The 144,179-nt window shown below is 40.7% G+C and overlaps 1 protein-coding gene across 1 annotated transcript; it reads left to right on the top strand.

Annotated features, from left to right (window-relative positions):
* Positions 1 to 29,662: 29,662 nt before the first annotated feature.
* Positions 29,663 to 91,668, top strand: Obp73a (Odorant-binding protein 73a). Its single transcript, XM_068227108.1, has 7 exons — positions 29,663 to 29,701; positions 31,399 to 31,492; positions 52,124 to 52,209; positions 65,918 to 65,953; positions 75,753 to 75,900; positions 78,610 to 78,674; positions 90,925 to 91,668. The coding sequence occupies exons 1-7, from the start codon at positions 29,663 to 29,665 to the stop codon at positions 90,943 to 90,945; spliced, it is 489 nt and encodes a 162-aa protein (XP_068083209.1). The 3' UTR covers positions 90,946 to 91,668.
* The last annotated feature ends 52,511 nt before the right edge of the window (positions 91,669 to 144,179 follow it).

The following is a 144,179-nucleotide window of genomic DNA, read 5'->3' as shown; positions in this document are numbered from 1 at the left end:
GGCATCTGCCGTGTGTAGGTAACTGCTTGTTATTGTGGTGGAGGATAGTGTTATGTGTGGTGTGTGAGTTGCAGGAATGTTGGGAACAGTACAAACACCCAGCCCCCGGGCCATTGGAATTAACCAATGAAGGTTAAAATCCCCGACCCGGCCGGGAATCGAACCCGGGACCCTCTGAACCGAAGGCCAGTACGCTGACCATTCAGCCAACGAGTCGGACATCATAATTTTATGATATAATAATATTAAAGAAACTACCATGTACCATGTAATGGCATCTCATCTACACTAAAATATTATAGTTGCGACTTATACCTTCAACATTATTTATATCCTCTGTGAAATAAGCGAATTATCAGATACAGTGAAAGACATAAAATGTATTTGAAACAACTAAGCGAATATGCAGGATCAAACAGGATCCTTATAAACCCATAAAGTAAACTCGTATCCTCATCCCGAGGTGGTGCAGCTCTTTTTAGGCACACCCCCAATGGAGGTGAGCTACATGTACCATTTCAACCATATACCAGCCCTCCTGTCACTCTTAAACGTCTGGCAGTACCGGGAATCGAACTCGGGGCCCCCGAGGACGGCAGCTAATAACACTAACCGTTACGCTACGGGGGCGGACTACAAACCCATTAAAACACAATCATTGTCGGCTCTCAGAAACTCCTACGCGTATTGAACAGTACTCTTATATAGTACTTCTCCCGCGTTAAACGTGGTGTTGTTTTGTCTACATTCCGTACAGTTTCGAATACACTGAAGTATTCTTTTTTAAGGTGAATGAAATGCCCCTACTCGATCCGACATAATCAGTCTCCAAGGCAATGCCTGTCGCGTTGACAAAGAATACTGCAATGGATTCGAAACGTCGACAAAGAACAACAACACGGTTCAATCCGGAAGCAGAACTAAATTACTCTACACATCATGGAAGCTTCACATCTAACACGGGAGTTAGCGCAAGTTGCGCCAGCAATTACAAAAATGTTTTGATTTGCAAGGAAGAGTTTTATATGCACATTACGAATATGCGCACAATTGGCAAAAGATCACGACGATGAACATGTCCACAGAGTACAAAGTTCCGGAAACAGAGTTGCTTATCACACTAGGAGCACTTCATGAATGCCTGCATTGAGCAGTCTTCCGAGTCACACTGTTTCTGAACCTAAAAAGTCTGCTCGTCAATTTCGACGTTCCGTTTTACTCTAGGTCCGCTATATGGCAGACAGAGTAAACCGGATCTCACTTGGGCGTCTATGGCTGAGATTTAATTAATTTTGTCGGGTAAATACCAAATGTATCACCAGAGATCTTTTACATGCCGACATCGTGTGGAGGGATGTATTCACTATTTCTCGTTTCTGTGGAGGTTGGCAATGTTTGATGCAAGTGTAATGGACTAGTATAACTTGGAAACAATTCCCTAAACCCATGCGTAAATAGTAGAACTATCGAGCTCGATTAGTAGGTATTATTATTATTATTATTATTATTATTATTATTATTATTATTATTATTATTATTATTATTATTATTACTTTGAGATGTGGTTACGAAGTCATTTACGTCTATGATGATGATGATGATGAAGATGATTATAATAATAATAATAATAATAATAATAATAATAATAATAATAATAATAATAATAATAATAATAATAATAATAATCGTATGACCTCAGCTACCGTGTGCAGACATTTCGATTTGACGCCATCTGGCTGTCTGCTCGTCAATTTCGACGTTCCGTTTTACTCTAGGTCCGCTATATGGCAGACAGAGTAAACCGGATCTCACTTGGGCGTCTATGGCTGAGATTTAATTAATTTTGTCGGGTAAATACCAAATGTATCACCAGAGATCTTTTACATGCCGACATCGTACGACATGGAGTGTCGAATGGACTTTTTTCCGCCCTTCAAAAATCCGACTACCTCTGCCGGGTTTGAACCCGCTATCTTGGGATCCGGAGGCCGACACTCTACCACGGATCCACAGAGGCAGCTATGATTATGATGATGATGATGATGATGATTATTATTATTATTATTATTTACGTAGTTATGCACAGACTTTATTTGTTACAAATCGTGGTCGTATAGTTTATTATTTGTGTCTTGTGTAACACATCATGTGAGGTTATGTCACGAGACGTCTGCTGTATGTATATTAGTACGAGTTTATTTAATATAAGAACACGTAATTAATAGTATATAAATTATTATCTGTAAATATGATGTGTAAATCCAATGTAATGTTGTGAAACTCAGGGTAATAGTCCAGATAAACGTATCTTTGCGACTAGAGAGTTACAGAACATTCGATCCATTTTAAATGGGTTATTGGAGACTTTAGAAATTACGAGAAATTATGTTGTGTCATACTTTTCTAGAATCCTGGCCATGTAATGCAGTCTTGGGAGTTGGAGTTGAGTTGTTAGTGAGAGTTGCTAGTGAAAGTCCTTAGTCAAGTGAACTCATGTTGTGATTTATGCTGACATGCTAGTGTAGCAGCCTTCTTCTTCTTCTTTGTAGCAGTGCTTTGTTCGAAATGGCAGTTCATTAATGTGGGTGTATAATGTATGTAAATAAAAACAGTGTACACAATTGACAGCATTTTGTGTGTGCGTCTTTGTGAGTGCAACATGTTATGTGCTGCATGTATATAAAGATGTGTTTTAAGGTGCAAAATGTGGTTCATAAGTACTTTATGGCAATCATCAGGAGTCTCCAGTCCCACTGGAGATTTGAAATCCTATACAGCCTATACACCTCTGATCCTCTCAGGACTTAGTGTATTTTGTACCGTACCTGAAGAAAAACGATCTGGAGAAGAAGAGTACATTTAATTTAGGAGCAACGATATATGCCTGATGTGAAGAAGGGATCATCTTCAGATTTGCTGACAGTAGGGTTCGTACGCATCATATGACAAATGCAAGCTTACAGCTATATATCCGTGTCGCACTGATATGATGACAGCTGTTATCGGTACCAGCACCTTTCGAGAGCCATTTCATATCAATACCGGTGTAAAGCAAGGCTGCGTGATTGACCCCACTTTGTTCTCATTATATATAGCCGCTGTTATGCAGCTAGTCAAGGACGTTCTTCCTCCAGGAATACAGATAAATTATAGACTTGATGGGAAACTGTTTAATTTGAGCCGTCTAAGGGCGAAGACTTGTACACTTTCTACAGCGTTGGTCGAATTATAGTATTCTGATTATAATGTAGTTGTAACTCAGTCTTAAGAAGAACTACTGTTAATCATGAAAGCCTTTTAAACTGCATACAGAAATATTGGTCTCAAATTGAATACCAGAAAGACACAGATTCTCTATCAACCAGCCCCTGGAGAAGGACATAGACAGATCAATGTCTCCAGAGACGGAGTAAGTCTTCAAGTAGTAAACTCCTTTTCTTACCTTAGCAGCATACTCTCATCGAGCCGGAAATCCAATTTAGAATCAACCGTGCTGGGGCATCCTTTGCCAAACTACGACCCCGAGTGTTTGACAATCATGGTGTCAATGTTGCAACGAAGATCCTCGTATATGATTCAGTTGTAGTTCTCAGCTTGCTGTATGGATATGATTCTTGGACATTCTACAGACGGCATATTAAAAAGTTGTTTAAGGAGAATTCTGCACATAACCTGGCAAGATAGACACACAAATGTCAGCGTACTTGAAGAGGCACAGATCACCAGTATGAAAGCCATGGTTTTAAGCCACGGTGGACAGGGCATGTAATACGCATGCCCGATAATCGCATTCCCACGCAAGTGTTTTACTCTGAGTTAACAGTTAACAGTTGGGAGGTCGGAGGAAGCGATTTAAGGATGTAATTAAGGCTAACATGAAGATGTGCCACATTGATATTAACAGCCGGGGGATCTTAGTGCTCAACCGTTCATCCAGAAGATCATTAGTTCATCGCGGCACACTACTTTTTGAAGAAAACCGTAGGCGAATAGCAGAAGATAAGAGGCAACGAAGGAAGGAAAAAGAACGAAATAGGACAGCAGTGGCTGCTCCTGCTGGGACTGTCTGCCATCTCTGCGGCAAATTGTGTGCCTCCCGTATTGGGCTGTACAGTTACCTCCGGACTCACAGGAGTTCTGTTTGGAAGACCAACTTACTCGTTTTATAGTGCTTGCTATTGTTGTTGTTGTACGTTAGCAGGTTCGTGAGGGATGTATTTATGAAGTTCTGAACGCTTTTTATTCTTGACATTGAACTAAAATACATCTGAAAACTTTTCGTGTTTTGAATTAATTATTTTCATTTCTCCAGATGAGAACAGTATCGTTACTACGAGATGCAAATTCTCCCAACAATAAATTTAAGACCCATGATATAGATAATATCTCAGACCATAATTAATTAATCAATCAATCTTTTTAATACTATTTATACAATCAATGAATTAAAAGTTAGTCAATCTGTACACAGTACCGGTCCAAAATTGAAGAGCCATTCGATTAACATGAAGTGTCCCCTAGAAGCTAAACGCCTGCCTTAGAAACGCAGTGAATATTTTCCATACGCACTTGCATTTAATTGCGTATATTTCGTCGGGCGTAAGTTAACGACTTGCTTCTCAACATAAATTATTTTCAAAGGTACCGTTGGTCATGAGAATGTTACCTCGTAAGACTTCTGGGAAAGTGATGTGTTCATTACCAAGGCCAAGGAACCATTAGCATACCTCAGAAATACATTTACTTTTATGAGCTAATATCGTAGGACATTTTCCGTACCACTGTTTTCAACAGCCACCGCCACTGACTGCAATTAATACAATAATAGCTGTTGATCCTTGGTTGACGGAACTATCACTTAGCATATTTATGGATTATTATATTTCCGTTGACCCCTCACGTTGATGGAGAACTTCTCCCTGTCAGCGGCTATTTTTCTGGCTCTCTTCGGTTCCTTTGCAATTTCATCGTCCTCCTTCTGGCATAACGTTAGTATTAAAAATGTACATAGAGATTTATAACGTTGCCAATATGATTTCCATAACAACTCTCCATAGTTAGTTATCGGTTCTTAGGCTTAAATCTTCAGACGACTACCCCGATATTTCCCTTATTTTTTACATAATCGAAAAGTGTTAGAAAACAAAAGTTTTCAAGTAATAGTCCAAATTAATTTTGTTTCGAGCAATTTTCCTGTAAAACCTACCGTAAATCGACAGACAGACAGACAGACAGACAGACAGACAGACAGACAGACAGACAGACAGACAGACAGACAGACAGACAGACAGACAGACAGACAGACAGACAGACAGACAGACAGACAGACAGACAGACAGACAGACAGACAGACAGACAGACAGACAGACAGACAGACAGACAGTAAACTGATCCCGGCATAGGCCATTATTTGTCTTATCCGGCATAAAAACCAAGTATCCGGTTAATATTTAAAAAGTGCACACATAAAGACGATTTTGCGTATAATACGGTGTGTTAGTCTTCTACCCCTTTGAATGTAAATTTAGGCCACACTTCGCGTACATGCATTTTATAGATAACCTACAAACATCGGACCACGCCGGTGTGCACATACTACGGATGTTAGGGAGTACACTCCGTAGAGCTCTGAAGGCCTTTTTACGCCATGGATTTGGGAGTAGTAGCGCTCCTGAATGAGATCATCAGCCATTTGCAAGAGGGAATTCAACTTTCATACACGTGGAAGAGTGTATTCTTCGCCAGCAGTAGCCTACTGGATAAAGTGTAATCTTCCGGTGACCACCTAACTCCTGCGGTAGCTCGGCTGGAACCGGCAGTGAGTTCACGAACGACCAGGTGAAGATTGAGGCTGTTCGAATCCCTGAAGGAGTTATTTTTTAAAATTTCGCTTTATTTCGCGGGCATTTTGTCTCATATAAATGTTTTCAGCGACTGGATGTTTATGTGAGCCTAAAAAGGGCCCTTTGCTGATCAAGTCTGGAAGGGAACAGTATGGCCGGTGGAAGGGACTTGAGGTAACACAGTACATGCTCGAAATAGTATTATTGATTAATGTACATTTAAGCACGCCGTTGAACTGAGACTCTGACTAGTTGGAGCATATTAGGTGTAACGCATCTGCAGGTCTCTGTAATTAGACTTCGAAGACTCTCAGGATCTTCCGGCTGTTGTGTGTTTTGAATGCCTGTTGTTTTGAATGCCTCCACGGAAATAAGTCCAATGATGTTAAATATGGTGATCTGGTGGGCCAGACCAAAGTGTGTAGCGTTCAGCTGGTTGCGGATGACTGCTGAATTGTGCGGTGGAGCTCTGTCATACTGAAACCACATGGTAACGCGCTGTCCTAGAGGCACATCCTCCAACAACAGTGGTGATTGATGGCGAAGAAAATGTGGATAGCGGTGTCCTGTCAAATGGCCTTCAGAGAAATGTGGACCAATTAGGTGGTTACCCAAAATTCCACACCAAATATTTACTCCCCATCGTCCCTGAAATGCTGCCTCTCTTATCCAGTGGGGATTGCCTACGCTCCAATAATACATGTTATAGCGATTCACGGTACCATTATTGTGAAACCGTGATTCGTCCGCAAAGAAGATTTTCGAAGCGAACGTCCCAACATTCGCTACTTGCCTCCGTATACATTCACAAAAGTTGACTCGAGCTCCGAAATCTGTTCCGTGGAGCTCCTGGTGTAGGCTACATGCAGATGATGGGGGGTGAAAGTAACTGTCGTGCAAGATACGTATTACGAGACGAATGACTGATATTAGTCTGTTGTGCCACATCCCGTGTACTCGTGTGCGAGTTATCCGTGATAGCGTTCAGCACAACCTCTGGAGGCAGTCGGAATAGCGACCCTGTTTTAAGCGAACGGCGTTCCACATTATTAAAATCGACAGCTGCCGGTGAACGTCTGTGCGGAAATCTCTCTTGGTAAGTGCGTTATGCTGTAGTGCATTCGTTCTTGATTCACGGTAAATTAGGAGCTTATCAACGTACTGACCCGTTGAATACATAGCGAAAGAATGAATAACACTCCTGAAACCGCACACTGCGTTATTTGAGTCGGACAATTAACATCCATAAACAAATGTCCTATTGGTCGTGTGTGGCACGACCAGGCGTATGTTTGAAAGCCTAAGCACTGATTAAAACAAAAACAATTCAAGGGAAGATTCAGTGAACGTCAAACGTCTACAAACCGTAATGTGCATTCACTTCCCCAAGCCGAACACTTTTAATACCTCTGTATCATTACTTTCAACATTCCCCTCATATTTTCCAATGTCAGATAATTTGGTACTATTCGTTAACTTTATCGTTTGACAGATAGATGCATTTTGTAACCATCAAATGCATAAGCCTTTTTACAACGATCTTGCTTGGAGGCTAGTTTCCTCTGCAAGTTCTACTCAATGATATGGTACAATATCACAAGTAGGCAAAGTAATTTAGACCTTGATGATTGAAGGGTAGTCGAAGAACTGAAATTCAAAGGGGCAGAAGTCTCACACTGTAGATGACAAATTCAACACAGATGTCCGACTCGATGGCTGAACGGTCAGCGTACTGGCCTTCGGTTCAGAGGGTCCCGGGTTCGATTCCCGGCTGGGTCGGGCATTTTAACCTTAATTGGTTAATTCCTACGGCACGGGGGATGGGTGTATGTGTTGTCTTCATCATCATTTCATCCTTATCACGACGCGCAGGTCGCCTACGGGTGTCAAATAGAAAGACCTGCATCTGGCGAGCCGAACCCGTCCTGGGATATCCCGGCAATAAAAGCCATACGACATTTCATTTTTTCAACACAGATGGCTGTCATTACCAACAGCGGCGCAATAAAAACTAAACAAACGGTGAGATTCTTATACACACACTTTCACTCGGCATATATGGTGTAACTTATCGATATAACTTTTATAATCCTTTACACCTCAGTTCTGTTGGTATATATGCTGTAAATAAATCAATCGTGATAGGTTTTCTAACCCCTTACTCTTCACTTCGCTCGGCATGTATGCATAACATAAATCACACATAACACACACACAAAAACCTGCACGATATGTTCATACTATTTCAAACAAAAGAATTTTCGAAGTTATATTCTGCTACGACCATTTTTGTGCGGTTGAGCGTACCATAATACCTTCAGTTGGTAGCGGTAGGACTAAGTACAGTATATCCCTAGCAACAATTGAACATCACACTGCGGTACCTGCTGGAGCGGTAACGGCTGAGGAACGCGCCGTTAAGTTTTACATTTTCTCACATTGCATCGATTCGGTCAGGTATTGTAAGAGTTACGACTGCCTAAATATAGAGTACCGCTTCAAATTATCATCACTTTTTGAGAAATAATTTACAGTATTCTGCAGTGTAAGTCGTTGCAAGTATTAGCCACCAATATTATTTGCCAGATGTAGAATTAGTCGTCCTCCTCTGTGGTGTAGTGGTTAGTGTGATTAGCTGCCACCCCCCGGAGGCCTAGGTTCGATTCCCGGCTCTGCCACGAAATTTGAAAAGTGGTACGAGGGCTGGAACGGGGTCAACTCAGCCTCAGAAGGTCAACTGAGTAGAAGTGGGATCGATTCCCACCTCAGCCATCCTGGACGTGGTTTTCCATGGTTTTCCACTTCTCCTCCAGGCAAATGCCGGGATGGTACCTAACTTAAGGCCACGGCCGCTTCCTTCCCTTTTCCTTATCTATCCCTTCCAATCTTCCCATCCCACCTCAAGGCCCCTGTTCAGCATAGCAAGTGAGGCCGCCTGGTCGAGGTACTGGTCATACTCCCCAGTTGTATTCCACGACCCAGAGTCTGAAACTCCAGGACACTACCCTTGAGGCGGTAGAGGTGGGAACCCTCGCTTAGTCCGAGGGAAAAATCGACCCTGGAGAATAAACAGATAAAGAAGAAGGATAATTACTATTCAAAGTAAAGTTTCAAATCTTTTCTGGGACCGGTAATTGTATTAGTCTCAGAGAGGGATAACTCAGCAGTGAATTGCGAGCAATTAGCAACACAATAAGTAATTACTACGCTATTAATAAGAAGGCTTCCAATCCAATGTCTCAGTGAGTTGTTAGCGACTTGGCTTTCAGTCCTCGGAGTCCTGGGCTCAATTCCTAACTGGTTCAAGGGATATTAATCTCACATACCACTCACAACACTATGATGCACAACAACACGCAGTTTCCCATAAACCACAGATGTCGCCTAACCTCGTCAGGCAGCATGCCTTACAAGAGCTGCACAAGGCTAGTAATATCCAATCGAAATTATCATTAGCCTAGTTTATCATAACAACGCCCACATAGGTCCCCTGACCTAAAACATCGTGACATGACTGAATCATCGTAGTGATTTCTTAACGAGACTGCCAACTATTTTTTATTAATTTACATATTAATAGATATGCGTTGTTGGGAAATTATTTTTCAAATATAATTTGTGTCATTCTAAGTGGTGATAATGAAACTCTTTTTTTTTTTTTTTTTTTTGCTAGTTGCTTTACGTCGCACCGACACAGATAGGTCTTATGGCGACGAGGGGACAGGAAAGGGCTAGGAGTGGGAAGGAAGCGGCCGTGGCCTTAATTAAGGTACAGCGCCAGCATTTGCCTGGTGTGAAAATGGGAAACCACGGAAAACCATTTTCAGGGCTGCCGACAGTGGGGTTCGAACCTACTATTTCCCGAATACTGGATACTGATGAAACGTCTGACCGGTACTGTATGCTGATTCCAAACCAAAATGTGATTCCTATTCCAAAATTGAATAAATGCTTAGGACGCACTGCAAGCTGTGATTCTCAATGCCTTTTCTATTGTTACTTAATGACGTCTCCTGTCGTTTAGCGGAGTCACTACGCTTTACGACAGAAGCCTGCTTCTCACCTGTAAAAGGTAATGAAAATGAAAATTCACAGCCTGTTTCAAGTCATTTGACAGGGTCAGGAATTGAATGAATGAAGCCCCATCTAGTGGTAAGGATAGGAATTGTGCCGGCTGCCGAAGCCTATCGCACTCCTCTGAGGCAATGATAAATGACTGACAGATGAAATGAAATGTTATTCGATAGTGTTGCTGGAATGAAAGATGACAGGGAAAACCGGAGTACCCGGTGATAAACCTGTCCTGCCTCCGCTTTGTCCAGCACAAATCTCACATGGAGTGACCGGGATTTGAACCACGGTATCCAGCGGTGAGAGGCCGGCGTGCTGCAGCTTGATCCACGAAGGCTTCCCATAAAAGGTAATATGTACATATAAACAACAATTTTATATCGTTAATGTGGTTCACAATATTTTTAATGAGCTACAGATAAGATTAAAAAATTATGCCACTGTTTCTCACCTATATTTTACAAAAAATATTTTCAAATACCTTTTTATGCTACAGACTTGAAATAGGAAGTTCTTCAGTCGCTAGGAAACTAAACGTTGAAACAGTAAACTACCACCTTTGTTGATTGAAATGGATAGTCATGGTAACTAAATACGCATAACATCAGTGAGCACGCAAGAGATTTATGCAAGTAAATTGTGAGTATAAACCTGAGATCTGTCGGTCAAGAATACTTCCTCTCTTGTACACCACCCTGTTAGTTTCGTTCTTTTTCATTTTGGTTCCTAATTATCTCCCTAGTCAGGGAATGGGTTATAAATAGAACTCGGAAGTTGAGGAAAAATATTTTTTTCTCGTGTGTCCGAAGACTAGACCCAGTATAATACATGCTCATTCCGGGTCATTGTAGGCCAGAAAATAATGGGCCTTATTTGTTCTATTTTGTCTTTTTCGGTGTTTTTTGGATTATAGCTCCTTTTCAGCAATTTTTAAGGCATTAACGGCTTTGTTTGTAATTTAACCTTCTTTTGATTACCTTTCTACTGCCCATTCTCAGTTCGAATCATCATCAGTTCATCCATAACCTCTTAAACATATTTTCTGTAATAAGAAAGAAAATGACTTTTTATTGTTTTACACTGACTGACAGAGCAAATGCAACACCAAGGAGGAGTGGTCAGAACTTTATGCCAATTGCAAGGTAGACTGACGTCACTGAGGTATGCTCATGATGTGAAATGCGCCGCTGTGCTGCGCACGTAGCGAACGATAAATGGGACACGGCGTTGGCGAATGGCCCACTTCGTACCGTGATTTCTCAGCCAACAGTCATTGTAGAACGTGTTGTCGTGTGCCACAGGACACGTGTATAGCTAAGAATGCCAGGCCGCCGTCAACGGAGGCATTTCCAGCAGACAGACGACTTTACGAGGGGTATGGTGATCGGGCTGAGAAGGGCAGGTTGGTCGCTTCGTCAAATCGCAGCCGATACCCATAGGGATGTGTCCACGGTGCAGCGCCTGTGTCGAAGATGGTTGGCGCAGGGACATGTGGCACGTGCGAGGGGTCCAGGCGCAGCCCGAGTGACGTCAGCACGCGAGGATCGGCGCATCCACCGCCAAGCGGTGGCAGCCCCTCACGCCACGTCAACCGCCATTCTTCAGCATGTGCAAGACACCCTGGCTGTTCCAATATCGACCAGAACAATTTCCCGTCGATTGGTTGAAGGAGGCCTGCACTCCCGGCGTCCGCTCAGAAGATTACCATTGACTCCACAGCATAGACGTGCACGCCTGGCATGGTGCCGGGCTAGAGCGACTTGGATGAGGGAATGGCGGAACGTCGTGTTCTCCGATGAGTCACGCTTCTGTTCTGTCAGTGATAGTCACCGCAGACGAGTGTGGCGTCGGCGTGGAGAAAGGTCAAATCCGGCAGTAACTGTGGAGCGCGCTACCGCTAGACAACGCGGCATCATGGTTTGGGGCGCTATTGCGTATGATTCCACGTCACCTCTAGTGCGTATTCAAGGCACGTTAAATGCCCACCGCTACGTGCAGCATGCGCGGCCGGTGGCACTCCCGTACCTTCAGGGGCTGCCCAATGCTCTGTTTCAGCAGGATAATGCCCGCCCACACACTGCTCGCATCTCCTAACAGGCTCTACGAGGTGTACAGATGCTTCCGTGGCCAGCGTACTCTGCGGATCTCTCACCAATCGAACACGTGTGGGATCTCATTGGACGCCGTTTGCAAACTCTGCCCCAGCCTCGTACGGACGACCAACTGTGGCAAATGGTTGACAGAGAATGGAGAACCATCCCTCAGGACACCATCCGCACTCTTATTGACGCTGTACCTCGACGTGTTTCTGCGTGCATCGCCGCTCGCGGTGGTCCTACATCCTACTGAGTCGATGCCGTGCGCATTGTGTAACCTGCATATCGGTTTGAAATAAACATCAATTATTCATCCGTGCCGTCTCTGTTTTTTCCCCAAATTTCATCCCTTTCGAACCATTCCTCCTGGGTGTTGCATTGTCACTGTCAGTCAGTGTACGTCGCACCGACACAGAGAGGTCTTATGCCGACGATGGGATAGGAAGCGGCTAGAAGTGGGAAGAAAGCGGCCGTGGCCTTAATTAAGGTACAGCTCCAGCATTTGCCTGGTGTGAAAATGTGAAAATGGGAAAACATGGAAAACTATCTTCAGGGCTGCCGACAGTGGGGTTCGAACCCACTATCTCTCGGATGCAAGCTCACAGTACCCCCTGTGGTTGGGGGCGGAAGAATAACACCCACGGTATCCCCTGCCTGTCGTGAGAGGCGACTTAATGGGGCCCCAGGGCTCTGAACTTTCGAGCGTGGTCTGGCGACTATGGGGCCCTTAGCTGAGTCCCAGCATTGCTACCACTTACTTGTGCCAGGCTCCTCATCTTCATCTATCCTATCCGACCTCCCTTGGTCAATTCTTGTCCTTTTCCGACCCCGAGGCTATTAGGTTTGCGAGGTTTAGGGAGTCCTTCATTTTCACGCCCTTCGTGGCCCTTGTCTTTCTTTGGCCAGCATCTTCATTTTTCTCTTCCATTCTTTCCGTCTGATTAATATTATATAGAGGATGGTTACCTAGTTGTACTTCCTCTTAATAATCACCACCACCACCACCACCACCACCACCACAAGCTCACAACTGCGCGCCCCTAAACGCACGGCCAACTAGCCCGGTGAAAATGAAATGAAACCGAAATAAAATGACAAATGAAACTAATGCTTGAAAAATCCAGGGGTATCAAATTATGTTTAAGGTAAGTGAAATATTGATGTGAGTGTTTTTTTGAAGAGGAAGATCTCACTTGCTTCAAGTATGAACCCTTAACATTCGTTGATGTGGAGAGAAGTTTCTCGATGTTTCATAACGTGCTGTGTGAAAACCGACGTTCCTTTACACCTAAGAACATGGGGATGATTATTGAAATATACTTTAAAACTAACTGAGGTAAGGTTTCCAAATTCCAATTTCTGTAACCTTACTGTGGTTAAGCCAAATATGATTTCATTTACTAATTCCCAGGATGTCGATTGTGGGTTCGCTGAATTCATTATATTAAAAAAAATTCATTCTAAATTCTCCAAATAGGCACCTTTATTTTTTTAACAAACATGGAATCCTGTTCTTTAAATAATGTTAATCTAAATATATATAGTGTCTGAGAGAAGAAATAATTTCACTCCTATATTTTTGCACTATGTTGCATACTACCATAATTTTGCATTTTAAAACATATATTCCTTAATTAAATACGTAATTAAAAGTAACATTATGCATGAATTTGGATCGAATTTTAACGTCCTTTCTGCCCATTTTTAGGTAATTTTTTGGATAATTTTAGGTATTTTTGCAGGTCCTTTTTTAGGCAATTTATAGGTCTTCAATTTCCGAGCCCTAGTTATAAACATCTCCAGAAGACAGGGAATATCTATTTTGAATGCAATTTCTCAGGCAAAGGATGAAGGCTTTATCACGGCATTTACAAAGAGTGAAAGTTAGGAAACTCTGGACAGAAGGAGATGTTGATGTATCCCAGTGTTGTCTTCGTTGGTATACAAACAGTGATGGGAGACGTACAAATAAAAAGTAACTGCGATGAAATATAGTCACCTGAGAAATATTTACTCAGTTATAATTAGAAATTATTTTTAAAAAATTAATCAGTAAAATTACATTTGAAATTACTTCACAGTACGCTAGTCTTAATAAAATAACCTACCTTATTTAGATATGTCTTCTGGTTTGGGTTACCTTAAACCATTGATTCAAAATGTGTGATTCGATGTTACCTAGCAACCGCGCAGGCTGTGATGTGAAGTACTGATGGATGGCAATGACTGAGAGACATATAGAAGTCCCTTTTATCAAAGAGGACCTGTGTTATCATACTTTAGACAACTGATTAATTCGCAGTAGTTTCAAGAGCCCCGAATCCTACACTAATCGACTCCAAATTCCATTCAGAATCTCTCTAAAACGATTGTTAGATGCATTTAATTAATCGTCACCAATTTGATACCATTTTTTCATGGGGCTGGAATGATGGCACAGTTTGCAAGGAAAACACATTACCTGTGTCTGTTTTACCATAGAAACAATGCCTATCGCCATTAAGTCAGACTAAACATGATACCTTGAAACTTGAAACTTTCCCATCATTTTTATTTTAGTGCATTTTAGTATTTCATATAAGTTGCAAATTAACTCCTGAAATTATTGGTTCTTAAAATTCTCATCGCTGAGCCTTGACTTATTGGGGAAAGTACATATTTGTATTTTCTGAAAAGAATTTGATGGAATGCCTGTTTTCAATTTTTAGGAATATTCCCATTAGCAATGAATATTGAAGGATAATTTGGCGCCGGTCTTAGTGGCTCAGATGGTTGAGGCGCTGTTCTTCTGAACCCAACTTGACAGGGTCATTCCTGTCTGAGTCCAGTGGTATTTTGTTCAAATACCTCAGACTCGTCTCGGTAGATTTACTCGCACGTAGAGAACTCCTGAGGGACTGAATTTCGGCACCTCGGTGTCTCCGAAAACCGTAAAAGTAGTATGTGGGACGTAAAGCAAATAACATTAAATTATTATTATTATTATTATTATTATTATTATTATTATTATTATTGACAATTTGGTGATGTCTTTGGCAAGATTACTGGTTTTTGCCAAGTTTCCATGTGATGTAGGCCTATGTTGATTACTGGAATGTAACGATTATTAAAATGTAACAATTACAATTTTGTTTCAAGGAGTGAATTACGAGTAAAAAGTAACGGTTATAATAAAATTTTATTAAGATTCGTTACAAGTAATTCGATTACTTTTATTCAATTACGTCCCAACTATGTGTACAAACCACAGATCTTGACCACTGTACTCCATCCCCACTCGGGTAAGAGCTATTAATGCTTGTAGGAATGAATATTAAGGCCAGATCATAGAAAGGGAATACCACTGAGATCAAAACCACGCCATTTCAAACATTTTGCTAGTTAGTTTAATCACTGAATAATAATAATAATAATAATAATAATAATAATAATAATAATAATAATAATAATAATAATAATAATAATAATAATAATAATAATAAGCGAGTTGACAACACGGTTGGGGTCATGTAGCTGCAAGCCTGAATGCCGGAGATAGTGGGTTCGAACCCCACTGTTGGCAGCCCTGAAGACGGTTTCCGTGGTTGGTCATTTTCACCAGGTTGTGTCTCAATGAGGCCACTATGGCTTCCTTCCCATTCATAGCCCGAGCTTGATAGCTGCAGTCGCTTAAGTGCGGTCAGTATCCAGTAATCGGGAGATAGTGGGTTCGATCCCCACTGCCGGCAGTCCTGAAGATGGTTTTCCGTGGTTTCCCACTTTCACACCAGGCAAATGCCGGGGCTGTACCTTAATTAAGGCCACGGCCGCTTCCTTCCACTTCATAAGCCTTTCCTATCCCATCGTCGCCATAAGACCTACTGTGTCGGTGCGACGTAAAGCAAATAACAAAAAAAAAGAAAAAGAAAAAAAAAGAAACATTCATAGCCCTGTCCTATCCTATTGTTGCCATAAGACCTTACTGTGTAGGTGCATTGTAAAACAAATAGCAAATACTACTACCGCTACTACTACTACTGCTACTACTTTTGGTTTTATGTTCAACTAACCACTTTTAACGTTTTCGGAGGTACCGAAGTGCCAGAATTTTGTGCCACAAGAGTTATTTTACATGGCGATAAATGTACCGAGTCGAGGCTTATGTATTTGAGCATCTTCAAATACAAGCGAACTGAACGTGTGAAAGAGAAGCAGAGAAGGGCGATTATTAATATAATCATTAAGTTATTGTATACTGTCCATTTTACTGCTGTAGATTTTTGGAGACATCGAAATGTCAACATTTTGCCCCATGGGGGTCCTTCAACGTGCAGGAATTTATCGACATGAACTTGTCACTTTAAACAACCTTAAAGGCATCCCACTTCTTGGGTACAGAAGGAAAACCTTAATTAATTTTCGGCACACCATTTCATGTTTTTGCATTAGCGCTTAATAAATCCCACGCTAAACATCTGAAATGTGGGTTAGGCTATTCTTATCTTAGTAAGTTCTCCGAGTTTACGCAACGTTCTTGCCACTCGAGATCTATTAGTAGGTTTATTGTTTATCGTTAAAAATAAAGTTTTACAAGATAATCTTTAATTCATTTCCATAATTTTATTTTATCAAAATCTTTAGCTTACATTTACTGCCTAACACACAAAATACGTTATAAGATTAAGAAGAAGCATTTACCCTTCCCTCTCCGCTGAACAGATTTAATGCATACAGCATTCCCCTCACCCCTACTTCTCCTCCTCTCTCCAATGAACAGAGTCTTCGCCTTCATTCCCCTAAATAGCTACCATGACCAGAGCAAGGGAACTAGCTTCAGTCCAAACGCAGTCGCGGAAGGTAACACACGGTTAGCAGCTCTCTCAAAATGAATATAGGATTGGAGAACTACTTTCTTACTTGTTCATAACATAACCAATTCTTAATCATTGACATGTTTACGCAACGCAAACAACATTTTACATATATACGCATGATTTGAAGTGATGAAATCTGAGGATGTTCTTGTTTAATTATGTCTATTTTTAATATGTATGTTGTAGTTTATGTGTGTTAAATGATGGTTTAGACAGACTGACAAGCTTTACATTTGCATTAACTGAGCCGACATTGAAAAACATGGTTTCTTTCTTAACGAATTATCTGTTGTAGCATCGTTCGATATTGGTATCTCTTGAGTATCGAGGGTCTCAAGGTATCGAAAGTATCGAGAAAACCAAAATCCCATGGCACAAGAGCCCAGAAGGGTCATGGCCTACCAAGCCACCACTCCTCATCCCGAAGACCTCCAGATTGCGAGGTGTCGTGTAGTCGGCACGACGAATCCTCTCGGCCGTTATTTTTGGCATTATAGACAGGGGCGCTATCTGACTGTCAGACAGCTACTCAATTATAATCACGAAGGCTGATTGGACCTCGAACTAGCCCTTAGATCCAGGTAAAAATCCATGACCAGGCTGGGAATCGAACCCGGGTCCTCCGGGTAAAACACAGGCATGCTACCCCTACACCATGTGGTGTCGGTAAAAGTGTCGAGAACTCAACACTAATACAATATGTCCGGGTTAAAGGTATAATAATATAGAATTGAATAACTTGAGAAGTAGTGGAGATTTTTACTTGCGGTATGTTTCTACAAGTAGGGTAACTCAAAATGTTTGCTTACATACCTGATAATCCTCGATATGCGCACCATTAATGGCGCAACAGACATCTAATCTGTATTCCACTTCTCTCCAAGTGTTCTAAAGCATTGTAGGCGTAACATTTGCGATAGCTGCACGAATGTGATGACGCAGATCTGGTAGATCACGAACTGGTGTCTGGTACACTTGATTCTTGACAAACCCCCACAGAAAAATTCAAGTGGCGTAATGTCGGGGCTTCTAGGGGGCCAAGCAATTGATGACTACATCTCCCAATGCAGCGATCTGAGGACTCACGATTCAAGAAATCCCTCACAACTTCCGCATAATGGCATGGTGCACCATCTTGCTGAAAGATCACGTCACGAGGAAGTTGTGGCACAACATACTGCTCCAACATGTCTAAGTAACGTGTTCCATTAACTGTAGGCTGCGCGAAGAAGAATGGGCCAATAACCCTATCCTTCAACAATCCACACCACACATCACTTTCGGAGAGTCCCGTTCCAACTCCATCACTACGTGGGGGGTTCAGATCCCCATATGCGGCAATTGTGCTTGTTTACAGTGCCGGAAATATGGAATGTAGCCTCGTCCGTGAAACAGACCCAATCGAGGAATGGTTCGTTTCCGTCACTTTTTGCCAGAATTGTCTCCGCAAATGCCTTCCGTAGCGGCCTGTCCTGAGGTTTGATTTTCTGACGAAGCTGCAGTTTGTACACCCGTAGGCGCAACTTTTGTGGACGACATCGTGTACTGTCGAACGAGGTAACTGTAACTGCCTACTTGCTTGTCGAATTGACTTACGAGGGCTCCGCTTGAAGGACTTACGGATTAAATCAACAGTAGCCTCTGAAACTGCGCGCTTCGCGTGGCGACCCGACATCGACAGCAAGGTCCCAGATACTCGAAGGCGCCTGCCCATTTCATGATTGTTACGTAAGTGGGAACATCATCAGTTGGTAACAGTCCATACTCACGCCGAAATCTACGTTGTACTAGTGTAACGGATTTTATCTCCACGAGCGAAAGCACACAGAACACCTCCTGCTGTGAAGTCCATATGGTTTCTGGCGCGCTTCTTGTGAACAATGCAGTTACGCGCATGTGCATGTGGTACCACCGCCACCGAACACAGAAAACATTTTGAGTTACCCTAGTTGGAGAAATAAACCGCCAATAAATATCTCCATTATATCTCAAGTTATTAAATTTTATATTATTATACCTTTAATCCGGACACCTTGTATATACAGTATACCTGTATTTCTCTTTCGAAGCTCGTCCAAGGATATAGCCAGTAGTTTTAAAATAGGTCAGATAATTCCACAGAAATCTACTTGTAATTTTCCAATGCTATTGTTTGCAAGTGCTTCCTTCTCTTTTCTTTGAAAAAACTGTCTTCTAACGAAGTTGGCAGGTCAATGAACTCCCTCCCTTTCAACTAGCTATTACGGGCTCAAATGTAATCAAATTCGTAATTGTGATATTTTCCATTTGTGTGCTCTCAAACTCATTTGAATACTTCTTCCTGCCCGCTTTAACGAATCGAATTTCTCGATGACCATTTTCACGAATTGAACATTCTGAATCTAACTTCACGAATACATTACTTTCATGATTTCTTAGACATAAGAGGGCAATTCCTCCACGATATCCTATACTTCTTCGGAATCAATTCTTTTCCAGGATCGACAATTAACGTTCAACCAATAACATCAACGAGGGTTTTCATAACCGTTTTGAATTACCAGCGGTATCTCTTGGATCCATAATCTGAAAACTTGGTTGAGGTGTTCCACTATTGAGCTGTTACGTGCTGCATCATCTAAAGCAAGAATCTCTATGACGGTAGCCGACCTTCTAAGAGGAGATGACACTTGGAGAAGAAGAAACATCATCCAATTATTTATCATCCATCTAATTATTCATTGGAAGAACTTCAGGAGGTCCGCCTCTGTGGTGTAGTGATTAGCGTGATTAGCTGCCACCCCCGAAGGCCCGGGTTCGATTCCCGGCTCTGCCACGAAATTTGAAAAGTGGTGCGAGGGCTGGAATGGGGTTCACTCAGCCTCGGGAGGCCAACTTAGTAGAGATGGGTTCTATTCCAACCTCAGCCGTCCTGGAAGTATTTTTCCGTGGTTTCCCACTTCTCTTCCAGGCAAATGCCGGGATGGTACGTAACTTAAGGCCACGGTCGCTTCCTTCCCTCCTTCTTGTCTATCCCTTGCAATCTTCCCATTCCCTCACAAGGGTCCTGTTCAGCATAGCAGGCGAGGCCGCCTGGGAGAGGTACTGGTCCTCTTCTTCGGTTGTATCCCCTACCCAAATTCTCACACTCCAGGACTCCGCCCTTGAGGCGGTAGAGGTGGGATCCCTCGCTGAATCTGGAGGAAAAAAACAACCCTGGACTTTAAACGAATTAAGAAAGAAAGAAAGAAAGAAAGAAAGAAAGAAAGAAAGAAAGAAAGAAAGAAGTCACCTATATCTTTTGAATACCCTTTCAAACACTCCAAACGCACAGCGTTATTACATCATTTCTAACCTGTCCTTTCTGGATCAATATCACTTGATCGTTGATATGGATTCTTGTATCAGCATCGATTCGGTGACATCACATCAGTCAATAGTTGAGAGTTAGATGATAAGTGTAACACTTAATCTCTTATTTGAAGGTCTCATGAGCACATTGTCCACTCTAATACGTAGATTGTCCAGACAGGTGCAGTATTGTATTAGCGACTAGTATATGAAAACGATATCAACAATGCAGACAAGTAACTATGGAAATGCACATGGGCATACTGATAAGTAGTTAATCAAATAGACAAATTGACGGTGGTGGTGGTGGTGTTTTAATAGAAAGTACAACTGGGCAACCATCCTCTATTAAAACTTTTCAGAGGAAAAACGTAGAAGGGGTCCGACACTTCGAAAAATGAAGTTATCGACCAAAGAACGACAAGGGTCAAACTGGGCGTGAAAATGAAAGATTATCTATAATTCGCAAAACCTAACATCATCGGGGTCGGGAAAGAACAAGTGTTGACCAAGGAAGATCGGATAGGTTAGATGAAACTGAGGAGCCTCACACAAGTAAGTGGAAATAATGCCAGGACTCACCTAAGGACCCCGTGGCCGCCCATTTGTACTTTCTCTCAAAACAATAATCACCACCACCTCCACTTTGTGAAAGAGAGAAGATGTGACCGAAAGAAAGACAGACAGGTAAGAGAAGTATAATCTTGAGAGGTAGATTTTATAAAATAGTTTTGCTTAAAATAATGACATGCGAGTCAGGTGCAGCTTGCTCTAATGGGCGACCTGGACTATGGGAGGTTGACATCAAACGCTGAGTATTTGTACTGTCTTCATCATTAGAATTCACTTAGGTACTGCTCCATTCTCACAGACGCGCAAGTCGCCTATATGGCGTCAGCTCGAAAGATCTGCACCAGACCTCTTCGGAGGCCACACGCCATTATTATTATTATTATTATTATTATTATTATTATTATTATTATTATTATTATTATTATTATTGTTGTTGTTGTACCGGAGGTACACCCGCCCCGTGTATTCAAATTAAGCGCCTTTTAGAAAGCCACCTGTGACTTGTAGTTCAAACTATGTGCTAGAAGGAATTTGAACATTTATCGACAGATGTCGCTACTATCAACTTATATGCACCCTCTGGGGTGAGAATGAACAATTCATTTTCAAAGTAATTTTGTGCGTTAAGGTTTACTGAACTGAAATGTTTATGGTTTGTTTTTGGTGTTCTAAGGTTATCAACACTTCTATTTCTTCCCGCCAGCTTAAGATTGTAGCCAATAGGAAATATTGTACATTTAGTTAAGTAACCAATCAGAGTTTTGGATATTTATTTGATTGTCCAATGAAAATTGAGGGTGTGTCAGGGTTTCTGCCAAGAGAAATCTGGAACCTTCCTCTCCACTATAAAAGCTGGGACCGTTCGGGACATGTTGTCTTCCCGATCGCTCCAGTCAAGCAGTCAACAGCTTTAGAGTGTGTTCGTAGTGGAGGCAGGGGAGGGGCTGCCTTGTCCATCACCGGGAGGTCCACCAGCTCAACGTAATGGCAGACTCCATTTAACCATACAATAGTCTTTGAAAGACAGTTCGAGGGGAAGATTTCTAACTTCTTTCGGAATGTAACTTCTGTTTCTCAATATAAATTCTCAAACTAGTTTAAAGAACTTAACTGAACTTAGGGAATAAGGGGAGATTTTGTAATCTTTAAAATACCTCTTACTTTTGTAAATTAAAACCTTCTCTCCATCTAGTCACCTTAGTAATATAGGCTTGGCCTCCGTAATTTCGAGCCATAAGCCTACATAGGGTTTTAATGATGTTCTGGTGAATTGCAAAGGAATGCAAGGGTTCGCCTCTTAATATTTTAATTTTCGGCCAATAACTTTAACCTTTTCTTTTTAACCAAGGCCAGGTAGAATGGGCACTTATTGCTCCTGTTAATATTCACTATTTTTATTCTATTGAGCAAATAAGACAGTGTCTACTATTGGTTTTTGTTAAATGTAGGTTATGCCTTTAAAATGCCTGAACTTGTAAACATTTGGAGAGTAGTCTCCTAGAGAGTAACTGTGTGGAGCAAAGACTCTCTTCCTACTGTGGTAAATTTTGCAGCTCAGTCTTCTTGAGGAGGTGTTGAAAAGAGCAGTGGTGCTCGTGTAAAATATGTATCTGGGGAGCTTCAAGCTCATGTTGTTGAATCATGTTGTCTAATTGTTCTAGGAGATTCTAACTTTGTTTACTGATCTCACTTCGTACCAAATTTATTTGTTATTGCTTAGCAAAGTTCAAATTTGGAAAGAAACGAGAAAAAAGAAAGGCAAGAGTTAAAATTACTAATTTTAAAGTTTTTAATTAAAATTTGATCTTTTCTCTATCGACCCATTCATGCCTGCACCTTCTTACACCTCTGTCCAGCATGGTATCTCCGTAACAATTTATTATTATTATTATTATTATTATTATTATTATTATTATTATTATTATTATTATTATTATTATTATTATTATTATTATTATTATTATTATTATTATTATTATTATTATTATTATTATTATCTGTCCTATCTGAAATTCATGTTGCCCAATTGAATTTCCTCTTAGAAGAATAATCACCATCACCACCACTATCACGTATCAGGTGTGGGAGGCCCAAGGAGTCTTTTTCGTTTTCTCGCCCTTCGTGACTTGTTCTGTTATTCAGGGAACTTACGTTCCTTTTTGATGCGTTTGTGACCTTTCCGGCTTAGTTATTTAACTTTTGTTTTATTTTTTATTTTGTTTTCAAAACCCTCCGTCGAATAAAATGTACTTTATTTTAATTGTTGTCTCCATTAATTTGTCCAGAGAGTTGTACTTCCTCTTTAAAATTCGTCACCATCGAATTTCTTTCCTCCCTTCTTTTTTTTCCGATATCTTACGCCTTCCATAATGAACCCTGTGTCAGTGCGGGGAGATCTGTGCTATTGTCTATGTTCCCCCGTACCTTGCAGTGAGGAGTTGCTTAAGGCACATGTTAACGCAGTGGCTGTTGTTGTTTGTTTATATGTAAATACGGATATACAATTAGCATAGCACTTTCATTATAATTATGTTGTAAGTACTTTCAAGGCAAATTTGGTCTCGGTTACGGTGGTTAAAACATTGCTTATTATATGTACATACCCTATGTTTACTTTGTTTACCTTTATTTCTTATTCATGTATTGCCTCTGACACAAATGAATATCCATACCTTTTTTCCTTTGCAGGGTCCAAGCTCCTCCATTTTCCTTCTGATTGTTACTGGAGGATTGTTGTATAATAGTATTTCCTGGTTTAAGAATAATCACCACCACCACCACCACTACCACACCTTCAATTTGTATTTATATCCGTGCCATGAAAAAGCTGGTAATCAGATAGGAGGTCATTGGGGACTGGGAAGAAATAGGTCAGGAAGAACTTGGATGAAATAGAACAAGAGTCCGTATATGGAAATTGGAGTGCGTGATGGTATGGTGTTTGATTTTTCCTTTTTTAAGTTTTCGATTTTATCCTTGCTCGTTAACTCTGTTGCTTATCCTTTGCTTGTGTTCTTATTCTCTTCCTAACTTTCTGTTATTAATGTCGTTATTTTTCATTTTGCTACTTGCTTTACGTCGCACCGACACAGACAGGTCTTATGGCGACGATGGGATGGGAAATGCCTAGAAAGGGGGAAGGGAGCGGCCGTGGCCTTAAATAAGGTACAACCCCAGCATTTGCCTGGTGTGAAAATGGGAAAGCACGGGAAACCATCTTCAGGGCTGCCGACAGTGGGGTTCGAAGCCACTATCCCCCCGGATGCAAGCTCACAGCTGTGCGTCCCTAACCGAATGGCCAACTCGCCCGGTATTCGTTTTCATAAACACACACACACACACACACACACACACGGCTATATATCTCGTCCTATTTAACTAACAAACAAACAAAGAAAGAAACAAACAAACAAACTAACTAACTAACTAACTAACTAACTAAAATAATTACACAAATAAAATAAACGAGTTTCTTTTATTTACATTCTGGTTTGGAACTGCTGGAAGAGTGATTAACTTTGTTATTGTAGTATGTACTAATTTGATCCTGGCTCAGTTCGGTGGTATTTGAAGATGATACGTCAGCTTCGTGTCGGTAGACTTATTGGCACATAAAAGAACTCTTGCGGTACGACATTCTGGCACCTCGGCGTCACCGAAATCCTGAAAATTAATTAGTGCGAACCGAGCTCGATAGCTGCAGTAGTTGAAGTGCGGCCAGTATCCAGTATTCGGGAGATAGTAGGTTCGAACCCCACTGTCGGCAGCCCTGAAAATGGTTTTCCGTGGTTTCCCATTTTCACACCAGGAAAATGCTGCGGTTGTACCTTAATTAAGGCCACGGCCGCTTCTTTTCCACTCCTAGCCCTTTCCCGCCCCATCGTCGCCATAAGACCTATCTGTGTTGGTGCGACGTAAAGCAACTAGTAAAAAAAAATAATTAGTGCGACGTAAAACCAATAAGATTATTATTATTATTGGTATGTAAGAATTATTTAATGCTTGAATTGAGAGAGGATAACAACCACATCCACCACATCCCCTGGCCGTCGTAAGAGACGATTGAAAGTGGGACCAGAAGCTCTCAACTTTGGAGCGTGCGTTGGCGACCACGGCAAATCTTCCACTTACTTGTGCCAGGCTCCTCACCTTCATCTTTTCTTTTCGACCTCTCTTTGACCAACTCTTGCTGTTTCGCAGCCCCGACGCTATGAGGGTTGTGAGGCCTAGCGTGTCTTACATTTATCACCCATCCCCTTCATGGTCCTACCTTATCTTTTGCCGATAGCTTCATTTTTTCGAAAGACCAGACTATTTTAACTTCTGTTTAGTGGTAATAGAGGATGTTCGCGCAGTTGTTCTTCCCCTTAAAAGTGTAAGCATCACCACCTTACTGATAACCGATAGTTGTTCTAGCGTCATCAGATGTAGTCGGGGATGAGCAATTGCTGTCTTTGCAGCATACAATTGTAGTACAATTTCGATACTGAAGTGGACTATCAAATGCCTGCGATTGACCTATCTAAGGCATTCGATAGGGTAGCTCATGGAAGACTACTGGCAAAAATGAGTGCAATTGGACTAGAAAAAAGAGTGACTGAATGGGTGGCTATATTTCTAGAAAATAGAACTCAGAGAATTAGAGTAGGCGAAGCGTTATGTGTCCCTGTAATAATTAAGAGGGGAATTCCTCAAGGCAGTATTATTGGACCTTTCTGTTTTCTTATATATATCAATGATATGTGTAAAGAAGTGGAATCAGAGATAAGGCTGTTTGCAGATGATGTTATTTTGTACAGAGTAATACATAATTTACAAGATTGTGAGCGGCTGCAGGGTGACCTCGATAGTGTTTTGAGATGGACGGTGGGCAATGGTATGATGACAAACGGGGTTAAAAGTCAGGTTGTGAGTTTCACAGATAAGAAAAGTCCTCTGAGCTTTAATTACTGTGTTGATGCGGTGAAAGTTCCTTTTGGGGATCATTGTAAGTACCTTGGTGTTAATATAAGAAAAGACCTTCATTGGGGTAATCACATAAATATGATTGTTAATAAAGGGTACAGATCTCTGCGTATGGTCATGAGGGTATTTAGGAGTTGTAGTAAGGATGTAAAGGAGAGGGCATATAAGTCCCTGGTAAGACCACAACTAGAGTATGGTTCCAGTGTATGGGACCCTCATCAGGATTACTTGATTCAAGATCCAAAGAAAAGCAGCTCGATTTGTTCTGGGTGATTTCCGACAAAAGAGTAGCGTTAAAAAATGTTGCAAAGTTTGGGCTGGGAAGACTTGGGAGAAAGGAGACGAGCTGCTCGATTAAGTGGTATGTTCCGAGCTGTCAGTGGAGATATTGCGTGGGAGGACATCAGTAGACGAATAAGTTTGCGTGGTGTCTTTAAAAGTAGGAAGGATCACTATATGAAGAAAAAGTTGGAATTCAAGAGGACAAATTGGGGCAAATATTCGTTTATAGGAAGGGGAGTTAGGGATTGGAATAACTTACCAAAGGAAATGTTCAATAATTTTCCAATTACTTTGCGATCATTCAAGAAAAGGCTAGGAAAACAAGATAGGGACTCTGCCACCTGGGTGACTGCCCTAAATGCAGATCAGTAGTGATTGATTGATTGATTTTTTTTGCTAGGGGCTTTACGTCGCACCGACACAGATAGGTCTTATGGCGACGATGGGATAGGAAAGGCCTAGGAGTTGGAAGGAAGCGGCCGTGGCCTTAATTAAGGTGCAGCCCCAGCATTTGCCTGGTGTGAAAATGGGAAACCACGGAAAACCATTTTCAGGGCTGCCGATAGTGGGATTCGAACCTACTATCTCCCGGATGCAAGCTCACAGCCGCGCGCCTCTACGCGCACGGCCAACTCGCCCGGTGATTGATTGATTGATTGATTGATTGATTGATTGATTGATTGATTGATTGATTGACTACACATCTTGGCTTTGCTATCTTCCTATCACCTCCCAAAACACCACCTTGCTTTTCGACATAGATTTGGCATGTGCGTTTAATTTTCGAGAGGTAGAAGAACAGTGCAGTTAATTAGGATTGCACCTCTTGTGGTAAAGATTGAGGGATCTAATGCCTCAATAGGAGGATGATATCAGTTGAATTTACTGTAGGAGATCCAAGATGATAGGTTCACTGGTAAGTTACTGTATACAGTCCCTAATACTGTAGGTCCATGTTTTGACAGCCTGGAAAGGAACCATTAAACACTATCGTGCTGAGTGGCTCAGACGGTTGAGGCGCTAGCCTTCTGATCCCACCCCACTGTGGGTGGGGGCGGTAGAATAACAACCCCGGTATCCCCTGCCTGTCGTAAGAGGCGACTAAAAGAGGCCTCAGAGGCTCTTTACTTTGGAGGGTGGGTTGGCCACCACGGGGCCATCAGCCGAGTCCTGCCATTGCTTCCACTTTTGCCAGGCTCCTCACTTTCATCTATCCTATCCGACCTCCCTTAGTCAACTCTTGTTCTTTTCAGACCCCGACGATATTACGTATGGAGGCTTAGGGAGTCTTTCATTTTCACGCCCTTCGTGGCCCTTGTCTTCCTTTGGCCGATACCTTCGGATCCCTTCCATTTTTTCTCTCTGATTAGCGTTATATAGAGGATGGTTGCCTAGTTGTACTTCCTCTTAAAACAATAATCACCACCACCTCCTTCTGACCCCAACTTGGTAGGTTCGATCCTGGATCAGTCCGGTGGTATTTGAAGTCGCTCAAATATGTCAGCTTCGTGTTCGTATATTTACCGGCACATAAATGAACTCCTGATGGACTAAATTCTGGGACCTCGGTGTTTCCAAAAACCATGAAAAAATAGTTAGTGTGACGTAAAGAACAATAACATTATTATTATTAAGCACCACCATATTATTGACGACCGATAGTTGTTCTAGCGTCATCAGATGCAGTCGTGGATGTGCGATTGTTGTCTTTGCAGCATACAATATTGCAGTACAAGATCGATACTGAAGTGGACTATACATCTTGGCTAATAATAATAATAATAATAATAATAATAATAATAATAATAATAATAATAATAATACCGAGTCCCTTTTTAGGGCGAGAGTTACCGCGCACTGCTGCGGAGAACTATCAATAAATACTAAGAGTAGAAAGGTTGTTCTCATGTGGCCAGTCACGAGTTACTGATGTTACACATTTGCTGGTTTCTTCCTGGATTGAGGAACTGCCGTAACTTACTACATTATGTAAATTACACTGATATATCTAACTTGCCTAGCGTATCAAAGGGTATTGAGTAATCTGAGTCTGGAAGTATTGCATTACTACATTTGTATTTCGATTGTTCTCATTTCATGAGAATTAGCTTCCTAGTAGAAGTCATATCGTGTACATTCGAATTTTTCCAAGTTTGTGTGTGTGTAAAGTTGAAAGAATTCATCACCTGAGGTGATTCCATCATTTCTCATTGATCCGGTTGGTAACGTCAATCGAAACACTAATTCTCCAAACTGTGGTTGATGGCGGTAGAAAACATGCGCAGTAGCGCCTGCTTGTCATAAGAGGTAATGAAATTAAGTGGCGTACGGCTTTTAATGACGGGAGTGTCCGAGGACATGTTCGGCTCGCCAAGTGCAGTGCTTTTTATTTGATTCCCGTATGTGATCTGCGCGTCGTGAGCAGTGTGAGATGATGATGAAGACAACACATGCACCCAGCCCCCGTGCCAGAAAAATTAACCAAAGATGGTTAAAATTTCCGATCTTGCCGGAAATCGAACCCGGGACCCCTGTGACCAAGGGCCAGCACGCTAACCATTTAGCCATGGAGCCGGACGTCGTAACAGGTAACTGAGAGAGTTAAAACATGGGAGTGTAGGTTGGCGACCACGAGGCTGATGTATCTGAGCATTTTCAAATAACACTGGGCTAATCTGTGATCGAACCCACCACCTTGAATTCAGAAGGCCAGTACTCTACTATCTGAGCTGTTCAGCCAGGAAAATTATATTCTTATGCAGTGTGGCAGTTAAAAGAGTCCGCCTCTGTGGTGTAGTGGTTAGTGTGATTAGCTGTCACCCCCGGAGGCCTGGGTGCGATTCTCGGCTATGCCACGAAATTTGAAAAGTGGTACGAGGGCTGGAATGGGATCCACTCAGCTTCGGAATGTCAACTGAGTAGAGGTGGGTTCGACTCCCATCTCAGCCATCTTGGAAGTGGTTTTCTGTGGTTTTCCACTTCTCCTCCAGGCAAATGCCGGGATGGTTCGTAACTTACGGCCACGGCCGCTTCCTTCCGTCTTCCTTGTCTATCCCTTCCAACCTTCCCATCCCCCGCAAGGCCCCTGTTCAACACAGCAGGTGAGGTCACCTGGGCGAGGTACTGGTCATTCTCCCCAGTTGTATCCCGTGATTCAGAGTCTGAAGCTCCAGGACACTGCTGTTGAGGCGGTAGAGGTGGGATCCCTCGCTGAGTCCGAGGGAAAAACCGACCCTGGAGGGTAAACAGACAAGAAGAAGAAGAAGAAGAAGAAAGTTAAAAGTCAAAATCGTGAAGAGTGAATAATCATCAATATATTTTTTGATACTAGTCACTGTTTTGTACTGAAGTAGGAGCGACCACTGATGTAGATTATTTCAACATAACTATGGGCATGTGCCGCAACGGATCACTACAGGTCATGCGACAGTGATGTTGACATACGTTATAATTCGTTAGTTTATATAATGTAGAATATAATGCCCCACTCTTCTTTCTTCCTGTCCCACTGCACTTTCTATCTGGCAGTGGAAGGGATGGAGAGAGTTTAACATAATACCGCTCTAAGCCGCCTCTTACATTCAGTCTCCGTGCCATGGCCTCTTCAAGCATGTTGCTGTTGCGTTGGGTGGTTGTCATGGCGGTCGTCATGGTCCCGGTAACCGCACAGCTATCTGCTCGCCCTCAGGTTAGTTCACCATTTTTCTATTTTACAAGTCCAATGCCACGGCGCGGCCGTGGACTGTACATTATATACTATCCCAGTTATCGCCAGTAGTTAAATTAGAGAAAATACGTAAAATCACCTCTAAGATGGTCGAGAGTGGGATTTGAACTCGCTTGTCTACTCAATTGTTACCATATGTCGAGAGCACCATGTGTCAATTACTCAAGCCGGGTCCATCCCCGCGGTGTAGGGGGCAACGTGTCTGCCCCGGGTTCGATTCCCAGCCGGGTCAGGGGTTTTTAATTGTAAATGATTAATATCCATGGCCTGGGGACTGGGTGTTTGTGTCGTCCTTAACGTTCCCTTCCTCACATTCAACACTTTACACTTCCGCCATTTACATAATACACGCAGGTTCCTCACATATGGTGCAAGTAGGGGCAAAAGATCTTCATAGGCTTGTTTTGTTTTGGCGGTTTTGTTGTTTGGATTATCAGTCTATGTAGACTGACTTGATACAGCTGTCCATGTCACCCTCATCTGGGATAATCTTTTCATTTCTATGTAACTACTATATCCTACATCTACTCTAAACCGCTCGACATATTCGTACCTTGGTCTACCCCTATCATATATGCTTCCTTCACCGGGCGAGTTGGCGCGCAGCTACTAGCTTGCATCCGGGAGATAGCGGGTTCGAAACCCCACTGTTGGCAGCCCTGAAGATGGTTTCCCGTGCTTTCCCATTTTCACACCATACAAATGCTGGGGCTGTACCTTAATTAAGGCCACGGTCACTTTCTTCCCCCTATCCCATCGTCGCGATAAGACCTATCTGTGTCGGTGCGACGAAAAACAATTTGTAATTACTTCCCTCAAAAACCAACTGAACAAATCCTCGGTGTTTTAGGACGTGTATTATCATTTTATCTCTTTGTCTCGTTAAATTTCGCAATATAACTTTCCTCTCACAAATTTTATTCAATATATCTCTTCATTCGTGATTCGATCTACCCACCTAAACTTCAGCATTCTTATCTAACACCAAATTTAAAAATATTCTGTTCTATCACTTTCTGAGTTAGTTATTGTCCATGTTTAACTCCGTATAATGCCACAATCCCGAGGGACGTCTTCAAAAATATCTTTCCAATTTTTATAACGATGTTTGAAGTAAGCAAATATCTTTTCTTAAGAAAGGTCTCCCTTGCTTAGACTAATCTGCATTTGATGTCCCCCCTAACTTCTGCCATCGTGACAATATTCGTCTACTTCATTTAATACTTCCTAATTTAATGTTTTCCGCATCACCTGACTTCTTTTGACTGCATTCCATTGCTTTTATTTTCGATTTATTTACTTTCACCTTGTACTCATCAAAGTCAGTGACCATACCATTCAACAATTTCTCCAGATTTTCTGTAGGCACAGATAAAATAACAATATTATCTTAAACTTTTCATTTCCTTTACCGCTTGTTCTATAGAAACGTTGAAAAGTAGAAAGGACGAACTTCAGCCTTCCTCTTTCATTTCTGGATTGCTGCTTCTTTATCATAGCCCTGTATTATCACTGCGTGGTGATTTTTTTAGAGATTGTAGACAATCCCTCTTTCCCTAATTTTGTGAATTTCATGCAGATAACCTTCAAAATCTCAACTAGCTTGGTCCAGTCAACGCCTTTCTTTCATATTAAGTTAAATTTATTTTATGTTACAGGGATCCAGATGTCAAGCACCGAAGTCAGTAGCACAGAAGTTAGAGAAGGACATCTCAGACTGCCAGGAAGAAATTAAATTTGCGATTCTGCAAGGTAAAGCAGCTATGACTACCAATTTACTACTAATATTGCTAAATTGGTGCTTTCTTTTCTTTCTTTATCTTAGATTCTCCTTTGTCTCACATATCTAAACATATAACAAAAGTATATCAAAGCAAAGTCATCTCCGTACAGGCCATGAAGACCCTTGGAGGTGGGGAGGTAAAGACTTCCACTATCCGTAACCTCGGCACTTGATGGGGTAGAGTAGTTAGCTCTATGCTCGGCCACCTTTGCCCCCATGACTAAACCTGGTACTCATTTTTGGTGTGGCTGAGTGAACTTCAGGGCCATGTGCACCTCCGGAAGTGGAAATCTAGTTTCTTAAATTTTGCGACATTTTACCCACGTTCTTCCGGGGGAACCGAGCACGCCTTTAACTCCTCGGCCAGGTAGGCCCTCATCTAAACACATACTGTATAATATTATCCTTTTGTCTGTAAAAGACTGCCTGTCCCATAGTCTTTTTCAGATCTTTAGTTAGGCTAACAAAAGTAAAAATTAGTTCCATTTAAACCTTCTTTTCCTACCACTTTTCCCCACAGCTGTGGGGTCGCGGCTGTGAACTGCGTCGCACATGTTGATTTGGCCCTGTTTTGCGGCCTGATGCCCTTCCTGACGCCAACCCTATATGGAGATATGTAATCACTATTGCGTGGTTCTTTGGTGGTTGGTAGTGTAGTGTGTTGTCTAAATATGAAGAGGAGAGTATTGGGACGGACACATACCCCCAGTCCCCGAGCCAGAAGAATTAATCAGAAGCGATTAAAATCCCAGACCTGGCCGGGAATCGAACCCGGGACCCTCTGAACCAAAGGCCAGTACGCTGACCATTCAGCCAACGAGTCGGACAGTTCCATTTAAACATTTACCTCTCTTTATTAGTTTTCCGTTCCAGTTACTACTTTTGCGTTTAGGAGATGTCAGAAATTTCGTCCAGAGGAGTTGTTTTGCTCGGCGGTAAATTTGTCGATACAAGACCGGTGCATTTGAGCAACTTCAATTACCACTGGACTGAACTGGTATCGGGGCCACCACTTTCAGCTCAGAAAGACAGAGGTATGCCTTCTGAGCTAGATAAAGCCAGATCCGTTTATATATTACATCATGTGAAAATGGATAAATTACGAATTCAGTATTTAGTGTTGAGGTATGTGGGACTGTAATTTATTTGTTGAGCAGAGTGCAGTGATAGTTTAAAAGGAATATATAAGAATAATGGTAGTTCAACTAGCTGGTGTTAAAACTGCAACGGGTAGAACCGATGTGCGAGCTTCAGAAGATGCAGATTGTTAAAAAGTGTCCATAACCCCCACCAACAGTCCAAATGTATACCGGGGTTAACATGGAGACATTTGTTTCAGTGAAGGTATTTTCCTGTGGAGAAAAAAGTCTGATAGTGTCACCGTGTTGACAACTTCTACTCTCATCTCTTGAACCAGGTGTGAAGAGAATAACTCACATTCTCCATAAGGTGGTGAAACAGTTGCAGTTATAACAGTTTTAGTTATTAAACGTGTGTTTTTTGAAGTTCTTAAGCATAATCCATTTGATGCTTAGCTAAATATCTTGTAAATGCTGGGACTAGTGGTTCACCGGGACTTCCTTCTTACAGCGCCGTGTGTATGCGTCTGTAGGCAACCCTTCACACGGGACGGATGCGCTTATTGCAGAACTATTCCTTTCCGTTTACTGTAATATTGCATCGTGGGTTGTATTTGTCACCTACATTTTGTTCCTGTTTGTTCAAAACCGCATTAACACATCGAAGATCTTCGGCGACGGAGGGATGGGAAAGGGCTAAGACTGGTAAAGTAGCGCCGTGGCCTTAATTAAGGTCCAGCCACAGCATTTGTCTGATACGCAAATGGGAAACCACGAAAAATCATCCTCAGTGCTGCTAATAGTGGGATTCGAACCCACTATCTCCCGAATGCAAAATCACAGATGCGCGACTGTAACAACACGGCCAACTCGATAAACCGTGTTTTAATTCAATTAATTTAATACAAGTGAAAGAGTGTTTTTGAGGGACAAATTCTGGCATTCCCAGGATTACCTTGACCGCTAGCTGCTATAGAAACGTTCGATGCACAGCATTCTGTCAAAAGGTGTTGACATGTTTCAGATATCTCACAAACAGTTTCTCACGAGAGAATTAGCACAAGTTACGATCGTTGCTGCAAATGAGTTACATCGTTTGAAGACGGAACTGATGTGTTGATTACAAATATGTACACACTATATACAGTGGTGGAAATTAGTATAAAGGCACGTGGTTTTGTGTAGGAAAATGTTTATTTACATACTTAATATTGCACGCATTTTTTCCCCATGCAGTTTACAATCAAAGCATACAAATTACATTCTCATTTTTTCTTTAGCATTAGTACTTAAATAAATAAAAGAAGAACGACGGTTATAGGGGGTGGAAGTTGTTATGAAGGCAGGTTCGATGTTTGACTTGCATCAGCGATAAATGTAACCAGTTATAACTTGGAGGTGTGTCTGAAAACGTCGTACAGTTCACACGTACAGCAGTTGTAATAATGCCACCTGGAAAGCCTCTCTCAGGTGAAAAGCAATCATGTATTAAGGCTTACAATGAAGTGGGCCTGTAACATCGCCAAATCGCTAAGAAATTACGGCGTTCACGTTGTGTTATTTGATAATTTTATCAAAATGAGTGCAAAGTATGGACGAAATGGCAAATATATAGCCGGACAAGAAAATTGTCAGCATCGGATGAAAGTTTGATTCTCCATAAAGTAAAAGTCAGCAGCTTGTGTTCCTCACAAATCGTTGCTAATTTGCAATTACCAGAAAAATCCTGGCTGAAGACGAGAATCTTGCATTGAAGAAACGGTCCCATAAGCCACCTTTAAAGAATGCTCATAGGGAGGCTAGATTGAAGTTTGCTGAAGAACATATGACATGGACCTTAGAATGGAAGAAAGTAATATTCAGTGATGAGAATAAGTTTAATTTGGATGGGGCAGGTTGTTTTCAGTATTATTGGCATGAGATCCGCGAAGAAGAACAGGTTCGAATGAGTAGAAATTTTGGCCGTGTCAGCGTTATGATTTGGCCAGCATTCTGTGCTAAAGGCACTTCTAAAATAGTAAGACGCACTCCAAAATGAAATCTTATGATTATACAGAAATGCTGGAATTTGAATTGGTTCGATTGAGGAATTTGACGATGATAATTTAATTTTACAACAAGATAACGGTTGAATTCACAGGTCTGCAAAGACAAAGAAGTGGTTTAAAAAGAAATTCGACTTATCAGACAGGCATCAAGAAATACAGATTTAAAATCCAATAGAGAATTTATGGGGGTTCTTAGCAAGACGTCCTTATTACAATAAACGGCAGTTTGTGCCTGTGGCTGAGCTGAAAACTGCAATTCGAATAGAGTGGACCTCATTCTCAGAAGAAGTGATCACTGCTCTTATACAATTAATGCCCAAGAGGATTTTCGCAGTTATTAAGAACAATGGAGGTTCAACTAAATACTAGATCTTGTTGTGATATGTTCACTGTTTACCTTAGTTTATCCTAACACAAATACATAAGTGCTTTTATATCAATTTCCATATAGGTACTGTATGTGTTTTTTCTAAGTACAAATGAGAAACGTGAAATTAATTAAGAACGTATTTTGTTTGCTTTGATTGTGAATTTTACGTGGGAAGTGAGTGCAATATTAAATAAGTATATGAACGTATTTCCCCATACAAACCACGTGCCTTTATACTAATATGCACCACTGTACCACAACCAATTACGTTGTACTTAAAGAACATGTAGGTGTTCACTCACTGAGTTCAAAGTATGGATTACTAGTAGCTCTTGGAGGGACGATTTTGAGGATGAACATGTCACGTAGTGTCAAATGCTGGAAACAGAGTTCCTGATCTAATAAAATCTGTGAAGAAAGGAGAATCAGGTGCCTGAAGCATCCACACAGCGGGAATGATACACCATCCATTTAGGGATAGTGAAAAATATATGGTTCTATCACGATATATGTGATCACTTGTGAATGGAACTGTGAGTGATTATAATTTACAACGTTCTGTATCTGACCGTCACTCATATGTTTTATGTATTTCTAATATACTAATTAATCCCTTACACACAATCCACAACTTAATTGCATTTGTCCCAGTGCCTTTGTTAGAACAAGAGAAAAAAATGTATATTTTACCATTTGTTTTATGTCGCACCGACACAGATAGGGTTTATGGCGACGATGGGATGGGAGAGGCGTAGGAGTGGGAAGGATGCAGTCGTGGCCTTAAGTAAGGCACATCCGCAACATTTGCCTGGTGTGGAAATGGGAAACCACGGAGAACCATCGTCAGGGCTGCCAACAGTGGGGCTCAAACCCACTATCTTCCGGATGCAAACTCACAGCTGCTTGCCCCTAACCGCACGGTCAACTCTCTCGGTAAAAAGTAATTATTAAAACTTGATAATAAACTGTGCTGGAAGATGCTTATCAGAGGTGGGAAACCCGATGCTCAGTTCTTCTGAACAACACGGGTTTGGTTCGCAATTGGAAGCCGAGAAATAAACTACAGCCCCTCTTCTGGAAAGATACCAGGCTCATGAATTTACTCTGCCTCCATTATAAATTAGCGTCAGTTAATACCCACTTGGTTGCGAGGTTTCGATGGGTGGAATTCTTAATTTTCCGCTATTACCTGGGCTTTCATGGTTCATACGGAGATCGATTTGGTTTGCTGTATACTGCTAATAGGTTGTATTACCAATCACAACTGCCATCATCTTTTATGACCTATAAAGGTGCACGTTTCTCATTGTTCATAAAATTGTCATACATGCCATGTGGTGTTGAGTTTAATATTCAGGTAAATAATTTTACATAGGTTTACCTTCCTTAGAAAAAAAGTAAATTCAGTGAGATATTCAAGCAAATATTATTTACTCATATTAGACGGGAACGATAGTCACACATAACGAATTTTTTTTGCTAGTTGCTTTACGTCACACCGACACAGATACGTCTGATGGCGACGTTGGACAGGAAAGGGCTAGGAGTGGAAAGGATGCGGCCTTGGCCTTACTTAAGGTACAACCCCAGGATTTTCCTGGTGTGAAAATGGGAAACCACGGATAACCATTTTCAGGGCTGCCGACATTGGGGTTCGAACCTACTATCTCCCGAATACTGGATTCTAGCCGCACTTAAGCGACTGCAGCTATCGAGCTCGGTGTATAAGGAATTACGATGATATTAGCTGACATGAATGATGGAATTAGCCAAAATTATAACCATGCAGATGGTGAGTGTGGAGGAAGGAAGGGTGATTGAAATGTACGAGGACGTGCGCTATGTTTAATGGTGTACGGTTGAATGACGCAGCACATGATGAGAATGGATGAAGACAGATAAAATTTATGTAGAAAGTAGAATGGAAAGTGTTTGGGATATGGGTCACGTGTGTTATTGTTCAAAGGAGCTAAGATATTTACATTAGCATATTTTTAATATTAACGGGGATCTACTTTCGTAGATGGGTGCTTTAACTTACGTCCTCAACATTATCGGGGAGCAGAATCGTTCAAAGATTCAGGACTCGAGTCCTGGCTATTGTAGTTGTGAATTTACTTTTAAATATCTCCAAATTCACTCCTCCTAGAAATAGGATATACCTTTACATCAGGTACAGAACTAACTCTCTGAGTCCGGTACCCAGATGATGGTAGTTACAAGCATACATGCTATTCATACACTACGCAATAACACAGGTATAACACATAAAGGTACAGGGAGATGATCACCAGAAGTCTTGAGTGTCTACTATAATTTAACAACAACATTATTGGGGACTGAACTGTAATGGATAGACTATTTGGTGGGATTGTTGAGTTACATGGACTATAAAGAATACAAGTGGTGTTTTAAGGAAATAGGAAGTTATCAGTCACTCGTTATTTTAATAGAAGAGGAAAGTGAAAATACTCAGACCCTCGAAGGATGAACATATAGGGTAAGAAATATGAAGGTGGAAAAAAATGTAAAACACTTCTCACTCCTAATACCGTCGGGTAAGTAGAGAACGCGAGTTGACTCAGGACCGTCAGAAGGGGATGATGACAGGAGAAGTCGGGAACAAACAAGTGTAAAGAATGTCAGACCCAGATGGGGCCTATGAACCCAGAGAAGGAAACATACCAGTACAAGGTAAATAGTCCTCGTAGTAAAGGTAACTAATATTAATATCTATTAATGATATGCCTTCCTTTGGCACTGTAATAATTAATGTTATTTGTTTAACGTCCCTTTCAATTGCTAATGGAATTTATTGGCGGCGTAGTGTCAGAAGTTATACTAAGGCCCACGAGAGTTGGAGTCCGACGTCTAGCGCTACCGGTGAGGAAAGGTTGACTAACATTGCTCGAAAATGGTATGTTGCTATGGCAACGATAACAGCGATGCTACATTTAGAGAAGCTATCGCCACTTGGGTTGCCTTGCTCTCAGTCGCTTTTGTGATATTATTCGGAGAGCCCTGCGCGGATATACAAGATAATATCCGCATCCGCACTTCCTTCATCCGCACCCCATCCACATCCGTGAATGGTTATCCGCGTCCGCAAAACGGTTATCTGGGGATATTGTCAATATTTTAACTACAGTATATTACACCAAAGATATTGAAACGGATAGATCTGTTAACATGATACAGCAGGCCCGATACCAGGCATCAGATCCCCAGAATTACATGTTTATGAGGGATTTTCTCTTGCAACAACTACCGACGTATTGACCTTTGTTCCTTCCTTCCTTCCATTAATTGCGGGTAGGAGCTGCCTTAGGTCAGTTTTAAGGCTTTATGGTCTCAAGGCTCTTTATATACATCACCGTTCTTCCATACCAATGCCAAGGATCGCCTAACCACAAGGAAAAATTAGTATACCTAAGTAAAAATCAATAAACGTCATTATTTAGAAATTATCGGCAAAAATATCCGCGGATATCTGTATCCGTGCAGGGCTTTAGTTATTCGGAGTTGTACTGTGTTAGTTTTTGCTGCAAGTAGAAGTGGCGTATGGCTTTTAGTGCCGGGAGTGTCCGAGGACATGTTCGGCTCGCCAGATGCAAGTCTTTTGATTTGACACCCGTAGGTGACCTGCGCGTCGTGATGAGGATGAAATGATGATGAAGACGACACATACACCCAGCCCCCGTGCTAGCGAAATTAACCAATTAAGGTTAAAATTCCCGACCCTGCCGGGAATCGAACCCGGGACCTCTGTGACCAAAGGCCAGCACGCTAACCACTTAGCCATGGAGCCGGACAGTTTTTGCTGCTTTATGTATTTACGTGTATGTTTTTTGAATATTATTTTCGGTGTTAAAAGTTAATCAGTGACTAGTTGTACAGTTCTATTTAACATGTGCATTTGTTGAGGTTTTATTGTCAGAAACAGATGATTTTTTAGTGAATATGAAATCTCATATTTATCGGCAATGATGTGTTCTGTCTTAAATACGGGAATTATTAGCGCGACCTTAGGAATGGGTCAAAGTTTATTGAATTGCATTAGGCCTACATATTTTATTAAACACACTGGCTGTACGACAGAGTAATATGTCGCAGATGAAAGTAACCATGTCAACGCAGCGTGCTTCGTAGTTTCGCCGCTCAAATGTCAGTCTCCAACTCTCCTGGGCACAACAATAGTTCCGCAAGAGTCCTTTTATGTGCTGGAAACCAAGACAAGGCGTTGTCACATTTAAACCTTAAATAGCACCGACCAATCCACTATCTTCAAAACAGAAAGACAACGACTAACGGACTGCACTTCTGAAATAAATCCTTTAGTGGAATATTTTAAGTAATGCAGTAGCTGATAACATGACAACGATACGAGGTATCAAATTAATTCTTTCAAATTATTTATCAACATGACCAACCCTCTCCCAACGCTCATATACCTGGTTCACGTTGTTTCCGACCACACTGTATGTTTCAAGTCAATTACGGCAACGGATGTTTTAATGTCTTTACGGATGTCGCTTAGAAATTCACGTAGCGGAAAATGCTAAGAGATGCGGTGAATTTTTCACTGTATCGTGGTCATTATATACTCAGTGAAACAACGGACTCCACTGCAGGTGACTTGAAATTTACACTCACGTTGGACTAAGAAAGGAAGAAATCTCTCTTATGGTCTGCATCATTATTCTGAACAAACAAGTTGGTATTGTACACGCTCTGGTGCTCACTATAATGCTAGGAAGCTATGTGATGCATAATAACGTCAGTCACTGCTATAATGTAGGTGAAAGCTTTACTTTCATTGCCCATCTTAGCCCGTGTCCACGATGAATACAGAGTACACAGCACTCGTCTGAACACTTCTTATCGTAAACTGTTCACATGTATTGACGAGGAAAATGCCTCTACTTATCGCTTTTATATAATATATTTTAATAATTATAATGTTATTGGTTTTGCATACCGCTAACTACTTTTACAGTTTTCTGAGATGCCTAGCAGCCGGAATTTTGTCATTCAGGTGTTGTTTTACATACTGACACGAGGATGGAGTGTTTGAGCACTTTCAAATACGACCGTACTGAGCAAGACCGTCTGAGCTACTCGGCCCGGGTAATTTGGAGTAATGCGCTACGGCTATGGAGCCAAACTCTGCATGACGAATAGGTTCGAACCCCACCGTTGGTTGTCCTCAGAATGCTTTTCTATGGTTTCCCATTTTCACTTCCAATCAAAAGCCGGGACAGTTTCTATTCATAGGCCACAGCCGATTTCTTCCACCTCCTTTCTCAATTTCATTCACGATCGTTAATTTCATCTTCATTATCTTCTCATTTGAGGTTGACGTCAGGAAAGACATCCGGCCATAAAAATTCTTGCCATAAAATTTCATCTCATCTCACCCCGACCCCGTATTAGGAATCGAGACAAAGGAGTAGCCATATATTATTATTATTATTATTATTATTATTATTATTACACATTCGGCTGCCGAAGTGAAAGTCGTTTTAGAGGTGGCATCTCTTGGGTGTGTTGCGCCGCGACTTCAACGTTCGTTTCTCATTGACGGGCCACACGAGGGTTTTGACTGGTGAGTGCTCCTAGTAGTGAGGCTGAGAACTCTACATAGATTAGAATTCAGAAACGTTTCGCTATATAAATAACTAATGGGATTCGCTTAATTGCGGCCAGTATCCAGTATTCGGGAGATCGTGGGTTCGAACCCCACTGTCGGCAGCCCTGAAGATGGTTTTCCGTGGTTTCCCATTTTCACACCAGGCAAATGCTGGGGCTGTACCTTAATTAAGGCCACGGCCGCTTCCTTTCCACTCCTAGCCCTTCCCTGTCCCATCGTCGCCATAAGACCTATCTGTGTCGGTGCGACGTAAAGCAGATAACAAAAAAAAATAACTAATGGGATTAGGATTCTTTTACATACTAACATAATGATATGGCTTACTGTTCATCTTCTTGTATTTAAAAATTCTTGCCCTAATACATCGACGGTATATCCATGGTGTCGTAAGTGGTTATTAAAAGAGATAATTCCCAGTGGTTCTCAACTTGAGACCGGGGGTAGGTGACGAAGGGTCCCTTAGCTAAACTCGGCATTGTTTCTTATTATAGTACTGTGTTAGGCTCCTGACTTCAATCTTTCCTATCCGACCTCCCTTGTTCAACCCTCGTTCTCTTCCGATCCCATCAGTACCAGGTTTGCGCGGCCTAGGGTGCCTTTCATTTTCACGCCCTTCGGGGCTTTTCCCTACCTTTTGCCGATACCTTCATCATTCTTTGTGGGGACAAATCTTCTACCATTTTTGTCTGATTACTGTCGAGTATTTCCTTAAAACAACGTTCGGCACCACCAGCATCATCTTTAAAAACCCTCCAACTTCAGTTAGGACCGAAGGAAACTTGTATTCTAACAACACAGCTCCCGGTGCTGATCGTGATGATGTTTAATAATAATGGTAAGGTATTGATGCCCTTTTAGCGTCTTTCTGACCGGAATGCTCGAAATTTTCTATTGAAAGAATTGCCTAAATATACTGTACTGCAACCTGCGACAACAGTATTTTTCTCTTCACTTTGCCCCATGTATGGGCAACAAATTTAATGCTACCTATTGGTGGCCTCGTAGTCCTAATTCTTACCAAGTTCCAGGTTGGACTGATAAAAATATAGGTATCACCATCGCGCTGTACTTCCTCATACTTCACCTCAAGTTGTAGTACTAATTTAATATGATGTTGCCCGTGCAATATCTCCACTTACATGTTGCTAATTAACTATCCGAAATCGGGGATGGATATACCAATCAAACGCGGTGGTTGCATGTCAATATTAAGTCAATATCTCAGGGTAAAAACATCTATACATATTCAACAATACTATTTACTTTCGCAAGTTCCGTTGAAGAGGGTGTATAGTTCAATGTGTTACTCATTTTCACCAAAATCCTACCGTAGAATCAATATGAGCCTCTGAATATCATGATTCCGAAATACCAGTCTAAATATATCCTATAACTACTCTTCCTATCTCTACGTTTCAAAATAAACGCTAAAATAATCTTAAAACTAATTTATTAGCATGCCAATATTATAATTAACAAAAATAATGATCATCTTTGGTAATAGAGGAAAGTAAACTCGAAAATCACATATTATTTTTCTTGACAACTAACATTGACGAATTAACATAATTAAAATTGGGCATGTATTTTTAATTCATCTGGGCAATTATTATTTTGCTGCGTGACCACATTTCATCATTTTATTTCATCATGGGGACAATTAGGATTTACTCTTTATTAAAGGAGGGAGTGGTCTTTCTTTCCTTTAGGTCTTTTTGCAATATTCTTTGGGATTGGTTTGGGAATTGCGTATTGACTTGTTTATGGCATGAGATAAGTAACTCTTTCCAATTATGGCTTCGAAAATGCCATTTTAAGTATCTAAAAGAAATTAATCCTAACCATAAATATTAATTCCAACATCCTTATATATTAAAAAATGTGTGCCAAAATAAAATTAAATATCTTCATTTACGAGTGCCATCGCCATGTTCTTCAACCGTCATGACCTGTCAGAATCGTACCGATCAATTAATTATTATGTGGTTATTTTCTCCGGCATGTGCCTTAGAATTCACACAATGGCACAAACAGGTCATATATTTTTGGCACTACAGCATTCCTACAATTATACTACACTAAATGAAATACTTTATAGTTAAATTTCTCAAAATGTCACTTATCTCATGCCATCCTAGGTCTGACGCTGCTTTCTTCTTCCTCCTCACGGCATCTCGGAACGTCTAGCCTTGCACTGGATCACGTCATGCTGGATCTCTAGGTCTTCAGGCTTGAGCTTACGATGATCTGGTTAGCCCTCCTCCATCGCTTTAAGCCAGCTCCATTCCGTGTCCAATTTCCATGCAACGAAAAGACATTATTAAATTGACAGAATACATCTTAATTTTCAGTATATAGAGCCTTTCCAAGGACTTTGTCTAACTGTATTTATATTTCTTTTCCTCTAAAGATACTGCTCAGATTCAATTTTATTTTCATAAACTGGCTCTTCCTTGGTTTTTTATGTTGTCTGAATAATGTTCTTTAAATCTTATAAATGGGCTATACGTATAATTTGATGAAAATTTGGCCGTTTATTAAGTCAGTGTAGGCCTTATTTACGAATGCCGTATTCCAACACCTCTTCTTCCGTACAGTGTTTGAAATCTATTATGCGTGTTTCCCTGCCGTTTTTACGTATTTTCCAGTAGTTTGTTTCTGGATTCTTTCTTCGTATGGCTCCTATTATGGTTATATTGATTATGTCAGCTAATCTTCTGGTCAGGTAATTGCAATTCACAGTCCGTTTACGACGAAAAATCTTCTTGCCAAAGTAGATAATAATAGACCGTTTTTCAAGTTTTTTTTACGTATAATGGTTCATTTCTCATAGAGTTTCCTTTCCATCTCGCCAGGCACTGCCTCCTAATTGCGGTCAACTTGTCACAAAAAGTTATTCCGTGCATTCTTAACGCTTGAAGCTGATCTGCGCCATTTTTCTTCCGATCTATTTTCATGCCAACTGACGTCAAAATGTAACGTAATGGTACATTTTCTCCTCCCACTTATTTTTTTAAATATATTGGTCACAATATATTTATACTATGCTTCCATTCGTGTAATAAATGGACCTTTACGTTACTCAACTTCCTTCTCTGTACTTCATTCCATAACTGTTGACTTTGCAATTACTCTATGTATTTCTTTTTAAACAATCTCGTCTTCTCCATCTGTTTGACATTCTGAATTAATGCATCCTCCCTTTCCGCATATGTCCGGTATATTATTTAAGGATTGTTCCTGATTTTCCCTGTAATAATACTTGATATTTGCTGCGTTATGGATCCAACTTATAATTTTGTTATCCTTTTTCTTTCCTCTATTACCATTTTCACCATCATCTATTTCAAAATTGTCGTTTTTTTTCTCAGGAACGTCTAACCCTGTATTGAAATTCTGTGCATTCGGGTTAAGATGACGTTTCCCTGCTTCCGAATTTTTATATTGTTGGAGCTCTAAACTCTCTGCGCCCTCGATATCTCCAACAATCTCCTTGTCTTTAATCGCTTGCTTCCATTTTTCTTGATTTCTCAAGTCTTTTTTCTGCTCCTGGGCATATCTTCTATTTGCGAACTCCCTTTCTCTGAAGTTCCGTCCACCTCTTCCTCCGTAATAATTCCTTCTTCGGATCATATTTCTGTTTCTTGTATATCTGTTACTTTGCCTGTCATATGGCACATATCTTCCATCCATCTGATATGTCCGTCGATATTCTTGATCTCTTTGACGTTGGTATCCTCTCATCTCTTTTCTTTCATCCATCTCCTGGTTCCTAGCCACGTCTCTTTGTCCTCTTCGTTTGTTAATTTCATAATTCTCATGGGCTATTACATTGATTGACTCTTCATTTCCCATATTACGTATTAATCTACTCGTGGGATGAGAAGTCGTCATGTCAATTTGTCTCAGCCTATCTTCCATTTCAATTGCCGTTTGAACGTTCGAGGTCGCCAATAATCTTTGTATTTCAGGTGGAAGTTGGCTTTGAATAGTTTTAATAGCTTCCATTTCACTGGGTGCATAATCCAAATCCTGAAAACGTTGAAATTGGAAAGCAAAATAGTCACTATATCTTGTCTGACCGGCAACAGCGAATTTTCGTGAATACAATTCCATTCTAAGCTGCTGTTGTACTTCCGGACTCCAATATTTCCTTAAAAATGCCGTTTTAAAATCCTCATATTCGTGGAAACTGTACTTAAATGCCTGGTACCAAATACTTGGGTTAGCATCTAAATGTTTTTCTATTACTTTGAGTTGTTTCTCGTTTGGAACGTTATTATCCCGAAAATAATCCTCCATCTCCCTCAAAAATTGTTTTGGGGATAAACTTGCAGTATTATTAAAATGTTTTGGCTTATCCTCGATGGTTTTAATTATATTTATTATTGCTGGACTTCCATTATTACCATTTCCGTTCCCCATCGAACTTCCATTAATACCTTGGCTTGAATCCGTAGTCATTGCTGGCATTGTTTCCCTATCACCAGCCTGAATTTCTACTGTTCTCATTACATTAGGCCTTGTTGTTCGGTTCTCTACTCTTATTTCTTGAATTTACATACGAATCGTATGTAATTCTCTCTCCGTTCTGCTGATTCTGTTGTCAGTTTCATTTTTATTCCGTTCAGCTTCTTCTTGTATTATTTTAATTTTATCTGACACCTGCTCTCTTGCCAGAATGATGTTTACTTCCACTGATTTATTCGTTGTTTCGATTGCTTCGTTCAATTTGTTAATTCTTTCTGTGGAATTTATCCTCAAACTCTCCAAATTATCCGTTATAATCTTCATCTCTTCCATTTTCAACTTTTGAATGACATTTCTGCTTTCTGTCAATTCTTCCATAACTTTATTTTTCTCTTGATTTACCTCTTGATTCTTATTTTCCATAATCCCTGTCATATCCTTACGTAAAACATCAATATCCACTTTAATTTGTGTCATTTCACTTCCGACTTTTTCCATTTCCATCCTTACGGCTTCTCTCACTTCCTTCATTGTTTCCTGCTGTTTTTCTTCTTGCCTGTTAATGAATTCTTGAAGTTTTCCTTCAATCATTTGCTTTTGTTTCTCATCCTGTCCGTTGATTATTTTCTGAAATTCCTCATTTTTCTCATTCATCCTTTCCAAGAGCTTTCCTTCCAGTCTGTTAATGTTTTCTTCATTCTGCTTCCTATTTTCTTCATTCTGCTTCCTATTTTATTCATTCTGTTCCCTAATTTCTTCAGCCATCTGGTTCCTATTTTCTTCATTCTGCTTCCTAATTTCTTCATTCTGCTTCCTAATTTCTTCAGCCATCTGGTTCCTATTTTCTTCATTCTGCTTCCTAATTTCTTCATTCTGTTTCCTAATTTCTTCAGCCATCTGGTTCCTAATTTCTTCATTCTGTTTCCTAATTTCTTCATTCTGTCTCCTAATTTCTTCAGCCATCTGGTTCCTATTTTCTTCATTCTGCTTCCTAATTTCTTCAGCCATCTGTTATTGTCTCTCCTCCTGATTTTTAATCATATCCTGGAGCAGCTTCTCACTTTGCTTCCTATTTTCTTCATTTGCCTGTTGTTGTTTCTCCTCCTGATTTTTAATCATGTCCTGGAGCAGCTTCTCATTTTGCTTCCTATTTTCTTCAGCTATCTGTCTAAACACTTCAAGAATCCCTAATTGCTCTTCCTTGGTTTTCTGTATTACTTCATCTCTCTTCCTGTTCTCCTCCTCAATTTCTTTCTTATAATCCTCAAATTGTGATTTTAATTGAGCTAAGTTCGACATTTTTTGATATTCCACTTAAAATGCTCTATAATTCCAGTTATGTTATCTATAACCCTAATTCTCTATTTATCCTTCATCTTCAACCAACCAATCATCAAATATCAACATAAAATAGTCTATCAGACTTATAACTATATCTATTATTATAGATACTTCAAAGTTTACTTTGTACTTTCTTGTTTAACTGGGAAAGACTAACCCAGACCATCGTAACTCAGCCATGACAACCTATACAAGTCATACGCAAATCCAAACATTGACCTATATACCCAATTTTAATTATATTTATGTCGTATTCACCTAATCATATATATAAAATAAATAATATGAAACATGCGTTATAAAACTCTTCCCTCATCATCACTCATGCATTCAAATTCCTTAAAGTAACCTAAATATATATACAGTAGACTTTCTCCTTCCACGAGACTGTCAAATATTGCGAGACTCCGCATCAAATTTCTTGCTACCTTCTTCTTCTCCATCCAAAAATATCAATTTCTCCATTAGTTAAGCCCTCTCTTCCTTAATCTTCATGGCTACCAATCCATTCTGCGTCGCATGCCATACCTAAGTTCATAAACTATCAGGCATCGTCTCCTTCTTCGAATAAATTTCATGACTGTGGTCCAAGATTTAATTCAACAACCCCGGTATCTTTCTCTTGAAACCATTCTCATTCCTCAATTCGTCCTTCTCTTCAGACTTGCTCGACGCTACGGTATCATATGACATATGTCCAAGCCTAACATCCATATCTCATCCTCAAGATTCACTCCATAATGAAGTTATCAAATTTCTGTATATCCAGAATCTAATTATTCATCCGACCTCTTCAAACTTGCCTCACGTTCGGGACGCCATATTTAATGCAACCTGCGACAACAGTATTTTTCTCTTCACTTTGCCCCATGTATGGGCAACAAATTTAATGCTACTTATTGGTGGCCTCGTAGTCCTAATTCTTACCAAGTTCCAGGTTGGACTGATAAAAATATAGGTATCACCATCGCGCTGTACTTCCTCATACTTCACCTCAAGTTGTAGTACTAATTTCATATGATGTTGCCCGTGCAATATCTCCACTTACATGTTGCTAATTAACTATCCGAAGTCGGGGATGGATATACCAATCAAACGCGGTGGTTGCATGTCAATATTAAGTCAATATCTCAGGGTAAAAACATCTATACATATTCAACAATACTATTTACTTTCGCAAGTTCCGTTGAAGAGGGTGTATAGTTCAATGTGTTACTCATTTTCACCAAAATCCTACCGTAGAATCAATATGAGCCTCTGAATATCATGATTCCGAAATACCAGTCTAAATATATCCTATAACTACTCTTCCTATCTCTACGTTTCAAAATAAACGCTAAAATAATCTTAAAACTAATTTATTAGCATGCCAATATTATAATTAACAAAAATAATGATCATCTTTGGTAATAGAGGAAAGTAAACTCGAAAATCACATATTATTTTTCTTGACAACTAACATTGACGAATTAACATAATTAAAATTGGGCATGTATCTTTAATTCATCTGGGCAATTATTATTTTGCTGCGTGACCACATTTCATCATTTTATTTCATCATGGGGACAATTAGGATTTACTCTTTATTAAAGGAGGGAGTGGTCTTTCTTTCCTTTAGGTCTTTTTGCAATATTCTTTGGGATTGGTTTGGGAATTGCGTATTGACTTGTTTATGGCATGAAATAAGTAACTCTTTCCAATTATGGCTTCGAAAATGCCATTTTAAGTATCTAAAAGAAATTAATCCTAACCATAAATATTAATTCCAACATCCTTATATATTAAAAAATGTGTGCCAAAATAAAATTAAACATCTTCATTTACGAGTGCCATCGCCATGTTCTTCAACCGTCATGACCTGTCAGAATCGTACCGATCAATTAATTATTATGTGGTTATTTTCTCCGGCATGTGCCTTAGAATTCACACAATGGCACAAACAGGTCATATATTTTTGGCACTACAGCATTCCTACAATTATACTACACTAAATGAAATACTTTATAGTTAAATTTCTCAAAATGTCACTTATCTCATGCCATCCTAGGTCTGACGCTGCTTTCTTCTTCCTCCTCACGGCATCTCGGAACGTCTAGCCTTGCACTGGATCACGTCATGCTGGATCTCTAGGTCTTCAGGCTTGAGCTTACGATGATCTGGTTAGCCCTCCTCCATCGCTTTAAGCCAGCTCCATTCCGTGTCCAATTTCCATGCAACGAAAAGACATTATTAAATTGACAGAATACATCTTAATTTTCAGTATATAGAGCCTTTCCAAGGACTCTGTCTAACTGTATTTATATTTCTTTTCCTCTAAAGATACTGCTCAGATTCAATTTTATTTTCATAAACTGGCTCTTCCTTGGTTTTTTATGTTGTCTGAATAATGTTCTTTAAATCTTATAAATGGGCTATACGTATAATTTGATGAAAATTTGGCCGTTTATTAAGTCAGTGTAGGCCTTATTTACGAATGCCGTATTCCAACACCTCTTCTTCCGTACAGTGTTTGAAATCTATTATGCGTGTTTCCCTGCCGTTTTTACGTATTTTCCAGTAGTTTGTTTCTGGATTCTTTCTTCGTATGGCTCCTATTATGGTTATATTGATTATGTCAGCTAATCTTCTGGTCAGGTAATTGCAATTCACAGTCCGTTTACGACGAAAAATCTTCTTGCCAAAGTAGATAATAATAGACCGTTTTTCAAGTTTTTTTTACGTATAATGGTTCATTTCTCATAGAGTTTCCTTTCCATCTCGCCAGGCACTGCCTCCTAATTGCGGTCAACTTGTCACAAAAAGTTATTCCGTGCATTCTTAACGCTTGAAGCTGATCTGCGCCATTTTTCTTCCGATCTATTTTCATGCCAACTGACGTCAAAATGTAACGTAATGGTACAGTACCAATAAATATGCTGACAAGAGTCTCTCCAACGTAAGCACCCCTGAGTAACAAGTGGCTGTGCCAGAATTCGATCCAGCAGTGCGTGGTGTGTTGATTCTTCTTCTTAGCATGCCTGTCCGCCTCGGACGTTGGCGATCAACATGGCTATTCTGGCTTTAACCATTGAAATTCGGAACAGTTCTTCAGATGTTTTGTTGAACCAGGTTTTAAGGTTGTCGAGCCAGGAAATTCTTCTTCGCCAAGGAGATCTTTTTCCTTCTATTTTCCCTTGCAGGATAAGTTGAAACAGCTATCTTTTCTGATTCCTCGTGATGTGTCCAAAATATTGTAGTTTACGACACTTGATGGTGTTGATCAGCCGCCTCACTAACAGCGATTAATATGATTGGACATATTAGTTTTTCATACTGAGCGTGTTGGCTGTGCGGTTAGTGTCACGCAGTTGTGAGCTTGCAACCCTGAAACTGGATTTTCGTGGTTTGTCATTTTCACTACAGGAAAATGCTGGGCCTGTACCTTCGATGTGTTATGCGACGTTAAACTGGCAAAACAAATTCTTTCCAGGTTTTCTAATACTCTTGTTGTCTCTATAGTCTTCATTCCAAAACAATTCCCTTACATATACTACTGCTGCATGTACCATATAATACAGGATATCAGCACCGTTCCCCCTCTGTCTCTCATTCGCTCTCTTCACTCAGCCGTAGTCGAAAAGTTTACTCTATATTAGGACTGGGATGCTTCACTGTTTTGAGATTCGAGTTTCAAATGATGACTCTGTCTTCTCTGTAGCTGGGGGCGGCAGAATACTTCCACGATATCCTCTCCCTGTCACAAGCGACAACTAACAGGGCGATCACGGGACCTCTAGCGAGGAGTATCATAGCTTCCACTTGCTTGTGCTACTTCCATATTTCCTATCCGACCTGTCTTGGTCAGTTCATGTTCTGTCCCAACCCCGACGGTATTAGGCTTGGGAGACCAAGGGCGCCTTTCCTTTTTATGTCCTTCATGGTTCTTCCCGTTCTTTAGACGATACCCTATTTTCACTTCAGTTTCATTTACTCTGATTAGTATTAAGAGAGGGTACACTTGGGAAATGGTGGGTTCGAACCCGTCTGTCTGCAGCTCTAAACATGGTTTTCCGATTTTCATACCAGGCAAATGTTAGTTGTTTACCTTTAAGGCCACGGTCGGTTCCTTTCCAACTCTAGCCTTTTCCTTTCCCATCGTCACCACAGAATCCACCTGTATCTGGAGAAAGATAACTTTTTTTTTTGCTAGGGGCTTTACGTCGCACCGACACAGATAGGTCTTATGGCGACGATGGGATAGGAAAGGCCTAGGAATGGGAAGAAAGCGGCCGTGGACTTAATTAATGTACAGCCCCAGCATTTGCCTGGTGTGAAAATGGGAAACCATGGAAAACCATTTTCAGGGCTGCCGATAGTGGGATTCGAACCTACTATCTCCCGGATGCAAGCTCACAGCCGCGCGCCTCTACGCGCACGGCCAACTCGCCCGGTGAAAGATTACCTAGTTGCACTTCCTCTTAAAACAGTAATCACCACCACCACCTGTCTATATCAGTGCGACGTAAGAAAAAATGAAAGAAAGAAGGGAGATGATGATACTTACTGTTTAAAAGGGCCTAACATTTTAGGTCATCGGCACCAAGAAAGGGAGAGGGTGGTTGCCCAGTTTTACTTTCGCTGAAAACAATAATCACCGCCAAGAGCACACTTATCATCGCTCATCCTGTGTGTGCATTTACGCAGATTTATCGACATTTATCATTGCAGAAATAAGCAAGAGTACTATCGTGTTTCAAACTTCGGGACACTATTCTAAATTACTTCAGTTACAAACACTACTACGGACATTAAAAATAAATAGAACCATCGTAAGTAAAAAATAACTGACGAACTGTCATTTACTCTTAATATTAACAAAAGCAACAATATGAAGAAATACACGCGATAATCGCCATGCTACTACTGTTAAAAAAAAAATCTTCTGGAAACGGTACATTGATAAACGAGACGGAAGTATGAACACCTACCTACCTATATATCTACCCTACAAGGAATGTAGTTCTACTCAGAAAGGAGAGGGTAAATTAATTTTATTTATCGATGCTCTTAAACAGGCAATCCTATTGAACAATGGAGCGCACCAAATGTGCTTGAAGTTCGATTTGCCAGAAAAAATGTTCACATTTATGTTCGTCGTATCTCCGATAGTTATCGAGAAAACGAAATATATATTTTGCCGTGTTTTTGACGCATGCTTTATCCATGGCTCCTTTGTCTTGCTTTCTTTCACGTAAATACTTGACGGACCGTGCTCAAATTTGGCAAGCATGCAACTGGAACCTTTGGTTAACATATACAGTAATAACTATTGCAGTGGATGTTAAGGGGGTCCTTCAGAGAAATAAAATGTGACCGGGTGAGTTGGCCGTGCGGTTACGGGCGCGCGGCTGTGAGTTTGCATCCGGGAGATAGTGGGTTCAAATCCCACTGTCGGTAACCTTGAAGATGTTTTTCCGTGTTTTCCCATTTTCACATTAGGAAAATGCTGGGGCTGTACCTTAATTAAGGCCATGGCCGCTTCCTTCGAACTCCTAGGCCTTTCCTATCCCATCGTCGCCGTAAGACCTGTCTGTGTGGGGGCGACGTAAAGCTATTAGCAAAATAACCAAACCACTAACTTCGATCTGTTATTTTCCTTGTAGAAGCACTGGAAGGCATAGGAGTAGCTGATCCCAAGAACCGCTCCAAGAGAGATACTGTTTCAGACGACGACCGCAAGATTGCTGGGGTGAGTATTTACTGATGTACTTATCGTTACGTTAAGTTATATCACATTGCTTTAAACATAACAGTGTCCACCTTATTTCTGTTCCTCTTTCCAGTTACGACGTAGTAATGAGTATAATGAATGATTTAACTTGAATAAACCCCATTACCTACTTTTAAACCTAACACAGTTCTACTCTACTAGTGTGTGTATGTTGGTCTCATAGTAAACTTTGCTATATATGCCTACGTGTTAAACTGGGTGAGGGGGGTGGGTGTTTAGCTCATTGGCTTAGCGGTTGACTTTCCACCCAAACGACTGTGTTTCAAATCTTGGTGGTATCGGGGGTGGACATTTTGAACTGAAAAGTCGTGTTATCAGGAAGGGCATACGGCTTAAAACACAGACAAAACAGATAAAACCCAAAATAAGCTAGATGGCTAAAAGTGACTCCAGATAAATGTGGCATAAGTAAAGAGGGTTAAAAGGAATGAGAATACGCTGAATATCTGCACGCATTATGTTTGTGTGTTGTGACCGAAAAGTTGGTTGTATTCCCAAGAATTACAACATCAGTCATCATAGAAAGCAGGAATATAACCGAAAAAGCTTGGGAAGTGAAGAATGAGGTAGTTTTCCCGTTGCTTTACCCACCGAGTCAAACGTTTCCACAGATCTATCTCCCAAGCCTTCTAAGAGACTTATTCTACATGCGATATGTTGAAATAATATAGTATCACGTATACCTCAGTCACTTTCATGTTGTCAAAGTCAAGGATAAGACTGGGACAGATCAATGAAAGTAACAAATGTATTCTACAAGAAGATCCAGTGCACTGGAAACACTTTATCTTAGCAGAGATGAGCTGGGCTTACTACTGCGCGTATTGTAATGCAGAACAATTAATTCCCGAAGTTCTACACAGTCACTTTTTACTCATGTCTGTTGATAGACCGTGATGAAGAAGTTCGATCACGATGGTTGTACTCTCCTAAGGATACCGAGGCTTCGTTAAAACAACTGTCACCACTGCCACTACCTTCTTCGGAAATTCTGTATGTGCGGTACAGAAGTTTATTAATTTGGAAGTTGAGAAATACTAAGCATTTTGCCCTCTGGAAATTACTTGGAGATTTTATGATATAGCCTCTTAAAAGACTTTACCAGTGATATTTTAAGATCAAACGAGAAATCACACAGCAGTACTAATTGTACCAATTTCCCCTTTTATTCAATAAGAAAATAAGTTTACAATTTTTACTTTGATGGTATTCCTAACTTAGTTTGTTTTATGAAAGTGTTAGTAATGTATTAAGATGGCGGTTTATTATTAGTGTGAAGATAACAGGCATGATAGCAGAGTAACTTATTGCTGATATGAGCAGGTGGCAGAATGGAAGGAGGGTATTCATTATGACCAGATGATGGCTGAGTTGATGAACGATCATTTTGGAGGCTGTACGTGTGATCTCGTTAGTTCATGGGAATATGCGTAAGATACAAAGGAGACTCAGATAGTAGAAGGAATTATAAAATATGATGATTAAGGCATTTCGACATTTTAAGAAGTATGGATTACAATGTAATACCAACCCAAAATATGTAGGTGTAACTTTTTTTGCTAGTTGCTTTATGTCGCACCGACCCAGATAGGTCTTAAGGCGACGATGGGACAGGAAAGGGCTAGGAGTGGGAAGGAAGCGGCCGTGGCCTTAATTAAGGTACAGCCCCCAGGTTAACTTTAGACAGGTCCTTAACCTACCGACACCATCTTCAGAAGCTGGCTGCTAAGCTTAATAGCCGTAACAACTTGCTAGGTAGGCTAGCTGTTACTACATGGGACGCAGATGCGTGTACAATACGAACAACTCCTCCAGCAGTAGTATAGTCACCAGCTGAAGATTGCTCCGCTGTATGGCTCAGTAGCACCCACACTAGTCTGGTTGATGTCCAACTGCACCACACAATGAGAATTATATCTGGCACATTGCGCTCCACTCCTATTCAATAGTTACTATTAATGAGCAACATTCAGCCTCGTCACACCAGACGGAAAAGCACCCTTGTTAGGCTGTGGACCAGTATAATGAAGGATAGTTGCCTTCCAATACATCAGGATACAGATGAAAATGCCATAACGAGACTGAAATCACGGAAACCTGCCTGGAAGGCGGCAAAGGAATTAGTTAATTCACATTAAAAACCTGATGAAGCATGGAAACATGAATTGTCTCAATTACACCCTTACGGCATTGTCAACATTCGGGATCCAACTACAAAGTTGCCTGGGTTCAACCTTTCTCGCTCCACCTGGACCACACTTGACAGGGTACGCTGCAGAGTCGGAAGAAGTGCTTCTGCTCTGCATCAGTGGGGTTGGAAAGACTCTGCAGCGCGTGACTGTGGTGCTGAAGTGTAAACCATCATACACATTCTGAAGTACTGCCCACTGCGAGCTTTTGCTTGTTCCATCGAGGACATTCATCGAGTGGCCCCTGAGGCACTCTCTTGGCTGGAAGAACTGGACATTCGTCTATGTCCATAAGAGATTGAAAGCCCTTCACATTAACTTTTTAATAATGATAATAATGTTATTTGATTTACGTCCCACTAACTACTTTTACGGTCTTCGGAGAAGCCGAGGTGCCGGAATTTAGTCCCGCAGGAGTTCTTTTACGTGCCAGTAAATCTACCGACACGAGGCTGTCGTATTTGAGCACCTTCAAATACCAGCGGGCTAAGCCAGGATCGAACCTGCCAAGTTGGGGTTAGAAGGCCAGCGCCTTAACCGTCTGAGCCACTCAGCCCGGCCATTAACTTTCTAATGTGGACTTTGTATGTATACACTGTCTATACATATTTAAAGGGTATATAGATTCAATTGTATATCTTCTTTTGTGTGTGTCAAGAGCGTGAACATAGAGGTGATTGTCAAATGTAGCATCATACGCTAAATACATAATAAATACGAGGTGTGGAAGTAGAATAGGCGACAGAGCGAACTACGTTATTCTAGACGATCCTAGGTGCCTTTTGCTCATTCACAAGAAAGTGTAGGTAGGGTTGAAAGTCATAATGGAGATGGAGGCTTGTGCTATTTTAGTTAGATTTCCAGCACCGTGCTTTACACCTACTATCATCTGTCAATCTTAATTTGAATTATACTCTAGCTAATTATTAATATTATACGCAGAATGATGATTCTTACTGCACCAACCCGCGTCCAGGTGGGATACACGAGTATCCAGACTAGCTCTTAATAATAATTTCATCTGCCAAATATTCCTGGGTTGTGAGTTCCGCGTGAGAAAGAACACCGATGGCCTACGGTAAATCCCAACCTACGTAGATGAACGTCTTCAACTCGCTATTAGTCGGTTACCGTACATGTATGATACTAGAATTTATCGTAAAATTCAGATTCCTGTGGCTTGTCAAGAATTCAGTACATGTCATCATCATAATCGCAATCAAATTAGCCATTATAGGCTTATATCTAGTACTTATTCTAAGTAGACATTGAAAGAATTTAATGTTTCCACTACTCATTTTTTATTCATAAATTTGTCTAAGTATGAGTTGAAATAAACGTAGATTATCTTGAAAAATCATTTACATTATGGCTGGTTTCCTATGCAATCAGCATCTAAATACTATACTGACGTTGCCTTGAAGAAAATAGGTCTAGGAAAATCTCAAACAAATAAATGAAATTAGGCCTCATTCATCTGTATCCTAGTTTTGGCCTGTCAAAGACTTGTATTATAATTAAGTAGTATCCAAGGGATTCAAATGAAAAGAAAAATAAATAAATCATATAATTAAGTAAAATTATTCAACAACATTGTGAAACTTGGATAATTGTAATAATTGTAATAATTAGAATGATTGTAATGATTGGATGCATCCAAAAGATTCAAGTAAAATAAGCTATATCCCTACTATATACAATGTTCAAATTGCAATTAAAAATGCGGAAAACGCAAAGAAAATGGTCAATAATTATTCAATCAATTAATCAATTAATTAATTAATTAAGATTTGGAATCTCTCAATATTAAGCTAAGTTGCTTCTCAAAATTATCAAAATTCACTCGTCTGAACCTAAATTCACATGCAATTACAGAAATGCATATCACTCGGTTGAAACACTTCACATCAATGTCCACGCAAAGTAGAAAAATCGTGTGAAAAGATTAATGTCTGATCATTAGGGATTTTCTCTATTTGAGGTTCCAAATTATTCAACGTTTCATATTTCGTGCTAGTTGGCCTCCATATAAGCAAATCTAAGTCCACTTTAAGTCGTAAGCATTCTCAAATTAATTCCATCGTAAGGCTTATATGGCTAAATCATTCAATTATTATTTTAATTCATGGTTAAAATTCAGTTAAAGTGCGTATATGACTTAACATAACATTACCAAGTGTATAACAATTAATATTCCAACGAATAATACCATGGGTGGAAAAATTGACACATAGGAAGACTCTATCCTCATCTAAAATCCACATATGAAAGTCTAAGTTACCAGTGATATCTTATATTACTCCCATAAAATCATAAGTTGAATTGCCGTAAGTGAGAATATATGAAAACAGTCGTAGATATGTCAGTGAAGGCCTAAATATTGACGTAAGTGACCTCTCGGCTCTTCTGAAGATCCTACTTACTCAATTAATTCTATAGTGATGGCATTAAGATCGTATCCTAATTTGTATCATATATATATTAGGGAATAAAATAGCAATCAGAAACAGTACGTTTCAATACCTATACCTTAGCATGTGCAACCTACACATACTACCATCTCTCGAAGAAATACTATGACCAACTTCCTAAATAACAGTAACTATCACCATCAAAATACACTAGCAACTCATATGCTAATTACAATCACCATTTAACACTTCCATTATCGCGTAGCATTTATAATCGAAGCACTCGTTTCATCAAAATACGCAACATATGTGCCGTAACCTACACACATATAAATCATTATCATTACTGTCATAGTATCAAAGAAACAGCACATCGTAACCTTAAAATTGTGCCACTATATTTCATTGTAACACTCCCTAAATACGATCTTTACGCTTGCTATTTGTTAAAACCATCACGCATATAAATATTGGCTTCCTCTTAATACTCTAACACTTCACTGACAACGAATTATGAAAAATATCAATCACTTCTCCACTATCATATTGACAAACTTACGAACGGCATTCACTGGTATTTTAACGCCTATGTTTGGAATTTACGGTAACTTTGGATGAATACCTATTTCCTTGTGAGCACACTCGTATATTAACTACGCACATTATATATTAACCAAAAGAATAAGGTTTTCTACTTACGACACGACTCAAATGGAGACTTATCTTTGCTTATTGGATTTTTGACTTCCATCTCGCTGTTGATCGTCATGGGATGGTAGGCCTCGCTCCATGGTTCGGCTTAAGTAATAAGGGTTCATCTCGTCATCACAGCTGAGTACTGTCCTCCTGGATCATCCATCTCGTCAAGCGTCACCATAGCCAGAGTAGTCTTTGCCTCAGCTTCTTAGAACATCATGTTGGTCTTCATTGCGTCAAGGACAGAATAACACAAGGCATTAGTTGATTTATACATGGTAATCTGCTTAGTAATGCTAATGTGGTCAATATATTTGTTTTCTGGTCCGTCTAATTTGCCTATAAGACTCTAAATATCGTCTTATTTCAAACTGCCTTGCTCGTCGAAACTGAATGAATTTCCCGTGCTTTTAGTATTGCACAATATTTTCCCTTTAATTCAACTCTCTTGACGTTATGCAGTATCGGGCAAATAAAATGTTCCGAGCCCAACCGTGACGTAGTACAACTCCAACTTGACGTTTCTTATCAGCTGGTCTTTAATCTCACGTATATGTCAATCACAGCTGATGTTTTGCGGGTTATCGTAGATTCGATCTTATCTCCAACAGTTGATTAAAGACTCCGATTAAATAGTTGGTTTCTTTACGCGATTCCGTCTTTCTACGATGCAGTGCTCAATTGATATTTTTTTCTAATGGAATACTTTTTTTTCAATAATCGATTTAAATAATCCGCTCTCGTCATTCTTTCGCACCGCCTTCTAAAAGTGGTTCTCTCCGTGATTGCCGGTTGAATTTATTGTCTCTTTAGCTCGTACCGCTGTTAATTGCTTTTATTCTGATCCGTTAATAGCCGGAGCGCCATTTTTGTTCCTAATACAGCAACTATAGAACAGTGAAATGGCACATTACGAAAAGGTCTAAGGTCAAATATTTACAGTCGCTATGAAATATAATCAACTAGTGTTACTGGTTTGACGCCGCACTAACTACTGTCACGGTATGTGGACACGCTGAGGTGCAGAATGTTCCCCAGAGTAGTTCTTTTAAGCGCCGGTAAATGTACTGACACGAGGCTGTCGTTAAATATTACCGTACTGAGATGGGCTCGAAACCGATAACTGGAACTCAGAAAGATAGCTTCTGCGGTCTGAGAAACTCAGCCAATACTTCAGATTATACATTTCTTCTTCTTCTTATCTTCTCCCACTCCCTGGTGTGATCACGGGTACGATCTGTGTCGTGCATGTGTACATGGCGCAGTTTTACGATCAGATGACCGGTACGGGGGATGTCTTCACTATTGTGTGTTTGTGGTGGTTTGTAGTGTGATATTTTGTATGTAAATAAAGATGTGTATTAAGAGAAACATAAATACCCGGCACCAAGAGAGAGGAATTAAACAGACGTTCTTAAAATCCACGATTAGGAGAGAATCGAACCCTGGGCCCTCTAAACTGACTCTCCTGTGGGTGGGGGTGGTAGACTGTCACAATAGGCGACTAAACGTGTCCCTAGGGCTCTTAACTTGGGAGCGTGGTTTTTCAACCACGAGGACCTAAGCTGAGTGCCGGGATTGGTTCCACTTACTTGTACCAGGCTCCTCACTTTCATCTATTATACGACCATCCTTGGTCAACTATTGTTCTTTCCTGACCCCAAAGATGTTATATTTTCGAGGCCTAGAAGCAAACTCATTTCCGTACAGGCCATGAAGGCCCTGGGATGGGTGGAATGTAAAGACTTTCACTATCCGTAACCTCGGCACTTCATGGGGTCGAGTGGTTAGCTCTAAGTCCGACCACCTTTTCCCCAGGAATTAACCTGGTACTCATTTATGGTGTAGGATAAGTAAACCTCAGGACCATAAGGACATCCGAAAGTGGAAATCTCATTTCTCAAATTTTACGTCTTTCTGACGGGGAATCAAACCCACGTCCTTCCGGACGATCTGAGCACGCGTTTAACGCCTTTGCCTGGCAGCCCCTTTTCAAGGCCTTGGGAGTCTTTTGATTTTCACGCCCTTCGTCATCCTTGCCTTTCTTTTGCCGATACCTTCATTTCTCGAAGTGTCGGACCTGTTCCATTTTCCTTCTGATTTGTGTTAGTAGAGGATGATTGCCCATTTGTACTTCCTCTTAAAATAATAACTGCCACCATCACCTTTGAACTGAAAGTCATAACGCTGACCATTCAGCTAAAGAGCTGGACTATTCCAACATTCAAAGTGTTGTTTTAAACGATCCCTGAGCATTTCTCCAACAAGCTAGCAATACTCCTTCACTAAACACACCACCAGGTCTGGAGGAAAGCGTCACGGGTAGGAAGGCAATCAGTAAGGAGGTGAAGCTAGCAATACTCCTTCACTAAACACACCACCAGGTCTGGAGGAAAGCGTCACGGGTAGGAAGGCAATCAGTAAGGAGGTGAAAGTGTACGACTATGGTCGTACTCTTCTCGTATGAGCGCGTTCTGCAGGTCAGTGACGTGTCATGATGCAACTGAGTAGCGGCAGTTCCCTTTCTACCTGCAGGCAGTGTGTCACTGGGACGTACTGCGTTGTACTGTCACTGTTTTTCACGTTACGTGCAATATTAGACGACCAGTGTCCCGGTAGTTCACCTAAGACTTTGATGACTCTTCAACATTTATGAAAGGTCAATTTCACAGCATGAAGGCATGAAGAAGCGATTACACTCTTACTTGAGGTTGTATAAAGAAATAATTCAGCACTTCCTCTTTAAACAATGATCACCACCAAACAAAAGTCTTTCAGTTTCAGTTCTCATAACATGCTCTACAAAATAGATGTCCAAAAAATCCTTTGTAATGGTAACTTCGAATTCTCTAGAGAAGAGTGCTGAGGATGATTGCTGCTTAAGTGAGCAAGCATCGAGTTTATAGGCCTATAGAAGTTGGCATTAACTCTTCTTCTTTCTTGCAGGTCTTATCTAGATTACTGCGGTCGGCAATTCGTATGGATTTAGCCCATTTTTATGGCCGAATATTTTTCGCGATGCCAACATTTTTTGGTTTTATTTTGTACTTCGTTTCCAAATTCCTTCGTTAAATAAGTAATTTTTAAAATTTCCTTTCCACTTAATTTGTTCAGAGAGGATGATTACCCCGTTGTACTTCTTCTTAAAACAAAATATTACCGGGCATGTTGGCCGAGCGGTTAGGGGCGCACAGCTGTGAGCTCGCATCTGGGAGATAGTGGGTTCGAACCCCACTGTCGGCAGCCCTGAAGATGGTTTTCCGTGGTTTCCCATATTCACTCCAGACAAATGCTGGGACTGTACCTTAATTAAGGCCACGGCTGCTTCCTTCCCATTCCTAGGCCTATTCCTATCCCATCGTCGCCATAAGACCTGTTTGTGTCGCTGTGACGTAAACCAAATAGCCAAAAAATCACCACCACCACTTGTGGTGGGGATGTTTTCACTACTGCGTTTTTCTGTGGTTGTTTGCCACGTTACTCTTTTTGCTTCTTGTTTTGTGCCGCACTTGCCACAGATAGGTCTTACGGCGACGAAGGCATAGGAATGGGAAGGAAGCGACCGTGACTTTAATTAAGGTATAGCCCCAGCATTTACGTAGCGTGAAATTGGGAAACCATGAAAATCGCCTTCAGGATTGGCGACAGTAGGATTTGAACCCACTATCTCCGAAATGCAAGCTTAGAGCTACGCGACCGTGTAGCCAACTCACTCGTTATTTGTCATGTGATGTGTTGAATGCAAATACAGGTATAGGCAACCAGCCTCTGAGTTGAAGGAATTAACCAGACGCGGTTAATATCCGCGGCACAACTGCAAATCGAACCCGGCGCCCTCTGAACCGAAAGCGGCTACGCTAATCATTCAGCGAAGGAGTCAGACAACATTGACTCTTATTCTTTAATGCAAATTCTTACATACATACGTCATGTGTTTGCCAAGGCGACCGATGCCCAGCCGAATGGCGTGCAGGTATTGGATTGTCTGTGGTTATCGCGACTACATCCTCAGGTATATTGCAGCCAGGTCCACTGCCTCTCATATCAGGTGATCTCACGAGGCTGCGTGAGCACCGCTCCAGCCGTCTGTCCAGAATTGAAATACCTGTGACATAGGCTACCTTTTGCGACAGCAAGTGATGCAGTTTCGAAATAGGCTAATTAACTTGAGACCTCTGTTCCACGTCTAACCGCAGGAACTCAACTCACAACGTGCACTGAGCTCTTCCTGAGTGCTTGATGCAAGGGATGTGCAATATTTTCACAGACATCATTTAGTCAATTCTTATTAAGACGATCTGATTTAATCTACATCTGTCGAACTGATACCATCGGCTGTTAAGGAATAAAGAAATCCACAAAAAATAGATTATTATTATTATTATTATTATTATTATTATTATTATTATTATTTATTTTGCTATTTGCTATTTCTTTTACGTCGCACTGACACAGATAGGTCTTATGGCGACGTTGGAAGAGGAAAGGCCTAGGAATGGGAAGGAAGCTGCCGTGGCCTTAATTAAGGTACAGTCCCAGCATTTGTCTGGAGTGAAAATGGGAAACCACGGAAAACCATCGTCAGGGCTGCCGACAGTGGGCTTCGAAACTACTATCTCCCGGATGCGAGCTCACAGCTGTGCGCTCCTAACCGCACAGCCAACTCGCCCGGTATTATTATTATTATTATTATTATTATTATTATTATTATTATTATTATTGATATCATATGCTACGCCTGCACAATTGTAAGACTACATCCTGAGACCACTGAAACTTCTGATGTTTTCTATTTACCTCAAGTTGAGCTGCATCCTTATTCTCCGAAAAGAGTACTTTTCCCTCGCTCTTTAATCCCCTGTGGGGGAGGGTGGTAGAATTATGTCCAGGGTATCCCCTGCCTGTCGTAAGAGGCGACTAAATGGGACTCTTAACTTCGGAGCGTGGGTTCGTGTCCACGGGGCCCTTAACTGAGTTCTGGCATTGCTTCCACTTACTTGTGCCAGGGTCTTCATTTTGATCTGTCCTATCCAACCTCCCTTGGTCAACTCTCAATTCTCGTTCTTTCCCGACCGCGACGTTATAAGGTTGCGAGGCCTACTAAGAGGTAGTCTTTCATTTCCACGCTTTTCGTGGACTATATCTTTATTTGGCTGTAACTTTCGTTTTTAGGAGTGTAGGACCCGTTCCTTTTTTTTCTCTCTGATTAGTGTTAAGAGAGGATGGCTGCCGAGTTTTACTTCCTCTTAATACCATAATCACCACCACCACTACCTTACTCTTCAGAGGCACGATCCTATGGGATACATCAGATGAAATACAACGATGGAGAATGAACGGTTTATCGCCAAGGCAACATCTCTCATTATAACGATATTTTTAACGAGGGCATGAAGTGTATTGAGAGTTTGGAATGGAAGGAAGGAAGGAAGGAAGGAAGGAAGGAAGGAAGGAAGCCGATGTGAAGTGTACAATCCTAATACTTGCATGAAAGACAATTTAGAAGACAGACAGTGGTGAAATTTGAACCATTGTATTTCCTAAGCCTATAGACGGTAGCTCAGTGGTCCACCCCTAATTATAGTCTAATGAGTTCTTCTAATAGGTAACTTAGATAATATTTCTTCTGTTCTTGTACTATTCTATATATTCAATTCTTACTAATTTCTGTGTTACGTTTTCTACCCGGTTACTGAAGCCTAGCAATACAGCTGACGTTGTCATCATGCTGATAACTTCCCATTCCAATATCTGCAGGTTATACGACTGGGAAGCAGTCGTCTTGACAAGCCAAAGTTCTTAATGAGCTATATGTGCCACGTCTTTTTACTTTATATATTGAGTTTATTTATGGGGAGGTTTAGGAAGAGTGAAAGAGAACTTAACATGATGTACTACTAAATAATAATAATAATAATAATAATAATAATAATAATAATAATAATAATAATAATAATAATAATAATTGTATAGTCCCAGCTACCACATTGCAAAAATTTTGATTCGATGTCATTTAGGCTGCCTACGCGTCAATTTAGACGTTCTATTTTAGTCCACCAGATGGCAGAGAAACGGATCTCTGCTGGGCGATCAGTTGCCGAGTTTTAATGAATTTTGTCTGGTAAACACTAAATGCGTCTCCAGAGATCTTTCTCGTGCCGACATCGTACGACATGGAACTACGAATGTCCTTTCTTTCACCCTTCATAAATCCGACTACCTCTGCCGCGTTTGAACTTACAATCTTGGGATGCGGAGGGCAACGCTCTGCCACTGATCTACGGAGAGAGAGAGAGCTGCCTGGTACTAATCTATATAAATAATAATTTCTGTCTGTACTTTGTTTAATATACTTTAAATTAGTATTATTGTGTTGGTCATGTCCTTCTTCTTTGCTGAATGGTCAGCATACAGGTCTTCCATTTAGTGGGCCCCGGGTTCGATTCCCGGCCGAGCCAAATTTGTTAACTGCGTGTGGTTCTCTCCTTCGGGGACTGGATATTTGTGTTCATCGCAATACCTTACACTTCTCTTCATATACATACTGCACGATTAACCACCACAGAAACACGCAATAGCGAATACATCCCTCCACATAGGGTTGGCGCTAGGAAGGGCAACCTGCCGTAAAATTGGACCAAATTTCTATCAATAAATTGTGGTTAAGGCCATGAATAAAATTTATAAGCTGGTCAAATCCAGTATGAGAAGAAAATGCATTTCTTAAATTTCCGTCATATATGTCTGTCTATCTGTCTGGCTGCGGGCGCATCACGAAAAAGCGGATAAACTGGGAATTAAACATGAAACTTCGGGAAAATGTAGATCATCAGAGTCTGTAGATTAGAGTGAAATAATGTTATATTTTGATTGTTGTAGTAAACAGTAGAGATGTGGTAATCTCATTTTTGTCGACGTAGCTGTTGTCATCACAGAACGGCCTTATTGCAGTTTCTCAATAACATTTTAAATTATTTTAGAGGTTACACATGAGTCTAAGTGGACCACTCCGTGTGTTATTCAACATTGGGAGGGAACAGAACATGCAATCTGCTGCTTCACGTAATACCTAAGTCCAGCTTTCTATTTCTGGTAATTGGTCCAGAATGTATGTCACCCAGACACTCATGTTCTTCCTACTCTACTGTGAGGATGCTCTTTACATACTAAATTACTAACCACTTTAATCTAATGGCAGTGAAAGACATAGTGGTGGTGGTGTTTATTGTATTACGGGAGACGTACAACGGGCAAGCATTCCCTTTTAACTCTAATCAGAAATATAAGTTATAAACTTTTCAGTCTGTTGAATCATAATTGTCTATGTTTTTACAGGTACCTATGTCATAGTGTTACGAGTGTTACATATCGCGTTCTGACAGACCGAAAAACTTGTATTAACTGTGTCGACACTGAATAAATTTCTAACTTCTTAGCAAATCTAATCAGAAATGGAAAAGGTACAGGTCTGGTATTTCGAATAATTAAGTAATCAGTAGGGCCGGGTTGTTTATGCAGTAATAGGTTAGAATGCAATCTTACTGAAGCGAGTAATAAGTAGAGTCTACTCGCACGACGGTAATGCTATGAGGTTTGCATAAACGTTACGGATTAGGCCCATTAGAACCCCCTAGAATTTATGTTACTCCCACTACACTACGTTAGAGCGGGCTAGTCGACATTTCCTACTAACAAAATTATTTAGTAACAAAATTACTCAGTAGGAAATGTCGACAAGCCCACAGTAACGTAGTGTAGTGGGAGTAACATACATGCTAGGGGTTCTAATGGGCCGAACCCCTGATGATTATGCAAGCCACATAGCATTACCGTCGTGCGGGTAGACTCTATTTGTTACTCGCTTCAGTACGTTTACATTCTAACCTATTACTGCATAAACATCCGGGCTCTACAACAAAGGAAAGGGAAGGTTCACGAATGGCCTTGTAAACTTAATAACGCCAAGGTCTGAAGAGAACATGAGTTGACCAAGAGAGATCGGACAAGAAAGATGATAATGAGGAGCCTAGAAAAAGGGTTTCCCGGGTACAATTCCCGATAAGTTGGGGATTTTAATATTCATAATTCCTCTGTCTCAGATGCTGTGTGTGGGTGCTTTCAATTTTATAATTAATCCTATGTAGGGTCCCCTCCTCAAAGAGGTGAGCTCAAAAGATCAGACCTGCACCAGGCCTCCATATGCCATTATTATTACCGTCACTGAGGGTACATGTATTTAGCATACATAGAACAACAACCACGTCCGTTCTGAACGAATATGATTGTGTTTACCTTTCGTTTTCAGAACTGACGATGTCCTTGGTATTACCTGGATCTCTAGTAACTGTTATATTTGTTTATCTGTTTCAGTGCCTGCTGCAGTGTGTGTATCGGAAAGTGAAAGCGGTGAGTGAAAGCCTTCCCTGGCGAGTGGTCCTCTAATAGGGAACATGCATGATCCGGGGTTTTAATTAAAAATATGCTAATCTGATTCAAAATTGCATGCAGAATTCAAAAATGTGATCAGAATGTACAAATAATAACTCCAAACATGATAAAAATCTACGAAAATGTCACGTCACGCAAGTACGCGATCTCATTGGCCTGACGTCATCGTACAGGTTGACTGAATTAGTAGACGAAATAACACGTAGTGTGCTGTGAGAAGCAGGATACACTTCGCGTACTTCTACTTGACGTTAGTGTCTAGTATGGTTAAATTCGAGGTCTATACATTGGATAATAATCTGAGTGGTATATTTTAGACTTAAAATGAATCCTGCGCAGACAGTGAGGCAGAAAACTTATAAATGGTATAGAGTTCCGATGTGCAATAGCACATCGCATACCATCCCAAACAAATTGTTTATAAACGTTTCAAAGACGCTAAAACTAGGGAGAAATGGATTTTGGCGAGCTGGAGAAATGCTGGTGATATATCGGAAAAGTCTACAGTTTATTTTTTTAAGATTTTAACGTAAGATGAATTTGTTTGAATTTTCAAATCACTTTTCCATGTCAGCTGTTCTAGTGGTAAAACTTTAAATTTTAATGTATTATGCTTTATTTAAATGCTTCAATTACATCTTGGAATATGAAAGTAATAAACAGTGCATTAAATAATGCTGATTATTAAAGTATTCTCCAAACCTAACCTATGTTTTGGGTGATCCATGTCAAGATAACAAATCAAAGGGGTTATGAACCATTTTGACAGCTCTAATTCTACCAATATATCGTGGCATGGGACAGTTATGTATGTCTTTATTGAAGAGCTTAATTGGTAAAGAAATTTAAGCTATATCTAAATACTCTATAATGTAACAAAGAATAGGCGTGTACATCATGAAAGGAAACAACGTGAATTTAACAAATGTATAACTCTACACAAAACCAATGCTTGTCTGTTGGAGTCTTATAAGTTAACAATGCTCAATTATAATAATTATCATAATATTAATGAAATAAATAACATAATTGCACACAGGTGAAAGTAGTGATGTAGGTGTTTAAAATATAATCCAACTTAGCCTAAGTTTTAGGTTATACAAGCCAAGTCAATAAACCGAAGGGTAAAAATACCGCGCGAGTTGGCCGTGCGGTTAGGAGCGCGCAGCTGTGAGCTTGCATCCGGGAGATAGTGGGTTTTGAACCCCACTGCCGGCAGCCCTGAAGATGGTTTTCCGTGGTTTCCCATTTTCACACCAGGCAAATGCTGAGGCTGTACCTAAGGCCACGGCCGCTTTGTTCCCATTCCTAGGCCTTTCCTGTCCCATCGTCGCCATAAGACCTATATGTGACGGTGTGACGTAAAGCAAACAGCAAAAAAAAAAAAAAAAAAAAAAAAAGTAAAAGTCACAGCACCCAAAGTCATTCCTGTATTGAGCGACTAAAATGTCACCAGGACACTTTTCTTTCCTGATATGCTCAGCTTGTTAAAAGCCAAATGTAATTAATGTTACTGGCTTCACGCCCCGCTAACTACTTCTACGATTTTCGGAGACGCCCATGTGCAGGAATTTAGTCCTGCAGGAGTTATTTTACGTGCCAGTAAATCTACCGACACGAGGCTGACGTATTTGAGCACCTTCAACTACCACCGGTCTGAACCAGGATCGAACCTGCCAAGTTGGGGTCAGAAGGCCAGCACCTCAACAGTCTGAACCACTCAGCCCGACTTGTGAAAACTAGATGAAGTCATATTTATCTTTATCATGTTTAACTTTTTCCCCCCACAAAGATATTTAATTCTCTTTCATGGGCCCCGGAAGTGGGTAGGCCAGTTGTCCCAACCATAAATATATATTTTTTGGGGAATGATTGATTATAGCCCTATAGTACTATGATCTTTCTTTCTTTCCTTCTTTCTTTCTTTCTTTCTTTCTTTCTTAATCAGTTTATCCTTCAGGGTTGGTTTTCTCTCGGACTCAGCGAGGGATTTCACCTCTACCACTTCAAGGGCAGTGTCCTGGAACGTGAGACTTTGAGTATGGTGATGAAACTGGTGGGGAGGGCCATTACCTCGTCCAGGCGGCCTCACCTGTTATGCTCAACAGGGGCCTTGTTGGAAGATGGGAGGATCGGAAGGGATAGACAAGGAAGAGGGAAGGAAACGGCCGTGGCCTTAGGTGCCTGGAGGAGAAGTAGGAAAATACGAAAAACCACTTCGAGGATGGCTGAGGTGGGATTCGAAACCCTTCTACTCAGTTGACCTCCCGAGGCTGAGTAGACCCTGTTCCAGCCCTCGTACTATTTGTTTTCAACTTTCATGGCAGAGCCGAGAATCGAAACCGGGCCTCTGGGAGTGGCACACATTAACCACTACACCACAGAAGCGGACTAGTACTATAATGCTACCTATATGTTTATGTTAGTGCTGAAATCCGATTTCTTACTTTACTAATGCTGAAAGCCCGAAAATGTAATGTTATTCTTTAATAGGGGAATCAGTCTAGAAGGAAATGTTGAAAGTGATGTGATATCTATCCAGGTTCGTTGTTATCCTAATACTATGGGTTACAGTACATTGCACGTATATAAAAGACGCCACTTACAAACTTGCTTGTTATCCGCGAATTTCTGCGGCCACAAAAGTCACTATTTTTCAAGAATGATGACATTTACACATGATAGATTGTCTGATTGTGCTGTTTTGAACCTTTCTTCTGTCATTTTGAAGATATTCGCGATCATGAATAATAAACAATCGGCTTTTAGCAACGGCTGATGCACAACGGCTGGTAGAGCTCCATGCGGTACTGGATCGTGACGTCACAGCGCGCCGCTTACGTCAGAGGCCGTTTCACTCGCCTTGCGGAAAGGCACTATTAAATATTTTTTTAATGGCAGAAAACAAGGCAACATACCACAATGTAATACGTTTACGTACTATTTCATTGGTGTACTTTTCAAAAAAAATATTTTTGAAAATGATGCATGTTCCCAATTACCACTACATTAGGTTTAATATACGGTAAAGGACGGTAAAAAGTATACATTCTATCTTTGTTCTTAATTCCCTGTCATTCACTCATTCCTTTTCAAAGAAAAGTAGATTGTATTATCTTTGAGGTCAAAACGAGATAAATAATCAGTCCTCTACCATAATATTTATTCTGCGATGGAGATAACGAATATGTTTTTTATCAAGTGGTTGCTTTTACTTTCCACTGTGTTTTATTTCCGAAGGAGGAACTCAGTATCAACCTAATCAATGTGACATAACTTGTTATAACAAGATAATGAGCCGGTTCACGGAGAAAGTGACATCAGAACAACATAACTTGAAAACCATTCAAGATCACATGAGAGTGTACTGATTAATCTCATCTCCCTGGTCGGGCTGAATGGCTCAGACGGTTGAAGCGCTGGCCTTCTGACGCGAACTTGGCAGGGTCCATCCTGGCTCAGCTTGGTGGTATTTGAAGGTGCTCAAATACGTCAGCCTCGTGTGGGTAGATTTATTGGCACGAAATAAAACTCCTCCGGGACTCAATTCCGGCACCTTGGTGTCTCCAAAAACCATAAAAAATTTGTTAGTGGGAATAATAATAATAATAATAATAATAATAATAATAATAATAATAATAATAATAATAATCTTAGCAGCGCGTTAGCCCCGGAGATATCTGGTGCAGGTATTTCGAGTTGACGCCATATAGGCGAACTGCGCGTCTGTGAGCATGGACCCCAACCTAAGATAAATATTAATGACGGAGACGGCACAAACACCTGGTACCGAGCCATAGGAATTAACTAATGAAAGTTAAAATCCCCGACCCGGCCGAGAATCGTACTTGGTAACCTTTGGACCAAAGGCCGGCATTCTAATCATTCCAACCATCGATTAGTAAATAATAATAATAATAATAATAATAATAATAATAATAATAATAATAATAATAATAATAATAATAATAATAATAATAATAATAATAATAATAATAATAATAATAATTTCGTGGGGCTATTTCTAGCCGAGTGCAGCCCTTGTAAGGCAGACCCCCCGATGAGGGTGGGCGGCATCTGCCCTGTGTAGGAAACTGCGTGTTATTGTGGTGGAGGATAGTCTTATGTGTGGTGTGTGAGTTGCAGGAATGTTGGGGACGCACAAACACCCAGCCCCCGGGCCATTGGAATTAACCAATGGAGGTTAAAATCCCCGACCCGGCCGGGAATCGAACCCGGGACCCTCTGAACCGAAGGCCAGTACGCTGACCATTCAGCCAACGAGTCGGACATAATAATAATAATAATAATAATAATAATAATAATAATAATCGTAGGGTCTCAGGTACTTTGAAGTCCGGCTCCGTGGCTAAATGGTTAGCGTGCTGGCGTTTGGTCACAGGGGTCCCGGGTTCGATTCCAGGCAGGGTCGGGAATTTTAAGCATAATTGATTAATTCCGCTAGTACGGCGGCAGGGTGTATGTGTCGTCTTCTTCATCATTTCATCCTCATCACGACGCGCAGGTCGCCTACGTGTGTCAAATCTTAAGACCTGCATCTGGCGAGCCGAACTTGTCCTCGGACACTCCCGGCAATAAAAGCCATACTCCATTTCAGTTCAGCTACTTTGAACAGACATTTCAATTTGTCGCCATCTGGCTGCCTGCTCGTCAACTTCGATGTTTCGTTTTATTCTAAGCCTATCTTAAAATTTGCTTTACGTCGCACGAACACAAACAGGTCTTATGGCGATGAAGGGGTAGGAAACGCCTTGGAACGGGAAGGAAGTGACCGTGGCCGTAATTAAGGTACAGCGGCAGCATTTGTCTGGGGTGAAAATGGGAAACCATGGAAAACCATTTTCAGGGCTGCGGACAGTGGGGTTCGAACCCATTCTATCCCAAATATAAGTTGCTAGCTATGTGACCCCAACCATGCAACCACTCGTTCGGTTAGTACATTGGACAGTGAAGCTGGACACATCTTCATCACCTCAATGAAACCCTCTACCTCTCAAGATTTCTAGCTTAATAAATAAATAAATAAATAAATAAATAAATAAATAAATAAATAAATAAATAAATAAATAAATAAATAAATGTCCGCCTCTTTGGTGTAGTGGTTAGTGTGGTTAGCTGCCACCTCCGGAGGACCGGGTTCAATTCCCGGCTCTGCCACGACATTTGAAAAGTGGTACGAGGGCTGGAACGGGGTCCATTCAACCTCGGGAGGTCAACTGAGTAGAGGTGGGTTCGATTCATACCTCAGCCATCCTGGAAGTGGTTTTCCGTGGTTTTCCACTTCTCCTCTAGGCAAATGCCGGGATATACCTAACTTAAAGCCCAGCTGCTTCCTTCCCTCTTCCTTGTGTATCCCTTCCAATCTCCTCATCCCTCCCACAAGGCCCTGTTCAGCATAGCGGTTGAGGCCACCTGGGCGAGGTATTTGTCCTCCTACTCAGCTGTATACCCACGACCCATTGTCTCACGCTTCAGGACACTGCCCTTGAGGCGGTAGAGGTGAGATCCCTCGCTGAGTCCGAGGGAAAAATCAACCCTGAAGGGTAAATAAATAAATAAATAAATAAATAAATAAATAAATAAATAAATAAATAAATAAATCAGCTCCGCCTCTGTGGCGTAGTGGTTAGTGTGATTAGCTGCACCCCTCCCCCGGAGGCCCGGGTCGATTCTCGGCTCTGCCATGAAATTTGAAAAGTGGTACGAAGGCTAGAACGGGGTCCACTCAGCTTCGGGAAGTTAACTGAGTAGAGGGTGGTTCGATTCCTACCTCAGCCATGGTTTCCCGCTTCTCCAGGCAAATACCGGAATGGTACCTAACTTAAGTGCACTGCAACTTCCTTCCCTCTTCCTTGTCTATCCCTTCCAAAATTCACATTCCCCCCACAAGGCCCCTGCTTAACATAGCATAGATTAATGTCATCAACATTGTGATAGTGCAACCGAATTTCTAATAGCGTGTACTACATTTGTCCTGGGTTCGAATTCCAGACGACACAGGATGAGATTTTGAATTGATGGTAGGATGGCATTCTGACTTAGATTTCCATAGAAAATCGAAGCTGTGGTACGAAGCACAGTGACCCCATAAAATTGGTAAAAATATAGAATAGAATATAATGTATGTTAAGGACAACACAAATGTCAGAACAATCTTTTTGGTGAACTGACCCATGGAGGTCAATAGCAATAGTTCCCAATATTTGTCACCGTTAGAAAAATCTCCCACCGAGCGAGGTGATTGCGTGTTTCGGACCGTGTAGCTGTTAGCTTGTATTCGGGAGACTAGATTTGAATTTCATTGTTAACAGTCCTGAGGGAATTTCTGTGGTTCCCATTTTCGCACCAGCCTGTACCTGCTACTATGGTAACTTTCTTCCCTGCCCCAACCCGTCGTGAAATAAAACCCGAGTCGGTAAACCCAACATTTAAAGAAATGAAACGTTTCACCTTACGTTCTAAATGCTTAATGTTATAATAACAAGAAAAAAATATCAAAATTAGTGATTCTCTCAAGACCGCCTGGTGGCCGTGATCGTTAAGGCGATGAAGTTTATTCGGTCTGACAGCGTGGTGAGTCCCGTTGGTCGAAAAAATCTTCATCATGAGAACATTGGTCGACAGGGTAGGGGAGGTCGTGATATACAATTTTTAATCACTAGATTGTGTGCGCCAAATGCTTGGATTAAATTCCAACATCTTCGCAGTGATCATATGGAGTGAGGGCATATGACGCTGTTGATGGTGATTCGTCCGTCAGATGGAGACGTTAAACCTTGAAATGAAATATCGTATGGCATTTAGTGCCGGAATATCCCAGGACGGGTTCGGCTCGCCAGGTGCAGGTTTTTCTATTTGACTCCTGCAGGCGACCTGCGCGTCGTGATAAGGATGAAATGATGATGAAGACAACATACACCCAGCCCCCGGGCCATTGGAATTAACCAATTAAGGTTAAAATCCCCGACCTTGCCAGGAATCGAACCCGGGATCCTCTGAACCGTAAGCCAGTACGCTGACCGTTCAGCTAATGAGTCGGACACGTTAAACCTTGAGCAGATCCCTTGGTGCTATTTGACAGGAGTAGGCTACGTGCCGGCACCGGGTTTCACCCTCTCTGTTCCTACTGTCATATATCACGTCATTAATTTCATCTCATCAACTCCTCTGTTGAGGTTGATGTTAGGAAGGGCATCCAGTCGTAAAACACTCTCATCTCCCTTCATATCCGACCCTGCAGAGGAGCGGGACAAAGATTGGACATTCGGTGATGACATTACCAAAACAGACCTTTGTACAAGTAGTCTACTTAAGTTCTGATTGTTTGACTGTAGAAGGTAGCTTGCTTGCTACGAATACACTGTCGTACACGAATTTGTTCAAGTAAATATCACTCGCATTGATCTGATTACGTCATTTCATCTCGAATTAAATGTGCAAGTGGTCAATGACTGCTCAATTTGACGCCATAGTCCTTTTTTGCTAGTGGCTTTACGTCGCACCGACACAGTTAGGTCTTATGGCGATGATGGGATAGAAAAGGCTTAGGAGTCGGAAGGAAGCGGCCGTGGCCTTAATTAAGGTACAGTCCCAGCATTTGCCTGGTGTGAAAATTAGAAACCACGGTAAACCATCTGCAGGGCTGCAGACAGTGCGATTCGAACCCACTATCTCCCGGATGTAAGCTCACAGCCGCGTGCCTCTACCCGCACGGCCAACTCGTCTGGTACGCCATAGTCTAATGAGCATAATAACAGTGAAATACCTCAAAAGAATATTAGGCCTAAACTGCAGAAGCATTAAAGAATAGCATTCACTATAGATGACCTCTTTTCAGAGACTAAAACCTGGCGAGTTGGCCGTGCGGTTAGAGGCGCGCGGCTGTGAGCTTGCATCCGGGAGATGGTGGGTTCGAATCCCACTGTCAGAAGCCCTGAAGATGGTTTCCCGTGGTTTCTAATTTTCACACCAGGTAAATGCTGGGACTGTACCTTAATTAATGCCACGGCTGCTTCCTTGCAACACCTAGGCCTTTCCTATCCCATCGTCGCCATAAGATGTGTGTCGGTGCGACGTAAAGCAACTGGTGGGACTAAATCACTTCCTTTATTAGTTTAGAGCGGCGTTTACGAACGGGTGTAAAAGGAGTGATGCTTTCCTTATTTTTAAAATGTTATAACGAGGAAAATACTATGATAGACGATTAATGGACACGGTTATCAATCAAACAGATCCTAAATCATTGACAGAATTATGAACATATTTTGTGGGACAAATTCAATATGACTCGGTCATCATTGATTTATAGATTATGGTAGTAATGTGAATTTTATTATGTAAGGCTAGTGAATGTGACAATGAACTCTGTGTAGTGATAATAAATAATGATAATATTGATGATAATAATAATCCGAACTACAGGGCGAACCACATTCTGTGGTTCTTGTTACTCTTTAAGAACCTGGGCCTGCCAAGACGACTGCCGGGTAACCTGCAGTATTCCGGGGTCCACACCAAGACTTTCCAAGCTGTATTGCCTGGATTCCTTGTCGGGTTCACTGTCTCTTATATCAGACAGCTCCTCAGTTGTACTCACGATGGTTGAATGAACCCAGTTACAACTCTCATTCCAGGAATAAAATCCTTGACCGAACTGGGAATGAAATCTGGGTCTCCTGGTAGAGGTAGTGGTGAAGATGCTACCTCTACACTACGGTGCTCCCCCCCCCCAAAATAATAATAATAATAATAATAATAATAATAATAATAATAATAATAATAATAGTAATAATAATAAACGTTTCTGCACATATCGACATATGATGACAAAGTGAGTACTTTTAACCCTCGCACAGCACTCTAGATCCAATACACCCGAGAATTTTGTTTCTTCGTCAACGGTATACTTCCAGTTTTTCGTTGGATATGTTCACCTTGTGGATTTCAATCTATAGCCGCCTTTCCCAGTGTTCCATCTGGTTTTTGAAACTTATATCGTATCTGCTTCCACTTCTCCCGCTGCAATGTCACTTCTATATTTTTTTATGTCAAACGCTTGTCAACATTTTTTCAAAAACAAGGGCCATTAATTAACGGATGGCGCTTTCAACATATGTGCAGGCCACGGGAAAAACGTTCATCTGTTTAATTGAAAGGCTCAAGTCCCACTCAGTTTAGAGAAAATGGAATTTGAATATTTCGAGGGTGCTTTACAAGACCAGCATGCGACACATTTCCACAACGATCTGTCGTATACTTTCCCACAAGGGATCCACTAGACCTAATGTCCAGTCCATGTAACATTACAACAGGTATGTCGCATAACGATTAAGTGTTAATCGAGTTTCCTGAGTTTTGAGCTTGTGAGATGAGTCTTGATACCTGAGTGACATCATCACTGGCTCCTAATAGCAGGCCCTATACATCTCTACAGAAGAACACCTACTCTCTATGAGAGACATTAAGACTCACAATTACAAGGTTCAGACGTTTATTCTGGGGACAAGGCAATTGTCTTGCCTGTGCTTACAGACCATGGACGCTGCTATACATTCCGAGTGATTTGCCAGAATAACTGCAATGAACTACGTGTTAAGAGGCGTTTTTAGGATGCCAATCAAAGACGTATAAATATTTGTCTGGTTGAAGAGTAATGGCAAACTTAACAGTGCAGAAATTATTGTGTTTTAGAGGAAGACGCAGGATGAAACATTTGTAATGCTTGTTGCTGTTACAGGTGGATGGTGCTGGATACCCGACACGAGATGGGCTCATACGCCTGTATACAGAAGGCGTCACTGACCGATTCTACTTCAGTGCGACGGCGAATGCGGTACACGACTGTCTCGTGGCTGTGTATCAGCGAAGGCTAGCAGCAACGAAACGTAAGTATGAAGATGGCATCAGATACAAATGGAATTGAATGTTATGCAATAATTAGGAAGATGATCGAGGTACATATCAAGGAGTAAACAAAGAAAACTCAGATGATTGTCTTACGTCTGAATATACTCGTAAATAAGAGAACGTTGAATGGATGCGTGTCACATTTACACCCAAAATAGCCCAGCGACCAATGAGGTGAATATTATGAATCAAAAGACAGAGGGCATAGGATGGACTCGAACTCACCATATCCCGAAACTTCACATGGGGTTATGTTCTTTAGATAATTTTTATCAGCAGAAGAAAAAATATTTTGAGCCAATTATTTAAATACTAATCTATTTCCTTTCTTTCTTTCTTTATCTGTTTACTCTCCAGGTTTTCTTCCCCTCAGATTTAGCGAGAGATTCCACCTCTACCGCCTCAAGGGCAGTGTCCTGGAGCGTGAGACATTGGGTCGGGGATACAACTGCGAAGCAGGACCAGTACCTCGCCGGGGCGGTCTCACATGTTATGCTGAATAGAGGCCTTGGTGGGGGGGGGGGCTGGAGGATTGGAAGGGATAGACAAGGAAGAGGGAAGAAAGTGGCCGTTGCCTTAAGTTAGGTACCATCCCGGCATTCGCCTAGAGGAGAAATGGGAAACCATGGAAAACCACTTCGAGGATAGCTGAAGAGGGAATCGAACCCACCTCTACTCAGTTGACCTCCCGAGGCTGAGCGGAACAGCCCTCGTACCACTTTTCAAATTTCGTGTCAGAACCGGGAACCGAACCGGGACGTCCGGGGGTGACTTTAATAATAATAATAATAATAATAATAATAATAATAATAATAATAATAATCATAATGTTCTGTACGCATTTTATTGGCTTTAATATTATGAACAGTAGCTTGGAGTAATGCTATACGGGTTCACTCCGATCTCTTAGAAATGAGATGAAGGAATAATGTTTGAGTGAATAAACTAGGGTAACGTTATATTAGAAAGGAGCCATTTGCTCTAGAATTCAATGGAATTTAAAGGTGAAATTGTAAAAACCCTACTTAATTTAATTTAGACACGGGATGCATCAGAATATGCACATTTCTTGACGTTCTTGAGATTGTGCTTTGTTTCAGTTAGAGCCATTGACCGGTTGCATGCAGTGTGTGGTTACGTAAGATATGAGGGAAAGTCACTTGACTAGTTCAGCTTCGACCACGAGAACAAGGGCTGAGCCCAAGGCGAATAGGGTATTGTACTCGCTAGAAACCACGCAAATCTTACCGAACGAAAATGGTAGGTCCCGAAGTCACAAAGCGGCGAGAGACATTTCATTATGAACGACTATCCTGAAACACGGCAGAGTTGTTAGGAAATGAGATTCTATTAAATGCTTCACAGAAACGTTGAATTTAATAATAATAATAATAATAATAATAATAATAATAATAATAATATTATTTACTTTACATCCCACTAACTAATTTCGGTTTTTGGAGACACCATGGTGCCGGAATTTAGTCGCGCAGGAGTTCTTTTACGAGCCAGTAAATCTACCGACGCGAGGCTGACGTATTTGAGTACCTTCAATACCACTGGACTAAACCAGGATCGAACCTGCCAAGTTGGAGTCAGAAGGCCATCGTCTCAACCGGCTGAGCCGCTCAGTCCGGCAACGTTGAATTTCATCGGGCCAATAATTGTTTAATGTTGTTTATTCCGTTGGTTTGATCTTATGGTTGCAGAATCGAATCCTTGATTACTTGAATGTGGGAATTTCATTTAGAAGCTTTAATGCCAGGTTAAATAATTTATAAAGTAATGTTATTTGTTTTACGCCCCACTAGCTATTTTTACGGTTTCCAGAGACGCCAAGGTGCCAGAAGTTTGTTTCGCAGGCGTTCATTTTCGTGCCGGTATATCTACTTACATGAGGCCAGATTGAAGCCTCAGAAGCCAGCGCTTCTATCACGTCAGAGCCATTTAGCCCGGTAGGTTTTTTTCTTATTCAGGGCACAATTTAGGTACTGCGCCGTCTATCTATCTAAGAATGTTTTCATTCCCCACCCTGAAGGGGTGGGGCGGGCCACCTAGAGGGTTACGCCCTCTCTCTGGCCAAGATGCCGTCTATTAAGAACGACAGTAGTTGAAGGGACGTTGAACACACATTATTTGGGCGTGATAGTCACTGTTTGTCCTTCTTCTGTTACTGAGATAGTGCGCATTATCCTGTCACAGAACGAACTGACTATGCGGTACGGATCATATAAATGTATATACAGCATATTTGTGTAAGCTTGAATTCAGGAGATTCTGAGTTGGAACTATATCGTCGGCAGCACTTAAGATGAGGCAAAAGCTGGGCTATATCTTAATTAGGATCACACTTTCTTCCCAGTCCCAGTTCTTTCTTAACGTAGCATCGCCGAAACCTACATGCGACATCGTGACGATATGTGGTTAACAAGCAGAAATAGATCATTGCTGAGGCCCGTGGCATTTGAGGGGGTTTAAATACATCTGTGTACTATTGACTTACGACAAGTTACAGAATGATTGGTTTGAATGACTTCAATATTAATGAATCTTGCGTATTGTCAGAACCATTATTGCAGCCTCTTATTCTTAGTTGTGACACATATTTAATTCTCATGATATTTGTGACGTGATTTGTGTTAAATGATATGAACTCTGATATTAACATTTTTGGTACTGTGTTTCAGCTGGAAATCAGACTTGCGACATCGCCTATGATATCTTCGAATGTGTCAGCGATCGCATTACTCAGGTAAGCATGCAGATTGAGTACCATGTGGCACGTAATTCCTTCATAAATTCCTTGGTGATCCTTTCTTTATCCTAAAATGTATAACTCACTAACAATAGTTATTTCTGTATGTGCCCTGGATCATTGAAGGTAATAACTAACTATCTTACAAAATCCTATTTGAGAACTTTGTCTTCTTTATGATAAATGAGTTATGACATTTACGTTTTCTTAGTAAACAACATTTACTCTCACATTGCTTCCGCATGGTCTGAGGTTTTTTTAAATGATAGTTCGTGTATTTACCGAGAAGTAAATCGGGACATGTCTCAGACACGTTATGATAGACAAATAGCAAAGCAAAGCAAAGTCATCCCCGTACAGGCCATGAAGGTCCTTGGAGGGGTGGAAGGTGAAGGTTCCACTATCCGTAACCTTGACACTTGATGGGGGTGGAGTGGTTAGCTCTACGCCCGGCCGCCTTTGCCCCCAGGAATTAACCTGGTACTCATTTTTGCTGTAGGCTGAGTGAACCTCAGGGCCATGTGCACCTCCGAAAGTGGAAATCTCGTTTCTTAAATTTTACGACACCGAGCTCGATAGCTGCAGTCGCTTAAGTGCGGCCAGTATCCAGTAATCGGGAGATAGTGGGTTCGAGTTCCACTGTCGGCAGCCTTGAAGATGGTTTTCCGTGGTTTCCCATTTTCACACCAGGCAAATGCCGAGGCTGTGCCATAATTAAGGCCACGACTGCTTCCTTCCAACTCCTAGGCCTTTCCTATCCCATCGTCGCCATAAGACCTATCTGTGTCAGTGCGACGTAAAGCAAAAAAAAATACGACTTACTGACAGGGATTCGAACCTACGTTCTTCCGGGTGAACCTAGCACGCCTTTACCGCCTCGGCCAGGCAGCCCCTGATAGACAAATAGAAAGTAAATAGTCAATTATAAGATTTTTAAATTTGCTGTACGTCGCATTGGCACAGATAGGTTTTATGACGATGATGTGATAGGAAAGGGCTAGGCATAGGAAGGAAGCGTCCATGGCTTTAATTATGGTACAGCTCCAGCATCTGCCTGGTGTGAAAATAGGAAACCACGGAAGACCATCTTAAGGGCTGCCGATAGTGGGGTTCAAATCCACAATCTCCCGAATGCAAGCCCAAGATTTTCACGTTACTCCGAAGACGTCCCAGCTAAAGTTTTAAACATTCCTGTATCACTACTCTTTCAGTTGTAATCGAGCTAGCGAAGCGAGAGGTTGTATTGTGCAGCGAGTGCTGAGTGAGAAGTATGAATATTGCTATAGAGCAATATCGCGCGGCCATATGTCGATGGCACGGGCGAGTGAAGTGTGTGTGTACGGGTTCATTGAGCTGGGAGGACATAGATAAGATTAGGGAAATAGTCAGAGAAGCTTGCCAGTTTGAGCAAACGAGGGAGTTAATTCGCGAGCTGAGAAATGATATGACAGAAATGAAAACTGTATAAAAGAAGAGAGAAGAATTATGACAGAAAAGGTGGTGGAAAACTCTAGGGAAATAGAATTATTGAGGTCGAATATGAAGGAGATTGAAGGATAAACTGATAAATTAAAGTGACAACAGAAAATGACTATCCAGGACGCAAAGAGGAAAAATATTTTCATATACGGCATACCAGAGAATGAAAAGGAGGATTTGAATGATCTAACGAAGAAAGTGTTGGATATCATAAATAACCATATAAAGATAAATTGTAAAGAAGAAGATATTGATGAAATCTATAGGATGGGGACAATCAAAGGGAAAAGACCTATTAAGGTTAAGTTGATTTCTGCTTTGAAGGCGAACAAAATTATTCTCAATGGGAAGAACTTGAGCGGAGAAACGATTTGGGTAAGAAGAGATATGGATAAAGAGACAATCATGGAACAGAGAGTCTTGCGATTTCACCTAGTAAAAGCTAGGAACTATGGACTAAAAGCATACATAAGAGGCAAACGTCTTATAGTAGGTGACAGTAACCGGTCGCGTATCTGGTCAATTGCACAGCTACGAGAAATGGATAGACAGTTGAGTTCATCATACCAGGAAGTGCAACGGCCTGTAGAGGAAGGAATCTGCCAGTCAGCTGCCTGCACAGTGGCTGATAACGTACAATCTCATGACAACAGCGATCTGCATACTCTACAGAGGAACAGAAGACTGCAGAGTGACGAACACCTAGTGGAGGAGGATGGACAAACAGCTGACTGTCGAGTCGACACGAATCCAGGAAGTAGTGGCACACCTGATGACAGAACCAAGATTCTGTTTGGGAAAGGTAAATCCTTGAGTGTAATAGCCTTATGGATTAGAAAGGGCAAAGGACAGAAAGACAATTTAGACAAAGAAATAGTTACATCACCAGAGGATAGTATTATAGAACTGGAGAAAAAGAGAATAACTAGAAGTAAGACAAGCAACTCGTCTGAGAGTAAAAGTAAGAAATAACTAGAATGGAATATTGGTATGGTCAACATTGAAGGTTTCTTGAGCAAGTTAGGAAATGAAAAGGTGAAATTGTTAATGTCAGAGAGTTGGTTAGCACCGGAATATGAAGTACATATCGAAGGTTTTAAAACGTATAGTAAGGCAAGGGGCAGGAAAGCTCGTAAAGGTAGATATCCAGGTGGTATTCTAACCTTGATAAGGGAAGAAATAAAGGAGAAAATTGAAATAATAGAAACAGATATTGAAGAAATACTTTGGGTGAAAACAAGGGTAAAACAGAACAGGGAGGTTAATCTATGTTTCGGTTTTGTATACAATCCTCCCGAGGACTCGACATTGGCAAACAAGGAATTCTTCACAGAATTAGCACTAGAAGCAAACAGATTAAGGAATATATATGAAGACATAGGTATTGTAATAATGGGGGACTTTAATGCGAGGATTGCAGACTTAAAACCAATTTATAGTAAAGAGACTGAGGGAATAATAATTAGAAGAAGAATTAGTCAAGATACAGTTTGCAATAACTATGGTGGAAAACTGTTAGAATTATGTGGTACGGAAGAACTCTATATTTTAAATGGGTGGTGGCCAGGAGATGAATTGGGTAATTTAACGTTTATAACAGAAATGGGTGGTAGTGCAATTGACCTAGTATTATGTTCTAGAAAGGCATTACCACTCGTTAGAGGATAAATGTTAAAGGTTGGGGAGAATCGCATCACGTACCAATAATTATTAATATGGTAAGCACGGAAGAGAATACTGGGGGGAATTATATAAATAATATTAAAGAGAGGCCAGTGACAAAATATATATGGAGAGAAGACCTCAGCGCAGAATTCAAGGAATATTTTGAAGGTAGGTCCTTTGAAATGATCAAGATAGGAATAAAGTCCGCGATGGAAGATAATAAAATAGACGAGGCGATAAAGCTGTTAGAGAACTCAATACTGATGGCAGGACATAAGATGCGGGCTCGGGAGGTAAGAATACAAAGAAATAGTGGGTGGTACGCAGTTCAGCTTAAGCCACGAAGGAGAGCGGACGCATGAGTAGAGAGCTCGGGAGTGGGAGTAAGGAGTGAGTGCTGAGTGCAGGAAGCTAGTGAGGAGTTTGACAACAATGATTGGAGTAGATCAATACAGGGCGGCTATTGGAGGATGGCAGAGGAGAATCAAGAAAGAAGAAGTAAAATCAGGTGGGTGTAAAGTGGATTTGGTAATCAAAGGAGAAGTAGTGTTAACAGCGGCGGTGGTTATAATGTTGCTACTGATTGGAGGTGTAGAGCCGAACCCAGGCCCGACATATAGTGGAAATGAGGGATGGGAAGACATAGAAGAATTCAAAAAATGGGTAAAAGAGACGGTGGTAGAAGTGTGCCCCTTTGAGCAAATTAAGAATATGATCCAAGAACAAACCAGGGAGTTTGGAAAAATGAAGTTATGGCTGCGAGAAATGACGGACGATATAACATCACAAGAACGACGAGGAAGTGGCAATATTAAGAGAAAGAATAGGACGACTGGAAGAGGAGACGTTGAAATTGAAAGCGGAAGTGAATGCCAATACATTGAATCGCAGGAAGAAGTGCTTATTTATTATGCCTGAGGAGGTGAGAGAAGACAAAGTACGTACAATTTACAAAGTAATCGACTTAATACAGGGGAAATTGAAACTTAACTTTAGCGAAGTGGACATAGATGACGTACAGAGAGTGGAAAGAACTGGGGGCAACAGGCCTATCAAAGTAGAACTGTTTTCTACGTTGATGGCTGATGCTGTGATAGGCAATTCGAGTAACATGCAGAGAGAAAAAATATGGATCAAGAGAGACGTGGGATGGGAGGCTATTAGGAATGAGAAAATACTCAGAAAACACAAGATACGTGCGATAAATCAAGGACTGAGAGCTACTATTAAAGGACAAGAGCTAGTGGTATCAGGCAGAAATTGGAAGAGGAACTGGTCTGTGAATAGACTGCTGGACTTAGAAATGAAGATTAAAAAAGACGAAGAAAAAATGAGCAGTGCAACGAGAGGTGGGGAAATGAGGAGAGATAACAGTAACAGTGTAATGTGTGAAGAGGGTCAGAGAGAGGCGCTAAGTGAAAATGTAACCATTAACAGTGAAGAAGTTCAGGAAGAAGCGACAAGTGAAAGGGTGACCATAAGCAGTGAAGAAGAAAGGCAGAGGAGTGAAAGCAGTGAAGTAAGGGCAGTGACGGATAAAAAGGTGACGTCAGAGGCAACCGGAGGATGTCTCAATAGGAGTTGGGAAAGAGGCAAGGGCAGAAGATTAACGGAGATGATGGGAGCTGAAGGTGGAGGCAAAAGAACACAACAGAGTGAAGATGGTGATGAAGCGGCGGCCAAAAGAGGTGGCAGAGAAACAGGAAAGTATCGAAAACTGACAGACATGTGGGATTCAGGTAGAAATGAGAAGGGTGTAGTCACTAGAAGTAAAAAGAACAATAGTATAGGGAGTAGTGAAAATAAAGATTGTTAGATGTAAGAATGTAGTGTTGAGGAATGAGTGTTTGGTATTTGTAGGTGAAGTTGAAGTGATATTTTGAAGGTTGTGATGGTGTATGAGTGTGTGGTATTTGTAGATGGAGATTTATTTGATGGTAGACGAGTGTGTGCTAGGGCTGAAATGTGGTGTTGGAAGTAGAGGTGGTATATGCTGAAATGTGGTGTTCGAAAGGTATGGAGAAGTGGTGGTGCACTCATGAGTAAGTTGTATTTAATGTGATGGTATATGAGTGGGTAGTATTTGTAGATGTTGAAATGTGGTGTTGGAAAAGTATGAAGATGTAGTAACGTAATTTGTAAATTTTGGTTTGGTGGAAGATGGAGTTTTCGGTAGGTAATTATGATGGGTATTAGGATGAGTATGAGTGTATGGTAAATTGAGTATGGTAGATGAGTGTGTGCTAGAGATGAAAGGTGGTGTTGGAAATAGAGGTGGTATATGTTGAAATGTGGTGTTGGAATGAAATTTGGAGATGGAGAATTTAAGTGCTGAGAGGGAGGAGAATTGAGAATTGGTGTTTGTTTGTAAACTTTGGTTTGGTGGACGTGATGACAAATTTCAGGTGGAGTATGGCTTGGTATTTAAATTGATTAAGCATGGCTGACAAGGATAAAATTGCAACGTGAGCATACGTGAGCATGAATACGCAATGGCAGAATGTAACGTAAGTCTGGACTCAGCAACCTAGAGTGGATCAAGTAAAATAAGGTAGGAGGAATGGAATGTGCAAGGGTTTGCGTGTCTAGTTAAGAGAGGCATGAAGGTCTTTGACATTCTTAATACTGCTGATTTTATTTCAACTTTATTATGTATTTTAATTATGTTTATTTAAACTACACATTCTGGGAAAACAACAGGAATATTCAGCAAGGACGTTGGACGTGGCATGAAAGGGCCGAGGATGACTACCGTGGTGACCCTCACTTTGGGGGTTACGTTTCCGGAGTATCTGAGGAATTTCATGGCATGTCCATGGAGTACGTTTGATTTTTTATTTTTATTAATATTGTTTTGTTTGCTCATTTTTGTTCTCTGCGTGTTTTATTTTTCTTTTCTTTTTTCTGTACAGTATGTAGAGTTTGAAAGAGTGAATTTTGGCATGGGCTGAACATGTTATTTTTCTCATTTAAAGGATCAAATGGGTATTATTACTGTAGATCTAGAGAAAAATAATAAAGTATCAAGTATCTAGTGGGTGGTACAATGAAGAATGCAGACAAAAAAATCAGAAGTTATGAAAGCCCTAGACACATTCAGAAAAATAGGCGGGCAGGAACCAAGAACTGCATTCTGTAGCAAAAGAAAAGAGTATAAAGAATTATTGGTAAGAACTAAAGTTTTGTGGCAGAAGAAACAAACTGACAACTTAAACAGAGATGCTCTGAGTAATAATACTAAGAAAGTATGGCTTAAAATAAATCAAATTTGTAAGGATAGAAAAAATATAACCCAGGTAAATATAAGCCATAGAGAATGGATAAATTACTTTAGTAAATTATTAAGTGGTGAAGATAGTTGGAAACAGGATGTTCAGAAGAGGGGAATCTCGAGAGGATTGCGGTGCTCCCTGCCCGATTTAGATAAGGAAATTTCAGCCGCTGAAGTAAAAGAAATGTTAGAGAAAGGGAGGAAAGGGAAAGCAGGAGCAATTTCAGGAATAAACAATGAATTCTGGAAGGAAGCAAGCAAAAATAGCTTTATCCTAGCTAGTATAGTCAAAATATTTAACAATATCTTCGAGGGAGCAAGATTCCCTAAATCATGGCAAGAAGGTATCATCTGTCCTGTATACAAGAATCGTGGAGAGAGATCTAACCCAAGTAACTATAGAGGGATTACGTTGCTAGATTCTTTAAGCAAGATATACACAGGGATATTGGCAAAAAGATTAATGAATTGGGCAGAGGAGTACTCGATCCTGTCGAGATTACAAGCAGGATTCAGAAAGGGAATGAGGACTAGTGACAATATAATGGTAGTTAAAACAATATTAGATAAATAGATCAGAAAGAAAAGAGGCAAGTTGTACATTACCGTAATTGATTTAGAAAAGGCTTTTGATTCGGTGAGTAGAAAAGCTGTTGCCCATAAGTTGGGGCAGATCGGAGTATCAGCTAAAATTATAAGAGCAATTGATAATATATATTCGGAATTTAAATGTTCAGTCAAAGTTAAGAATGGTTTAGTAGTGGGAGAGATAACTTCTAAAGTGGGCCTTAAACAAGGGTGTAAACTGTTCCCCATATTATTTTTATTGTTTATTAACGATATTTTTCACTCGAAAGAATTTGAAAAAGGAGCTTCTCCATGTCTTGAGTGCCAAGATATTCCAGGCCTAATCTTTGCGGACGATATCATTCCGCTTGCATTAACACCCAGCAAGATGCAAAATAGTGTTAATGAGGTAGAGAACTACTGCAAAGAGTGGAATTTAAAGGTTAACCCACAGAAAACCAGAGTAATGGTCTTTAAAAGGGGTGTTAAGCATTCTAAGAGTGAACAGTGGTGGATGGGTAGGACAAAGTTAGAAGTGGTAAAAAAATCGAATACTTAGGGACGATTATAAGTAGTAATGGAAACTGGTCTGACCAAATAAAAAGATCAAAAATGAGGGGAATAAGTGCCTTGGCTAGTAGCAAAATATTGGATAAAAAGATGCCTAACGTAGAATACAAAATCCAGGAAAACATATTTAATGCAATAGTTAAAGCTAAAGTACTGTATGGATCAGAAATTTTGGGGAGTAGATCAGGGAATTGTAGCTTTAGATGTAATCGTTAGCAAATTTGCCAAAATAATTATGGGACTACCTAACTGTACTGCAAACAGTGGAGTAAGAATGATGTGTGAAGGGGTGAGTATGCGAGCTGAGATTGCTAAGCGAATAGTCAAGTATTGGTTGAGATTAAAAGTCTGGGGGAGGTGGTGAAATATTAGGCTTAGCCTACCATCACCAAATGAAGCATTTAAACGAAGGCTATTGGGTGGATGGGGTGAAGAAGCTTCTAGAGTACATAGGAATGGGATCATACTGGGTGACTAATATTGAAAGGGATGACAGGAGATTGCATAAGAAAGTAGTTCAAAGAGTGAAAGATATAGAAAGACAAACAATTAGGACAGAATGCAATAGTAAGAGAACACTAATAGAATTTTGTAAAATAAGTGAGAAAATGACAATAAGGACACAAATGTTAACAAAAAGGGTAATGAGAAGAATAATCTGGTGGCTGATGGGAGTGTATAAAAATAAAGCTTTAAGAGAAAAAAATGACGAAAATAAATGTATTTTATGTAATTCAAATATGGAAGTGGCTCATTTGATTAAGGACTGCAAAGAAACAAGAAACATTAGAGAGAAATACATAGAAAGGAAAGAATTGGATAAAATTCTAAATGAAAATGAACTGTACACACTCTCTAGTCTATTAAGCAGAGAATGGAAGAAACCGGGAAAGACAGCCAAATTATTTAATATCATGAGTGGTATTTGGGAAAAAAATGTAAAGAAAACAGAGATAATTAGGTACATGTAGCTACGTTTAAAGATATATGTAAGTAACTATTAATGAATATGTCTGTGGTAGTAGATTATAACTGAATATGGTACAAGTTACAAGTAAGTGACAGTTCGAAACTGAACAGAACCAGTGCCATGTGATAGTGATGGATGCGATGATCGGACGGTCTCTCCCCCGTATTGGTGGCCATCCTTGGATGGGGGGGGGGTGATGTCCGTTCATTGTTTTCAATCGGTCGTATGGAATTAATATATTCGATTTATTCACTGAAATGGAACATTATATAGTATAACTCACTAATAAGTAAGGGCTAAGTTTAGTATTATGTTTCGTTTTTTATATATGTTCAGTTTTGTTTCTTTGTTCCTTAGGTATTGTATATTTCTAATTAGTAGATTCAATTCATTGATATGTAAGCCGTACTGTATACCTTCTAATGAGGTTGTTGGTTGTTTGTCTGCCCGTTTTATTTTATTTTGGTTTTATTTTAGTTTGGTTTTGTTAGTTTGTTTGTTTTTGGCTGCTGACGTACAGTAGAGTTGGAAGAGGGGGAGATAGGCCTGACCTATCTCAAGCTAAAGTGTTGATTCAGTACGTCTGCACATGTAAAGTAGAGTAAAGTAGTGAATAGTGTTAGGTTAGAGGAAGTAAGTTGTCAATGCGACAGTGAAAGATGAGCCGAGTTATGGAATCCGTCTCGGCAGTGAAATACAGGTGTGACAGCCTACATGTAGAGCTAGGCAATCCGCACACATGTGGGTTGTTACAGGAAGGAGTGGTGAGGAAATAACATTGACAGCTTAAAGGGTCTATGAGGTATCGGTTTCCGAGCCTCATGAGACATGTCTGGTCGTGACATCCCAGGGAAGGGTGGTAGCAGTTCCTCACCAGGGGTGATGTCGCGGTTAGACAGATTTAGGATAGATTTAGTATATATTCATGTAGTAAAGTAGTTAGTTTAGTTAGGTGGTGTGTTGCATGTGGAGCTGGCGATCCGCCCATGTGAAAGATGCTACGAAGTAGATTTAGAAGTAGTTAAGTAGTAAGTAGTTAGTGCTTAGCTATAAATAGTCTGTATTGGAACATTGTAACTGGGCGAAAGCCTGTTATGTTCAGTTCAATAAATTCAATATCACTACTCTTTTGTCGTAAATCACCCAAAACAAATCGTGCTGTTTTCCTTTTGATGTTTTCAAGTTCCCGAATCAAGTGATTGTGGTGAACGTCCCATGCACTGCATCATACTTAAATTGGGGTGTTACCAGTGACCTGCATGCCCTATCTTTTATACCCTTATTACAACCCCTAAATGGCTATTTTGCTATTTGCTTTACGTCGCACCGACACAGATAGGTCTTATGGCGATGAGGACAGGAAAGGCCTAGGAATGGGAAGGAAGTGGCCGTGGCCTTAATTAAGGTACAGTCTAAGCATTTACCTGGTGTGAAAATGGGAAAGCACCGAAAACCATCTTCAGGATTGCCGACCATGGGGTTCGAACCCACTATTTCCCGGATGCGAGCTCACAGCTGCGCGCTCCTAACCACATGGCCAACTCACCCGGTCTCTAAATGGCCACCTAACCACATGTAGAAATCTGTAACCTTTATTGATAACCTCGTTAATGTGATTATCCCAACGAAGTTCTTTACTTTACCAACACCTACGTGCGTAGAGTGGTCCCCATGAGGCATTTTCATTCCATCAACACAGTAATTAAAACTGAGAGGACTTTTCTTCTTGGTGAAACTTACGACGTGGCGGACATCCAAATAATAACATTGTCGAGGTCTTTTTGCACTCACTCACAATCCTGTGGCGAATTTGTAACTCTATACAGTATAATATCACCCGAAAGAAAGCCCTATCTGTGATTCTAGTTCTTTACTCGTGTATATAATAGGTACAATAATATTGCCTTGTGGAACCACCTTCTCAATCTTCTCAGGATGAGGTAATACTTCACGTACAATAATTATCTGAATGTGAGTTCTATTTTTTGAAAATAATCCACCCATTCGAACACTTTTTTATCTAGTCCAATAGCCCTCGTTTTCGCTAGTTGTCTCCCATGATCTACGCAATCAAAAGCCTCGGACTGGCCAATAGCAATACAGTCTATTTGACTACTGAATCTATAATACCTACCTACTGAATCTATCATACCTACTATATCTTCCTGGAATACTGCAAATTGATCTTCACTGGAATAGCCTTTCCTAAATCCGGACTGACTTCAAACAAACCAGTTAGTATTTTGGAAAACTTGCCTAAAATAATAACGAAAAATACTTTTCCAGAACTTACACGCAATACGTGCAAAGCTGGCTGGTCTGTAATGATCCACTTTGTACAGTGGGGCTGCTATAACAAATCTCCGTTCATTTGGTATAGGTCCTTGATGTAAACAGTAATGAAATAAATACTTGAGATATCCCAAACGATTGCCCTTAGTACTTTCCCTGAAATCTTATGAATTCCAGCTGCTATTTTTAGCTTTAACTTAATATATCTATTTTTGTGAATATCTTTATTATAATAGATATCCTATATCTGCGGCTTGAAATCAAGTTCGGTTTAACCCAGGGTCTTCATACTCGATCATGTAGGAATCTTAATGGGTCTCATTAATTCATCTCCTCTCCACGTCAAGTTTTGTCTCTTCTTACCAACTTTATTTCGTTTCTCTCCACGTATTATCCCACCAAACCATGTGAAATTTAATATTCGTCTGTAACATAAAATTTTATTCTTCTTTATTCACCAGTCCACTTCCATATCATCTCAATCTTCACCTAATAGTCTTCAGAAACACCGTTCTAAAACGCATATCTGTGTTTAACGTGAGTAAATTTATTTTATTAAGAAGGGTCTTCTTTGTCTCCATTTTAGTTTCTTGCTTCTGATATGATTAGGTATTCTACTGTTGTTGTTGTTGTTGTTGTTGTTTAGTCCTCAGCCCGAAGGCTGGTTGGATCCTCAACAGCTCCGCCATTAGCTGTCATAGGTGGCCTAGGCATCACTGAAGAGGCGTACTAGGGAAATGAGGAGTGAGGTAGTTTCCCGTTGCTTTCCTCACCGAGCCAGAAGTTGCTATTACATATCAGTCTGCCAAGCCCACTGAAATGCATGCACAAACCGACCCTATGAGCAATATTTTCACACCATTCATAGCAGGGACTGGCTGCAGAAGGAATGGCATTACTAGCATCACTCATACCTCAGTCACTTTCATTTTGTCAAAGCCAAGGATAAAGCTGAGACAGATCAATGAAAGTAAGAAAATTGATCTAGCCCATACCAGAAGACATAGTGCACTATAAACACTAGGTCCCGCCAGCAAAGGCACAGCCCTACCTACTCAAGTAAAAATATTTTTCTACTTTCTGAAAACCTTCATTTCCTTCTGATTTTCATGCGTCACCGAACTGCATTCAATTACCTTTATTTTAGGTTTATTTTAATATGGTATCACTCCTTTAAGATTGTGTCTATACCGCATAGCTATTACACCAGATCTTCTGTCATAACATTACATACTCATAAACAGAGGACATGAGATCCTTTATATGACTGAAACCGTTTTCTAGCAAACATTATGCCTATTAATCTCCTGTTCTTTAATATTCATTGATGTTTTATTACACTTTAGTTAAATAAGTGTTTATGAAATGATGGGGATATTAATAACGTAAATATACTGATATAAAATATATATCTATTGTGTTTTCTGTTTCAGTACTGCGAGGGCTCATCGTGAAACGCCAATGAGTAGACACATTTCTTCCTCCCACTCACCGTTCTCAAGATTATTCTATAAAAGGCTGTCTGGTTGTCGTGTATCATTTTCATATTTAGTTTTATTTCTTTATTCACTCGTTAAACTACGATTATGAAGAATAATAGTTATTATATGATTTTACTAAGACTGAAACTGTGAACGCGCACAGTAAATTACAGCAGTAATGGGAAGTTCGAAATATAGCTAAGGGTAATATCTGTAGTAAAAATAGAAAACGGTACACGTAATAACATGATATATACCGTCTGCGCAGAAATGTATGTCTGAAATCAGTTCATTCATGTTAATAGAGCACACCGTTTCGAAGGTAAGAGATGTTTTCTTCAGTAGCTTAGCAAGTACGTGTAGGGGAAATGTGAAATAGTGCAATAGAACGTATCTTAGTTGCTGGTTCTGTAAGTTCTATAAATTCTCACGACATTGTCTCAACATGGATTGGCATAAATCGGATAAAACTTTGACACAACTTAATTTCTCAGGAGAAAAACCCAACAATATTCTATATTCAAAAGAAACACTGAGGTTTGCTGAAATACAATGACGTTCCATGTTTGAATTCCATGAGAGTACGATTTAATATTTAGCTCTTTGTCTTTATCGAATGTACAGTAATGTCATAGAAATATACGGAACGAAATGTAATCATAATTATTTGTAAAATTGTATTATACATCAGCATAGTTTCATTGGAGTATAAAATGACAAGAAATCGTGCTAAGAAGATTTAGAAGTATTCAAATTACATTAAGCGGACTTATAAACGAACTCTGAAGTGTCATCTAACTTTTAAGTATTTTGTACAAGTTAAGTACAACGCCATGGCCCCACGAGGTAACCTAACGCAGTTAAGCATGACACGTCATTAAAATGTTGACCCGAATGAATAATCTTGAGAGTAAGGACAATGTACTTCTATGTCATGGAACATACAGTCTTAGGTTTATATTTATTTTCATATTTCATAATGTTTCTTTTAATACTGCAGGCGTGATAATAGTACAGTACGCTTTTGAAATTTCCCAATTTCTTCTTTTGGGAGGGCCTAAAACTTAAGTGCTTTCTCATAAACTTAGGCATCAGCGACAAAGAAAATACAAGCATAACTTTGCATATCACAGTATTTCAAAATCCGGTAGGTTGGTTATTATCGAGTCTAAACAGTTTTCAGGTACATTCTCCAATTTTATCGAATTCATCGTGTAAATGACCCACGTGATAGCCTAATTAAATGCTGAGAATTTAGTAGCACACAGCGATATAAAATATGATGGTAAATGATGAAATAATTGAAACATCCTGGAAATTCGAATATAAAAATGCTCAACCAAAAATAATGTGTGAAAGACTTCAATGGACATAATAGCATATTATTTACATTATGGATGTTAGCATTTGAACTGAAGACATTCGTCCACATTTATAACTCCAATAATTTATCCTCTTTAAATTAACTCTTTAGTTTGTGGTAAATTATTTAGAGCCCTTTATGATGCTTCATAGAACGTTCAAAAAATCAGAGATATTAAGGTGACTGGTCTACTTTTCGTCGCGTGGTGTACAATTTTTTGTTAACTGTAGAAAGCTTATAAATTAGAAAAATGGGTTCAAGACAATTTTTTAACTACAGTTACAAAATACTTACTGCATTTTTAGTCAAATTAAGTAACTATTTTATTAGTGCAAGTAAAAATTCCAGTTTTACTAAAACAAATCTATTTGTTCATTCTATGTCCCTTTGAAAAACCAACTCTAGACAAATCAGAAAATAATTTCTTAACTTTTCAGATATATAACTTCGATATTCGTTCAGAGTGAGGTGATATTTGAACTAAGAACTCACAACTATACAGAAGGCACTTGTGTTAATTTATACTGGATTACGAAAAATGTTATATAATGTCAGAATTTGTGGGTGAGTTTCTTACAGTGTTCAAAGTGGCTGTCATCGGACCACTTCACACAAAATTCTAAATAAAAATCCATTATATATTTACTCTACTACGTACAACAATTAATACAACCACTTGTAGTGGAAGTAGTTTTTATTATTATATTTTCACATTAAATTTAAACTCTTATTGTATCCAGTAATGCACTAAAGTGTGGTACTTAAACATACGAAAAGATAAATTGGTAGATAAAAGTTCAAGTGTGGAGAAACTTATGTAATATAATAAATTATAAAATAAAGAAAATATATTAGGCTGTTCGTATTGTCCAATACATTAAAAAGAACACTAATATATTCGTAAGCTATATTTAATACAAGATTGATCGTCTTAATGATACTGTAATTAAACTATTTCAGAAGAAATGAGTTTGTCTCTCTTCGATAGAACGGAATAGTATACAAATAATGTAGGTTCAACTGTACCGTTTTCATTACTACTTCTGTATTCTGAATGAAGTGACGAAATACCATAATTTTAGCACGAGGTCTTTCATTAAGATATATATTAGATTAGGAATAAACGTGGCACAAATCTCTGAGGGAAGTAGGTCCAAATATCGGGTACTACGCATGATGTTTCTGAAATAATTGGAATACGAAATGTTCTTCATTTACGTAAATGTACATGCTTCAGTATTTGGCTCTTAGATATATCAAGGATGAGGTCTTTGATCAGTTAATGGCATGTTTTAAATATCCAGGATGTATTCATAGTAAAATTCTAAAAGGTAGCAAATTACAAAAATAATATACGAAAACCGACAAAAAACATGTACACATAATTCGGTGTTTTCAGAGTAATTGATGCTGTTTGTTTTATAGAATCAAAAATATAGTTACTGAATGTTTTTAGACTGAAATGTGCACATGAACAGAATTTCCTAGCTTTCTTTATTCCATCTGTATTCAAATGCGATAGATGTGGCTTCCAAGCCTGATAATTTGTTATTCATGAGATAGAGTAAATTTGATGAGATATTGTAATGTAGACTACAATGTAATGGTGAATTATCCATTTATTATTGTAGCAAGTTGATATTTATAAATTTTGTAATGAAATAAGTTTTGCTTGTTTTATTTGTTTCCCTATCCATTATACTTTTATTTTCTCCATTTCTTATTACTATATCTGATCAGCACTGTTTTACGGAGTGGAGTCCTGGACTATGAAATGTTCCTCTTTGAATAGATTAGAGCCGTTTGAAATGTACTTACATGGAATACCTTGGGCAGGATTCCTAACAAGAGGGAGAGCTGGCAAACATCACCAAAGCTTGGAAAGCAGCTTATTTTCGCCATGTTCTACATGGTGGAAAGTACGAGCTACAACAACTGATATTACAAGGTAAGCGAGGAGCCGGTAGACTATTGATGTCATGACTCCAAATGACTCCAAAACATCAAAGACTGGGCCGGTATCAACAACATTGAACAACTCTTCAGATTAGCTGAAGAAAGGGGTACTTTTTCCAGAGTGATCGCTAGGGCCCGGATGTTTATGCAGTAGTAGGTTAGAATGCAAACTTACTGAAGCGAGTAATAAGTAGAGTCTACCCGCACGGCAGTAATGCTTTGAGGTTTGCATAAACATTAGGGGTTCAGTCCATTAGAACCCCTATAATTTATGTTACTCTCACTACATTACGTTAGAGCGGGCTAGTCGACATATCCTACTAACAAAATTATTTAGTAACAAAATTACTTAGTAGGAAATGTCGACTAGCCCGCACTAACGTAATGTAGTGGAAATAACATAAATTCTAGGAGGTGTCTAATGTGCTGAACTCCTAATGTTTCTGCAAACCTCATAGCACTACCGTCGTGCGGGTAGACTCTACTTATTACTCGCTTCAGTAAGTTCGCATTCTAACCTATTACTGCGTAACGTCCGGGCCCTAGTGATCGCCTATGTCTAGGGGACCGGATATGGCACTTGAGAATGATAATTTCTTATTTTCTAATAATATGGAACAATTATATCCTAAAGGTCTTTCTCTCACTTTGTATGAATCATGGAATATCAAAGAGAATGTAGAAATCTTGGTGGAAAAAGCCAAGCAATACGGTCGAGATTGTCATTATGATGGCCACATGGTAATCAAATATCTGCCGGCTATTCGGATAGAGAGCAGTCATTTTGGCTGGTGAAGCCTCCTAATAATCTGAATGTAGCACCTGTGTTTTAAGAATGTGATTGTACTTGCTGCAGTAGCCTATATTTCAGAACAAGCAGTATTAAACCTCTGTAGAAAATCTGGACTGCATACGCTCATTGCGAACTCTAAGCTATTTTAAGCACATTTTATTTCTAAACTGATGGAAGTTGCTGTGTTTTCTTAGAAATTTAACATCGCACTATCTGAGATAGGTTTTTGGCGATGATGGTATAGGACAGGGAAAGGGCAGTGGCCATGGCCTTAATTGGCAGCTGCAGAATTTGGCAGGCGTTAAAATGGGAAACCTCGGAAAACTATATTCAGAGCTGGTGATGATACTGTACGAACCAGCCACCATCTAGCGAATACAAGGCTACTGCTACGGGGTCCGTGACACTCAGCAAAATCGCTCGGTGGAATTTGTTGTCTGATATGACATTTTGTGACAAGTGACTTACTTACTTAAACTCAAGCGTTCATTATTAGAGAAATCTTCCACGTCAACAAACGAGGTTTTATTCTGAAGACACGGAGCAAACAAAGTTCTTTGCGAAACGTAAAGCATTTCACCGTCTTTTCTTGACACGGCAAAAGCCCAAAAGCTTATGATCGTATCCATAATTATGGACTATGGAAGCTTCAATCTAAATATAAGTAACTTATTCCTTTGAAGGAACCAATCAAACATCAAATAGAAACTTCCCTGTAATCACCGATGAAAGAATCAGTTGAATTTAATGACACAAGGCGGGACCTGCGATCTAGAGGTAGTGAGTCTGGCCCTGGTCTGAGATGTGCTGTATTTTATCCGGATCTGAGGGCTGGTTCGATGTCCACTCAGCTTGCATGAGAACAACAGAGGAGCTATTATCTTGACGTCGAGATAGCGGCCGTGGTCGAAATCCATCAATAACGGCCGAGAGAATTCAGGATGAACAGCAAGTTCTCGGTAGGCCACAGTCCATTAAGGTTGTGCCACCGTAGTGTTTGACTTTTTAATGACACGAGACACTTTTGGTGAATGGCACAGTACACTTTGAGATTTTAAAAAAAACTTTTTCTCACGAATTTGGCATATATAGTTCAGAACGTACCTGAAAATTAGCACCAACTGCTTATGAATCCTTGCTTCTGAAGGAGGGTAGGTGTTTTCTATTATGCGTTACGAAAATTAGGGACACGAAACTTGGTATATAAGTTGAATGAACAGTTCCGGTACATAATTATTATGAATTATTTATTATTTATTTAGTCTGATCCAGGACACCCTAGATTTGCCATAAGACACAGAATAATACACAATAACAATTTTGAGGGAAGATAAAAAGATTAATGTTTAAAAAAATGATAGGTTACAATTAACCATGTTAAATGGCATGAACTCCATATAAATGGTGACGAAGAATCGAAACGGAGTACTTTATGAGTGAGACGACTATCTCATCTTGTAGGCTTCTCGCTAGTTTTTCCTTTTGTCGCCATGTGACGAAAGATTTGGGAATTGTTCCCCTCGCGCCAAAGAAAAGTCCAGTCACCGTAATTTTGTTAAGGTTATACGACTCAAGAAAGAAAGGGATGGTTGGATTATGGATATCCTTTTTCTCATTGTCTACTTCAGTCGGCTGAGAGGCTGAAGATTCAAAGCGTACCGTAGGATCAATAATTTATGCTTCGTTCCTCCGTCTGTCAATCACTATAATATCAATCCTGAGAGTGCTGCCTCCTTCGGCGAGGCAGTGGACTTCTTCGTACACTTCTAGATTTTTGAGACGAAGAGCATTAGCAATCAGGTTTCTGATGATGTTATGGCGTTTGATCCTAAGCAGTTCTCCTTGAGGGCAACTCCCCTGCACATGTGGTAAGGTTTCATACTCACTGCAGTGTCTGCAGTGGCCTGTGCTGGTAGAACGTCCTGGCAGAGTACGTACTGGTGCAACCATCGCTGTCATCTTCAACATCTCCCTCCATTCCGAACAAGTTAAACCATCTCTTCTGGTAACCCAAGAATTAGCAGCAGGAACTTGAGCAAATAACTCAATACCTCTTCCTTTTTGTGGATATGCACACCAAGCTTCAAATTCGCGTGTTCTAAGTATATCGCGCAGTTGTCTAACAGATTTAGTTGATGTCTCTTCATTGAGTTGAAGTTCAGATAGGCAGCGAGTTTTTATTGCTGTGAAATTTCAAACAGCATTTACGTGCGAATCATTCACAGCTTCTAGCTTAAGATTGATGTTCAGCTGTTGAAGGTACGCTTCCCAAGTAGCGCGCATTAGTGCTAACCCTTTACATTTGTGGCTCGAATATATCATACTTGTCGGTGTGTCACTCGGAAGTTGTAGAATTTCTTTAAGTGCGCTTCTGATCATGTTGTCGGCTTTTAACAGATTTGATTTGGGAATTTTCTCAACCGAAACAGTCTGGAAGGGGTATATCAGTGTAGGGCCAATAAACTGATTTATTACAGTCAATTTTTGATGCGGTTGGAGTAAGTGAGTCCTGGTAATCTGATCTAAGTTAGCTTTCAATTTTTCAAGTACCTGATGTTCATTGAAGACTAAAGTCTGTCTGAAAGTTGCTCCTAAATATTTTATTTCTTCACTATCATTTATACTTCTAATGTTTCCAGAGACCGTCACGATATCGTCAGAATGAAGTTTACCATTTTCTATAATAATGGCATTTGATTTGTCTGCATTTACATGCAAACCTATTTCTTGAAGCAGATTTATGACAGAAGTGACTAGGATTGAAGCTGCTGCTTGATCTTTAGCTATGATCACCAGATCGTCGGCAAAGCATAGGGATGTTAAAGGTACAGTGTTAGGACTCAATTGAAAACCATACATTTCTGATACTTTGATGTCTGTGAGTTCATCAAGGATGTGGTTTATACCCCAGTTAAATAAGAAAGGTGAAATGGGATCTCCTTGCATCACTCCACATTTGATGTTTATCTTATCTGTATGACCACGAGCAGTTTGAACTTGTGTTGTGTTTTCTGTGAGAAGGTTGACTAGTAACTTCTTAATGGATCTGGGTAGTATAGAGTTCTCTATTGTCGCCTTTAAGTGATTGTGTCCAATACTATCGAACGCTTTGCTGATGTCGAGGAATACTACGCAGCCTGAAATCTTTTTCATTACAGCTGTTCGTAAAATGCCATCAACAATATTCACGTTAATGAAAGAGCCAGGGGTCATGACAAAACCTCTTTGGAACTAGTTCAAAGGGATGTATTCCCTTACAATTTTATCAAGGATCTTACTTAATATGCGCCGAATAATGGAGCAAATACTAATCGGTCTCCATTTGGACAGATCATTTTCTTCACCGCCTTTATGTATAAGAACAGTTCTCGCTGCCTTAAGAACCTCAGGAATGAACCCACTTCTTCTGATGATATGGGCTAAAAATATTAGCAGCAAGTGGATCATAAACAGATTTCAATAAAACCTTATGCGGACCTGGGCTAGTGTCAATTGCTATGCTCTTGATAATAGAGAAAACTAACTCTTGAGATATTGAAATTGTATCATCTAAGGTTTCATTCGTATAATCGATATAGGAGTCTCTCATGCAATCATTAGGAGTTTCAAATCTGTTCCTAAAATATCCTTCAACAACATCTTTCTCTAGTTTCAAATTATTAGTTCTTTTGCCACTTAAAATTTTTCTAATTGCTTTCCTCCTTTGGTAAAAATATTCATATTGAGTCACTTCATACTCGAATTTAGCCTTGCGACGTTCACGATCATTCTTAGAGGATCTCTGTGGGTTACTGGAGGTTTTATACTGTCGGCTGTTATTTTTGTAAGTGCCACGTTTACGAGCTTCAATATATCTAGTAACTGGACTCTTTTGGACCTGGCAGTAGGTCTCTAGCTGTGGCAAGGAAGTTTACAAAATTAGTGACTTGTTCATTGAATTCAGCATCACTCAGTTCATGCTGAAAAATATCTAGCCATTTACTCAGTTCGTCGTGGTAAGGTTTATTTTTTTGTTCTCTTTGATCAGAGGTTATTTCCAACTTCGTTGACTGACCATTTTTACTAGAAATAGGAATAGGAACTGAAGGTGGAATTTTAGACTGGCTAGGTGTAGTCATAGATGGATTCAACAAGCAGGCTCTGTATTGCTCTGGGTGTGATTTACTTATATGTATCTTAAGGCCTTTATACATTTGCCCGCAAAATTGACATTGTGTTTTGTTATCAGTGGTACTCTTATTGGTGTCATTTGCAGCCATAGTACAGGATGTATAACCTCGATAATATAGTTACAGATTATATTTGTCAATGATGATAATTTATTAGGCCCATAGACATTATTACTATGAAACTGTAGAATATATCAGAAAGTAGGGATGTGCAAATTATTTCGTCTTGTAAATGCAAACCATGAATTGAACGTATTATAGTGGGATATTTAAAGATGGCACTTCCAGTTCTACCACGCATGTAATTCTGTGTATTTAGGCCGTTAGACTCATTCTGTCAATATAGCGCTTTTTCAACACAAGAAGAACAAGAACTTAACGACGTCTCAGAATCAACGACTGCTTAAGACGATTCCGCCTGAATTACCTGCTACGAGCACAGCTTATCTGTTGTAGGGATAGGATACTCTTCAGGGGTAATCTAATAGTGAGAGTTGTTTTGTAGCGGCTTCATTCACCTCTAAGTAACTCTAACAGTAATTTCCAAATAGTTGTTAAATTCAAATTGAATATATTCTATTACTGTGTACAAAAGTAAATAAATTACCCCTGAAATCTTAAAAAAGACTGGAAAGGTAGGAATATATGTATTTATGAATATTTATTTTAAAATTATGGAAACTATATCGGCCATTCATTAAACATGACATTCACTCGGAGAAATAGAGAAAATTCGAACTACGGTTTCGAGAAAATAATCAGACCAGTTTATGGGCACTTGAATAATGGAGCGTAATAGGTATTTTTAGAGTAGTTTCTGAAAGTTTAGGGAGCGGAGGAAATTCATTTCCAATTCCAAAAGTAGTTAATAGCTTCTTTCTGTTGAAGGGCTGGAAGGAAGTAGGCGACATGTATGAGGAATGTTACTAGTCGTGATACAATTTCATGCTAACGAAACAGAAAGGAAAAAACTAAGCAATAGCTTTCCAGTTTTGCATTCACATTCAGACCGAACTGAAATGTTACGTATCTATCAGTTTAACAATATTTTGAGTACTGTGTACTGCTCAGTCATTTAAACAGAAGAAATGGGAAGATTGTAGAAAGTCACAAATGACATCATCCACCAGTTTATGAGCAACACTGACCTCGGAGAAAGTAGAAGAGAATACAAAATGATGGTCTGAAAGCTTGTGGAGCTTAAGTCACAGATTATGGGAGAATACGGAATGGACAGAAGACTCTCAAATTCAGATTACCCACTGAAATTCAAAATGGTCGGTGATCTAGCTTCTTATATTAGTCTCACTGGAATTTTCATAACACGGATTTTATAGCTCATGACTTCATAAACAAGGCTTCCGAAAGGTAAAATTTAAATTTATCTGCGGGCAATTTGGCAGCAATTATCTATTAACTGTTGAAATTACTCTTTCATTGAAGCTATAGTTTTCAAAATGAAAATGGTGATGTAAATGCAGACTTGAAGAACTCATTTCTTAAATGATATAGGACCGGAAGAGTGGCTACGTGGTTTGGGCCCTGTATCTGTAAGCTTGCATTCAGGAGATGGTGGACTCAGACTCCATTGCCGGCAGTCCTGAAGGTGGCTTTTCCATATTTTCCCATTTTCACACCTGGTAAATAATGGAGTTGTACATTAACTGATGAGTGTCTGTTCACAAGGTGCTATTTTCACTTCCAAAAAGTAAATCAGTATTTCGTCCTCATGCATTTCAGTAGTTGAATATTATCGATTGTCATGAGCAATCCAGACCAGAATGATGTCATTCCTTAAAATTTGCACCAAACCTGATCATGGGTACGTTACATGTGCCTTTTATTTTACATTTCTTGCGGTTTTCCCACAACTTTCTTAAGATGGAAATAGCACCTTTTGAACAGACATTCTTCAATAAAAACCACGGCCACTTCCTCCCAAAGCCGGGCTCCGTGGCTCAGACGGTTGAGGCGCTGGCCTTCTGACTCCAACTTGGCAGGTTCGATCCTGGCTCAGTTCGGTGGAATTTGAAGGTGCTCAAATACGTCAGCCTCATGCCGGTAGATTTACTAGCACGTAAAAGAACTCTTGCGGGACTAAATTCCGGCTCCTAGGCGTCTGCGAGAACCGTTAAAGTAGTCAGTGGGACGTAAAGCCAATAATATTATTTGCTTCCTTCCCAGTCCTAGCCCTGTCCTATCCTATCCCATCCCATCGTCGTTACAAGACCTGGCAGCGTCGGTGCGATGTAAAACAAATAGTAAGTCTTATAGGTTTATAACTTGTTCCTGTAAGCTGATTTGATGTGATCGTAAAATAAATTTCTATGCCAAATTTAGTTTTCTCAACGAGAAACGTTCATTGTTGACAGAAGACAGTCAAACAACAGAAGTGGCGGTAGAGAATACTTGGGAAAATTTTTGGAGAATGATATCTTAAAAATTCTTGACTATTTATACATTGATTCTATGAGATTCGATTAAGAATATTTCCTTTTTTTAATCATACCTAACTTAATTCTTTAAGATAAACAGGTGTTTGACATCCTAGTCTGTTTTCCGCTTAAATGTAATGTACTGTGTAATACAACTCTGAAAGTGGTATAATAATCTTTTACAATGCAGATGGGCATGGGATTATTTCAAGATATCTTAGATAATTAACAGTTTCATATTACGGACATGAATGTTACATTTAAGACAGGGGTACTTTAGGAGTTAGCTTTCCGTAGAGCAGTCGTTATTAAACAAGAAAATTGGACTACCCTTATCATGTTGCAAGAACATTCCTTCTATCACCAGTTGATAAGACAAGGCTCTTGAGCAGAAGCCGTTCACCAATATATCATGTTTATCTAAAGCAATGGATGTGTTAGATATATCTACATTCTTAAACCTATGTTATTCATAAACGGGCACATGCTACTTCAAATAAATATTATTCAGAATTTATTTTATCAATTGAGTATTAAAAGTGCATGCTTGGTGTATTTTATATAACTTATTGACTTATTTATAAATACTTCCGAAACATTTATGGCTTCCTTATTAGACAAAGTATATAGAACAATTTACAAAGCTCTGCAATTATGACGAAGACAAATTATGACAAGCATCTGTTATACAGTATTATAGGGCTAGAATGAATTGCTTTCTGTAAAATGATTTCTAAGTAGGAAACATTTAATAGAAGTTAGGACTATTTGCTTTCTAATAATAATAATAATAATAATAATAATAATAGAGGTATATTTTCTTAAGCACTATAAATGCAAAATTTTATCAAGTACAAAAGTAGGTGTATTTTACGTTTAAAAGACAATGAAATGTATCACAGTCGTTTCCTAATACTAGATGAAATGCGAAATTGAGTACGAAATTCGAAACCTGCATGTTTCCACAAAATTACAGTGAAATTACACCTTGATGAAACGTTCTCACGTATGAGAAGAAATTTGCCATGACGAGTGTGTGCGTTGTTTGTTGTTATATTTTCAATAGCTGATTGATTTTAAGTCGCAGGACTGGCACAGGGTGACTTTTCTTCAAGTACCAGGTGTGTGCATTAGTATTTGCCTTGGTAAAGAAAACACGTAATTTTCAAGGGAAATTCATATTTTGTTTATTCAAAATATTGGCCATCGTATTCTACACACTTCTCTCATCTTTCAGCTAAGTTATGAATACCATGCCAGAAAACTGCTTGTCTTTTTCGGCAAACCATTCCACGAGCCATTTTCCAACTTCTTCAAGTGTTCTTCTGAAGTGTTGCTCTGCGAGAGAGTGCCCCATTGATGCGAAGAGGTGATAGTCAGATGGTGCCAGGTCGGGGAAGTACGGCGGGTGCGGAAGGATGCCCCATCCAAGCGATTTCAAGGTGTCTTTCACTGGTTTTGCTGTGTGAGACGGCGCATTGTCGTGTAACAAAATCACTTTGTCATGCCTTCTGGCCCATTCCGGTGGTCTTTCGATCTATGCATGATTTAAATTAATTGTTAATTTGTTGGCGATAGCGCTGTGCATTAACAGTTCCGCCGGGCTTCAAGAGTTCGTAATACGCAACACCGCTCTGTTCCCACCAGACACGAAGCATGGTCTTCTTGCCGAAGCGATTTGGCCTTGATATTGAAGGACCGGCTTCGCCAGGTAACAGCCATGATTTTCTCCGCATCAGGTTTTCAAAATAAATCCATTCGTCACCCGTCACAATTCGGTACAGAAATGATTTTTTTTCTTTTTCGTGGCGTTGAAGCAGCATTTCACAAGCGACTTTGTGATTTTCCATTTGCTCTTCATTCAAATCGTGTGAGACCCATTTACCGCTTGGATGGGACATTCTTTCGCACCCGCCGTACTGCCCCATTGCTCGTAAACGTCTGCTGATTATTTCTTGAGGCATATTTAATGCTTGTGTCAATTGCTGTTGACTTTGAGTTGGGTTATCCTTCAGTAATGCCTGCAATTCCTCGTCTTCGCACTTTTATGGTCTACCAGAGCGCGCACTGTCTTTCACATTGAAATCACCACGTTTAAATTGTCGAAACCATGTCTCACATGTTCTAATCCATGGAGCGTGTTTACCATATGTTTCTACCAGCAAACGATGACTTTCTACAGCCTTTCACTTTTGATTAAATAAGAAAGGCCGCAAATGTTCTTTTTCAGGCACAAACGTTGACATGATCACTGAACGATACAACACAGACGCTAGACTCAACTTGTGTGTGTTGGTAGGTTAATGTCAGACGAACAAACTGACGTATGTTTCAAATTCACAGGCTGCGTGCTGTTCGATGGTGCCATCTCTTAGTGAAAGCGAAAGAGACTTATGCATACACCTGGTAGTTTGATCACCTCTCCGTGCGCGGCGCAAGTTGGCATATTATCTTATATAGTAGTGTTACTAGTGAAGTCAACGGTAAACAGAGGTAAAACTGAAATAACTTGTGTTAACATTTTAATAAGCGGGTTCAAATGACAATACAGCACTATTTATGTCCTTAGATACTGATTTCTAACTGCATGTAGATACATGTTATGAGTAAGCAGGTCCATGTTATTAAACATCTTTGTTAATGTTTATAATTTCACTTCAAAGTTACTTTAGTTATTTGCTTAGAAAACTCGAAAGTATAGAAAATCCGACAGTTCATACATTGATTTTAAAAATCCAATTTCCCATTCCAAATTTTACTTTCGTCGTAATACGTTACAAAATCCTGCTAGAAAAGGCTAACGTTTTCGTTTTTAAATGCTAAGTTCTTGGTCTGGAAATGCTCAAATCCACCGTCCCTAATAATAATAATAATAATAATAATAATAATAATAATAATAATAATAATAATAATAATAACTCCAATTTCACTTCCCCACATTTTTATGATGTTAACGAGAAATCCGGATTAAATTTCATTTTGGATGGAGATTTAAGTTCAAATATCTTACCTACCACCCTGCCAATTAGTGAAAACGTGACTCTAGTTTGCCGAGATTGAAGACCGGGACATTCGTTTTAAGAGCCAACTACCTCCGCGCGCTACTACTACTACTACTACTACTACTACTACTACTACTAACAATAACTGACTACTACGTACATTTATAACTTTTGCTACTTCGAATTGAGCGTCAGTTTCGATATCCTATTCCTTCTAATACGTCATTGAGTAGTAGTCAGCGATCCTACTAACAAAACGAAGAACTCACGTCGACATTGAAAGCAGAGGGAATTTAGCTGAATGAACTGCTTATGTATTTACAAGGGTCATGTTACACGAAAAACGGCGTATTATGAATATTTCGTCCTGAAGAATCCACTGATTTCGGCTGGGATCGAATCCGTGATCGAAGATACAAAATATATGACGCTAAAATCTAGGGGACCGTTACGGATATAAAGACATTGAATTTTGGGCATTTCACGTTTTTATTGCAAATACTAAAAGGAGATACAGTAGGTGTGAAGAGACCACGTGCATGCTTCTTAACGAGCTAAACCCTGTAGAACGTAATTTTGGAAGTTATTTTCCGAACGTTGGAACTAAAACTAGAATTTCAGAGGGGAATGAGAGCTGAGTGATATCTTCACCGACTGTTCATGAAGGCAGCTTTGGTTCGAATCCTGACCGGTACATGTGGAATTTCTGAAATAGAAAGCCGTAATTCTGTGATTCGAATTAAATGTAAAACAGTAAATACGTGGCTGTAACATAAAACATGAGGTCCCGTGGCTTTGAACATGATATCAACAGTTGCATAAAGCTGAAGATTCCATGGGTATGCTAACGAAATTAATAGTCCCATACAACTAAAGGTACTATGTCTATGAACATTATATCAATAGTTCTGTAAAACTGGGGGTCTTCTGTCCATGATCACTATTTGTTTATTTAGCGTATGGCTTTCAGTGCTGGGAGTGTCCGGGAAATGTTCGCCATGGGTGACCTGGGCGTCTAGATGTGGGATGATGGTGTTAATGAGGTAGAGAGAGGGTGTAACCCGGTGTCGGCACATACCCTACTCCAGTAGAACAACACCCAGTGGTCTGCTCTCCAGCCGACAGACAAATCAGCATCATCAGCATCATCTGTACTTACTCCATATGAAGACTGCGGAGAGATTTGGAATTGAATCGCGGCTTTTGTCTCGCAATCTGTGATTATAAATTGTTTACAGCTACGTCTCCTACCCTGTTGGCCAACAATATGATGGTGGCCGAGTGGCCAAAAGTCATGGAAAGACACTGAATCTGATGTTAATAACGAGTCGCTCCTCCGTGAGCCCTCAAAACGGCAGCAAAACGGAAAAGCATCGACTCCACAAGGTGTGGGAATCGTTCTGGAGGGATGTGGACACACGAATCTTGCACTGCTACCCACAGTTGGTCTTGTGCAGTTGGTGCGGGGTTCATGGAGCGTACACCAGCATCGACAGAATTCCATGAATGCTCGACTGGATTAATGTCGGGCGATTTGGAGGGCCAATGTATGGTCGTTACACCACAAAAGGCTCCTCCAACCACCTGCGTGCCACCACAGAGCAGTGACATGGCGCATTGCACTGCTGAAACACGGCATCTCCATCAGGGTACTCTAGGCCCAGAAAGGGATGCAAATGGTCTGAAATAAGGTCCACATAATGTGAACCTGTCACGCTTCCTATAGCCGAAAAATGGGGCCTAATTGCGATCACGAGAACGCCGCCCAGACGTGAACTGAGCCACCTCCCGCCTGGACACAACCTTGTTGACACGCAGGATCCATAGCTTCACGGGGCATACGCCACACTTTCACGCCCCCATCAGCTCGATACAACTGGAACTGGGATTGATCGGACAATACAACACGCCGCTACTGTTCCATGGTCCATTGTCGATGGTTGAAGGCCCATGCACGTCGTTGAGTTCTGTGTCGAGGTGTCAGTAAGGGGACACGAGTTGGCGTCGGCTGGTGAAGCCTGTGCGGTTCAGTTGTCTCCTTACAGTCCAGGTAGAAATTGGTTCCTGACTCAAAGTAGCCCGTCGAGCGACCAGTATGGTTCTGCGGAGGCGAAGTGATGTCCGTGGTCTTCCTGTGAGGCGGTTTAAGAGGGTGGTAACATTCTCTCTGCGAAATTGAAGATCCCCATCGCCACTGTTGACCTCGAAAACCCGAATTCGTGTGTAATCTCCGCAATGCTATGACCCATGAGCCGTGCTCCAATGATCATCGTTAACTCGCGACGTGTTGCCATCTTCACAGTACTGGTATCTGTGACAGACTGTTCAGCTACGCCGCAGCTAGCCGCAACGCTCAGCGGTCATACACGGCACATTTTCTAATGAGACACCCTTTCCCGGGACTTTTGGCCACTCCGGAAGTGTCAACATCGGCGTCACGCCACATAGGTTTAACACTTTAACGATCATGACTACCAGGTGGGTTTATGATTACATTATCACCAGCCACTGTAAAACTGAGGGTCCTCTATCAACGATTACATAATCAACTGTCACGTAGCGTGGGAGGTCCCGTGACAGGGATTACGATTTTAAAAGTCACATAGATCTGAACATCCCGATGCTACGATTACAATATGAACAGTCGCATAAAACTAGGAGTTCCCTGTTCATGATCACATGGTCAATAATTACGTATAACTGGACGACTTAAATGTGGAGATCCCATGGAAGTTTTAACGGTATTAGTAGTCAAGTAAAACCGAAGATCCTGTGGTTATGATTGCGATATCAACAGTCAGATTAAACAGTAAAACCTATGGCTATGATTACATTATTTATCAATAGACACATAAAACAGTAAAACTCATGGCTATGATCACATTATCAACAGTCACATAAAACAGTAAAACTCATGGCTATGATCACATTATCAACAGTCACATAAAACAGTAAAACTCATGGCAATGATCACATTATCAACAGTCACATAAAACAGTAAAACTCATGCCTATGATCACATTATCAACAGTCACATTAAACAGTAAAACCTATGGCTATGATTACATTATTTATCAATAGACACATAAAACAGTAAAACTCATGGCTATGATCACATTATCAACAGTCACATAAAACAGTAAAACTCGTGGCAATGATCACATTATCAACAGTCACATAAAACAGTAAAACTCATGGCTATGATCACATTATCAACAGTCAGATTAAACAGTAAAACCCATGGCTATGATCACATTATCAATAGACACAAAAACAGTAAAACTCATGGCTATGATCACATTATCAACAGTCACATTAAACAGTAAAACTCATGGCTATGATCACATTATCAACAGTCACATAAAACAGTAAAACTCATGGCTATGATCACATTATCAACAGTCAGATTAAACAGTAAAACCTATGGCTATGATTACATTATTTATCAATAGACACATAAAACAGTAAAACTCATGGCTATGATCACATTATCAAGAGTCACATAAACAGTAAAACTCATGGCTATGATCACATTATCAACAGTCACATTAAACAGTAAAACTCATGGCTATGATCACATTATCAACAGTCACATAAAACAGTAAAACTCATGGCTATGATAAGATTATCAACAGTCACATTAAACAGTAAAACTCATGGCTATGATCACATTATCAACAGTCACATAAAAAAAGTAAAACTCATGGCTATGATCACATTATCAACAGTCACATAAAACAGTAAAACTCATGGCTATGATCACATTATCAACAGTCACATTAAACAGTAAAACTCATGGCTATGATCACATTATCAACAGTCACATAAAACAGTAAAACCCATGGCTATGATTACATTATCAACAGTCACATAAAACAGTAAAACCCATGGCTATGATTACATTATCAACAGTCACATAAAACAGTAAAACTCATGGCTATGATTACATTATCAACAGTCACATAAAACAGTGAAACCCATGGCTATGATTACATTATCAACAGTCACATAAAACAGTAAAACCCATGGCTATGATTACATTATCAACAGTCACATAAAACAGTAAAACTCATGGCTATGATCACATTATCAACAGTCACATAAAACAGTAAAACCCATGGCTATGATTACATTATCAACAGTCACATAAAATAGTAAAACTCATGGCTATGAACACATTATCAACAGTCACATAAAACAGTAAAACCCATGGTTATGATTACATTATCAACAGTCACATAAAACAGTAAAACTCATGGCTATGATTACATTATCAACAGTCACATAAAACAGTAAAACCCATGGTTATGATTACATTATCAACAGTCACATAAAACAGAAAAACTCATGGCTATGATTACATTATCAACAGTCAATTCAAACAGTAAAACACATGGCTATGATAATGGCATCAACAGTAACCTAAAAGTTTAAGTCTGCTTTGTTTGTTTGTATGTCTCTCTGTCTGTGCCTGTGTTAATAGCCCCACCAGAGGTTATGTGGTGATAGGATAACCAATGGCTGCACCATAATGAGGCGTATTAGGCAGGATCAGGAGTGAGGTAGTTTGCCACCGCTTTCCACAGAGAGTCAGAAAGCTCTATTGCATCGTAACTGAGCCTATGAATTGTGCCTTAGTCCGTCACCGTAGTGAAACGGTTAGCGCTATTAGTTGCCGTCCTCGGAAGCTCGTGCTCGATTCTTGGTACTTCATTTCCACTCCCTTCGTGGCCCTTGACTTTCTTTGGCCGATACCTTCATTTTTCGACGATTCGTATCCCTTCCATTTTTATCTCTGATTAGTGTTATATAGAGGATGGTTGCCTAGTTGTACTTCCTCTTAAAACAATAATCACCACCACCACCCTGCCAGAATTTTAAACATGTCAGGAGGACTGCTACATGGTTAAAATGGTATATACAGCTCACCTGCATTACAGTATGCCTGAAAAGTGTTGCACCACCTCGCGATGAGGACACGAGTTCACTCTTTAGTAGTACCTTTCGTATCATTTAGATGTTCTGTCATACTCAAACCATCATTACACAGTACCACTCACACCTCAGTAGCTCCCATACTGTTACAGCCATAAATGGGACTGAGACTTCGATGGAAGCTGCATTTTGTTCTAGCCTATGCCAAGAGACAGATGGAAAAATTCTGCAACCGTGAAGAAATAGCCTGAAACGGTCTTCTTCGCTAACTTGAACTTTTCGTCAGTGTCAGCTTGCTGGCAAATACATTTCCAGGATATGAATAAATCTACAAAGTTGCACATTGTGGCCGGGCTGCCATAAAACGAGACCCTGAATTAAAAGTGAGAGCCATAAAGCAGTAGACGATCCTTTAACAGAATGCAGCTTCATAAAGCCACGAACAAAGGACGGATACAACCTTCCTAGCAATGAGTTTTATTACATTATGCAAAAAGCGAGATAAATGGGATAACAGAATACGGTCAACCGCACAAAACAAACAGCCTTTGACCTTATATCTTTCTTTTTGTAGAAGCATTTATAGCACTGCTGTATTATTTTTGGAGTATAATTATTATGGATTAATGACTAACAAACGTGTATGGTATCACAGTTCGTTCCAGAGCTCACAAATGTTGCGAAAGACCCATGGAATTAAAGAAGTATATGGGTTTGAATCTCACCGTCAGCCATGTTTGAGGTGGATTTCCGTGAATTTCCTCTGCAGGCTCAGGCAATTGCTTCTAGAATTGTGCCGGATACTTTCTTCACAACCTTAGACCCAATTAAATTTAAATTTACACCACAATGAAATGGCGTTTGGCTTTTAATGCCGGGAGTGTCCGAGGACAAGTTCGGCTCGCCAGATGCAGGTTTTTTGATTTGACTCCCATAGGCAACTTGCGCTTATTGATGAGGATGAAATGATAATGAAGACGACACATACACCCAGCCCTCGTGTCAGCGAAATTAACCATTTATGGTTAAAATTCCAGACTCTGCCAAGAATCGAACCCGGGACTCCTGTGACCAAAGGCCAGCACGCTAACCATTTATCCACGGAGCCGGACTTTACACAAGATATGCTGGGCTAGGTAGTTCAGATGGTTGGGGCGGTGGGCTTCAGACCCCAAATTGGCAGGTTCTATCCAGGCTCAGTCTGGTGGTATTTGAAGGTACTCAATTACGTCAGCCTCGTGTCGGTAGATTTACTGGCACGTAAAAGAACTCCTGCGGGATTAAATTTCGGCACCTCGGCGTCTCCGAAAACCGTAAAAGTTGTTAGTAGGACGTAAAAACAAATAACAGTCTTCTTCTTCTTCTCTTGTTAAGCATTGTATCTGTAAAACAATAATTTTTTTACCTCCCGGCGTAGTATAGTGGTTAGTTTGATAGCTTCCCGCTCGATTCTGCTGGGTTTAATTCTTGACCCTGCAATTAATTTAAGGGGACGGCCATTTTAATGGATCAAGGAATTTTACTGTATTTTGCAGTTTCTTTATTTCTTTGTACATTACACTTTCCCCCATTAACCTGGTAAATAAACTCCAGCATTTAGTCTCCCAAAACAGTCTGAATACATACCTAACGATATAGGGTCAATTTGGTCCAGGAATCATTTCATTTCTCGCAGTAGATCGTAAGGGATGAGACAATATTGTTAATTTCGCTTAGCTCAGAACATGTACCTCTTACAATTATTCTTGAGCCAGGGTAAGTGGCTCAGGTCGTAGAATGCTGGTTTTCTGTGCCAGGAATGTTGGGTTCGATACTGCTACAGTCCGGTGTTACTGTATTTGAATATACTCAGTTCCACCAGTCTCGATTCGTATACCTGCAGGCCCTCAGAAGAACTCCTACGGGAAAATATTCCAGAATATGGGCAACCCCGAAAGCCTTAAAACCAGTTAGTGGGACAAATAATAATAATAATAATAATAATAATAATAATAATAATAATAATAATAATAATAATAATAATAATAATAATAATAATAATATAATTCTAACGAAGAACGGCATACCGTGATACTTCTATTTATATTTGACCCGTGACTAAATAGCCAGCGTTCTGGCTTTCGAGCACTCGGGTTTCGTGTTCGATTCCCAGCCTAACCGTGATTTTAGTGGCTGGATATTTATTATGTCCTCAATATTTCCTGCAACTCACACACTACGCCGGCATGCATTCCTTCTCAACGCAGAAGCTGTTCACTTTCGTAGGGCAGTCGGCCTTACAAACGCTGAACCAGGGTATATTCACTACACAAATTGAGTATGGTACAGTAGCCTAGTTCTGGTTTCATTGACAGATTGTTTACTCCGTGTAACAATTTTCAGTCATTGCAAGAAGAATTGTAAATAACACACATTACATCTATTACTGTTCGGATCCATGAATGAGTGGTCAGCGTCTTGGTGTTCGGTCCTCGGGGCCCTGGATTTGATTCCCGGCAGGGCCATGGGATTTTAATCGTAAAATGTTAAGTTCTTTAGTTTGGAGACAGGGTGTTCTTACTGTCTTAAGATTCCTGTAACTCACACACCAAACATGACACTAACCTCTACCACACTACCAGTTTCATCAATCAATCAATCAATCAATCAATCAATCAATCAATCAATCAATCAATCAATCAATCAATCAATCAATCAATCAATCAATCAATCAATCAATCAATCAATCAATCAATCAATCAATCAATCAATCAATCAATCAATCAATCAATCAATCAATCAATCAATCAATCAATCAATCAATCAATCAATCAATCAATCAATCAATCAATCAATCAATCAATCAATCAATCAATCAATCATTGATCTGCATTTAGGTCTGTAGCCCAGGTGGCGGATTCCCTGTCAGTTGTTTGCCTAATTTATTTATTAAAGAGTTTACTATAACAGTTTTGTCCAGTCCGTCCGTTCTAATGGTTGCTTAATTTTTGTTTTATTCTCTCTGGATTAACCTGCCAATAAATCATCAGACAATGATAGGTTTCTAACTTCAACCAACTTTGAATAAGCCTAAAATTAAGCCAGTTAATAACCACTCCAATAACTGCAGGAGAAGGCTTATCCTGGCCCGCAATACATTCAGCGGGTTGCGCACAGTTAAAAAGCATTATCCTTACGCAGGTTAAACAATTAGAAATGGCGGCGACAATTGACAAACCTGCAATTTCAAACTAACTTGGTACCCATATGATTTAATAACACCCAGAGATAAATGCCGTGCGAGTAAGACACACCAAGGATGAAGTGGGGAAGGAATTACATGCAAAAATGATCGAAAACGACCTATATTATTGGTGAATCTACAGTTTTTGGGATCACTGGGATGAAAAGTGACACCCCGTATGACATTTAAGTCCAAGTTCATCCCCCGTGGCATGCGGATGCAAGGGGTGATGAAGAGAATGTCCAAAATGATCGCGATTACGTATATATGATCCAGCATGGCTGCCAACCTAATGAGATACACATGTGATATACTATCTGGCTCAAAATACTGATGGGGTAAGATACCCCTACCTAGCACCCCTACGATTGGGGGTTGGGAGAGAGTAACATGTAAACATCATTTAAAACGACCAATATTAGTGCCGAATCCATACTTGTCGGGGGTCACTGAGATGACCTGTGACACTCTTAATGCCGTTTACTCTAAGTTCAGCCTCCATTGGCATGCGGGTCATAAGGCGTGAGCAAAAATGACCAAAATGACGGAGATTAGTACTGAATTCAAAGTAATCTAAAACTTAAAATTTAACACACAACAACAACTCTAAAGCTACAAAGTAGTTCGTAAAAGCCGAGCGAGTATCACGTAGTTATCAGCTTGCATTCGGAAGATAGTAGGTGCGAACCACACTGTCTGCAGTTATGAAGGTGGTTTTCCGCGATTTCTTATTTTCACGTTAGGAAAATGGGGCTGTACCTTAATTTTTTTTGCCATATGCTTTACGTCGCACCGACACAGATAGGTCTTATGGCGACGATGGTGTACCTTAATTAAGACCACGGTCACTTCCTTCCCACTCCTAGCCTTTTCCTATCCCATCGTCGCCATAAGACCTATCTGTGTCGGTGCGATGTAAAACAAATTGTTAAAAAAAGTGTTCGTAAATTATCAAACAATATCACAATAAAGAAATCTACAAAAATCACTTCACACATAATTGACAGGTAATAAAAATCTTGTCCGCCTCTGTGGTGCAGTGGTTACTGTGATTAGCTGCCATCCCCGGAGGCCCGGGTTCGATTCCCGGCTCTGCCACGAAATTTGGAAAGCGGTACGAGGGCTGGAACGGGGTCCACTCAGTCTCGGGAGGTCAACTGTTATAGGTGGGTTCGATTCCCATCTCAGCCATCCTGGAAGTGGTTTTCCGTGGTTTTCCACTTTTCCTCCAGGCAAATGCCTGAATGGTACCTAACTTCAGGCCACGGCCGCTTCCTTCCCTCGTCCCTGTTTCTCCCTTCCAATCTTCCCATCCCCCTGCAAGGCCCCTGTTCAGCATAGCAGGTGGAGCCGCCTGGGCGAGGTACTGGTCATCCTCCCTAGTTGTATGCCCCGACCAGTAGAGGTGGGATCCTTCACTGAGTCCGAGGGAATAACCGACCCTGGAGTTTAAACAGATAAAGAATTAAAATCCTGAAATATTCCACGTGGCTCAGGCGGCAGCGCGCCGGCCTCTCACCGCTGGGTTCTGTGGTTCAAATCACGGTTCCTCCACGTGCACAAAGCGCAGGCGGGACAGGATTTTCTCCGGGTACTCCGGTTTTCTCTATCATTATTCATTCCAGCGACACTCTCCAGTATCATTTCATCTGTCAGTCATTAATCATTGCCCCGAGGAGTGCGACAGGCTTCGGTAGCCGGCACAATTCCTACAATCGCCGCTAGATGCGGCTTTATTCATTCCATCCCTGACCCGGTCGAATCACTGGAAACGGGCTGTGGATTTTCATTTCACAAATCCTGACAGTAAACGTTCCAAATAATACCCGGCCGGTGCACGGAGCAATTTTATGTCAAGACACGTTATCTGACCTGTTTATAAGGAATCAAAATGATTTAATGAACTTGAAAATTAATCGGACATTTTCCGTGATTAATTATTCCAATCTTAAATTCCTCTTCGAAAAATTGGACATTTACCCCAATTTTTCCTTTTGAATTCTAATTTTATCTTCATATTACTATAATTCCTACCTTTGACAGCTCCACTACGCTATTTCTAGCCGTGTGCAGCACTTTTAAGGTAGACCCTCCGATGAGGGTGGGCGATATCTGCCGTGTGTAGGTAACTGCGTGTTATTGTGGTGGAGGATTGTGTTATGTGTGGTGTGTGAGTTGCAGGGATGTTGGACACAGCACAGACACCCAGTTCCCGGGTTATTGGAATTAACCAATTAAGGTTAAAATCCCCGAACCGGCCGGGAATCGAACCCGTGACCCTCTGAACCGAAGGCCAGTACGCTGACCATTCAGACAACGAGTCGGACCACTCACGCTTATTCGTCTACTAAAGTAAGTCCACGCCATCTCTTCACTGAGAGCTCGGAACATACCGTTTAGTCGATCAGTTCCTCTCCTTACTCCCAGGTCTTCCAGTCCGTAGTTTAAAACATTTTCACAATACTAGTCGTAAGAATAGGTTTTTTTGCTGGTGGTTTAATGTCGCATTAACACATCGAAGTTTTCAACGACGCAAGGATAGGAAAGGGTTAGGATTGTGAAATAAGCGACCCTGGCCTTAAGGTGAAACCCCAGCGTTTGCCTGGTGTGAAAATGTCAAACCATGGAAAACCATGTTTAGGGCTCCCGACGGTGGGATTCGAACCTACTATCTCCCGAATGCAAGGTCTTAGCTACGCGAACCTAACCACACGCCCAACTCGCTCGGTGTAAAACTCGTTAAAGGTGAGTAAAACCAATGACGTTTTTCTTCTTCTTCTTCTCCCATAAATTTCTTTACATTTGTCTTTTTTGGAATTGTATTTCACGAGCGCTAGCCAAGAATGTATCTTTTCCAACTTCTCTCTTTACTACGTCAAAGAATTTTTGTATTACACAGAGGAGACTCGCTTATTTTAATGCTTTACTGTATTTGGAAAATAAAATCATTTAGAGTACACTTTTAATGACACTATGAACTGAAGATATAATTTTTACATTTACAAAAAAATATAATTCTTTCGGAAGTCAGTGCCCTGTCCACAACTGAACCGCTGCATTATTTTGATTTAAACACTTCTTTTGTGTCTTACAAAATAATTACTACACTTGGTAGTCGACTTCGTCAGGAGGACATAGCAACAACCATTGTTACAATGCAAGAATTGAAATCCGTTCTCATTTTTGATAGTTTGATGTCTTTGCATTGTTAATTAGTCCTACATAGTATGATTTCGTCAGGGGCTGCCTGGCCGAGGCGGTAAAGGCGTGCTCGGCTCACCCGGAAGGACGTGGGTTCGAATCCCCGTCAGGAAGTCGAAAAATTTAAGAAATGAGATTTCCACTTCCGGAGGTGCATATGGCCCTGAGGTTCACTCAGCCTACACCAAAAATGAGTACCAGGGTAATTCCTGGGGGCAAAGGCGGCCGGGCGTAGAGCTAACCACTCTACCCCATCAAGTGCCGAGGTTACGGATAGTGGAAGCCTTTACCTTCCACCCCTCCAAGGGCCTTCATGGCCTGTACGGAGATGACTTTGACCTTTGCTTTGCTTAGTATGATTTCGTCAGCTTAGTCATTTCAGCTGCCAAATTGAACATTCCGAGAGGTTTCAGAAAATATTATGTGCCTGGTTGGTATCCAGAAAGTGAGGCCCTGTATGAAGAATATCAAACAACAGGTAGCCATGAAGTAGGTTCACAGCTTCTACGGTCATTAGACAAGAATAGGAAACAAAAGTGGGAAACAACAGTGAAAGACATGGACTTTGCAAAATCGAGCAGAAAAGCTTGGAGCGTCTTAAATCGACTTACTGGAAAACTTTCTTCTAAAAAGCAGTGCTCTAACTTGAGCCCAGATGCCATTGCAAATAGTATGGTTGAAGTCACCCGAGCAAAGAGAGATAAATGCCATACGAAAACTGTGAAACGTAAGCTCACCAAGCTCAAACATGGAACAAAGAAGAATGAGGAACTGTCTAGACCATTCTCTATTCAGGAAGTTGAAGCTGCTATAAAAATGCTGAAAACCGGTAAAGCTGCTGGCCCTGATAATATCTTCAACGAATTCCTTCGAAATATGGGTCCACATAGCATAAAATGGATCAATTCTCTTTTTACTTACATCCTTCAGACTAACAACCTGCCGAATTAGTTCAAACGGTCAAAGGTGATTGCCCTTCTTAAACCTGGAAAGTCGGACAGAGACCTGAAAACTACCGCCCGATAGCACTTCTCAGTTGCACTTATAAACTCTTGGAATGAGTCCTCCTAACTAGAATAGCACCACACATTGACGTTGTAATCGCCCCAGAGCAAGCTCGTTTCAGAAGAAATCGTAGCTGTACTGATCAAGTTTTGGATCTTACCACTCACATCGAGGCAGGCTTCCAAAAGAAGTTAAAATCAACAGCTGTCTTTATTGATCTGACAAGTGCATATGAAACTCTCTGGCGACATGGACTAATTCTTAAAGTGCTGGAAGTAATTCCCTCCTTGGAAATTGCAAACCTGATTTCCAGCATGCTCTGAGTGACAGAGTTTGTAGTATTCCTAGGTGATTCTAAAAGACGCCAAAGAAAATTAAATAATGGTCAGCCACAGGGATCAGTATTGGCCCCAGTTCTCTTCAACCTCTACATCCATGACTTACCATCAAGCACAGCTACTAATTTCATCTATGAAGACGACATTGCACTGGTAGCTCAAAGCAGAAATTTTGAGGATGGAGAAGGCATTCTTTCCGCAGACTTGGTCAAAATGGCAACTTTCTTCAAGTCTTGGCGTTTGATCCCAAGTGCTTCTAAGACCGAGGTTTCATGTTTTCATCTCAGCAACCGACTCGCAAACTATGAGCCATCTGTCTTATTCCTTGGTGAAAAACTAAAGTACAACCTGTTCCCGAAATATCTAGGCGTCACACTGGACAGAACTCTGAGCTACAAAGAACATCTCACCAAGCTTTCTCACAAAATCGCTACAAGGAATAACATCATGCACAAGCTTTGTGGCAGTTCCTGGGGTGCCTCGTCTGACTGCTTACGATTAACGGGTATCAGTCTCGTCTACTCTGCAGCGGAATACTGTGCCCCGGTATGGCTGGAAAGTGCACATGTGCATAAAGTGGATACTAAGCTGAATGATACCATGCGCTGCATAACTGGTATTGTAAAGTCAACACCTCGTCACTGGTTACCCGTACTTAGTCATATCCCACTACCCCATCTGAGGGTAAAGTAAGCTCTGCCGAGAGAAGCAAAGGGGATCTGGTCATCTCCCTCATTACCAGTTTACCAGGAATTTTGTTACCCATCGCCACGACGACTTCGATCTAGGAGCCCAGCAAGTATACTCGGCGGCCGACGCTTGAGGGATAATTTTAATCTAAACGAGAGCTAGCGGCATGAGTGGTCAATTTCAACATCTGGAACAAATGCTCATGACCTAAATCCAACCCAGAAAATGAAGGGATTCGACCTCCCAAGAAAACTATGGTGACGCCTCAACATATTGAGAACTGGGCATGGACGCTGTAATTTCTTACGCCATAAGTGGGGTTGGATGGATTCTCCAATGTGTGAATGCAGTGAGGAGGAACAGACCATGGACCATGTCATCCTGCGCTTCCCTCTTCATGCCTACTCTGGAAGCCCCAGCGACCTGTTTCTTCTTTCAGAAAGCGCTGTAGAGTAGCTGAAATACTTGGACCTGGACTTAAAATTTGTAGTTATAATCACCATACGATTAAATAAAAATAAAGCCCTACATCTGTGTTGTACAGCCACACACATACAAGATTTAAACTCGTCGAGGAAATGTAGAACGAAGCCAATGTGGCAGTGGCTGTTGAATAATGTGACAGTTTGACAATTGCCTTTCGGTTTTCTAACTGATGTTTCAGCACGGTCTAGATATTTTTACAAGTTCGTTGAATGGAATAAGGGAAGGAATTAATACAAAGCTTGTCTGTTACTCACCCGTAAATACGGGATATTGGCTGTCCCGAATTGGATCAATACGAGTACGGTTCCTTGGCTGAATGGTCAACGGTTCAGTGGGTACCGGGTTTGATTCCTGGTCGGGCTGGAGATTTTAGCAAACCGTTTCATTCCTATGGCTCAGCGATTAGGTGTTTATGTTCGTCTTTACACACCTCTTTATATATATATATATATACACACACAACATATCACGCTACTAAACACCACAGCGACACGCAATAGACCATCCACATAGGGTTGCCACACGCCGATTGTGAAATTGGGGCAAATTTACATATAATGTCGAGTCCAAACAATTGGAAAATGGCTAAGTATATGATGAAAAGGTTCAGGATCAATACAGGACAAGCTTTTCTGGCTCCAAATACGGGATACCACCAACTATCGGCCGGGAGAATCATGATGATGGGCTCAATGCATTCATCTGTCTTTGTCATGCATTCTATAGAAACTTAGGTCGACTGACTGTATGATCTATTAAGTTCCCTTTCCATCTCCTCTCGAGTGTGCGAAGAGTCGGCACGTTGATCGGTACAAAGGCAACTGTTAGTAACGTGAGTGTGATGAAGCGTAAGCAGATGTAGTCGGCATTGGTCACCAGGAATGTGCCTACACGGAAGAATAGTCTTTCTTAAGAACACTGCTCAGAGAAACATGAAGTGTGTTCTGACAGCAGTCATACAGAAGAAGAATTCGTATCTTCACTGAAATATGTCCGCATCTTTCGCTGAATGGTCAGCACAGTCACCATAGGTTCATATGGTCCTGGGTTCGATTCCTGCTCGGGTCGGGAAATTGTATCTTCAGTGGTCAATTTCCTTGGCTCGGGGAATGGATATTTGTGCTGTTTCTAACATCCCTGTATCTGACACATCACACACAACACTATGCTCTATCGCAACACACGGCAAATTCCGCCCACCCTCCTCGGAGTGTCTGCCTGTGTCTGCCTAGCAATAGCCACTTGAAGTTGTTATTATTCTTATTCTTATTACAGTTATTATTAGGCATACTAGCTTATTATTATTATTACATTGGAACATATTCCTTGGTCACTGTTTGAGCATATAGGTAACGTTTGGTAAAAAGAGGCAAGGCTGTAAATTCTGTTTTGAGGAATAACACAGAAATAAAGTGTAATAGGCTCCAACACGAGCTATATCCACTCTGAAAGGAAATAGAGAACCTTTTAAAAGCAAGTTTTTAGAAATGTAGCAATGGTCATAGAGACGGAACTTCTAGTTTTCCGCCGTCGAATAAGCCATTTTATTTAAAATATTCCACACACTTCGGCTAGAATTAAAACAGCGATCGCCGTGCAGAAAAGCTAGCCGCTATTTCACACAGTTTATTTTTTCTTTTCTTATACGTCCCACCACTATAGATTGGTCTAATGACGACGATGGGATAAGAAAGGGCTAGGGGTCGGAAGGAAGAGACCATGGCTTTAATTAAGGTGCCTGGTGTGAAAATAGGAAACCGCGGAAAACCTTCCTCAGATTACTGCCGATAGTGGAGATCGAGCTCACTTTCTCCTGAATGCAGGCTCACTGCTACATGACGCGAACTACGTAGCCAACGCTTATGATTCGACAATAAAGTGGTGGTAATTATTGTTTTAAGAGGAAGGACAGCAGGGCAACCATCCTCTATTAACACTAATCAGAGGGATAAATGGAATAGGTCCGACACTTCGAAAAATGAAGATCAAGAATACAGAGTATCTACAAATCCACACGCCTCTTAGTAAATTAACCAAACAATGTGGTATAGGGGTGAAATATTTAACAATCTTGTGGAATGTCTGTAACCAAGTTTAACTATGAACTTAGTCTACCATCATACTGCGAATGATCCGTAAGTCCTAGTCACCAAGCGAGCTGAATACGCAATACGGGTCGTGGAACTATAAGCTTGTATGCTAAAGACGGTGGGTTCGAACCCCACTGTCGGCAGCCTTGAAGGTGACTTTCTGTCGTTTCCTATTTACACACCAAACCAATGCCGAGATTGTACTTTAATTAAGGCCACGGCAGCTACCTCTCCAGTGTCATCGAAAATATGCATGCTTAGTGGGAACTTAAACTTCTAGAAAAAGGATTCCTAGTTTTTCTGTTTCCAAGATTGTAGGTTAAATCCCAGCTGAGATAGGTGGAATTTGAGGGTATTTGAAAGTGACAACTCGATTTCATTATCTTGTGGCAAATTACAGAACTCCTGTGGGACAACGTTCTGACATACTGGGGTTTCTTAAAGTCTGTACGAATTGCATTTTAGAATCTGTTAGAAATAGTACCGTGGTTAAAAGGACTATTAAGACATTAGTTCGATTACTCATTAATTCAATTTTATTAATCAATTAAATTCATTCAATTATTTTTTCTCTCTTTGTTTCTGATCTTATACGTATTGTTTTCTTTTAGTTACTCCAATTGTCTGATAAACCTTTTCTTTGAGTCTACCCGACAAGTAAAAATCACACACTGTTAAATCTGGGGAATGATCGGAAATGAGACCAGCACTGATCATTCTGCCTGCAATCACTTCCGAGATTGTAAGAAAGGAATTTCCCACTGTGATTAAATCCTGTTGAAACCATACAAGCGATTATTCTTCTTCCTTCAAGTGTTGAAAAACGGCCTCAAAATATCTTCTCGGTACCTCTGTGAATTTATTGTCGTCTCGTAGAAGATAGACCCAATTCTTCTTCTTGCGCTAACAGCACACCAAAGCATAACCCTACTGTAATAAAGAGGAATTTCATAAAAACCATGAAGATTTTCTGCATTTCAATGGCTGGAGTTATGACTGTTCTCACGGCCAGTAAGTTGAAACAAGGCCTCATCTAGGAAAAAGGAGAGACCAGCTGTGGGTCGATTACTCGTAAACCATCATGGGCCGATGAAGGATACCACTCACAATATCGCACTCCTGTTACAGGTTTTAAACAATGGGTCCGTGTAAATCTGCACAGTTTGAATTTTAGCAGCTTTATTGCTTTGTGATCAGAAAAAACCGAAACCCCTACTTGTGCTAATTTCGGGAGAGATTTATTCGGCGACCATTCAAGATTTGCACGAATTTCCTCTAGCTTTCCCCTGCTAAAACACTTCGTTTGCATTTACGTTTCTTATTTTCCACTGAGCCATTACTGTCAAATTTATTTAGAATATTGTGAATTGCTGTTCTAAAAAGTTTCGAACAAATTCAACATGCACCCGACCAGCTGATACGTATTTAAAATTTTAGACAGGAAGATGCGATGCTGTAATGAAAGCATCTTTTAAAATAAAAAAAAACTATCAGCAGGAAGAACATCCGTTTGCATACAAAGGGGCTTGTAAGTGCAGTCGTGTCCGATGCCGACAATGTTGGTAAGTAATGTAAGATAAAAACATACTTACTGCCGTATGTCTCAAGTAATGATAAACTGTTCCACTTGTGAATGACATCCAGTACTAGGATACAATTAAACAAACGCACTTCTCAAGTCCGAAACTGGGAGGATAATATTGTACCTTTTCTTTTCTTTTTACTTCTATTACGCTCAAAATATTATAAGCCATCATTGGAAATGTACAATTTTAGTTGTATAATTTTGTGAGCATTGGTTCATGTTTGTAGGTTACTGTAGTCATGTCCTAGTTTGTGAACCATGGGCAACGGCTGAGTGGCCTAGTAAGTGGTCCTGAGAGTCGGGATACCCGTTACTATGGAATGGGAGTGGGCATCTCGGACATATTCTGAGTCATGGCCCTACTTGTGCTCGGGCGGCTAGGACTATACTATCCACCGATGGTCCATAACCCGTTAGAGGAGAGATCCTCACTTGGACTATTTAGAACATCTTCTCAATGCAAAAGGAAATCATCCTGGTGGTGTTGTGAACAGCGAAGCTCAAGGGGAGGATGAAATAGATGCTTCATGAATCTACCGAGCTCAGAACATCTTAAGCAAGCCTCGGACCTATGGGAGTACCGGAGTCCCACTCCCATTTGACAGGCGAGGGACTCCTTGGAAACAACTTGGCGAACGAAATGGAATTCGATGGGGAGCTATCAATATTAATGGGGCTTATGGAAGAAAGAAAGTAGAACTGGCTGAGTTAGCAAAGATGATGCATCTGGATGTGCTAGGAGTAAGTGATATTCGGGTAAGGGGAGATAACGAGGAAGATATAGATCATAAAGTGTACTTGACGGGTGTTAGGGTTCTTTATCAGGAATACCATTGCACGGAACATAGTTTCTGTTAGGCACGTACATGAGCGAATGATGTGGGTAGATTTGTCAGTTGGAGGAATTAGGACTAGAATTGTGTCCGTGTATTCACCATGTGAGGGTGCGAATGAGGATGAAGTTAACAAGTTTTATGAAGCATTGAGTGACATCGTGGTCAGGGTCAACAGCAAGGATAGAATAGTGCTAATGGGCGATTTCAATGCGAGAGCTGGGAATAGAACTGAAGGATACGAAAGGGTGATTGGTAAATGTGGGGAAGATATGGAAGCTAATGGGAATGGGAAGCGTTTGCTGGACTTCTGTGCTAGTGTGGGTTTAGCTGTTACGAATACATTCTTCAAGCATAAGGCTATTCACCGCTACACATGGGAGGCTAGGGGTACCAGATCCATAATAGACTATATCTTAACAGACTTCGAATTCAGGAAATCTGTTAGGAATGTACGAGTTTTCCGCGGATTTTTCGATGATACAGACCACTATCTGATCTGTAGTGAACTAAGTATCTCTAGGCCTAGGGTAGAGAAAGTGAAATCTGTCTGCAAACGAATAAGGGTAGAAAATCTCCAGGACGAAGAAATTAGACGGAAGTATATGGATATGATTAGTGAGAAGTTTCGAACAGTATACAGTAAGCAGGTTCAGGATATAGAAAGTGAATGGGTGGCATACAGGGATGCTGTAGTAGAAACAGCAAGGGAATGCCTAGGAACAACTTTGTGTAAAGATGGGAAAAGGCGAACATCTTGGTAGAATGATGAAGTGAGAGCAGCTTGTAAACGTAAAAAGAAGGCTTATCAAAAGTGGCTCCAAACAAGGGCGGAGGCTGACAGGGAGTTGTACGTAGATGAAAGAAACAGAGCGAAACAAATAGTTGTTGAATCCAAAAAGAAGTCCTGGGAAGATTTTTGTAACAACTTGGAAAGGCTAGGTCAAGCAGCAGGGAAAACTTTGTGGACAGTAATAAAGAATCTTAGGAAGGGAGGGAAAAAGGAAATGAACATTTTGAGTAATTCAGGTGAACTCATAATAGATCCCAGGGAATCACTGGAGAGGTGGAGGTAATATTTAGAACATCTTCTCAATGCAAAAGGAAATCATCCTGGTGGTGTTGTGAACAGCGAAGCTCAAGGGGAGGAGGAAAATGATGTTGGTGAAATTATGCTTGAGGAAGTGGAAAGGATAGTAAATAAACTCCATTGTCATAAGGCAGCAGGAATAGATGAAATTAGACCTGAAATGGTGAAGTATAGTGGGAAGGCAGGGATGAAATGGCTTCATAGAATAATACGATTAGCATGGAGTGTTTGTAAGGTACATCATCAGATTGGGCAAAAGCAGTAATTGCACCTATCTATAAGCAAGGGAACAGGAAGGATTGCAACAACTATGGAGGCATCTCATTGGTTAGTATACCAGGCAAAGTATTCACTGGCATCTTGGAAGGGAGGGTGCGATCAGTCGTTGAGAGGAAGCTGGATGAAAACCAGTGTGGTTTCAGACCACAGAGAGGCTGTCAGCATCAGATTTTCAGTATGCGCCAGGTAATAGAAAAATGCTACGAGATGAATAGGCAGTTGTGTTTATGTTCTGTAGATCTAGAGAAAGCTTATGACAGGGTACCGAGGGAAAAGATGTTTGCCATACTGGGGGACTATGGAATTAAAGGCAGATTATTAAAAGCAATCAAAGGCCTTTATGTTGACAATTGGGCTTCAGTGAGAATTGATGGTAGAATGAGTTCTTGGTTCAGGGCACAGACAAGGCTGTAATATTTCACCTTTGCTGTTCGTAGTTTACATGGATCATCTGCTGAAAGGTATAAAATGGCAGGGAGGGATTCAATTAGGTGGAAATGTAGTAAGCAGTCTGGCCTATGCTGACGACTTGGTCTTAATGGCAGATTGTGCCGAAAGCCTACAGTCTAATATCTTGGAACTAGAAAATAGGTGCAATGAGTATGGTATGAAAATTAGCCTCTCGACGACTAAATTGATGTCAGTAGGTAAGAAATTCAACAGAATTGAATGTCAGATGGGTCGATAATTTCAAGTATTTAGGTTGTGTGTTTTCTCAGGATGGTAATATAGTGAGATTGAATCAAGGTGTCGTAAAGTGAGCTCGCAGCTGCGATTAACAGTATTCTGTAAGAAGGAAGTGAACTCCCAGACGAAACTATCTTTACATCGGTCTGTTTTCAGACCAACTTTGATTTACTGGAGCGAAAGCTGGGTGGACTCAGGATATCTTATTCATAAGTTAGAAGTAACAGACATGAAAGTAGCAAGAATGATTGCTGGTACAAACAGGTGGGAAAAATGGCAGGAGGGTACTCGGAATGAGGAGATAAAGGCTAATTTAGGAATGAACTCGATGGATGAACTTGTACGCATAAACCGGCTTCGGTGTTGGAGTCATGTGACGCGAATGGAGGAGAATAGGTTACCTAGGAGAATAATGGACTCTGCTATGGAGGGTAAGAGAAGTAGAGGTAGACCAAGACGACGATGGTTAGACTCGGTTTCTAACGATTTAATGATAAGAGGTATAGAACTAAATGAGGCCACAACACTAGTTGCAAATCGAGGATTGTGGCGACGTTTAGTAAATTCACAGAGGCTTGCAGACTGAACGCTGAAAGGCATAACAGTCTATAATGATAATGTATATATGTATGTATCATCATCATCTAGGTATTCTGTCTTATGGCAGGTCTTGTCATGGGATGAACCTCTTCCACTGTTGCTTGTCTTGCGCCAAGTTTTTCATGTCCGAATATTTATTTCCTTGGATATTGTCCAACATTTGATATTTTTTCCTTCCTCTTCCTCGTTTGCCTTTCAGCATTCCTTCTATTCCTTCTTTCAGTAAACAGTCCCTCCTCAAACAATGTCCGATCCAGTTCATTTTTCTCCTTCTAATGATTTGTAACATACTTCGTTCCTCTCCAACTCTTCGTAATACCTCCTCATTCCTTACCCGGTCTTCCCATTTCACTCGTTCTATTCTCCTCCATACCCACATCTCTAATGCCTCCAATCTTCTCTCATATTTTTGTCTCAATGTCCAAGTCTCTGCGCCATACGGCGCTATGCTCCAAATGTAACACTTAGCAAGTCTTTTCCTCAAATCTTTGTTTAGTGGTCCACAAAATAATTTTGATTTTTTCTTAAAGCCTTCTTTAGCTATGGCAATTCTTTTCTTAATTCCTGTCGTGCAATACATATCATCTCTGATCATATTTCCCAAATACTTGAAGTTACTGAGCATATGGATAAATCTTAAACCACAATTGTTCAGGAAAGTGTGTTAAATATTCAAACACTTCCAATTAAATAAAAACACGATAATAATGCATGAATGGCCATCAATATACAAAGAACATATGTCAGTCTATACCATTTTTGTCATCATTTTCAAGATGAAAGATACACATATTTTATGAAGAATTAGAAGGGGTAAAAATAATTAATAGCACATACTGTCAATAGTTAATTTATTACTGTTTTGTTAAAGCAGGAAAGACAGTATTGGTGAACTTGGGTACGGTATACTCCCTCAATTAAAAACTAGAGCGATTTACATATATATAGTAATACTTTGCTTTACAGTGCATACACAAATTAATAATAACTTATTTGAGCAAAATCTTTATGTTTTTTCCTTTCTTGCTCATCAACGCAGCCAGCCTTACTTTATATGTTTTATATTTAATTTCTAATACTCGTTTTGCATAATTGCTTGCTTTAATTTTAAATTGATATTGTGTAACTTCTACATTAAGAAACACGAACACCCAGTACCCGAGTAAGATGAATTAACCAGACCCAGCTAAAATCCCGACTCGGCTGAGAATCGAACCCGGAGTCCTCTCAACCGAAGGCCGTTATGCTGACCGTAAAATATTGATTTCTCCCTAGCTAACGATTGGACGAGTTTGTTCTAAAAGCCGATGCGCTGCTCTTGGTGCGCTAAATTCTTCATGTTTGGCACCGAGAAGCCAACACAATCGCTTTCTGAGTTCATCCTTGATATTATGCTTTGCCCAGATTTTCTTGAGAGCCATTCTTTGAACTTTCCAATATGCAGATCTCTCTCGCCGGAGTAATCGTTGTGGTAGATGACGCCGTTTGAACAGTCGGCACACGTGGCAAAACCACCAAATATTCGATCTGCAATTAATTTTACGATCGATCGTTGGTTTCCACAATGGGGAGGGATCCTGGATAGGTGAGAGTGTACAAGAAATCACCAGGGTCGGATGTTTTTTTTTTACGAAGATGGCCAAGCAAAGTGACTCTCAGTTTTGGATAATTTCCAGTTTGCTCATATTATTATTATTATTATTATTATTATTATTATTATTATTATTATTACCTTGATACCCGTACTTCACTACGGCTGATCAAATATATAACTGAAACTGAATAGAGTTCCATTTTGAGAATGCGTTTTATTTACTAAAAATTATGGTATAAAATGCATCGGTCCGAGAAGCGTCCTTGTTGTTTACGCAGTGAGTTTAACTCATAAAATTGTGGTTGTTTTCCTTCTTCAGTAATTATGAAGACGATGGAAATGTTGTGAAAGAATTTCTGTGTACACTACATTTTCCGTTTATCCTTCTGTTTGCAGGTTGACCAGACATTCATGCGAGCTCAACTCTAAAACAGGCTACATAACACAGACAGTGGAAGAAACAATCCTTCCACAAATACACGCCAGCTACCCTCAAGCCCTGTCCTTGAAACCTGATGGTCGTCATGTCAAAGCAAACGTGAAAGGGAACTGGAAGCGTTTGAATTGAAAGTGACGGTCGGATGGGACTGGATGCACGTGGGGACTAAATACTGTTTCTTTTTTACAATTTGTTTTAAGTCGCACCGACACAGATAGGTCTTATGGCGACGGTGGGAGAGGAAAGGCCTAGGAGTGGGAAGGAAGTGGCCGTGGCCTTAATTAAGGTACAATCCCAGCATTTTTCTGGTGTGAAAATGGGAAACCACGGAAAACCATCTTCAGGGCTGCCGACAGTGGGGCTCGAACCCACGATCTCCCGGATGCAAGCTCAGAGCTGCGCGTCTCTAACCGCACGGCCAACTCGCCCGGTATAAATACTGGTTCTCCCTGACCAAATCCTATGAAGATCTCCACACATGGCATTTCTATGAAGGGATTCAACCTAAAGCCTGGTTTCATCACACAGTTTTGGAGGGTTCAGGTTTCGCAGCAACATTATGTGAGCTCCTACTTTGAGTTAGAAACTTTCAGGAGAGATCCTGGTTAGGTGAGGGTGTACAGGAACTCACCAGGGTAATGAAAAGTTTCCTCTATTTCTACCAGAGAGATCAGAAATTCGTATCGCACCATTTCAGTTGGTAGCAACTCAAACAGATCATTGTTTATAGTTGTTGCTGTCTCATTAGTAGGAGTTAGAATAGCCCACTCCCTCAGCCTTTATCAAACTAGCCTTTCAGTCCCAGTATTAAATGTCTGTTATCTTCGACCAGCTCGTCCACAATCAACTTGCCATCTCCCGTTCCCAAAAGTAGTTCTATCATGAAATCGCCATTAACGTGCACTTTTCTGTTCATTCTCAAAGAGTTACAGATAGGGTGACTTCAGGCAGGTTTGGATCTTATCAGCGTGCGTTCCCGAGCCTTCCGGAAATCAATCAATCAATCAATCAATCAATCAATCAATCAATCAATCAATCAATCAATCAATCAATCAATCAATCAATCAATCAATCAATCAATCAATCAATCAATCAATCAATCAATCAATCAATCAATCAATCAATCAATCAATCAATCAATCAATCAATCAATCAATCAATCAATCAATCAATCATTCAATCTGCAATTAGGGCTGTCGCCCAGGTGGCAGATATCGGAAAGGTGTGAGACAGGATGGAGTTGTGCGGCGCTACCCAGCGATTATCCAGATCGAGTCCCAATGTTGACGGTGAAGCAGCCGTCGCTTGGAGAACATCTGCGGTACTGAGGATAGCCATTCTCCCTAGATAGCGTCTTGCTGTGGGGGTTCGGGGATGTTTTTAATGCGCAATCCGTTCATCATGCAGGAAGAGTTCCAGATTAAATTGCCACATGGACCGTGTATTTCTGTCGACTTTGAATACCTCATGAAGGCCAGGGTCGAGTTCGCTATGAGGAATCTCTGCGCTTATTACGTTGTTAATTAGGGAAGGATGTGCTGATAGGAAAGACATCTCTTCTGCTATTCCATAGAAAAAATATGACACCTCCTGTGATAAAAATGCATCCTTTTGTAAGGATTGCCTTCATTCTTTTACATTTCCATGCAATACCCGAACTTTCGAATCGTGCTTCTGCCTTAATAGGGCTGACCTACGAAAATAAATGGAGGGAAATATTATTCAACCTATTCACAAATGAAAATTTAGAAGGCAGCCAAGGGCTCAGTATTATCTACGTAGAAGCAGGTAACGTGGGACGTTTCATTTCCTTCGGCTTGAAATATAAGGCAGTAGAAGGGTTGCCACCAACATGAAGATGTCGCACTTTAATTATTTTGGTCTCTTGGTTACGCACCGTTTATTTATTTATCCGTGTCCGACATCACTACAATATATTTACAACTACTCTATTTACACTTTGTTTTTCCAGTATTCAACTGTCGAGATGGCACATCCATTGGCTTCCACCAAATCCTTCATACTACATGGTTTAGGCAGATTTCTACAGATAAGAAGGTGTCCATGATCTTGATTTTCATCACAATCACAAAAATCTTGATCACCATACCCCCACCTTTTCAGGTTGGTTTTACAACATGTCACTCCAGATCTTAATCTGTTAAGTGTCTTCCAATGTCCATACTGAAGATGATGTCCTGCCGCTGTCTTCTCTTTCACGTCCCATAATCCTACAGGCGACTTCCTCCTCCAGAGTTCCTTTCGCCGAGATTAGGCCGATGATGGGATTGACGATGTTGTTTGTAGGAAGCTCTTCCTCGATTTCAATCTTGATGGGTGGGCGTGAAGTCCAAACATTGGATGTCTTGGATCTGTTTCTTGCTTCTTCTTCTCTATCTCTGCTGAAACTTGTCTCCTAACATCTGGAGGTGCTACTCCCATAAGTGGAAAGATCTTATTGACAGGAGTTGGTCGTAAGCAGCCTGTAACAATGCGACCTGTCTCATGAAGAGCAACATCCACTTGATTTATATGAGCGGAATTCCTCCAGACTGGAGCAGCATACTCTGCAGCAGAGAAACACAGGGCAAAGGCAGATGTACGGAGGACATTAGGCTGTGCTCCCATGTTGTGTGTGTTAGTTTGCAAATGAGATTTCTCCTGCTGCATACCTTCTGGTTGGTATCTATATAGTGCTGTTTGTAAGTTAGGGCAAAGTATGTTCCACCAAGAAGTCTGTCCTACAGAAATGAAATTCTTAATCAAAACTACAAATAATATGGAGAGAGTACATTGAATTATAGTACGGAAGCCAAATTAAAATTAAGGAAGAGAAATATATATATATATACAGGGTGTTAGGTGTATACGTGCAGATATTAAGCTAGTCGGCTAAGAAAAATACATCTCATAATATATGCTATGTAATTTTTACCTTGTCCTATTAGTTTGCCCATAACTGAGCCAAATATTTCAGGACCTAATGTGTTTTGAACGGCCGTAGCAGGATACGCCGGTGATGTCATTCTGTCCACGCGTAGCGGAAGTACAGTAGCCGAGTATAGGGCTTGTTGAACCTGTTTCATATCGCAGACCAACACATGTTGTTGTGCACTTCCTCTAAAGGCTTGGCAAGTAGAAGAGGATGACTCACGTGCCAGGTCACTTGCTGTACTCGAAAACCGGTGTAGGGTACTCTGTGTGAAAAGTACACAGAATCCTTACAGTGACGTCGAAGATCCGTACAAGCACATACGTGCGAATCAAGTGTTGTGTATTTGTGTGCGAATTTTAAGACGTCAATGGCATTACTCAGTGATCCAAGCTGACAAAATGAAAGGAAATGGTTAATAAGTAAATGAAATATGGGCGCAACATTTCTGTGCTGTTATTGCGACAGTCTACGATGAATTTCTGACAATAGACAATGCGGGTTGTCTATGCTTATTCATAAACTTTTTAGGTCATTGAAAGGACGGTGGACACTGAAAGAAAAGGCTATAAGTATTCAGTGAAATTGTTATTAATGAGACAAATTTCAAAAACCGTAGTTGCATCCATCGTGAACATTGCTCGAAGGAAAAAGACCTACTGTGGAATTGCCGCCGGGCATTTCTAATAGAAGGCTTATTCTTCTTTTTCCTAATCTGTTTACCCTCCAGGGTTGGTTTTTCATGGGGTTCACCAAGGGATCCCACCTCTACCGCCTCAAGGGTAGTGTCCTGGAGCGTGATACATTGGATCGGGGATACAACTGGGGAGAATGACCAGTACTTCACCCAGGCGGCCTCACCTGCTATGCTGAACAGGGGCCTTGCGGGGGTATGGGAAGATTGGAAAGGATAGACAAGGAAGAGGGAAGGAAGCGGCCGTGGCCTTAAGTTAGGTACAATCCCGGCATTTGCCTGGAGAAGGGGGGAACTACGGGAAACAACTTTCAGGATGGCTGAGGTGGGAATCGGACCACCTCTACTCATTTGACCTCCCGAGGCTAAGTGGACCCCGTTCCAGCCCTCGTACCACTTTTCAAATTTCTTGTCAGAGCTGGAAATCGAACCCGAGCTTCGGGGGTGGCAGCTAATCACACTAACCACTGCACCACAGAGGCGGACGGAAGGCTTATTACTGAACAGTAAGTACCGATAGGTAAAATGATGACTGTAATGGACCCGTTTAATTAGAACTTCCGTAAAAATAATATTACTACTACTACTACTACTACTACTACTACTACTACTACTACTACTACTACTACTAATAATAATAATAATAATAATAATAATAATAATAATAATATCTTTACGTTCCACTAACTAATTTTCACGGTTTTCGGAGACGCTGAAATGCCAGAATTTTTTATCGCAGTATTTTTTAATGCAAATAAATCTACAGACACGAGACTGACGTATTTGAGCACCTTCAAATACCACCGGACTGAGCCAAGACCAAGCCTCCCAAGTTGGGTTCAGAAGGCCAGCACTTTACGCAGTGCTGCACCAATCATCTTGCCGGGCTGAGTGGCTCAGATGGTTGAGGCACTGGCCTTCTGAGTCCAGTCTTGACAAGGTGCTCAAATACGTCAGCCTTTGGTCAGTAGATTTACTGGTACGTGAAGAACTCCTATCGTACTAAATTCCTGCAAATCCGCGTCCCCGAAAACCGTGAAAAGTAGTTAGTGGGATGTAAAGCCAATGACATTATTATCATCATCTTACCTGCACAGTTCATAGGGGTATCTTACCTGGAGTTCCTCATAGGTACGTTATTAGAGCTTTCAGAGGACGCTCCGTTTCGACTACGCCGAAACATGTGGTTTTTACACGATGGTCCACCACCTGATATAAGCCGATTACTGCGTGATCATTTGGATCAGTCCTTTGGTCTATGGCGAATAGGACGACATGGACCCATCAATTGGCCCGCCAGATCTCCAATGGATATTACGGAAGACTGGATTCGGAGAAGTGATTTTCTTTTGTTAGTTGCTTTACGTCGCACCAACACAGAGAGGTCTTATGGCGACAATCGGACAAGAAAGGCCTAGGAATAGTAAGAAAGTGGTCGTGGCCTTAATTAAGGTTCAACCCCCGCAATGCCTGGTGTGAACTTGGGAAACCACGGAAGACCATCTTCAGGGCTGCCGACATTGGGGTTCGAAGCCCCAATCTCCCTGATGCGAGCTCACAGCTGTGCGCTCCTAACCGCATGGCCAACTCGCCGGGTACGGAGAAGTGAAGCCTGCAGAGTAGTCCAGGGAGGTCACTTGAACAATTGCTACGTGTTTCACATTGGTATGTCAGATGTTACACCATTTCTGCAGCGTATTGAGTTGGGAGTTCAGTTCTCAATCGATGTAGTATTTTGAGTCTCGATAGTTCGATATTCTCATAAATCCGAGCAGAAAAATTGAAGTACCGGTAACAAAAATTATAAATCTAGAGTTTCAGTTCGCGATTGCCTTGTACGTGGCGCAAGCTGAACACAACACACGGAAGACGTGCTTGTTAAAACGCTAGATATTGACCTTGAACACAGCATGGCAGTTCTTCATTCTACACTGTACTTGTTTGGGTACATTGCGTGTGTGTGTCTGTTGGTGTACATGTTTGATGTTTATACACAAAACCTGTTTGTCACACTTTGTCCTCTAGTGCTAACCACAATACGAAGATACACCTGACTCATCGCAAAGAGACCTGGTTCTGGTCTTACGCATACTATCCTGTAGTAAACTACTGCGAGCGATGTAGGCACGGGCGAAGTACATTTCATCTTGTTTCCTCCTACACCACGCATATTTTACTATTTTCTTCCCTGCCTTTCAGCTCCTAATGACCTGATAATACCGGTAATGTTATTTGCTTTACGTCCCACTAACTACTCTTACTGTTTCTGGAGGCGCTGAGGTGCTGTAATTTAGTCTCGCAGGAGTTCTTTTTATGCGCCAGTAAATCTACCGACACGAGGCTGACTTATTTGAGCATCTTCGAATACCATCGGACTGAGCCAAGATCGAGCCTGCCAAGTTGGGGTCAGAAGGCCAGCGCCTCAACCGTCTGAGCCACTCTGCCCGGCAGCAAAAATTATTATTATTATTATTATTATTATTATTATTATTATTATTATTATTATTATTATTACCGGGCGAGTTGGCCGTGCGGTTAGAGACGCTTGGCTGAGAGCTTGCATCCCGGAGATAATGGGTTCGAATCCCACTGTCGGCAGCCCAGAAGATGGTTTTCCGTGGTTTCCCATTTTCACACCAGGCAAATGCTAGGGCTGTACCTAAATTAAGGCCACGGCCGCCTCCTTCCAACTCCTAGGCCTTTGCTATCCCATCGTCCTATAAGACCTGTATCAGACTGAGCCAAGATTGAACCTGCCAAGTTGGAGGTCGGAAGATAAGGACCTCAGCGGTCTCAGACACTCAGACCGGTACCAATCACCTTACTTGCATAAATTTGATCGGTGTAGCTTTCCTTATGGTGACGATGGGACGGGAAAGGGCTAGTATCGGAAAGGAAGCGATCGTGGCATTCATGACGTTACAGCCCCAGCATTTGCCTGGTGTGAACATGGAAAACCACGGTAAACCACCTTTAGGGCTGCCGACAGAGGGGTTGGAATCCACTATATCCCACTCATGAGCTGTGGAATATCCCCATTCAATAGGACAAGGCAGTTCCCAGCACCGGTTCTAATTAATATCAGGATGGGTGTAGTTGGAGGTCGGTTACATCTTTTTATTAATGTTATCTTGCTCCTGTACAGTAGATACAGTACGTTACTGGAGCTTTCAGAGGACGTGTCGCTTCGACTACGCCGAACCACGTGGATTTTACACGATGGTGCAGACATTTCCTCAACGGTAGACAGGACGATGTGGAACTATCAATTGGCCACCCCTTATTCCAGTGGATTGTTATGCCTGGGGGGGCATGAGAAACAAAGTATACCGAACTGAGGTAACCACTTCGGATGACCTCCGTGAACGTATGTTTAAGCACCAGAGGATATTCTGAACCACAGTGGTGTCTTGGCTCGAATGACAAGTTGCTTTACGTCGCACCGACACAGATAGGTATTATAGCGATGACGGGGCAGGTAAAGGTTAGGAGTGGGAAGGAAGCAACCATGGCCTTAATTAAGGTACAGCCCCAGCATTTGCCTCGTGTGAAAATGGGAAACCACGGAAAACCATCTTCAGGGCTACCGACAGTGGGGTACGAACCCACTATCTCCCGAATACTAGACTGGTAGCACTTAAGCGACTGCAGCTATCAAGCTCGGTGTACCAGTAAATTTACCGACACGAGGCTGACGTATTTGAGCACTTTCAAATACCACTGCACGGGGCCAGGTTCGAACATGCGAAGTTGGAGTCAAAAGGCTGGCACCTGAACCGTTTTAGCCACTCAACCAGGCAGGAAGCACGAAATGTAGGTACGTTTAATTTACTTAGTTGCATAATATGTCCATTTTTCGTTTGAAACAAAACGTTCGATGTGCTTCGATAATTCAATTCTGATTTTACTCATATGGATATCCTATGCCATGCATTTGTTCGTTGGCGCAAGGAACTGTCTTCCTTCTTCTACCTTTACGCAATGCACAACGGGGATCGTACCGCATTTCACGTCCCGGCGTGCGTATCCCAACCAATAATTATATCACACGCTCGTACAGGTCGCGCACCGACACAGGTTTTCAGGTCATTTCCATACTCACTAGACCACAGGGCTGACGACCACAGATATCCCTATCCCCTAAAGGACGTAACAGCAAATGAACCAGTATTAACGCTGAGAATTCAATACATCTCCAGGGTCCGAAACCGATAACTAGTGTTGTCTGAAACCCCTAAGACGGAAACTAAATACTAACAACATCAAACCAGTCTGGCGATAATGTAACGTAACATGTTGTAGACTGGTAGCCTTCAGCTGTTACCGTAGGTCAGTTGCTCGTAAACATAAAACCAGTTTTGCAAGTATATTACGTAACATCTCGTGGCATTGAATAGGAAGCGCTCAGCTGTCACAGTAGTCCATTTGCTCTTAAACATAAACAGAACGGAAACCAGTTTGGCAGGGATGGCGCGTGACTTGCCTGTTATCAAAGGAAAGCTATTCATTCACAAGAACAAGGCATACTACCTATTCTAAAAACATCGTACCCCTTTGCTCTCGAAAATAACTTCCGAGGATTACTAAAAGTTTGATATATAGTGGTTCGTCACATCGTTCTCTATTGCTACAATAAATATCTGCACGTATACACCTAACACCCTGTATATATATTGTACCAATATATCATTTTATGTCGCAGACATAGGGATGCAGTTTCCATGTGGAGAACACATCCGGTTTCTTTCTTGGTTCACAGATCGACAAATTTCAACATAACGTCATCATCCAGATTGTATTTTCTTTGTTTTCCTTTTAATTTGTAGATGTGAGCCTTTGGCGCACTTGTTTTGGCACTACAGGTGCAATCCTTGTAATTAACTTGTGTTGTGAATACAAACTTATGCTCAAAATTTTGATCACAGCGAAAGTGTTCCTCATTTCGTAGTTTAATGTAGTATATGAGTTCCCCATGATCCTCTCGTCATAAGAACCCAAATTATCGACCATTTCTCCCGACTGCATATAATAATGTCGCCCAAGCGCGTGGCGAGAGTGTCCATGGGGAAGGATAATAATATCCACCATAATGCAGTAATTTGCCTTTAATTGTGTATGACGAGAGTATAGATGCAGACGCTATGAATATCCAAGATAGGATACAAAAACGTGTCTGAATGAAGGTGGATTATTAGTTAGGAGTTTTCTTTGATAAATGAGGAACTGAAACAGAGAAGCCAGTAGTTTGGTATTGAATCTGTTCGAAATTTCAGTGCGTTATTTTTAACAGTGAATATCGTACATGTTTTGGTGTCGATATTCTGTCTTATATTTCGTAATCATGGTGAGGATGATTTCTTTCAGGACTGTGAGCTGGTAATTAACCATTGCTATGCAACACACTGTTATTTAGATTTAAACTATAGTGTGTTATGTCATTCTGTTCAAAATTTCTGACGTTTGTGGTTCATATATGATCAGACAGAGCATAAGTGGATAGGTAGAAATTTAACGAAATCTAGGGTGATGACGGTGTGCGGGTAAGACCTCTAAGTCTCTCTTGACGGGTTGGCGTATTCTCATTGTAATAAAATGTCACTGACATTAGAAAGTTTTCGGGAGATGTTGCGGGAGGAGCTAGGACTGTTTAAGGCACAGCTTCAGGAAGTGTGTGACGAATTGAAGGCGGTAGTAGCGGGTATAGAGACACAGCCTGCCGAAGCTAGGAAGGAACGGAAGTTGAAATTAGGACAGTTAAATACGCAGGTTGCTGACATAAAATTACAGCCTACGGAGGCAGGTGAAACACAGTCGATAGACACTAAAGAACAATTAGACTCGGTAGCGGTCAAGAATCAGCAGACACTCGTTAGTGTGGTAGAAGCAGGTCAGAAAGTTGAAAATACACACCCCAGCTACATGGCTAATTTGGAGAACGTAGAGAACACTGTTGAGGTAGAAAGGCAAGGCGAAGCGACCCTAGCTTCTCAGATAACCAACAAGGGGGAGAACAGCGCCAGTATGTCTGAGGTGACTAAGGCAGCAGCGAGGACAGATGAAGGTGACAGCCTCCAAGGAGCAGAATTGGAAGGGAAGTTGAAGGCCGACAGAGTTGATTTAAGGCGTGAAGGAAGTCCAGCTGAACAGCGTACCCAACAAATGACGGCAGACTTGAAAGCGAATCCAAATCGACCCACACTACACAAAAATGCCAGCCGACGGAAGAAAAAGAAGAAAGGTCTGCAACTTACGATGAAAGAATGTTACTCTGAATCGTACCGATGGTCAAGTAAGAAGACGAGACGGCAAAGAAGAGAAAGGCGGCTGTATAGAAGAAGAAGGATGAGATGGATACTGGTACCGCGCGCGAGACATAGGACCAAATTACGGAACAAGAAAGGCCGATATTATTATGGGAATTCCGGTAGAAAGCGGAAGAAGAAAGAGGGAACTGTGAACTCTAAGCTCAAGAAAACGGAGCTAGGGATAGTAAAGTGTATCCCTCATTATAGAGTACAATGGCCACAAGGAGAATCGAAAACAGATTAGACCAAGGGTATTGGGGTCGAGGCTAAGTTGTATCATATGTAAATGAAATTTCACCGTAGATATAATTAACTGTAAATACTCTATAAGTGAATGCAAGAAAATTAGAAATTACTCCAACACGAGACTGCTACCAGAGAGGGAGAAGAGGACGACGAAGTAGAAGAAGAAGAAGAAGACGTATAGGCGCAGACGAAGTACCGGAGACGCACGACGATGAAAATGAAACCCTTGACCACAATCCGAATGAAGTATCCCTAGATATAGGAAAGGTAGAAGAAGTTTCGCCGCAGAGCAGCGCAATAATAGGAAGGGCTGCTGTAGAGTGCAATGAATGTTCGGGGAATCATAGAAAATTCTTGGCTTTGTTGGATGCCTACTATGGAATGAGGAAGGAGCGTGAGGAACTACTGGAGCAAGTTCCGGAAGAACTACAGGATGGCTCGGAATGAAAGAAAAGGCCACGCGAGCGTTAAATATCAGACGCAAAGAAAAATACAAAAAAATACGATTTTTTCATATTTTTCTTTGGTGTGTAGGGAGGCTAATGTACCATTATATCATTTTATGTCGCAGACATAGGGATGCAGTTTCCATGTGGAGAACACATCCGGTTTTTTTCTTGGTTCACAGATCGACAAATTTCAACATAACGTCATCATCCAGATTGTATTTTCTTTGTTTTCCTTTTAATTTGTAGATGTGAGCCTTTGGCGCACTTGTTTTGGCACTACAGGTGCAATCCTTGTAATTAACTTGTGTTGTGAATACAAACTTATGCTCAAAATTTTGATCACAGCGAAAGTGTTCCTCATTTCGTAGTTTAATGTAGTATATGAGTTCCCCATGATCCTCTCGTCATAAGAACCCAAATTATCGACCACTTCTGCCGACTGTAGCTGAGCTGGTGCCCGTATGCAAGAACAGAAGAGCAGGTAGGTATCATTCTGCAGTATTAATGTGCCCTGTAGGGTATAATATATCCTAGAAGTCTGTATTAAATCAATTTACAAACTAACAAATAACGTATTTGAAAAGAAAAACAAAGGAAAGTAATCCATACATTTACAAAAACTGTTTTGGTATGGAAGCCAAGCTGAAATAAAGAAACAAAAATCAATTTCACCTACAAGGCTACACATGAAATAAAGAAAGGGAAGTATAAAATATGTTTTTTTTACAATTAGCTTTACGCCGCACAAACGCACGTAGGTCTTATGGCGATGATGGGACAGGAAAGACCTAGGATCGGGAAGAAAGCGACCGTGGCCGTAATTAAGGTACAGCTCAAGCATTTACCTGGTGAAAAATGGGAAACCACGGAAAATCATCTTTAGGGCTACCGACAGTGGAGTTAGAACACACTATCTCCCGGATGCAAGCTTACAGCTGCGCGCGAGTATGTTATTAAGGGAAATCAAAGGTACCTTTATTGTCAGTTTGAATTTCAGTTAAACGGTCCCCGCTCTCGTTGATATTATAACGTTCTTGACTCCTGTGGTATGCTGGCTGGCTATCATGAGGATTAGTTATGATAATTGCAATTATTAATCTGCCGAGAGAGAGAGAGAGAGAGAGAGAAGGATTCACGCTACAGTGTGGTATATAGTACTAACTCCTGTTCAAAGGAATTAGCGTGGAGGATTTCCACGATGGCACGGTCAAAACTTACGTGCAGTACCGGGAGCAGATGCCAATACTTCCTAGCAAGTGACCACGTGGTAAATCAAAGCAACGTTAGCAGGATTATATCCGTGTGAATATGAGAATAAGTGGCTTGTCACCCAGTAGGAGCCCTGCTCCTGCGAGAGAACACTAGGAAGAAGAGAGTGATGACTCTGCCTTCGAAGAATACGGATATCAGAATAAAAAGGAAAGGAGGCTGAAAGGCGACGGTACAGGCTATATACAGTTTGAGATGTTACGAGCGATGGGTTCATTGGCCAGATAGAGTTGTCCAGCGAAGATCGCAAGTAGAAAGAGGAGAAACGAAATTGAAGATAATATCGAAAGATACTAGGGATCTCATAATGGCTGTACACGCACCTTACCTTACCCCTTAGCACTACAGGCTTTCTCCACAGTCTTAGTTCTCTCTGAGCTGAGCCTCGCGGAGCGACTGCTGCCGCACGTCTTCTATCCCCATCCCCCACTCCTTACAGCCTCAGATCTTTCTTCTGATCTTCCTGGAACGTCTCTTCTTTCTCCTTCCTCCCGATTTTTCAAAAGAATCCCACTTTCTTTACTCTTCTTTCTACGTGCTTGAGCTACCTTATTCTTCCTTTCTTAATTTCCTTATTTTTTTCTATTTGCTTTACGTCGCAGCGACACAGATAGGTCTTATGGCGACAAAGGGATAGGAAAGGCCTAGTAATGGGAAGGAAGTGGCCGTGGCCTTAAATAAGGTACAGCCCCAGCATTTGCCAGGTGTGAAAATGGGAAACCACGGAAAACCGTCTTCAGGGCTGCCGACAGTGGGGTTCGAACCAACAATCTCCCGGATGCAAGCTCACAGCTCCGCAACCCTAACCGCACGGCCAACTCGCCCGGTAATTTACTTACTAAATGTGAGTTCCTGTAGATAGTTCAGTGTTTCTTCTTGTCCTCCATTCACACTTCTCCTACATTTCTCCAAAAATCCTCGTAAGTACAGTGCAAAGGAAGGAATCGTGCCACTACATCTATTCTCATTAGTACTGTCAGAACCTTGATGAGTAAGTTTTATTGGTTTGGAATCAATTCTGAAGGAATGTCAGCTCTCGATGAGAAATGAAAAAAATGAAGTGACGTATGGCTTTTATTGCCGGGAGTGTCCGAGGACATGTTCGGCTCACCAGGTGCAGGTCTTTCTATTTGACGTTCGTAGGCGACCAGCGCGTCGTGATGAGGATGAAATGATGATGAAGACAACACATACACCCAGCCCCCGTGCCAGAGAAATTAACCAGTGATGATTAAAATTCCCGACCATGCCTGGAATCGAACCCGGGGCCCCTGTGGACAAAGGCTACAACGCTAACCATTTAGCCATGGAGCTGGACGATGAGAAATGAAAGGAATGGATTAAAGGAAAATTGGAACTGAGTGGCCGAAACGGACCGCCTTGTAACTTGATCGTTTAGCTATCTTGACCTCGTTAGACGCTGCGAATCAGGTGTCAAGGGTAGGCTGCCAACCACACAGGGACTTGCTAGAATTAGATAAGGGCGGAGAGAAGTGTTGTGACATTCTATATCGGCAAAATTCTCTGCACACGTCTGTACTTTGCTTTCCCAAGTATTCTTAGTTGTTTCATCTCCTAAAGCCGAGCGAGTTGGCTGTGCGTTTATGGTCGCTCAGCAGTAGACTTGCACTCGGGAGGTAGTGGGTTCGAGCCCTTCTGTTGGCAGCCCTGAAGATGGTTTTCCGTGATTTCCCATTTTCACACCAAACAAATTCTGGCACCGTACTTTAATTAAGGTCACGGCCGCTTACTTCCCACTCCTAGCCCTTTCCTACCCCATCGTCACCATAAGGTCTATCTGTGTAGGTGTGGCGTAAAGGAAATTGTTGTCATCTTCTTAATGCCATGTAACATGTGTTACAAATTTTCATCCTCCGAGACCGAGCTCGATAGCTGCAGTCGCTTAAGTGCGGCCAGTATCCAGTATTCGGGAGATAGTAAGTTCGAACCCCACTGTCGGCAGCCCTCAAAATGGTTTTCCGTGGTTTCCCATTTTCACACCAGGCAAATGCTGGGGCTGTACCTTAATTAAGGCCACGGCCGCTTCCTTCCCACTCCTAGCCCTTCCCTGTCCCATCGTCGCCATAAGACCTGTCTGTGTCGGTGCGACGTAAAACAACTAGCAAAAAAAAAAAAAAAAAAAAAAAAAGCATCCTCTGGGTGTGCAGTAAATTGATCGATCAGTTAAAGTACTCGAGCAACAGCCTCCGATTACAGCGGGTGAACGAACAGCATTCTTCCCGTTTATCGAACCCGGATCCCTTGAGTGAGAATATAAAGCCAATTTAATTATTCCTAATACATCTTTAGGATAGGGATTTTTTAATCCTTGTAAAGAACAGGCGTGTCAGACAGTACAAGAAGTTGTCGAACAACGCGCAGCAACGTTTTTGTCGATCTCTAGGAATCGATTCTCATTGTTACACGGCGTTGTGGGTGGCGTGGGTGCGCTTGTTGGAGGAAACTCTTAAGCGGTCACGTTTGAGCCTGGCAGAAGAAGGAACGTGCCGTCACGCTGCTCTGCATTGATGTGTTCTGTTCTTGTCCGCTAAACCCGAGACTGACATGATTGTAGTAACGTGCGGGACAGCAGCAAAGAGAACCGACGTCAGAGGAACGAATTCAAAGATTATGATCCTGCTAATTAGAATTGTTTTGACACTCGTAGAATGAGTTGTGGTTATCGTCTCAAGATACATCAGTGGTAGTGATGGTGATTTTATTATTTTAAGAGGAAGTACAACTGCGCAACGATTCTCTATTAACACTAATCAGAGGGGAGACCTGGAAGGGGTCCGACACTTCGAAAAATGAAGGTATCGGCCAAAGAAAAACAAGGACACGAAGGGCTTGAAAATGAAAGACTCTTTAGGATTCGCAAGCCTAATAATGTCGGGGCCGAGAAAGAACAAGAGTTGACCAAGTGAGGTCAGATAGAATAGATGAAAACGAGGAGTTTGGCGCAGGTTACTGGAAGCAATGCCAGGGCTCAGCTAGGGGCCCCGTGGTCACCAATCCACGCTCCCAAGTTAAGAGCCCCTGAGACCCGTTTTAGTCTCCTCTTACGACAGGCAGGGGATATTCAAGATATTTTAGGTAGGCTACGAGAAAAAAATTACAAAATGTTAGAAATGCAGTAAAAATTCTTTGTCGCTTTCCATGCATCAAACAAAAAGACATCTTAAAGAGGAAAACGCCACATATGAGAATAATATCCTCATGTCGTACATTCCTTACACAGCAATAATAATAATAATAATAATAATAATAATAATAATAATAATAATAATAATAATAATAATAATAATAGTTCCGAGGTATCTATGGAACAGCAGAGGTGAAAGAAGATGCAGGGGTGAATGGGTCCAACTACAAATGCCAAGAAAAGAAAAAAATTAAAACTTAAACTGAAGGTTACATTTCCTTTTCTTTAAATTCAACTTTTAGTAAATTTTGTAACAATGAAGCGTTAGGTAAAATGACAAGGCTTTAACCAAATCAAGAAAATCCAAAATTTAGAGACAATTTAACAATATGGGCTTCAAGCCCCAAGTTTTACAATTTCTGAGCTCTCAGCTCACAACACATATTTACCAAAGGGCAGAAATCCCCTAATAACATGGAGCACTTGCTCCCTCCCACCTAGCAATGTCAAGCCTCCTAGAGGCACATATCCAATACTTAAAAGAGCTGACCCGCTCTCAGTTTTCCAAGCCTATTAAAGGCAATACCAGGCTTTACACTAAACTGCCATCAAGGCACAACTTACACAAAATGAAACGGGGGTATCTTGTACCCAACCTACTGTGCCTTATTAGAAAAAGAATAGGTTAAGTAAATGGCCCAAAATGCAACACTGAATGGAGGCGTGAATTTGCACTCCTACATGAAACCTCTTAAAACCTAAGAGGCACTAGGCCGATGAAACAGGGGCTATTCCCAAACTATGGAGGTGACTCGTATAATGAATAAATTTAACACATTAACGAAGAGTAGAAAATCAGTTACCAAAACGTAGTCACCTCAAGTCAAAATGAAGGGGAGCTCGAGAGGGTAAAGCACTCTCTATCCCCGATTTACAGTTACATATATATGCAGTTTTTACATAAGCCGGCACAAGTTTTCATTTGTAGAAAGGTAGGTTACATTGTAAAAGTTTCGGACCTTTCCCGCGGGTTAAACTGCTGAGCTAGCAAGAAATAAAGATGTTAAGCGGCCATTTCCTTACTGAAGAACTGCTGCCAGATGGAAGAGGCGCTTCCCGCCTTCTGATACACGTCCATACACTAAGTTAGATGTTGATGAATTGGCCGAGAGACAGGAAAATCAACAGTTTTTATACCCTCGGGGAAGGTTCGAGACCTTTCATAAATAATTAACACACACCCACAGGCGTTTATTGGGTAGCTTACAGTTACACATTAAAATCGAAGAAGAAAGACACGATTGGTCAAAAATTAATTACAGAAATTCTGGATTGGCTAAGTTCAAAACTGGCGTAAGGAAAGATTAATATTGC

Source organism: Anabrus simplex, chromosome 1, assembly GCF_040414725.1.
Source record: "Anabrus simplex isolate iqAnaSimp1 chromosome 1, ASM4041472v1, whole genome shotgun sequence".
Taxonomy (NCBI): domain Eukaryota; kingdom Metazoa; phylum Arthropoda; class Insecta; order Orthoptera; family Tettigoniidae; genus Anabrus; species Anabrus simplex.
This window is presented reverse-complemented; position numbering and strand designations above follow the sequence as displayed.

Coding starts and splice junctions, on each gene's coding strand:
- Obp73a (XM_068227108.1), top strand. CDS start 29,663: ATGGTCCCGGTAACCGCACAGCTATCTGCTCGCCCTCAG. Junction 65,954..75,752: donor TGTATCGGAAAGTGAAAGCG/GTGAGTGAAAGC, acceptor TTGCTGTTACAG/GTGGATGGTGCTGGATACCC. Junction 78,675..90,924: donor TCAGCGATCGCATTACTCAG/GTAAGCATGCAG, acceptor TTTCTGTTTCAG/TACTGCGAGGGCTCATCGTG.